General features: G+C 43.0%; 1 protein-coding gene and 1 pseudogene across 1 annotated transcript; both read left to right on the top strand.

Annotated features, from left to right (window-relative positions):
- Positions 1-39,483: 39,483 nt before the first annotated feature.
- LOC126282274 (SPARC) lies at positions 39,484-132,394 on the top strand. The gene is made up of 8 exons (XM_049981902.1): positions 39,484-39,568; positions 117,242-117,327; positions 124,758-124,968; positions 125,196-125,311; positions 127,032-127,178; positions 127,874-128,076; positions 131,735-131,882; positions 131,970-132,394. The coding sequence occupies exons 2-8, from the start codon at positions 117,256-117,258 to the stop codon at positions 132,009-132,011; spliced, it is 939 nt and encodes a 312-aa protein (XP_049837859.1). The 5' UTR covers positions 39,484-39,568; positions 117,242-117,255; the 3' UTR covers positions 132,012-132,394.
- On the top strand, positions 55,437-55,554 carry LOC126287759 (5S ribosomal RNA; annotated as a pseudogene).
- Positions 132,395-144,179: the final 11,785 nt, after the last annotated feature.

Below are 144,179 nucleotides of genomic sequence, written 5' to 3'. Positions count from 1 at the left end.
CGTAAAACAGACAATGACTTCATCCTAGGAACCCGGTCATATGCCTTTTCTAGATCTATAAAGCATAGATACAATTCCCTGTCCCACTCATAACACTTCTCCATTATTTGCCGTAAGCTAAAGATCTGGTCCTGACAACCTCTAAGAGGCCTAAACCCACACTGGTTTTCATCCAATTGGTCCTCAACTAATACTTGCACTTTCCTTTCAACAATACCTGAGAAGATTTTACCCACAACGCTGATTAAAGAGATACCTCTGTAGTTGTTACAACCTTTTCTGTTTCCATGTTTAAATATTGGTGTGATTACTGCTTTTGTCCAGTCCGATGGAACCTGTCCCGACTCCCAGGCCATTTCAATTATCCTGTGTAGCCATTTAAGACCTGACATTCCACTGTATTTGATGAGTTCCGACTTAATTTCATCCACCCCAGCTGCTTTATTGCACTGCAATCTATTGACCATTTTCTCCACTTCCTCAAATGTGATCCTATTTATATCATCATTCCTATCCCATTCTACCTCGAAATCTGAAACATTACTGATCCAATTTTCACCTACATTGAGCAACTCTTCAAGCTATTCCCTCCATCTGCCCAAGGCATCCACAGGATTAACCAGCAGTTTTCCTGACCTGTCCAAAATACTTGTCATTTCCTTCTTACCTCCCTTTCGAAGACTGCTAATTACACTCCAGAATGGTTTTCCAGCAGCTTGACCCAATGTTTCCAACCTGTTTCCAAAGTGTTCCCAAGATTTCTTCTTGGATGCTGCAATTAACTGTTTGGCTTTGTTTCTTTCTTCAACATAACTTTCTCTGTCTACCTGAGTTCTAGTATGAAGCCATTTTTGATACGCCTTCTTTTTCCTTTTACAGGCAGCCTTGACTGTGTCATTCCACCAAGCTGTTTGCTTAATCCTACTTTTACACACTACTGTTCCAAGACATTCTTTAGCCACTTCTAGTACTGTGTCCCTGTACCTTGTCCATTCCTTTTCCAATGACTGTAATTGACTACATTCAACTAACGTACCTTTCTGAGATCGCTGTTATGTACTTGTGCCTGATTTCCTTATCCTGAAGTTTCTCCACTCTTATCCTCCTACATATGGACCGGACCTCCTGCACTTTCAGCCTCAGAATCCCAATTTCACTGCAGATTAAATAATGATCAGTGTCATCAAAGAATCTCCTGAATACACGTGTGTCCCTCACAGCCTTCCTGAATTCTTGATCTGTTATTATATAGTCAATGACAGATCTGGTTCCTCTGCTTTACCAAGTATACCGGTGAATGTTCTTATGTTTAAAACAGGAGTTTGTGATTACTAAGCCCATACTGGAACAGATATCCAAGAATTGTTTCCCACTCCTGTTGGCCTCCATTTCCTCTCCAAATTTACCCATAACCTTTTCATACCCTTCTGTTCGATTTCCGGTCTTGGCGTTAAAATCACCCATGAGCAGGACACTGTCCTTGTCCTTTACTCTAACAACTACATCACTGAGTGCGTCATAAAGACTATCCATCTTATCTTTATCTGTCCCTTCACAATGTGAATATACTGACACAATCCTAATTTTCTTACTAGACACTGTCAAATCTATCCACATCAATCGTTCGTTTACATACCTTATTGCAACTACGCTGGGCTCCATTTCTTTCCTGATGTAAAGTCCTACACCCCATTGTGCTATTCCTGCTTTGATTCCTGACAAGTAGACCTTGTATTCTCCCACTTCCTCTTCTTTCTCACCCCTTACCCGAATGTCACTAACAGCTAAAACGTCCAGCCCCATATTACTTGCAGCCTCTGCCAGCTCTACCTTCTTCCCAGAGTAGCCCCCATTGATATTAATAGCTCCCCATCTCATTACCATTTGTTTGCCGAGTCGTATCTTAGGAGTCCCTGGTTTGTCAGTTAGAGGTGGGACTCCGTCACCTCCAAAGGTCCGAGGCATTTTGCTCTGATTGATGCCAGCATCATATTAAAAGTACCAGGGAAGCAGGTTACTAGCCTTACTTGCCACGAGTCCCATTGGGTTTTACTCCTAACGGCTGAGGGACTAACCGGTGGATTTGATAGTATTTGGAGTAGGAAATACAGTTCAGAAATAAAACTTTGAGATTTGCCGCCGACGTTGTAGTCCAGCCAGAGACAGCTAAGGACTTGAAAGAGCAGTTGAACGGAATGGGCATCGTCTAGCTAGGAGCATACAAAATGAACACCAACAAAAGCAAAACGAGGATAATGGAATGTAGTCTAATTAGATCTGTTGAGGATTAGGAAACGAGACACTTAAAGCAGTGGGCGAGTTATGCTATTTGGGCATCAAAATGACTGATGATGGCCGAAGTAGAGTGGGTATAACATGTTGACTGGCAACGACAAGAAAAGCATTTCTTAAACAGAGAAATTTGTTAACACTGAGTGTAGACTTAACTGTTAGGAAGTATTTTCTGAAAGTATTTTTATGGAGTGTACCCATGTATGGCAGTGAAACATGGACGATAAACAGTCTAGACAGGAAAAGAATAGAGGTTTTTTAAATGTGGTGCTATAGAAGAAGTATACAAAATAGAAATTATAAGTGCTTTATACACTAGAATAACTTGTTTTACCAAGAAACTGATCTAAAAATGTAAAAAGATTGTAAATAGAGGATATGGTTGTGGCTGTGGTATCCATACTTGCACACTAATTAAAGCAACAGATCATTACACTTCAGTTGGCAAATTCGATGAAATTAGGGAGCCTATTGCTACCTTTTCTTTCTTTGAAAGTGAGAACCTGCCAAGTCATACTCGTTATTTACATATGTATTAGGAAAAGTATTAACAAGAAGTCAGCCCCCCCCCCCCCCAATGTTAAAGATGCGCCGTTTGTGTGAAGCACTTTCTAATTTGTTCTAAAATGATAGTGCAGAAGTTACTGGTGATTAGGCAACTAGTAAGAAGTAATAACCCTGAAACCAACATCTCTCCTCCTGGGTAACTGAGCGAGGTTGTGCAGGAAGGAGTCAGGTTGGGTTCCCCTCCTCTCATTCAGATGGTGGTTTAACTAAAGGAGTGAAGGCAGACACATATGCTGCAGTGGAAAGGATAACGGCGACCTGCTTCACCGTGCTATAGTTGAAGTCACGAACGATGGCAGTCCGGTCCAGTTTAGGCTTGTTCTGCGCACCTACGTCACGCATTCTCCAACAGCCAATGAGCGTTCAGTGGTGTCCTTTGCGCTCTGCTCTGAATACTGCAGCTAATGCGGGCATTAAACGGTAATCGTAGCGAGTTGTTTAGCGAAATTTTATTGCATTTGTTGCGAGTTATCATCGCTGATGGTGGCGGTATGTGATACTGTCCGCATAAGCGAGCGAGAGACATTTTAATGTGCAGCACGTATGCTTTTTTCAAGCGGAAAGCATGTACATACTGCAACGGTCGCCAACAACGCAATCCTCGTCGGTGCCCCGATGTGCGCCAACCGCCATCGTTCGTGAATCGGACTATAGTCCAATCGGAGTCTGCGCACCGTATCTAACGACCCTGCCGTCGACAGAGCGTTAATCCTCATCACATCTGCGATAGCTACTGACTGAAGCACCTCTACCCACGCCGGCGTGTCACGATCCCAGCGAATGTCCCAGTGTGCAATAAACATGATCGCTCTTCGTTGTCACTGCACGTACCCTGGGACGGACTAAAGGCTTGCGTCCGGTTCCTCGAGCCGCCGTGTTCGCCAGGTCTTCATTAACAGCGCTGCCGGCCTTGGCTCGCACTTCCCTTTATTCCTCACGTCGAACGACGGGTAGCCAGTGCACGGGGCACGCGCTGACGCGGAGGTATAAATCACCATCAGCCCCGCCGGCAATTGACCCGCCGCGGAGGCGACTGGACTGTCGGAGCAGTGATGCAGCTTCTCGTAATAGACTGGCGGCGTCAACACGGCGGGCCAGCGCCGCGTCCGCCACACAAGCGCTTCCTCTGCAGCACGACGAAACCAGGCGTGTTCAGTCTGGACAGCCTTCTCCAAAAATAAAACAAGCTCACCAGCAAATTACGCTCATGTTCAGAAAAAAAAAAAAAACAGAATACCTTGATCGACTAGAGATAGGACGTTCGTGTTGTGCAGAAATGATTAGCATCTCAGTCACTTCAGACCTATTGGCTAGTAAGCACAGGGTCCACCATGGGCCCTGATAACTTGTTTCACGTGTGATAGCACCGACGCGTATAAGGCGCGAATGGCGTCCTGTGGCATAGCCAACTAGAGAGCCTGTATAGGGAGGGAGTGGCCAAACGGACGATACGGCGGCCATTTTTCTGCTAAACTGCGGGCGGGACTTTTGAATGGCCAGTAGTGGAGTAGTGGAGTACACACTCACCGGATCAAAAGCACAAGACAATATGGCGAAATCATTCGGTAAATGCCTTTCTTTACTGCTATAATATACTCATAGTAGCCTACTACGTACAGCACAGGAAAATTTGATACAGAGGCTGTAAAAATTATTCTTTACTTGCATTTATCTCCTTTAAAGTTCGTTTACTAGACATATTGCAATGAAAGTAACGTAAATAAAAAAATATAGTATATGGCATTTCTTTTGTATCGGAAGTAATTATGATGTCTGCAGCTTAGCAAAATTCTTACACATTAGATACACAATCCCATTTTAATTCCATGTTTATAAGAGTAATGTGTTACAACAATTTTCACACAGCCAATTTACAGGTCTGTTTTCAAATTTAACTATGCATATTGCAAGTTGTTTTACATGTAGTAAAAAGCAAAAACGACTTACTTCGCATAGATAAGAGTACTTGGTTGGTTTCCACAGGGCTCCTGTTGACTGCGACTGACCACTGCTTTCGTCTTTCTTCATTGCGTGGAAATGCTAACATGCGAAATCCACCTTCGCTTCTATTGGAACAACCAAATGCAACACAACCTGGCACCGTTTACGAACGTCTGCAGAACGAATTACACATGTCAAAAACAATACTGTACAATTACTAACGTGTTTACTTGAAACATGTAGGCCTACCGACTTCATCACAAAACGCTTCATTATTTCAACTCGTATTTAAGATCGCAAACGCTAATTACGTATTAAAAACGATATACAACTAAATCGAACATGCATGCACAACGCATATTAAGTCTCTCAATAATTCAAATACCTTTTAATCGTTTCCAAAAGTCCTATGAACTTCAATTCAACTAAAAAAAAGCACGGCGAACATAGGAAGCGGGAGAGACGTTTGGCAGAAAAATGGCGCCAAAGCTAATCAACCAATCACGAGTAACTTCACCTATGGACACTCTCTCTGTATACAGGCTCTCTATAGCCAACCATGCTACATTCACCTGTTTCCAAAGCTCATCTGTGGTGGCTGACATTGGATCACAGCAGTGCTCCCGTCGTTTCATCATACCCCACACATTTTCGATTGGGGCAAGTCTGGTGATCTCGCGGGCTACGGCAAACGACTGACATCCTGTGACACCAAGAAGACACTTGTTGGTGCAGCAACATGTGGTCGTGCATTATCTTGCTGAAAAATAGCGTCCAGGGTGTTGTGCAGAAAGGGTATCGCTGTTGGTCGCAGGATGTGTATCACGTAGGTCACTCTGATCACAGCGTCCTGGACACGCACCAGTTGTCATTTGTGGTTGCACTCAATAGCGCTCCTCACCACACAGCCTTGAATTGGCGTTGCATGTCTTGTGCGAATGCAATGACTGTGATGCCGCTCCCACTGTCTGCGGCGAACCAAAATGCGTCCATCTTTTTCAAACAAACACGACCTGGATTCATCCGAAAGTAACACCTGATGCCATTCCTTTCCCCGGCACGTCGTTCCATGCACTATTGCCGTCTAGCATTTTTCTGCACATTCGTCAAAGGTAGGCGGAGAAGTGGAGACGCGCATGTAACGCATGCTGTAATAAACGGCGACAGTTTGTCACCCCTGGTAGTGTACGGAGTTTTACACAGTTCCACTGTCGCGCCAGGACGGAGGAGGACGCATATCTGTCCTGGAATTCCATCCGGATGAGGTATCGATGTCTTTCAGATTCAGAAGGTGGCAGAGGAAAAATACAGGGAACGAAAGGCTAATTACAATTTTTACAGAAACCAAATGGCAGTTATAAGAGTTGATGGGCATGAAACGGAAGCAGTGGTTGGGAAGGGAGTGAGACAGGGTTGTGGCCTCTCCCCGATGTTATTCAATCTGTATATTGAGCAAGCAGTAAAGGAAACAAAAGAAAAATTCGGAGTAGGTATTAAAATCCATGGAGAAGAAATAAAAACCTTGAGGTTCGCCGATGACATTGTAATTCTGTCACAGACAGGAAAGGACTTAGAAGAGCAGTTGAACCGAATGGATAGCGTCTTGAAAGGAGGATATAAGTTGAACATCAACAAAAGCAAAACGAGGATAATGGAATGTAGTGGAATTAAGTCGGGAGATGCTGAGGGTATTACATTAGGAAATGAGGCACTTAAAGTAATAAAGGAGTTTTGCTATTTGGGGAGCAAAATAACTGATGATGGTCGAAGTAGAGAGGATATAAAATGTAGACTGGCAATGGCAAGGAAAGCGTTTCTGAAGAAGAGAAATTTGTTAACATCGAGTATAGATTTAAGTGTCAGGAAGTCGTTTCTGAAAGTATTTGTAGGGAGTGTAGCCATGTATGGAAGTGAAACATGGACGATAAATAGTTTGGACAAGAAGAGAATAGAAGCTTTCGAAATGTGGTGCTACAGAAGAATGCTGAAGATAAGATGGGTAGATCACATAACTAATGAGGAGGTATTGAATAGGATTGGGGAGAAGAACAGTTTGTGGCACAAGTCGACTAGAAGAAGGGATCGATTGGTAGGACATGTTCCTAGGCATCAAGGGATCACCAATCTAGCATTGGAGGGCAGCATGGAGGGTAAAAATCGTAGAGGGAGACCAAGAGATGAATACACCAAGCAGATTCAGAAGGATGTAGGTTGCAATAGGTACTGGGAGATGAAGAAGCTTGCACATGATAGATTAGCATGGAGAGCTGCATCAAACCACTCTCAGGACTGAAGACCACAACAACAACAACGAGATATCGATCTTCTCGGGGATGGTCCGGATGGTGCGACCTGACGCAGTCACGTCGTGTTGTACGGCCTTCCGTGAATCAATCTGCACACACCCGTTGCACTGCCGAAACACTTCGTCCTACACGAGCACTAACTTCCCGGGTAGATGCATCACATTCTCTCGTGCCAAAAATGCGCCCTCTTTCAAGCTCACTGATTCGAAGGTACGGTTCGCACATACGACTACGAGGCATCCCGCAAGTTTGCTCAAGTCACATTGATCAATTACCTTCGGTTTATAGCGACAACGAGAGAAGCATGCTGGTTTTCCCATTAGGTGGTGTTGCGCCCCGAGATAGATGGTGACCTTGAACCCGCGGGGCGACGTGTTTTCAGATGCTAATCATTTCTGCAGAACTCACTAATGTACATGTCCTTTGAACATGAACGACCTATTTATAGTCGTTCAAGGTATTCTGATTTTCCTGGACATTAGTGTGCGATAGAACGAAATACGAGAAACTTAAGGACGAAAGTAATTTCGGCAGGATGTGTCACTGCCAAGTGACCTAACTCGACGAAACTTGGACCACACATAGGAAGAACTGTTACAATATAGCGCAGAAGATAACTGAAAGAAATATGCAGGGAGACGTGCATACGTGACGTATTTATTGAAAGATAGTACAAATAGCGTTCAAAGGGTTTTACACAGTCGTTCTGACTTCGGTAAAATTCTGGGGATTGTCTTTTACACCATCGCTTGACACAGGAATTACGGTCTTTCTCACTATCGAATGTTTTACCGCGCAGGTGGGCCTTCAGGCGACCAAAGAGGTAAAAATCAGACAGGGCCAAGTTCGGACTGTAGGGAGGACGAGGAACAATTTTCCAACCCATTTTCCTGATTTTTTCCTGCGTCATAAGGGCTGTATGGGGTTTAGCATTGTCATGGTGAAGTCTGATGAGCTGACCCTGAAGCTGTGGTCTGTGGATCGTGATGGCACATCGCAGCTTGTCAAATGACAAACAGTAACGGTCCCGGTTAACTGTGGGGCCAGGTTCCAAAAAGTCAATGAAAATGGCACCACACCTTGCGGCCTGCAGTTCGTGAAAGTTGATTTCGTCTTCCGAGTGGAATCCGGGTGACGCCACTCCATGGACTGGGTTGGGGTTGGGTTGTTTTGGGGAAGGAGACCAGACAGCGAGGTCATCAGTCTCATCGGATTAGGGATGGATGGGGAAGGAAGTCGGCCGTGCCCTTTCAAAGGAACCATCCTGGCATTTGCGTGGAGCGATTTAGGGAAATCACAGAAAACCTAAATCAGGATGGCTGGACGCGGGATTGAACCGTCATCCTCCCGAATGCTAGCCACTGCGCCACCTCGCTCGGCCTATGGATTTGGTTTTACTCTCAGTTTTGGACAAAACACTGTTTGCACTCTTCATTAAAGGTCTTCATGAGACCCTCGCCCATATTCTTCCTCATCGTTTTCATTTCTCTTGTCAATAATGTAGGCACCCAACGCGCACAGATTTTTCTGCGCCCTGGTGACTGTACGACACTACCCAATGACAAACGAGTCATTTCAGCAAGCTGTCGTGTCGTCACACTTCTGTCATTTTGGATGATTTGATCAATGATCTCCTTATTCACATCAGTCACTGCCGTCGATGGTCCACCACATCGTGGATTGTCCAGTAGAGAGAAATCACTTTTTTTAAACCTCTGAAACCACCGCTGGATACCGCTGCGATCCACTGTGCCCTCCACATAAACGGGGAGCAACTTCCTGTAAATTGATGTGGCAGAGTCATCGCCGGTCATGAAGAGGAACTCCATCACCAACCGTAGTCCCAACCTGACATCTACTACACGGTCCATTATGGCTCATCTGTAAATAAAATAAAATACTTTTATACACCAACTTATAGCTAAATGTTCCAAGTATGTTCACAAAAAAATCATTCTCCTCCTGAGAAAAATAAAAAAATAGAGACGACTGTGTAAAACTTTTCGAACGCCCTTTGTATAAAATGAAGTCCCCTCGGTTTTTCGGCGGTTCTCCGGGCATTAAAAAATACGAGACTTGGTTCTTAAAGGAGTGTGTAATCACGACGGGCGGCAGTGCATGCGCTGCAACGTGCTCCAATGCTGGCCACGAGGCTGGTTAAGAGTTCTTGTGGCAGGGCTTTCCATTCCTCCACCAGAGTCGTTGACGATTTCTGGACCGTCCTTGGTGCATGTGGAAGTGCTGCATTACGTCTCGCCAAGACATCCCTCGCGTCCTCCACGGGATTTAAGTCGGCGTGAAGACATCCTCCACCTGCACACGTTGATGCGGTCGCGCATTGTCATCCATAAAAGTGAAGCCACAGCTGCATGCACCCATGAAGAGACGCACATGGCGAAAAACTACAGTGGAACAAAAACGTTGACCAGTGATTGTACCATGTTCAAAGATCTGAAGTCACTACGCGCATCCAACGTTATGTCTCCCCACACCATAGCATCTGGACCACCAAAACGACCATCTTCAATAGTCCTCCTGCATCTACACTACTGGCCATTAAAATTGTTAAACCAAGAAGAAATGCAGATGATAAACGGGTATTAATTGGACAAATGTATTATAATAGAACTCACATTTGATTACATTTTCACGCAATTTGGGGGCATAGATCCGGAGAAATCAGTACCCAGAACCACCTCTGGCCGTAATAACGGCCCTGGTACGCCTCAGAAGGGAGTCAAACAGAGCTTAGATGGCGTGTACAGGTACAGATGCCCATGCAGCTTCAGCACGATACCACAGTTCATCAAGAGTAGTGACTGGCGTATTGTGACGAGCCAGTTGCTCGGCCACCATTGACCAGATGTTTTCAATTGGTGAGAGATCTGGAGAATGTGCTGGCCAGGACAGCAGTCGGAAATTTTCTGTATCCAGAAAGGCCTGTACAGGACCTGCAACATGCGGTCGAGCATTATTCTGCTGAAATGTAGGGTTTCGCAGGGATCGAATGAAGGGTAGAGCCACGGGTCGTAACACGTCTGAAATGTAACGTCCACTGTTCAAAGTGCCGTCAGTGCGAACAAGAAGTGACCGAGACGAGTAACCAATGGCACCCCATACCATCACGCCGGGTGATACGTCAGTATGGCGATGACGAATACACGTTTACAAAGTGCGTTCACCGCGATGTCGCCAAACACGGATGCGACCATCATGATGCTGCAAACAGAACCTGGATTCAACCGAAAAAATTATGTTTTGCCATACGTGCACCTAGGTTCGTCGTCGAGTACACCATCGCAGGCGCTTCTGTCTGTGATGCAGCGTCAAGGGTAACCACAGCCATGGTCTCCGAGCTGATAGTCCATGCTGCTGCAATGGTCGTCGAATTGTTCGTGCAGATGTGATACGGAAGCAGCTGAGGAACAGCATACAGTTGTAACATGTCCAGATACACTGCAGATGTGATGGTAGCCTCAGCGAAGAAGAATGGCCCGATAATTCTATCGTGCAATAGCGCGCACCAAAAATTCACCTTATGACTGCCTCTGGTGCACTCCATGAACTCGCCAGACGGTTTTGAATCCCAAATGCGCACATTATGGCGATTCACTGCTCCACTGACAAAAAAGGTCGCTTCGTCGGAAAAGACAATTCGTCTGAGATAACCATCATCGTCCTCAATACGTGATAGCATTTCGACAACAAAGTCATATCGACGTGTACTGTCGTTGGGTAACAAGGCCTGCACGATTTGCACTTTGCATGCACGAAACAATAAACGTTGGTGTAAATGTCGTGGAGAGAGCTTTTCGGCATCTGTAGTTCACGTGAGGCCCTGCGCACCGATTTCTTCGGACTTCTCAGAAAAGACTGCCTTACAGCTTCCACCCTGTCTGCTGAGGTTCTTGGTCGACCAGACCTCGGAAGGTCAGCAAACGATCCTGTGTTCTTGAACTTGTCGTACCAGGCTTTAATGCTCTTGACATCAGGTGGATTCCTTGCAAATGTTGTCTCGAAATGTTTCTGCACTGTGGTTGCTGATCGTGTCTCATGGTACCACAGGACCCACTGTGCCTTCTCCTGATTGGTTAACATGGCTTCTTGGGCACTGTACCTCATCCACTACCTACGTACTGCGAACCTAAAACAGAAAAAAAACTTTGATAGTTGTAAACAATTCGACACAAGTTTCAAATTTGTATCTTACTTCTAGCCTGAGTTATCAATTTATGTAATCAGGGAAAGAGTTTTCGGACACCCTGTACTGCTCATCACGTCTTTCGTGCTCGATTCGTTTCCTGTTACGAGAAAAATGCTTTTGAAATCGGAATTTTACGTGCCCATTCCTTAGAGGGTTCCCAGATTAATCTGCTGCGATATTCAGTTTAAAGATACCTATTAACAGGGACAGCAAACCACTAAGGGTACCAGAACTCCAGCTGCGACAGCAACGCCCGGGCCCTCGGTTCGTGCTATCGCCATAAAGCAGCGCTGCTCGGTCGCTGCTAGCGTACTGGTTATTCTTCGCGTTTTGCTGTCCCTGTTAATATACGTCGATAAAAATGTCGCACGAGACTATAATTTTGTTTGTAATGGGAAACAAATAAAGATATGTAAATAGGCAGAATACGGCGCTGCGGTTGGTAACACCTATACAACACAAGTGTCTGGCGCAGTTGTTGCTGCTGCTACAATGGCACCTTATCAAGATTTAAGCCAGTTTGAAGGTGGAGTTATAGTCAGCGTACGAGCGATGCGACACACCATCTCCCGAGGTAGAGATGAAATTTTTTTGGGAATTTGTGATAAGGTCTTAAGGGACCAAACTGCTGAAGTCATCGGTCCCTAAGCCTACACACTATTTAATCGAAGTTAAACCTACGCTTTGGACACCACACACATCCATGCCCGAGGGAGGACTCGAACCTCCGACGGGGGCAGCCGCACGGACCATGACAAGGCGCCCGAGGCCAAGCGGCTACCCCGCGCGGCTGTTGAGATGAAGTGAGGATTTTTCCGTACGACCATTTAACGAGTGTACCGTGAATATCAGGAATCCGGTAAAACATCAAATCTCTGACATCGTTGCGACTGGAAAAAGATCCTGCAAGAACAGAACCAACGATGAGTGAAGAGAATCATTCAACGTGACAGAAGTGCAACCCTTCCGCAGATTGTAATGCTGGACATCAACAAGTGTCAGCGCGAATCATTCGACGGAACATCATCGATACGGGCTTTCGGAGCCGAAGGCTTACTCGTGTACCCTTGATGACTCCAACACACAAAGCTTTTCGCTCCTCTGGGCCCATCAATACCGACATTGGACTGGTGACGGCTGGAAACATGTTGCTCGTCGGACGAGTCTCATTTAAAACTGTATCGAGCGGTTTGATGTGTACGGCTATGGAGACAATCTCACGAATCCATGGACCCTGTATATCAGTAGAGGAGTGCTCAAGCTGGTGGAGGCTCTGTAATAGTAGGGAGCGTGTGCAGTTGGAGTGATATGGCACCCCTGATACGTCTAGATACAACTCTGACAGATGACACGTACGTAAGCGTCCTGTCTGATCTCGTGCATCCATTCATGTCCATTGTGCGTTCCGTCGGACTTGGGCAATTCCAGAAGGACAATGCGACACGCCACACGTCCAGAATTGCTACAGAGTGGCTCCAGGAACACTTTTTCGAGTTAAACACTTGTTCTGGCCACCAAACTCCCCATACATGAACATTATGGGGCATATCTGGGATGCCTTGCAACCTGCTGTTCAGGAGATCTCCACCCCCTCGTACTCTTACGGATTTATGGACAGCCCTGCAGGATTTATGGTGTCAGTTCCCTCCAGCACTACGTCAGACATTACTCGAGTCCATGTAAAGTCGTGTTGCGGCACTTTTGCGTGCTACACGATGTTAGAGAGGTGTACCCGTTTCCTTGACTGTTCAGTGTATTTTCTATCCAGTTTTAAAAGGACGTTAACTTCATTTTCTTTTCCCTTTTCTCAATTAGAATTCTGAAATGTTTCTGGGACTTCAAGACAAATATTTTTCTAATGGCCTTTTTTCTGCTACACTCCTGGAAATTGAAATAAGAACACCGTGAATTCATTGTCCCAGGAAGGGGAAACTTTATTGGCACATTCCTGGGGTCAGATACATCACATGATCACACTGACAGAACCACAGGCACATAGACACAGGCAACAGAGCATGCCCAATGTCGGCACTAGTACAGTGTATATCCACCTTTCGCAGCAATGCAGGCTGCTATTCTCCCATGGAGACGATCGTAGAGATGCTGGGTGTAGTCCTGTGGAACGGCTTGCCATGCCATTTCCACCTGGCGCCTCAGTTGGACCAGCGTTCGTGCTGGACGTGCAGACCGCGTGAGACGACTCTTCATCCAGTCCCAAACATGCTCAATGGGGGACAGATCCGGAGATCTTGCTGGCCAGGGTAGTTGACTTACACCTTCTAGAGTACGTTGGGTGGCACGGGATACATGCGGACGTGCATTGTCCTGTTGGAACAGCAAGTTCCCTAGCCGGTCTAGGAATGGTAGAACGATGGGTTCGATGACGGTTTGGATGTACTGTGCACTATTCAGTGTCCCCTCGACGATCACCAGAGGTGTACGGCCAGTGTAGGAGATCGCTCCCCACACCATGATGCCGGGTCTTGGCCCTGTGTGCCTCGGTCGTATGCAGTCCTGATTGTGGCGCTCACCTGCATGGCGCCAAACACGCATACGACCATCATTGGCACCAAGGCAGAAGCGACTCTCATCGCTGAAGACGACACCTCTCCATTCGTCCCTCCATTCACGCCTGTCGCGACACCACTGGAGGAGGGCTGCACGATGTTGGGGCGTGAGCGGAAGACGGCCTAACGGTGTGCGGGACCGTAGCCCAGCTTCATGGAGACGGTTGCGAATGGTCCTCGCCGATACCCCAGGAGCAACAGTGTCCCTAATTTGCTGGGAAGTGGTGGTGCGGTCCCCTACGGCACTGCGTAGGATCCTACGGTCTTGGCGTGCATCCGTTCGTCGCTGCAGTCCGGTCCCAGGTCGACGGGCACGTGCACCTTCCGCCGACCACTGGCGACAACATCGATGTGCTGTGGTGACCTCACGCCCCACGTGTTGAGCAATTCGGCGGTACGTCCACCCGGCCTCCCGCATGCCCACTATACGCCCTCGCTCAAAGTCCGTCAACTGCACATACGGTTCACGTCCACGCTGTCGCGGCATACTACCAGTGTTAAAGACTGCGATGGAGCTCCGTATGCCACGGCAAACTGGCTGACACTGACGGCGGCGGTGCACAAATGCTGCGCAGCTAGCGCCATTCGACGGCCAACACCTCGGTTCCTGGTGTGTCCGCTGCGCCGTGCGTGTGATCATTGCTTGTACAGCCCTCTCGCAGTGTCCGGAGCAAGAATGGTGGGTCTGACACACCGATGTCAATGTGTTCTTTTTTCCATTTCCAGGAGTGTATTTACCTTTTTTATTTTACACGCCTAGTTCCGCAGAAACAATTTCAGGAGCAAATCTTCATTGTGTCGGACAAATCAGCACATGAAATTAACACATATAAAATAAAACGTACATGAATCCCATGCAGATGACAAGCTATGGGTATATATTACCACAATCAACAGTATGACACATTTTTACAGGAGCTCCCCGTCAGAAGAGGAGTGGTGCTTTATGAGCAAATTCTTCAGTTTAGAATTGAACATGCGAGGACTACCGCAAAGGTATTTTAATTCTTGTGGTAGCTTATCGAAAATGGGTGCAGCATAATACTGTAGGCCTTTCTGGACATTAGTCAAGGAGGTGCGATCTAAATGCAGATTGGGTTTTTGCCTGGTGTTAACTGAGTGAAAGCTGATAATTTTTTGGGAATAGGCTCATACCGTTAACAACAAACGCCATTATAGTAAATATTCAGGTGTACCAAAAAGAACCGTCCGATTAAAACAAATCGTAACTATTATGTTATTTGAGATATGGGCGTGAACAACGTACTGTTGGAAAGGGGAAAATTCTCGAGTTTTACATGGTTCCCGCTAGGTACCAGCCGTGTGCTCCCACTTCAGTTCTAGTAAAAATGGTGTCGGAACAACAGAAATCGTTTTGTATTTCACTTTTTGCGTAGTGCGGGTCAGTAATAACTGTTCACCGTGATTTTCGTACTAGATAAGGTGTGGATCCTCCTACAGCACAGAGCATTAGACGATGGCATGAACAATTCCGAGAAACAGATTGTTTGTGTAAAGGCAAACCGCCTGGCCGCCCCCCGAGTGTCTGACACAGACGTCGAACGTACCCGCCATAGTTTCACAAGGAGTCCGCAGAAATCTGTTCGCCGTGCAGCTCGACAGCTCAAAACGCAGCCGATGAAACCATACAAAGTTCAGCTACTGCAAGTTCTTCGTGAGTGTGACAAACAACAACGTGTGCAGTTCTGTAATTTCGTTCTTGGCAAGATGGAAGATGACAATTGTCTTCCACACTTAGTGTATAATGACGAGGCAGCATTCCATTTAAATGGAAAGGTGAAACGCCATAATGTGAAAATATGGGGTACGGAACAACAACATGAAGTTGTACAATATGAGAGAGACTCCCCAAAATTTGATGTGTTTAGTGCAGTTTCACGGGAAAAGGTGTATGGGCCATTTTTCTTTGCCGAGAACACTGTTACAGGAAGTACAGATCTCTAAGTGCTTGAGGACTTCCTTTTCCCACAGTTGGAGAATGATTCGAAGGACTTCATTTACGACATCTGGAAGTGTTGAATTTTTAAATCAGTGGATTACTGAACGATGGAACGGCCGTACTGGACCAAATTATTCGGCCTTATATTACTGGCCTCCAACGTCATCGGTCTTGACTGTATGTTATTATTTGTTGTGAGGGTTTATGAAAGACTCTTTATGTGCCTTCGCTACCACAACAATGAATGAACTGAGACATAGCATAACACCAGCTGTGGAAGCTGTAACTGAAGACATGCTCGCTGCAGTGCGGGGACAATTTGAATATCGCATTGACAAATGCTGTACATCTCAAGGGGGGCATATTGAATACCTATAAAAGGTATGAAAAAAAAACTTTTTGAGTTTTCCGTTCATTGTTTTAATTTTAAAAGCCAACAGCCTCAGTTTCAAAGTTTACCTAGATTTACCTAAGTTTCAGTCGGGTTAACCTAACCTTCTTCAGATTAAAAGTAACTGCCATTTGTCCATAGTGGATATCGTCAAGCTAAAGCTACAAATAAATTATCGTCAGATTGTAAAAACTTATCTGAAACTGCCTCGGCCCCACTTCGCGACCGCGATGCGGCAGCCACGAGTGCTATACTGGAACTGACGGTAGCGTCATGAGGCCCGCCTAGGTGGACACAGCCGGCCGGTGTGGCCGAGCGGTTCTAGGCGCTACAGTATGAAACAGTGTTTATTAGTTTCAGAAATATAGATATGCTAAGTTGGAGGATTTTTTTTTTTTGTGACACCCTGAATATTCAGAGGCCAATGTCAGAACTCCCAGACTCCTGAACGAAGGACCGACGAGAGGCGCCGGAACTTACATCCCATATTGCTCTACATGTCCGTTTCTGAACCAAAAATACCTTTGCGAGTGGGAAGACTTCAAAAATGTTCAAATGTGTGTGAAATCTTATGGGACTTAACTGCTAAGGTCAACAGTCCCTAAGCTTACACACTATTAACCTAAATTATCCTAAGGACAAACACACACACCCATGCCCGAGGGAGGACTTGAACCTCCGCCGGAATCAGCCGCACAGTCCATGCAGCGCCTAAGACCGCTCGGCTTATCCCGCGCGGCGTGGGAAGTTATCCAGAATACAATGCTGTATATTATAAGCGAACAAAAATGAGCAAAGTAGATTAATTTTCGCATTTGGTCCCTCACTTATTGAAGATACTGTTCTAACTGTAAATACAGCATCATTCAATTACTTAACAAGGTCCTGGACATAGGCTTTCAATGACAGTTTACTATATTCCTGAACACCTAGAGATATTAATTGTTGGGACTCAATAATCATATATGCTTTCTGTGTAATCAGAATGTCGGATTTAAATGAATTGCGTGTTAGAGCTTGTAAAAAATGTGTTTTACTCTGATTCAGCATTGTTTTATACAGGATACAAATTTATGCCTTAAATATCTCAATTTGACACATTGTCAATACTGCACTCAATATTCTTCTGTACCAAACTAGTGTTATCAGCAAAAAGAAATATTTAGGGTCATCTGTCATGATAGAAGGCATAACATTTATATACATAAGGAACAGTGGTGGTCCCAGCACTGACCCCTGGGGCATCACACCACCCCTAACCCTACCTTGGGTCTTGTTTGGCGCCACTGGCTCGAGTTCAGTAAGCATCTTTGGTCGAAGTCGGCCTAGGAGGAAGTGCTTGCGGTGTGTTATGTCTCTGGGAGGCAACACAGTTGGTCGGAGACAGCGGATTTACACGGTTACAGCCGATGTTGTATGTGAGAGCTGAGTTGTGTTGTTTGCACCAAGTTGATCTGCGATCTGCAACCGTCCGACACAGGAAATTGGCTTTTGGACGAGCGGTGTGTGGAGCGTGTCGGTCAGTTAATTGGGTCTGCTTTCCTCGCGTCCGCCAGCTAGTGCGGGCTTCCGGCTGGGCGAAGGGGCAACTTTGTGGCCGCCCGATCGTTGGTTCGTGACACCGCAATACATCGGGTTGAATGGACTGCAGCTTCACGTTGCTCGCAGCCCGGTTTTTTTATTGCTGTAGTCTACAGTAGTTGTAATTGTAAGTGAAACATTACATTTCTTCCGATGCTGAAAATGTGTATCTGTTCAATGAAACTGTAAGGTCAGAAATGTCCAGGCAGCCACACATTCAGGAAATAGGTGAAGGTGAGCAGATGCAAGAATAATACATCGCCTTCCTAGGCGAGCTCGTTGTGGAGATGGTTTGCCATTGCCTTCATTCGGCCTGTTATGGAGTGTCAAACGTGTAAGCTATCTGTGTCGTGAGGATGCGTGCGATGTATAATGTCGGGTTTGTGGTGTTACACATGAAGGGAAGGGAGAAGGTGCAACTCAGTGTCGGTAAACAGGTCCCTACTCTCGAATAGCACCATGGAGGCTGACGAGCTTAACGTCCCTATCCGACAGACTGACCAGCACCGACAGTTTAAAGCGCCCTGACTTCGTGAGACACTACGCAGATGTTTGGAATTAAATGAAAGACTCTGGCGCAGAGACTGGCGGTCAGCAGCTTTACGCCACCATCTCTCTCCTCCGCTTGCTGGCCAAATACTGGTAGTGAAAATTTCATCCACCACCGGGACTCGAACCGGTTTACTTCCGAGTCGGGAATCACCGTCCTCGCGTACGAAGATAGAATGAAACGGTAAGGTAGATCGTTCCACCAAAAACAGTTTTTTTTAAACAAACCAATTCTGTAAACGAGGATTTCATATTTAAACATCGTTCCTCCAAAAACAGTTTTTTTCTTAAAACAAAACGATTCTGTAAAAGAGGATTCAGATGCTCAGACAGGTGCGCTAAGATCGTAGACAAACTGGAAGGACTACAGCAGCTGACCACACGGTTAAGAATACGGAAAGTATGACTTATCTGTACGTAACTATATTGAAATTCTATTTCAGCCATGAACAGTGCAAATGTTTCACATCTAAACACTACAACTGTCACTGTTTCCAGAGCTATCCACATATTTTTATCATACGGCCTAATTCGACGAGGTATAGGTTAGTTAATGCGAGGCAGACAAAACAGAAAAGGAGACATACTTTGTATGGTATTGTATTGTATGTTAAACGGGGACCTAGAAACAACGGATAGGCTCCGCCCCCGCGCAGTGGTCCACAACACCACGACGACTACCGCACTCCACTTCACCCCACCCCCGCCTCACACCGAACCCAGGGTTAATGTACGGTTCGGCCCCGGTGGACCCTCCAGGGAACGTCTCACACCAGACGAATGTAACCCCTATGTTTGCGTGGTAGAGTAATTGTGGTGTACGCGTACGTGGAGAACTTGTTCGCGCTGCAATCGCCGACAGAGTGTAACTGAGGCGGAATATGGGGAACCAGCCCGTATTCGCCGAGGCAGATGGAAAACCGCCTAAAAACCATCCATAGACTGGCCGGTTCACCGGACCCGGGAACAAGTTGGTGCCGGGGACGAGGTGCTCCTTCCCGCCCGGAAAGCCGTGCGTTAGACCGCACGGCCAATCGGGCGGGCTAGACATACTTTACAAAGAAATGAAGCACATCTAGATAAGAGCTGTCATGCTTTGCGCTTCCTGTTATGCCGTGTTTAACGTAACTGCTAGTGTGAACAGCGGTATCACTATAGTGCTGAAATGCCTAAATAATAATAGGGAACTACGACCTAGCACCTTGCCGAGAACGACTATGGCGGCTGCTGTTGGTAAATATGTGTGAAACAAACATAGTAGCGACGCATTTTCGCAAAACGGTTTCATACGGGTTCCTGGAACACAAGCGCCGCAGTAGGAAAACAAGAATGTTAAGTGTGAAGGTTGTTTGCAAGCTCGGTGATACGGGAACGTGGTTGCAGCTGGAGCTGAGCACCGCAAAGGTTGCGCTTGCCCGCTGACTCACGATAAGAACTCTCATGGCTGCCTCAACAAAGGAATGGCAGATAAATAATCAGCCCCCGCGGTCTAACTGGGTCGCGTACCCTGCCCATCCTTCCGTTGTTACCCAGGAAAGCAGCACAGACAGTCATGTGCACCAGTAAACAAACTGTGGCAACTAAGTATCTAGGCTGGTATGAAAATTACGATTAAAAAAAAATCAGCACGCAATTTTGTTTCTTCTCCTCTGTTTCCACACAGTTGCATACAAGTCTTTCACTGTTCAAGTCAATGCTATAGCTCATTACATATGTCCATTGTAGTAGCAAGTGTGCCATTGTTGTTGTCAATGCTTACACAGACGGAAAATCTGTTTCCTTCAAAACAGTTTTCATTTGGTGGCGAGTAGATAAAGGTTGCACGCGGACAAGATCTGGCGAATATGGAGAGTGCCCATGAAGAGAAAGACGCTTGGCTCCTAAGTCCTGCTTCCCTGAGAGAAATGTCTGCACGAGAGTGTTCTTCAAAGATTGAGCACACATTCGAGAGAAACACGTCTTCTAAATCTCACTTTTTTCACACACACACACACACACTCTTGCAAATAGTCTATGCAGGTGAACAGGTAAATACCGTGTTCTATAATTACCGAGAGACGAGCGACACTACAACATTATCTACTGATAATCAATCATACGAAGGATCTTTACAAGTATCTGAATTTCTCCACGAATTTTTGACTAATGGTGGGTTATACTGGATGGTGAATGTTAAACAGAAATGAAAGTAACATCGAGTGAACCTCAAGTGTTAAGAATAACACCGCATATATTTTCAATGTAAATAAACGATTTATCAGACAAGGTCTTCAGCACCTCGATTGTTCGGCGACAATGCTATTTACTTTTATTTGCTTTATTTATTTATTTAACATGATCAAATTAAGACCTTCAGGCCCTCTCTTACGTAGGACCAGAGTTTCACGCATACAGTTTCCTAAGAAATAACAATAAATTTTATGTGACAAATAGAAGTAAAATAGCATTAATCGTATTGAAAATGATTTTAGTGCATGTAGAAATGTGTGTGAATTCCTAAGGGACCAAACCTCTGAGCTCATCGGTCCCTAGACTTACACACTACTTAAACTAACTTATACTAAGAACAACACACACCCCCATGCCCGAGGCAGGGATCGAACCTCCGACAGGAGGGACCAGGCAATCCGTGACATGGCGCCTCAAACCGCGGGGGCCACTCCGCACGGCTGTGCGTGTAGAGTAGGGTGACCAAACGTCCCGGAAAACTGGAATTGTCCCGGTTTTCATCCCTGTGTTCCGGGTTCCCGAAAATTTGTTTCGGGACGCTCAAAAGCCCCGGAATTCAGTTTTTAAATACATTTCGTGCAACTTTCTCAAATTGTTGGGATTTCGCTATATTAAAGGAAATACAACACAAGAAATTAATATATTTCAGCTTATTTGTCCAAATCTCCATTGTCCCATATTAGTGCGCCGGCCGCGGTGGTCTCGCGGTTCTAGGCGCGCAGCCCGGAACCGGGCGACTGCTACGGTCTCAGGTTCGAATCCTGCCTCGGGCATGGATGTGCGTGATGTCCTTAGGTTAGTTAGATTTAAGTAGTTCTAAGTTCTAGGGGACTAATGACCACAGCATTTGAGTCCCATAGTGCTCAGAGCCATTTGAACCATTTTGTCCCATATTAGTAATTACAGTATCAGTATTGATACACTCAGGCAATAATTTACTTTGAGCGGTACTTTGGCCAACAAGTAGTAAGTTGTATTATTGTAACAGAGCTATGAAACCGCTCCATTTACTCACACACTCATTGTCAGAACAGTGTAGTAGTTGATGTTTTGCCAGACAAACTGCAATATCTCAAAGGGGTCTGAGCACTATGGGACTTAACATCTGAGATCATCAGTCCCCTAGAACGTAGAACTACTTAAACCTAACTAACCTAAGGACATCACACACATCCATGCCCGAGGCAGGATTCGAACCTACGACCGTAGCGGTCGCGCGGTTCCAGACAACGCGCCTAGAATCTCTCGGCCACACCGGCCGGCAAACTGCAATAGTTTTTCTCATATTAGTGGTATTATTGCTGCAGTACTGTGAAACGCAATACCGAAACGTGCCTGCAAGTTCAGTGACTGTTATTCCAAGGAATGGAATTTCATCAAGAAAGGTCATTTTGATTACGAAGCAGAGTGTTCTGAATGTAACTGTTTTATTAGTATAAGTCATGGTGGACGTTCCGACACAGTTGATCACATCAGGTCAAAGAAACACATTAACAAATACAGTGCACCGAGCTGCAGCAAAACTACAAAATTATTTTGTGAAACATCACTCAAGTGAAGAGACGGAAGTTCGAGCAGCCGAGCTCACACTAGCCTACCATACGGTAAAACATCACCAAACTTATAGATCTAGTGATTGTACTAATAAGCTTAACAGCATTATGTCTGATGATTCTTCCATTGCAAAAAAGTTTAGTTCAGTAAGTACTAAAGTGTGAGCCTTAGTGAAAGGAGTTATTGCTCCCCAGAGTGTAAAGAAAAGCCTTGGTTACATCAAAAAGTCTTTCTTCTACGGGATATCCACTGATGCCAGCAATCATAAGGCCACTAAAATATTTCCGTTTGTTGTTCAGTTTTTCGATATTAATCAGGGAATTCAGACCAAACTTTTGAAGGTGAGTTCCCTACCTAATGAAACATCTGACGAAATTTCAAGATTTTGTATGAATACTATAGAAAAGTTTGATCTTGAGAAAAATAAATGTGTGGCATTTTGTGGAGATACCACCAACACAAACTTTGGTGGTTTAAAAAGACAAGGCAAATGCAACGTATTTAACAAATTAAAGCCAACATTGCATGAAAACATTGAAGGCATAGGGTGCCCTGTTTTACACAATAGCGTGCAGACATCTGCTGACAGATTAAGCTGTGATGTTGAAACTATCGTCATGAAGGTATACTCACACTTTTACATATATACTGCTGGAACAGAGAGGCTTACGGAGTTCTGTGATTATGTGGGAACTTAATATATGAATGTAATGTGCCACTCGAAAACTCGCTGGTTATCACTGTTTTCAGCAGTTGAAAGAGTAATCCCCCTGTTTGAACAGTTAAAAGATTTTTTCCTAAATGAAGACAAAGTCCCCAAAATATTGGTTCAGTTTTTCAGTAACCCTTTGAGTGAAGCCTACTTATGGTTCATTCACTGTCAGCTTAGCACTTTGCAGTATGGGATGAAGGAAACTGAGGGAAGCACGAAAAGTGTAATAGAGGTAAATGTTGTTGTTGTCTTCAGTCCTGAGACTGGTTTGATGCAGCTCTCCATGCTACTCTATCCTGTGCAAGCTTCTTCATCTCCCAGTACCTACTGCAACCTACATCCTTCTGAATCTGCTTAGTGTATTCATCTCTTGGTCTCCCTCTACGATTTTTACCTTCCACGCTACCCCCCAATGCTAAATTTGTGATCCCTTGATGCCTCAAAACATGTCCTACCAACCGATCCCTTCTTCTAGTCAAGTTGTGCCACAAACTTCTCTTCTCCCCAATCCTATTCAATACCTCCTCATTAGTTACGTGATCTATCCACCTTATCTTCAGCATTCTTCTGTAGCACCACATTTCGAAAGCTTCTATTCTCCTCTTGTCCAAACTAGTTATCGTCCATGTTTCACTTCCATACATGGCTACACTCCATACAAATACATTCAGAAAAGACTTCCTCACACTTAAATCTATATTCGATGTTAACAAATTTCTCTTCTTCAGAAACGCTTTCCTTGCCATTGCCAGTCTACATTTTATATCCTCTCTACTTCGACCATCATCAGTTATTTTACTTCCTAAATAGCAAAACTCATTTACTACTTTAAGTGTCTCATTTCCTAATCTAATTCCCTCAGCATCACCCGATTTAATTTGACAACATTCCATTATCCTCGTTTTCCTTTTGTTGATGTTCATCTTATATCCTCCTTTCAAGACACTGTCCATTCCGTTCAACTGCTCTTCCAAGTTCTTTGCCGTCTCTGACAGAATTACAATGTCATCGGCGAACATCAAAGTTTTTGCTTCTTCTCCATGAATTTTAATACCTACTCCAAATTTTTCTTTTGTTTCCTTTACTGCTTGCTCAATATACAGATTGAATAACATCGGGGAGAGGCTACAACTCTGTCTCACTCCTTTCCCAACCACTGCTTCCCTTTCATGCCCCTCGACTCTTATGACTGCCATCTGGTTTCTGTACAAATTGTAAATAGCCTTTCGCTCCCTGTACTTTACCCCTGCCATCTTTAGAATTTGAAAGAGAGTATTCCAGTCAACATTGTCAAAAGCTTTCTCTAAGTCTACAAATGCTAGAAACGTATGTTTGCCTTTTCTTAATCTTTCTTCTAAGATAAGTCGTAAGGTCAGTATTGCCTCGCGTGTTCCAGTGTTTCTACGGAATCCAAACTGATCTTCCCCGAGGTCTGCATCTACCAGTTTTTCCATTCGTCTGTAAAGAATTCGCGTTAGTATTTTGCAGCTGTGACTTATTAAACTGATAGTTCGGTAATTTTCACATCTGTCAACACCTGCTTTCTTTGGGATTGGAATTATTATATTCTTCTTGAAGTCTGAGGGTATTTCGCCTGTCTCATACATCTTGCTCACCAGCTGGTAGAGTTTTGTCATGACTGGCTCTCCCAAGGCCGTCAGTAGTTCTAATACCGGCCGCGGTGGTCTCGCGGTTCTAGGCGCGCAGTCCGGAATCGTGCGACTGCTACGGTCGCAGGTTTGAATCCGGCCTTGGGCATGGATGTGTGTGATGTCCTTAGGTTAGTTAGGTTTAAGTAGTTCTAAGTTCTAGGGGACTGATGACCACAGCAGTTGAGTCCCATAGTACTCAGAGCCATTTGAGAAGTTCTAATGGAATGTTGTCTACTCCGGGGGTCTTGTTTCGACTCAGGTCTTTCAGTGCTCTGTCAAACTCTTCACGCAGTATCGTATCTCCCATTTCGTCTTCATCTACATCCTCTTCCATTTCCATAATATTGTCCTCAAGTACGTCGCTCTTGTCTAAACCTTCTATATACTCCTTCCACCTTTCTGCCTTCCCTTCTTTGCTTAGAAATGGGTTGCCATCTGAGCTCTTGATATTCATACACGTGGTTCTCTTCTCTCCAAAGGTCTCTTTAATTTTCCTGTAGGCAGGATCTATCTTACCCCTAGTGAGATAAGCTTCTACATCCTTACATTTGTCCTCTAGCCATCCCTGCTTAGCCATTTTGCACTTCCTATCGATCTCATTTTTGAGACGTTTGTATTCCTTTTTGTTTGCTTCATTTACTGCATTTTTATATTTTCTCCTTTCATCAATTAAATTCAATATTTCTTCTGTTACCCAAGGATTTCTAGCAGCCCTCGTCTTTTTACCTACTTTATCCTCTGCTGCCTTCACTACTTCAACCCTCAGAGCTACCCATTCTTCTTCTATTGTATTTCTTTCCCCCATTCCTGTCAATTGTTCCCTTATGCTCTCCTTGAAACTCTGTACAACATCTGGTTCTTTCAGCTTATCCAGATCCCATGTCCTTAAATTCCCACCTTTTGCAGTTTCTTCAGATTTAACCTACAGGTCATAACCAATAGATTGTGGTCAGAGTCCACATCTGCCCCTGGAAATGTCCTACAATTTAAAACCTGATTCCTAAATCTCTGTCTGGTTCTTTCAGCTTATCCAGATCCCATGTCCTTAAATTCCCACGTTTTGCAGTTTCTTCAGTGTTAACCTACAGGTCATAACCAATAGATTGTGGTCAGAGTCCACATCTGCCCCTGGAAATGTCCTACAATTTAAAACCTGATTCCTAAATCTCTGTCTTACCATCATATAATCTATCTGATACCTTTTAGTATATCCAGGATTCTTCCATGTATCCAACCTTCTTTTATGATTCTTGAACCAAGTGTTAGCTATGATTAAGTTATGCTCTGTGCAAAATTCTACCAGACGGCTTCCTCTTTCATTTCTTAGCCCCAATCCATAATGACCTACTATGTTTCCTTCTCTCCCTTTTTCTACTGACGAATTCCAGTCACCCATGACTATTAAATTTTCGTCTCCCTTCACTACTTGAATAATTTCTTTTATCTCATCATACATTTCATCAATTTCTTCATCATCTTCAGAGCTAGTTGGCATATAAACTTGTACTACTGTAGTAGGCATGGGCTTTGTGTCTATCTTGGCCACAATAATGCGTTCACTATGCTGTTTGTAGTAGCTTACCCGCACTCCTATTTTTTTATTCATTATTAAACCTACTCCTGCATTACCCCTATTTGATTTTGTATTTATAACCCTGTATTCACCTGACCAAAAGTCTTGTTCCTCCTGCCACCGAACTTCACTAATACCCACTATATCTAACTTTAACCTATCCATTTCCCTTTTTAAATTTTCTAACCTACCTGCCCGATTAAGGGATCTGACATTCCACACTCCGATCCGTAGAACGCCAGTTTTCTTTCTCCTGATAACGATGTCCTCCTGAGTAGTCCCCTCCCGGAGATCCGAATGGGGGACTATTTTACCTCCGGAATATTTTACCCAAGAGGACGCCATCATCATTTAATCATACAGTAAAGTTGCATGTCCTCGGGAAAAATTACGGCTGTAGTTTCCCCTTGCTTTCAGCCGTTCGCAGTACCAGCACAGCAAGGCCGTTTTGGGTAATGTTGCAAGGCCAGATCAGTCAATCATCCAGACTGTTGCCCCTGCAACTACTGAAAAGGCTGCTGCCCCTCTTCAGGAACCACGTGTTTGTGTGGCCTCTCAACAGATACCCCTCCGTTGTGGTTGCAGCTACGGTACGGCCATCTGTATCGCTGAGGCACGCAAGCCTCCCCACCAACGGCAAGGTCCATGGTTCATGGGGGGGGGGGGGGGGGAGAGGTAAATTATGTTTTGAAAACTACTCTGGAAACTGTTACTAAGAGGAGAGAACAGCAGTTCATTTCTTTTAATGTTAAATCTGCCCTTAAAAGACCAGAAGTATCAGAAGCAGCGGAAAGGAGTTTTAGAGAAGAAGTTAACAAGTTTTATGACACTTGTGTAGAATATCTCAGCAAGTGGAGGGCCTCATATTTACCCTCATCGCCGCTGTTTGATTGGATGTTACTGAAGAGAGTGCCAATATGGGAAAGTGTTGAAGAGACAGTTTCTTATTTGAAGAGTAAAGAGATTGAAATCTACGATTCCATTCTCTTTGATCAATTCGGCATAGTGACAAATTTTGTTGAAGAAAGTCTTCATAAGTGGAATGATGAAAAATAAAAACACCATTGGAATGTCATGAGAAGTTGGTGAGTTTTTTTAGAAGATGTGACTGTCTTCAGTATTTCTCTGAGTTGGTAATAATTGCAAGGTATTTATTTGCAATCCCAGCCCATAATGCCAATGTGGAAAGAATATTTTCGTTCATGAATATCCAGTGGACTGACGAAAGAAACAGAATGGAGGTGGACTCTCTTGAAGCAATCCTGCAGATCCTGTACAACTACAAAATGGATTGTGCCGAGTTTTATCACTGTGTCTCAAAGAACAAAGACATGATCAAGAAGGCTGGAGGCAGTGAAAAATACCCTTTTCTCCAAGGACAGTCAATTCCATCTACAAGTGGACAGTAATATTAAAGCTCATGTTAATATTAATTGATTAAAAGTTTAACGGCTGTAAAATTTTGTAAAATCGTAATACATTTCTTTATTACTGTATACGTTTATTAAATGTCATTAATTATACAGATAATCTAGATTATATCAATCTTTTGTATCCTCTTATTAGTTATAATAATCGGGTTAACAAAATGTATCAAGAAAACATTAATGTTTGAAATTAAGAAACCTGGGTAAATGTGGAATGAGGTGTCCATTGGCTTCCGGGTGAATGTATCCCAGTTTTCACCGAAAATAATTTGGTCACCCTAGTGTACAGACAACGTGACTAAACAGTACTGTCTAAGAACAAATGAAGTTAATGCTGGCAGTACTTCCATCACTGCTGTTGCTGTCACTAATAATAGTGATAGTGGTAGATACAAAAAGTATTTATAGGTGGAGGAAACTGATATTTTCTGAGATAGCAAATTCTGAGGAAGCGAAATTTAAGTTGACTGCACCAGGAACGAGCACTGGGAAATGGGGAAGATCTGATTGTGAAGGGGAAAACGAGTGCGTACAGACACAATGGTAGACATTGTTGTTGCTTCACTAGATACGTCAGTAATGCCTTTTGAAGCTGGGGATGATGCCCTGTGCTCAGGTGCAAAGATGGACGTTATTCCAGTCACCTTACTGCTGCTGAAAACCACTTCGAGAAAGTGGGTGAGTGATTGCACGGCACAGAGAAGATTTTGCTCTGATGAGAACGAGGATTTCTGCCACGTTTTTCGGGCAACAGCGGTAAGATCGCGGAGAGACACACTGTGTGGTCAAAAGTATCCCGACACCCACAAAAACATACGTTTATCATATTAGGTGCATTGTGCTCCCACGTATTGCCAGGTACTCCATATCAGCGACCTCAGTAGTCATCAGACATCGTGAGAGAGTAGAATGGGGCGCTCCGCGGAACTCATGGACTGCGAAAGTGGTCAGGTGATTGGGTGTCACTTGTGTCCTACGTCTGTAAGCGAGATTTTCACACTCCTAAACATCCCTAGGTCCACTGCTTCCGATGTGATTGTGAAATGGCAACGTGAAGGGACACGCACAGCACAAAAGAGTACACGCTGAACTCGTCTGTTGTGTGACACAGACCGCCGCAGCAGTTGAAGAGGGTCGTAATGTATAAAAGGCAGACAACTATCCAAACCATCACACAGGAATTCCAAACTACACCAGGATCCACTGCAAGTACTGTGACAGTTAGGCGGGAGATGAAAAAAACTTGGATTTCGTGGTCAAGCGGTTGTTCATCAGCCACACATCACGCCGATAAATGCCAAACGACGCCTCGCTTGGTGTAAGGAACGATTGATCAGTGGAAAAACGTTGTATGGAGTGACGAATGATGGTACACAATGTGGCGAAACAGTAAAATTCTGAGGCGGTGGTGTTATGGTGTGGTCGTGTTTTTCATTGATGGTGCTTGCATCCCTTATTGTTTTGCGTTGCACTATCACAGCAGAGGCCTGCTCTAATGTTTTAAGTACCTTCTTGCATGTCAATGTTGAAGAGCAATTCGGGGAAGGCGATTGCATCTTTCAACACGATCGAGCACCTGTTCATAACGCACCGCCTGTGGCGGAGTGGTTACACGACAGTAACATCCTTGTAATGGACTGACCTGCACAGAGTCCTGACCTGAATCCTTTAGAACATCTTTGAGATGTTTTGGAACTCCAACTTCGTGCCAAGCCTCACCGACCGACATGATACCTCTCCTCAGTGCAGCACTCCGTGAGGAATGGGTTGCCATTTCCCACGAAACCTTCCAGCACCTGATTGAATGCATGCCTGTGAGAGTGGAAGCTGTCATCAAGGCTAAGGGTGGGCCAACACCTTATTGAATTCCAGCATTACCGAAGGAGGGCGCCCTTTCCAGGACGACAACGCGACAGCAGCGGCCCCTACGTGAAGAGGACATACGCGACTGGTGACGCTTGAGTTCAATAGCAGCTTCAAGATTAGCCACTTGGATAGCAGCGTCAATATTAGGCAGTCCGATGGCGCTTATGGAAAGAGTTTTGTCAGTTAGAGATCAGCAGTCACTGCAAAGACTGATTATTTCGTATGCCACCGTTTGCTTGCGACACATCTGTGTAATTGCCAAAGTTAAGTATCTGTAATTTTCGTATGTAACAAAACTCATTAATACGACTTGCTTGATTTTTTGTCTAGCGAACCGAGTAATGCACGATTCCTAGGTACAACACTAATTGTGGTGAGAGGAAGGGGGATGGGGTTGTAGGTAATATCTGCTTTCACTCAGGGGTAATGATCGCAGAAATGTTGGAAACCACTGGTCTACAAGCTGGGTAACGCGCAATCATGCTCGACTGTTGCTCTTCGTTGACAATCTCATCTCAGTCTTGTAATGGCTCTAGTAATTGTAATTTTGTAACTTTTACTCCGTTGCTCATAACATGTGAGCTTGATATTGAATACTTCTCGATACCGAACATTCTTTCCTCCCGATTTCAGTGCTTAATATTCGCTTTGTTACCTTGCAAACCTTGGATGCAAAATATGCCGAGCGGTTCTAGGCGCTACAGTCTGGAGCCGAGCGACCGCTGCGGTCGCAGGTTCGAATCCTGCCTCGGGAATGAATGTGTGTGATGTCCTTAGGTTAGTTAAGTTTAAGTAGTTCTAAGTTCTAGGGGACTGATGACTTCAGAAGTTAAGTCCCATAGTGTTCAGAGTCATTTGAACCATTTGCAAAATATGTCTCAATTATGGAGTCGAATTGGGGTATCCCTTTGTTATGACTGTGATACCATCCTTCCTGGTCACCTACATCCCCATGATTAGCGCCACTCTCAACGACAACGAAATTCTGCTCAAACTGTCGCACTGTCCCTCACTCCCCTTAACGTAAGTAACACCTCTCCCCGATTTAAAATCCAAAACAGATCATTTACTGTAGCGCCACTCCTACAGACTAGAAAGTGTTAAAAACTTATTAATGGTAGAGCCGTGTTCTTGGAAATAAAAATGTAGTCTCGGAATAAAAATTCTCCTATCTTTCTTCACTCAAAGTGGGTCACTATAAGAAAATCTGGTGCGCTCCCTCTCCTTCCTTAAAAAGTATCGACTGTTTTTTCCATAACGTAGAATAAATTCATTGCCTATTTTGTGGCGTCAGTGGACGGTACAGTCTATTCAAAATAGTTGTCAGTGACGTTTCATGCGTAAAATGGGGACGTTGTCGCGACAAATACAGCCTCTAGCCAGACGTCACAGCTCTCCCATCTCAGCGGCAATGAGTTAAGCGGGCCTTACTGGCAAACCAATCTGAGGTCTATGGACCTGTAGACTGGCACTTAGCCGGTAACCCAAACCGCATATCACGGCATTAGTTGCTCATCAGGTACAGTGTCTTATGCACTGAATGAGAGATTCTGTTTACGATGTGTGTACGTCCACTACTGAAATCGTAGTACGACAGCTCTATTAGTAACGAGACTGTGCCTTTTCTTTCTGCTACAAACAAACAAATTGCACAACGCAACGTTGAGAAATCTTTGACGAGTAGTACATAGACCGAAATGTCACACACATTACTAATGGTATATGACAGCAAGAAATAATTTAAAAAAATAAATGTCGGCTTCACAATTCCCAACTTCCCAGTTAACTTTCGCTGGCCGCTGTCGGCTACGTTCTGTATTTCTTGCAAATAATAGCGTCGTAAAGCAACATTAAATTCGATTTTTGCAGTCAGTACCGGAACAAACTGGCACTGCACTTGATTGCATTAAAAATTACGAAAGTCATATCAGTTTCGTTCAATCAAGATCTAGTCTACAAAAATTGATGTGGAAGTTTATTGTGAAAATTATCGCCACAGATCCGATTTATAAAACGAAACTTATAGCTACAGTGAGTTCAAAAAGTATTCGTTTGGTTGTAATTTTTTAAAGAACTAAGTATATGTCACGTGAAAGGAAGGAAACATAAAATGTGAACATCCAGTGATTTGCAATGAACCTTGGTAGGTCATTTTCATTGATGGACATGGAAATAAATATATCCATAGCAATTACAAATTTGACAAAATGGACAATTTATTCAAGGGCTACTTCAAAAAGAATTCGTCAGCTCATATTTTTTTTTAAATTTTCAATCTGAAATTAATATTTTGTGGGGTTTCCCTCTGCAGCTATTACTGCTTGAAGTCGTCTGGGCATCGACTTGATCAAGTCTGCCGTCAGAGAGGCTGGAATTTTTGTCCCATTCGTCTTTATGTGTTTCTTTTAGGTCTCTCTTGCTAGAAATGTGTCTTCTCCTGATGCTATCTTCCAGTACTTTCCAAAGGTGTTCAGTAGGATTAATGTCTGGGCTCTGAGGTGGGGTGTTAAGTTGTACAGCAGCCACAGCCTTGTATTTAGAGCCGTGTGCTTTGGGTCGTTATCTTGTTGAAAAATTTAATTTCCTTGCAGACCTAATTTTTCGGCGCTAGGATTCAGATTGTCCATTAAGATGTTGATATACATATGGTGATCCATTGTACATTCTATGAAATGTAATTTTCCAACACCTGCAGCACTCATACAGCCCCACACAATCAGGGAGCCACCACTGTGTTTAACCGATGGCACAAGATTGCATGGCAACATCTCCGCATTCTTTTTACGCCACACCATCTGCCTGGCATCCGACCCGAATACGTTATATTTACTCTCATCAGAAAATATTACTCTATTCCAGAAGTCTTCCTTTTTGAATCTATTTTACATCGCAAAATGAAAACGTTCCTTTTGTATTCTGTTCACTGACTCAAAATTTCTTGCACGCTACCCATATGTTTTTAAGATATTTCTGATTGTGTTGGCAAATACCTTCTTTCCCCTAGACTCTAATTCCCCAGCCATCTTAAGGACGTTGATTTTAGGTTTCTTCTTTATTTCCTACTAGATAAATCACTAAGTCTGCATCAGTCAAAGTGTGAGGGCGTGCGATACGTGGTTGGTTTATTAATGATTTTGTTGCTCAAAATCGATTTAGTATCGACTGAACCGTCGATCTAGGTCTACCGACTACTTTAGCAATCTCTTAAGAAGATTTGCACTCATTATGTAAGCGCAGAATAAGTTTCCTTTCGATCAGCGTCATCTCACTACCCTTACGGCCCATGGCGCTAATTGCACTGTATCGGCGCCGTTCAGAAACCCAACAGGGGATAGAGTGGGGCCGCGCAGGGTTGACTGTAGTGTGTGCCGTGGGTCAGCGTTACATTTAATCACTGCGCGCACAATTTCGGCATGTTCAGTTGGTGGGCGAATACTTTATGAACTAGCTCTTGTATTACATTTTCTATTTTGCTAACATCGCTGTCGATTTGGATGTATTTCTTTCCCTGCTTTTCAGCAAAGTGTCTTACCGAGGTATTTCTTACACGACTGGCTCTTTAGATTTTTTTTCATTTCTTTTCATTCTACACAGCCTTTGTTTTCTAAATGATATGCAGCTAGACGAATACTTTATGGACTCACTGTATGTTAAATTACGTATAATGGACCGACGAAGGATACACAAAGGTACATAAAGAAGTGCCTCGTTTCAACGTGCAAATAATTACGCGCCGGAACAGCCACTGGGAACGTTAAAAAGGTCTGAAATAGCACAGCAGTCACCAAATAGGGAACAAAACCTGCGTCTTGATCTCTGAACGACGTGGGCCCTGCAAGTCCTGGGTTCCATCACCGGTTCCCGGGTTCGATTCCCGGCGGGGTCAGGGATTTTCTCTGCCTCGTGATGGCTGGGTGTTGTGTGATGTCCTTAGGTTAGTTAGGTTTAAGTAGTTCTAAGTTCTAGGGGACTGATGACCATAGATGTTAAGTCCCATAGTGCTCAGAGCCATTTGAACCATTTTTTTGGTTCCATCACCGATAGGGGCGGGCGACTTTTCCTATTTCCAGTCCTACAGGACGGCCCCAGGTCCATTCATTCTCCTCTCAGATCAGTACTGACGATCTATCCCCGGGTGGAGCGCTGGGGGGTAATTGGGGGGGGGGGGGGGGGAGCACGTAGCGGAACGATGGTCCCCCACCTTCCCGCTCCTAATATCGCTGTGAAACAAGACTGCATTCTTCTCGCAGTTCAAAAATGAGACCGTAGCCTAGAACCGCTCGGCCACTCCGGCCGGCTTCTTCTCGCAGTCTAGCAAACAGTCCGGTCACGAGCTTGCAGCACAGACTTAAGTTTTTTGTTTTACGTACATGGCGTCCCATTTATCTTGACCACCCGAAATAACTTTTTCTCCAGGAGCAAAATAAAAAAATAAAAATGTAGAAGAAAATGTTGTTTAGCTACCACAAGAACGTTAACCAAGATCATTTCATTGCTTGTAACTTCGTACGTTGATACGAACAGCAGTAAGTGTTTTTTAAATAGCATCCTATATTTTTATTCAGTTATTAGCTCTGTGTATTGAAGAAACAATGAAAGGTTCAGGAGTGGAATTAAAATTCAAGGTGAAAGGATATCAGTGGTACCATTCGCTGATGACATAGATATCCTGAGTGAAAGTGGGGGAAAACTACATGATCTGCTAAATGGAATAGACAGTCTAATGAGTACAGAACATGGATAGAGATTAAATCCAAGAAAGACGAAAGTAATGAGAAGTGGAAAAAAATGAGAACAGCGAGAAACTTAACTTCAGGATCGATGGTCACGAAGTAGATGAAGATAAGGAGTTTTGCTACCTAGACAGCAAAGTAACCAATGACGGGTGGAGCAAGGACGAGTCAACAGCGAACTAGTGGTGGCAAAAGGGGAATGTTTTGGAAATTTGTGGTAAGGTCTTATGGGTTATGGGTTCAAATGGTTCAAATGGCTCTGAGAACTATGGGACTCAACTTCTGTGGTCATCAGTCCCCTAGAACTTAGAACTACTTAAACCTAACCAACCTAAGGACATCACACACATCCATGCCCGAGACAGGATTCGAACCTGCGACCGTAGCAGTCGCACTGCCGCCTAGAACCGCGAGACCACCGCGGCCGGCTGGGTTATGGGAGCAAACTGCTGAGGTCATCGGTCCCTAAGCTGACGCACTACTTAATCTAACTTAAACTAACTTATGCTAAGGACAACACACACACCCATGCCCGAGGGAGGACTCGAACGTCCAACGGGAGCAGACGCGCTGACCATGGCAATGCCCCCTAGACCGCGTGGCGGCAAAAAGGGCATTCCCGGCCAAGAGAAGTCTACTAGTATCACAAATAGGTCTCAATTTGAGGAAGAAATTTCTGAGAATGTACGTTTGGAGCATAGCATTGTCAAACATGGACGGTGGGAAAACCGCAACAGAAGAGAATGGATGCATTTTGAGACGTGGTGCCACAGACGATTGTTGAAAATTAGGTTGACTAATAAGGTAAGGAATGAGGAGGTTCTGTGCAGAATCGCAGAGGAAAGGAATACGTGGAAAACACTTACAAGGAGGAGGGACAGGATGATAGGATGTCTGTTATTAGAGAATGATTTCCACGATACGAGAGGGAGCTGCAGAGGAAAACAGAGATTTGAATACATCCAGCAAATAATCGACGATGTAGGTTGCAAGTGTTACTCTGAGATGAAGAGGTTGACATAGGTAAGGAATTCGTGGCGAGCCGCGTCAAACCAATTAGGAGTCACATCATTAAAAAAAATATATATATTCCCTCTCCTCAAGTTCGTTCATATACGTATCACAGTCTGCCATTTATGTAAATATGACGTTATTAAAAATGTAACACAAAACTGACTATGACTCTCGTGTACTAGCGTATACTGAAGGTCCCAGGGTAACGTGACTCGTCCACTTGCTAGAGTTTGTAAATAAATTGAAACACAATTTTGACCACCCAAAATGAGTAGCATTTCTACCTTCTCTTCGTTGGTGTACGTTGTCCTGGCACGGAGCTTCAACTAAAGCCGGTTGACAGGATGGCCAGTGAGCGATGTTTCCATTTATATTTTCTAAGGCAGAGATTGGAAACCAGCCCAGCGTTTGCCTAAGCGAGAGTGTAACACTGCCTAAAAACTACGTTCAGGCTTACCAGATGTTTCAGAACAACAGTTGTTAATTCGCCGTGTTGATCCGATCCAGGAACAGTCACATTATGACAAGATTTCAAAGTGGTGTAAATATTGGCAACTTGCTTTGAAAGTAAAAAAAAGTAAAACTGTGCACTTCACAAAACGAAAAAAGTAGTATTCTACTCCTACAGTATCAACGGGTCGCAGCTGGAATCGGTTAACTCATACATATACCTGGGTGTAACATTGTGTAGGGATAGAAATAGAATAATCACATAGGCTCAGGTGCGGGTAAATCAGGTGGTAGATGTCCCTTTATTGGTAGAATACTGGAGAAAAGCAATCAGTCTAAAAGAGAAGTTGTTTACAAATAGCTCGTGTGACTCTTCCCACAATACTGCTTAAATGTGTGGGACCCATACCGAAGGGTACTAACATGGAATATTGAATGTATACAGAGGAAGGCAGCATGACTGGTCACAGGTTTGTTTGAGCCATGAGAGAATGTAACAGATACGCTGAAGGAAACTGAATTTGCGGACGCTTGAAGATGCCCTTAGAAAGGCTATTGACGAAGGTTCAAGAACTGACTTTAAATGATGACTTCAGGAATATACACTGAGGCGCAAAGAAACTGCATGTGTATTCAAATAAAGAGATATGTAAGCGGGCAGAATACGGCGCTGCGGTTGGCAACGCCTATTAAGACAACTGTCTGGCGCGGTTGTAAGAACGGTTACTACTGCTACAAAGGCCGGTTTGCAAGACTTAAGTGAGTTTGAACGTCGTGTTATAGTCGGCGCACGAGCGATGGGACACAGCTTCTCCGAGGTAGCGAAGAAGTGGAGATTTTTCCTTACGACCATTTCACAAGGGTACCGAGAATATCAGGAATCCTGTAAAACAACAAATCTCCGACACTGCTGTGGCCGGAGAAATATCGTGCTAGAACGAGACCAACGACGACTGAATACAATTGTTCAAAGTGAAAGAAGTGCAACCCTTCCACAAATTGCTGCAGATTTCACTGCTGGGCCATCAACAAGTATCAGCGTGTGAACCATTCAACGCAACATCATTGATATGGGCTTTCGGAGCCGAAGGCCCGCTCGTGTATCCTTGGAGACTGCACGACACAAAGCTTTACGCATCGTCTGGGCCCGTCAACACCTACATTGGACTGATGACGACTGGAAACATGTTGCCTGGACGGACGAGTGTGTTTTCAAATCGCATCGAGCGGATGGACGTGTAGAGGTATGGACACAACCTCATGAATCTATCGACCCTGCATGTCAGCACGGGTTGTTCAAGCTGGTGGAGGCTCTGTAATAGTTTCGGGCGTATGCAGTTGGAATGATATGGGACCCCTGATACGTGTAGATACGATTCTGACAGGTGACACGTACATAAGCATCCTGTCTGATCACCTGCCACTATTGTCCGCCCCCTGTAGCTGAGTGGTCAGCGCGACAGAATGCGGATCCTAAGGGCCCCGGTTCGATACCCGGATCGGTCGGAGATTTTCTCCCCATCGACGCGAAAGTGGCCGAAGTGGCGTCAAATTGATAGACTTGCACCCAGCGAACGGTCCACCCGGCGGGAGGCCCTAGTCACACGACATTTATTTACCTGAACTATTCATGTCCGTTGTGCATTGAGACGGACTTGGGCAATTCCAGCAGGACAATGTGACACCCCACACATCCAGAATTGGCACAGAGTGGCTCCAGGAACATTCTTCTGAGTTTAAACGCTTCCGCTGGCTACCAAACTCCCGAGACATGAACATTATTGAGCATTATTTGGGATGCCTTGCAACGTGCTGTTCTGAACAGATCTCCACCCACTCTTACGGATTTATGAACAGCCCTGCAGGATTCATGGTGTCAGTTCCCTCCACCACTACGTCAGACATTAGTCGAGTCCATACCACGTCGTGTTGCGGCACATCTGCGTGCTCACTGGAGCCCTACACGATAATAGGCAGGTATACCAGTTTCTTTGGCTCTTCAGTGTAGTACAACGTCCTACGTATCGCTCACATAAGGATTGCGAGGACAAGATTAGATTAATTACAGCACACACATACAGGCAGGCAGACAATCATTCTTCCCGCGCTCAGTACGTGTGGACGGGAAGAAACCCATATAACTGATATAATTTGACGGTACTTCGGTTGTCTGCAGTGTAAGAATGTACACTACTGGCCATTAAAATTGCTACACCAAGAAGAAATGCAATGATAAACGGTTATTCATTGGACAAATATATTATACTAGAACTGACATGTGATTACATTTTCACGCAATTTGGGGGCATAGATCCGGAGAAATCAGTACCCAGAATCACCTCTGGCCGTAATAATGGCCCTGGTACGCCTCAGCAGGGAGTCAAACAGAGCTTAGATGGCGTGTACAGGTACAGCTGCCCATGCAGCTTCAGCACGATACCACAGTTCATCAAGAGTAGTGACTGGCGTATTGTGACGAGCCAGTTGCTCGGACACCATTGACCAGACGTTTTCAATTGGTGATAGATCTGGAGAATGTTCTGGCCAGGGCAGCGGTCGAACATTTTCTTTATCCAGAAAGCTCCGTACAGGGCCTGCAATATGCGGTCGTGCATTATCCTGCTGAAATGTACGGTTTCGCAGGGATCGAATGAAGGGTAGATCCACGGATCGTAACACGTCTGAAATGTAACGTCCACTGTTCAAAGTGCGGTCAATGCGAACAAGAGGTGACCAAGACGTGTAACCAATGGCACCCCATACCATCACGCCTGGTGATACGCCAGTATAGCGATGACGAATACACGCTTCCAATGTGCGTTCACCACGAAGTCGCCAAACAAAGATGCGACCATCATGATGCCTTAAACGGAACCTGGATTAGTCAGAAAAATTGACGTTTTGCCATTCGTGCACCCAAGTTCGTCGTTGAGTACACCATCGCAGGCGCTCCTCTCTTTGATGCAGCGTTAAGGGTATCCGCAGCCATGGTCTCCGAGCTGATAGTCCATGCTGCTGCAAACGTCGTCCAACTGTTTGTGCAGATGGTTGTTGTCTTTCAAACGCCCCCATCTGTTGATTCAGGGATCGAGACGTGGCTGCACGATCCGTTACATCCATGCGTATAAGATGCCCGTCAGCTCAACTGCTATTGATACGGGGCCGTTGGGATACAGCACGGCTTCCGTATTGCCCTCCTGAACCCACCGATTCCATATTCTGCTAACAGTCATTGGATCTCGACCAACGCGAGCAGCAATGTCGCGATACGATAAACCGCTTTCGCTATAGGCTACAATCCAAACTTTATCAAAGTCGGAAACGTGATGGTACGCATTTCTGCTCCTTACACGAGGCATCACAACAACGTTTCACCAGGCAACGCCGGTCAACTGCTGTTTGTGTATGCCAAATCGGTTGTAAACTTTCCTCCTGTCAGCACGTTGTAGGTGTCGCCACCGGCGCCAGCCTTGTGTGAATGCTGTGAAAAGCTAATCATTTGCACATCACAGCATCTTCTCCCTGTCGGTTAAATTTCGCGTCTGTAGCACGTCATCTTCGTGGTGCAGCAATTTTAATGGCCAGTAGTGTAGATGCACATGCCTAACCCTACTCCCTGTAGCGTAAGCTAGTGAGCTGCGCGTCGAGCTACGAGAGCATTACGAAGTGGAGGGATCAGTTGACTTCGTGTAAAACTGGCGGCGGTGACAGCGCTGATAAGGAGTTTCGCAGCATCCTCGAGCCGTCGGAGAAGCGAGCGGCGCGAAAACTGGGCTACGCTTCTAGAAGGGGCAGAGGTTGGCCGGCGGGGCGGGTCGTGTGGGCAGCGCGCGATGGCATCGCGTCCAGCATTCCCGGAGGCGGCGGGGGCGGGAGGGGGGCGGCGGTGGTAGGGGCGGAGGCGGCTGCGGCTGGACCAGCCAGCGGCCGGCGGCCGGCGGCAGTCGGCGGCTGGAAGCGGCGCGGCCAACACGCGCTATCGTCTCCGTCCCCGTCACAGGTCAGTCCTCGTCTCTCTGCCCTACTAACTGCCCCACTAACAACCACTAAGCGTCCCCACTAGGGAGTGCGGAGTGAACACGCACACCCCTCTAACACTCTTGGCGTCTAACTGGGCAGTTTACACGTAAGCACAGGCGGGGCAATTGTGTCACTTGTCATCTACATCCATACTCCGAAACCCACCAGGCGGTGTGTGGCGGAGGGTAGCTTGAGTATCTCTATCGGTTCCCCCTTCTATTCCAGTCTCGTACTGTTCGTGGAAAGAAGGATTGTCGGTATGCCTCTGTGTGTGCTCTAATCTCTCTGACTTTATTCTCATAGTCTCTTCGCGAGATATACGTAGGAGGGAGCAATATACTGCTTGACTCCTCGTGAAGATACGTTCTCGAAACTTGAACAAAAGCCCGTACCGAGCTACTGAGAGTCTCTCCTGCAGAGTCTTCCACTGGAGTTTATCTATCATCTACGTAACGCTTTCGCGATTACTAAATGATCCTGTAACGAAGTGCGCTGCTCTCCGTTGGATCTTCTCTATCTCTTCTATCAACCCTATCTGGTATGGATCCCACACTGGTGAGGAGTATTCAAGCAGCGAGCGAAAAAGCGTACTGTAACCTACTTCCTTTGTCTTCGGATTGCATTTCCTCACGATTCTTCCAATGAATCTCAGTCTGGCATCTGTTTTACCGACGATCAACTTTATATCATCATTCCATTTTAAATCACTCCTAATGCGTACTCCCAGATAATTTATGGAATTAACTGCTTCCAGTTGCTGATCTGCTATATTGTAGCTAAATGATAACGGATCTTTCTTTCTATGTATTCGCAGCAAATTACACTTGTCTACATTGACATTCAATTGCCATTCCCTGCACCATCCGTCAATTCGCTCCAGATCCTCCTGCATTTCAGTACAATTTTCCACTGTTACAACGTCTCGATATACCACAGCATCATCCGCAAAAGGCCTCACTGAACTTCCCATGTCACCCAAAAGATCATTTACGTATTTTGTGATTAGCAACGGTCCTACGACACTCCCCTGTGACACACCTGAAATCACTCTTACTCCGGAAGACTTCTCTCCATTGAGAATGACAAGCTGCGTTCTGTTATCTAGGAACTCTTCAATCTAATCAAATCATCTGTAAGCTGGAGGTGTACCCTTTTTATTTTTTACAGGATGATCTCGCTTTCGTAGCAATATTTGTATGCCATTCTATTAAACTACAGATTTCGACCTACTCAGCGCTACGGGAGATTCTGTGGTTTTAGCAATCACTATACTACTTGGATTTGTTTGGCTGTAACGCGGTTCTCCAAATATTAGACCGTTTCCTTGCTCGGCGGCAATTTCGTTACTGAGTTGCAGTCTAGGTGGACACTAAACTTTCTAGAAAAGGGCCTGAATAAAAAAAAGAGTTGCCGATCTTTTCTGTGTAACCCCCCCCCCCCCCTTTCCCGTACAGGCCTCTTGGAGCTGAAGAGAAGTATCTGTCCAAGATCCGACAAATCCCAGCACGTTATGAACACCGGACCCCCGGCCACCGTCCTTGCCTAGTGCCCTCAAGGGCGTCCCTCCTCTTGCCGCACTACGTAATCACAACAGTAGTTTACCATTTGTCTGAGGACGAAGAGAACCCGTAAAGGCTTGCTGAGTCTGCGTTCAAGTCTATGCGACACAGCCGTTGTTGGAGGCTCTGAAAAACAGCTCGGAAAAGTGCCTTCTCCAGGAACTGGGACCTTCTCATAGCCTATCCCGTATAACAAAGCGCAACATCTAGTCGTCGACTTACGAATCCTGCAGTCTAGTTGGTAGGGATTCCAAATAACGGTCTCAAACTGGGAGGGGGGGGGGGGGGGACGACGACGACGACGACGACAGCTGCCTTGGTTCAGTCCTAGGCTGTTAGAAGTCGATTGTATTTCAGGATGATTTTAAGACATTTCTCATATTTATACAGCCAATGCTGATTCTAGGTTACGGCTTACCCAAAAGACCCGAAAAAAGCACCTTTGAAAAGACATTGAATTCAGCCTTGGCTTAAATCGTAAGAGAATGTAATGTCATATCACTGTATTGTAAATGTGGCATTCATATTCAAGTTCATAACATAAAAAAATGAAGTTAGGAACCTAAGTAACCTACCTTCACAAAAATACTGATAGGATACAAAAATGGTTGAAATGGCTCTGAGCACCATGGGACTTAACATTGGAGGTGATCAGTCCCCTAGAACTTGGAACTACTTAAACCTAACTAACCTACGTACATTACACACACCCATACCCGAGGCAGGATTCGAACCTGCGACCGTAGCGGTCGCGCGGTTCCAGACTGAAGCGCCTAGAACCGCTCGGCCACCCCGGCCGGCCGATAGGATACATATAAGTCGTTTGAAGTATAATAATTCTAGTGCTCACTAAATAATAAAAGGCATGAAAATAATGTAATAAGTCCATTAAGATGCTCAAATGTGCAGTTGTGTAAGCAAACAGATGGAATCACCGTTGTATAAGAGTTTCCTTTTTTTTTAATTTTTGTTTCCCATTTCTTTCCTGTGACTACCATTCAGAAGAATTAATGCGGCATTTTTTGCTGGTAATTTTTTTTGTTTTTTTTCCTGTCTAACAGCATTTCCTCGGGCACTTCGATTTTTTTTTCTGTCTCGGATTCGTAATTTTCTATGTTAATCGTAACATAATAAGTTTACAAATAAAAATATTTGTCTGTTACTACTCCTTGGATACCTTGGATTAAATCGTAAGAGAATGCAATGTCATGTCACTGTTTTATACAGATGTCATTCATATTTACGTTAATAATAAAAAAAATACCTTCACAAAAATTATTGATAGGTTACATATCAGTCGTTTGAAGTATAATAAGATTCGTGAACGTACTGTCAAAGTTAGTTCACACGGCAAGAGAAGTTCTGAGATTCTCCGAAATACATTGCGCAACAGAATTAAAGCACCACTTTTTGGAATCCTGCAATTGCATCCCATTGAGACACGTAAGTTTGACATTTGGCTTAAAGGTGCCCACAACCCTCCTCTGTAATGGAGTGTAAAAGCGTGGCGCATTACGACGTCGCCCTTTGGCTCGCCGTCGCTTCAAACAGTAAGGTGCCGACACGTGTGAAAGAAAGGCCAAAGATCGGAAGTTCTTGTGTGCTGTTAGGCGGGTTAATAATATCACATTGGCACCAAATTTCACAACTCTGCCCAGTGCCACTACGGACGTCTGAGACCATGGGGACGTCGTCACAGGGCCTCTTACCCACATTTCCCCATTTCTTTTGACGTCTCTGCGAACTGTCAAAAAGCTCGACACGAATTCAGCCTGGCAGGTGCTCTAGCGTCTGAGGGCAACACCTTCGCCAGCCGTTGTCTGGGGTTTGCCTAGCCTCAAGCGCTAGAGCAGCTGCCCAGCCGAGATGTGTCGAAATTTCTAACAAGTACATGTGTACTGCCTGGGTGGCCTGAGGGTGTTCCCGAACTGGAGAGTCCCAGAAGAACCCTCTGCCATTTTATTCACGCACATCTTAACGTTGCATTCTCGCGTGATCATGCCACAGGAGGAAGGGAAATAGGGGGCCGAAAAACTATAAGCACCCTTTCCTGCTTCGGATCACGTTCAAATTCGTTAGATGGTTTTGAACGGTCCGTAGTAGCTCCAAAGTGTACGAGGGTGCCAGCACTGTCAAAGGCTGTGAAGAAAATCTACCTGTTGCTCGTCACACTGAGAACTGTTGTTTGCGACCACGAAATGTGTGGGAATCAATGCCCCAGGGAAAGTGGTTGTTCCACTGATGCCAATTATGCAATCCCCAGAGGCTTTTCATGTAGATTCGGTGTGCCTGAAATGCTTTCCTCAGCCACCCATAAGAAAACTGCGTGATTTGAAAACTAGATGTCGCAGTTGTAAACACCATCGCAAAGACGTCAAAAGAAGGGGTGAAATGTGGGTCAGAGGGTCTCTGACGACATTCTCATCGGGTGACGCACCCACGGTGAGGTTGGGCAGAGTTGTGGTGAAGCGTGGTGCCAAATTGACAGCATTAATCGCTTTACAGCTCACGTGAACTTTCCACCTGTCCCCTTTTTCCCGCATGTGTCGACAGCTTAAGTAGTTCGAAGCGACGCCGAGCCATAGGTTTTCATAGCGCCACGGTTTTGCGCCATTACAGAGAAAGGTTGTGGGCGCCTTTGGGTGACATTTCAGACATAGGCTTCGCAACGGGGGACAATTACGGGGTTTCGAAAAAGTGATCCTTTAATTTTGTTGGGCAGTGTAGTTTTACAAAAAATGTCAGTTTAAGAATCTTGTCCCCTCTCGAATCACTTTCTACCGTCGACACTGTCTGTGAGTTGCATTTTGTTATTCCCATATTCAATTATCAGTCTAAATAAAGTATTACGTGCTGAGACGCTGAGTTTGTCAAATAGACTGATACCTGCTTGAATATACTATTTTGGGGAGACTGCGAGCTCGCTACAGAAATTGAATTCCTCTCAAGATGGTTGTGGAGGAGGAGGAGATTAGTATTTAACGTCCCGTCGACAACGAGGTCATTAGAGACGGAGCACAAGCTCGGATTAGGGACGGATAGGGAAGGAAATCGACCGTACCGTTTCGAAGGATCTATCCCTGCATTTGCCCGAAGCGATTTAGGAAAATCAGGGATCGCCGGACGCGGGTTTGAACCGTCGTCCACCCGATTTCGAGTCCAGTGTGCTAACCACTGCGGCACCTCGCTCAGTTTGATGGTTGTATAATACGAAAAATTCTGTGGAAAAGATCGCGATTTACACTATTTTAAGAGCAGGGTTAGTTACAGGTTAAGCAGAAGAACAGAAAGAACATTAACATGTTAGCTGTTGGTTCCCGTAGCAGGATCCTACGCTGACGGTCGTTTAGTGGTTTTTCTGACGTTTCGCCAGCACGCGTGGCTGGCACTGTCAAAGATTCACCTCCGATTGGTGGTAGCGAACATTGGAATGTGAATCTTTCACATTGTGCTGGCGGAATTTCAAAGGAACCACTGAACGACCGTCGGCCAAAGATCTCGAGACGAGCGCCAAGAGTAATGCTCTCCGCATAACATACCGCACATTGAATGAGACTTTCACTCTGCAGCGGAGTGTGCGCTCATATGAAACTTCGTGGCAGATTAAACCTGTGTGCCGGACCGAGACTCGGACTCGGGACATTTGCCTTTCACGGGCAAGTGTTCTACTAATTGAGCTACCCATGCACGACTCACTCCCCGTCCTCACAGCTTTATTTCTGCCAGTACCTCGTCTCCTACTTTCCACACTTTACAGAAGCTCTCCTGGTAACTAGCACTCCTGGAAGAAAGGAAGTGCTTGGGTAGCTCAATTGGTAGAACACTTGCCCGCGAAAGGCAAAGGTCCCGAGCTCGAGTCTCGGTCCGGCACACAGGTTTAATCTGCCAGGAAGTTTCATACCGCACGTCGCTCACTGGCTCTCAGGTCTGCAGTTACATTGCGTGGTACCGGCCGTCCTCGTGAGCCGGGCTTAGACCGCGCCGCACCCGCTGCTTTGCGCTGCCGGGGCGTGGCAGCGGGAGCGGCGTTCACTATATCACAGTCACCCGGCGACAGCCACGGCCGTAGTCGCCCACGCAGGCAAGCAGACGTAAAAGGCGCTGTGAGCCCAGGCGAGCAGCTTTCCCCCAGGCAAACACCTGCGCCGCGACGTCCCACGAAATACACAGCGCTTCTACCTGCGCGAGCAGATGTGTCTTAATAACACAACGACGATGATCGCCTAGGGGCGAGTGTAGGCCTATAACTCAACTGCAGCTAGATCGTGCCCCACCGTTGGACACAACTAAGACCCATGAGACGCAGCCAAGTCTTGTGCAGAGGCGGTTTGCTGCCGCTTGTTAGAAAGTACACCCAGCACTGCGGAAAGTGAACTGTATAACGAGACATTGTTCAAAATCAAAAGCCTCTTAACGTCTGAGGTCATCAGTCTCCTAGAACTTAGAACTACTTAAATCTAACTAACCTAATGACATCACACACATCCATGCCCGAGGCAGGATTCGAACCTGCGACCGTAGCAGTCGCTCGGTTCCGAACTGAAGCGCCTAGAACCGCTCGGCCACATCGGCCGGCCGAGACGTTGTGACACGCCACTTCTGTGAGCATATACACACGTGTTCGGAGCAGAAATTTTCCTGATTTCTTCCCGACTTTTCTCATTATAGTTGGGGCAGTACAATGCGTAGTAAAGATGTACAAAAGGGTTACTTATTCGAAACCCCGTAACTGTCTCCCATTGCGACGTACAAGTGTGATATTTGCTTCAAACGTACTTATCTACATCTACATCTAAATCTACATAGAAGCTCCTGGAGAGTAGACTGTAGCACTACAAGTCATTTCCTTTCCTCTACCACTCGAAAATAGAGCGACGGAAAAACGACTATCTGCATGCTTCCGTATGAGACCTAATTTCTCGTATCTTATCTTCGTGGTCCTTACGCACAATGTATGTTGGCGGCAGCAGATTCGTTCGGCAGTCAGCTTCAAATGCCGTTTCTCTAAATTTTCTCTAGGTTCTCGAAAAGAACATCGCCTCCCCTCCAGGGATTCACATTTGAGTTTCCTAACATCTCGATAATACTTGCGTTTTTTTCGAACCTATCGGTAACAAATCTAGCAGCCCGCCTCTGAATTGCTTCAATGTCTTCCTTCAATACGACGTGGTACGGATCCCAAACACTCGAGCAGTACTCAAGAACAGGTCGCACCAGCGTGCTATATGCGGTCTCCTTTACAGGTGAACCACTCTTTCCTATAATTCTACCAATACACCGATGTCCATCATTCGTCTTTCCTACCACAGTTCTCTCATGCTCGTTTCATCTCATATCGCTTTGCAACGTTATGCCCAGACATTTAAACAATTTCAGTTTGTCAAGCAGAACACAAGTAATACCGTGTCTAAACATTACAGGTTTCTTCTTCCTACTCATCGGCATTAACTTACATCTTTCCACATTCATCATACCAACTGGAACTATTGTTGAGTCGTCTTTTATTTTTTTTGCAGTCACTCAACTTCGGCACCTTACAGTACACCACCACATCATCAGCAAACAACCACAGATCGCTGCCCACCTTGTCGGTCAAATCATTTATGTATACAGAAAACAACAGCGCTGCTATCTCACTTCCCTGGCGGAGGTTCGAGTCCTCCCTCGGGTATGGGTGTGTGTGTTTGTCCTTAGGATAATTTAGGTTAAGTAGTGTGTAAGCTTAGGGACTGATGATCTTAGCAGTTAGTTAAGTCCCATAAGATTTCACACACATTTATTTTCACTTCCCTGGGGCACACTCGAGAATACCCTTGTCTCGGAAGACCACCTGCTCTGGAGGACAACGTACTGGGTTCTACTACTTAAGAAGTCTTCGAGCCACTCACATGTCTGTGAACTTATTCCATTTGCTCGTACCTTCTTTAACAGCTTGCAATGAAGCACCATCTCAAATGCTTTCCAGAAATCTATAAATATGGAATCTGCTTGTTGCCCTTCATCCACAGTTCACAGAGTATCATGTGAGAAAAAGGCAAGCTGAGTTTCCCAAGGGTAATGCTTTCTAAAAACATGCTGATTCGTGGACATATGCTTCTCAGTCGTAAGAAAGCTATTATATCCGAAGTCAGAATATGTTAAAGGACTCTGCAGCAAACATAAGTTAGGGATACTGGTCGGTAATTTTGCAGGTCCGTTCTTTTACCCTTCCTATACACTGGAATCACCTGCGCCTTTTTCTAGTCGCTTGAGGCTTATTGTTGGGCGACAGATTCACGCTAATTGTAAGCTAGGGAAGGGGCCAATGCCGTAGAGTACTCTTCGTATAATTGAACTGGGATTCCATTCGGACCTGATGATTTATTTTATATTTTATTAATCTTCCTCTACAAAGTACTTTGGTTTCATGCGACTCACCAAATCTTTCTTGTACGAAACTCTTCATCTCAGAGTAGTACTTCACCCTACATCCTCGGTTTTTCGTTGGATATATTCCAGTCTTTTTTCACACTGTACATGTGTCTCTCGTACCACGTAAGTTATTCCCAGACGTCTTATCACATGTCCCTTCACTTGTCAGTCTTTTGCCACACTTTTATTCCATCGGCGTTTTTCCGAGGAACCTCTTCATGACTTACCTTATTAGTCTACTTAATTTTCTAAATTCTTCTATTGCACCACATCTAAATTTACATGATTACTCTGCAACTCACATTTAAGTGCTTGGCAGAGAGTTCATCGAACCACAATCATGCTATTTCTCTACCATTCCACTCCCGAACAGCGCGCGGGATAAACGAACATCTAAACCTTTCTGTTCGAGCTCCGATTTCTCATATTTTATTTTGATGATAATTCCTACCTATGTAGACTGGGCTCAACAAAATATTTTCGCATTCGGAAGAGAAAGTTGGTGACTGAAATTTCGTAAATAGATCTCGCCGCGACGAAAAACGTCTTTGCTTCAATGACTTCCATCCCAACTCGCATATCATATCTGCCACACTCTCTCCCCTATTACGTGATAATACAAAACGAGCTGCCCTTTTTTGCACCCTTTCGATGTCCTCCGTCAATCCTACCTGGTAAGGATCCCACACCGCGCAGCAATATTCTAACAGAGGACGAACGAGTGTAGTGCAATGTAAGCTGTCCTTCCCCACGATATTATCTATGTGGTCTTTCCAACTGAAGTTGTTCATAATTTTAACACCCAGGTACTTAGTTGAATTGACAGCCTTGAGAATTGTACTATTTATCGAGTAATCGAATTCCAACGGATTTCTTTTGGAAGTCATGTGGATCACCTCACACTTTTCGTTATTTAGCGTCAACTGCCACCTGCCACACCATACAGCAACCTTTTCTAAATCGCTTTGCAACTGATACTGGTCTTCGGATGACCTTACTAGACGGTAAATTACAGCATCATCTGCGAACATCCTAAGAGAACTGCTCAGATTGTCACCCAGGTCATTTATATAGATCAGGAACAGCAGAGGTCCCAGGACGCTTCCCTGGGAAACACCTGATACCACTTCAGTTTTACTCGATTATTTGCCGTCTATTACTACGAACTGCGACCTTCCTGACAGGAAATCACGAATCCAGTCGCACAACTGAGACGGTACCCCATAGGCCCGCAGCTTGATTAGAAGTCGCTTGTGAGGAACGGTATCAAAAGCTTTCCGGAAATATAGAAATACGGAATCAACTTGAGATCCCCTGTAGATAGCGGTCATTACTTCGTGCGAATAAAGAGCTTAAAAGCTTAGAGTTCGCCACTGTCATACAATGCTGCGCTCCAGTCGTAAATTCTCAGAAATTTCTTCCTCAATTTAAGGCCTACGTTTGATACCACCAGACTTCTTTTGGCCAGAAATGCCCTCTTTGCTGTGCTAGTGTGCATTTTATGTCTCCCTCGCTTCGTCCATCATATGTTATTCTGCTTCTTGGGTATCATGACTCCTTCGTGGTCCTCGATTTTGTTGCTAAGTTTCTCAATAATCTCGTTACTGCTACTCCTTATTAGTTCTGTCTTCCTTTGATTATCTCCCAATCCATATTCTGTCCCCAGTACACTGTTCATGCCACTCAGTATGGTCAGCAATTCTTCTTCACGTTCAGTGAGGATAGCAATGTCATCAGCTAATCTTACCACTGATGTTTTTTAACTATGAATTTTAATCGCACGAATGAACTTATATTTTAATTCCGTCATTTCAGAGTTTGAACAGAAGTGGAGCATAACTGCATTCCTCTGTTACACTCTATGCTCCGTCAAATACGACATAAAATGTAACGAAACTGTTGTCGCTTCGACTAAACTATAAGTTTGCAGATTTTTGTATCTTTTTTTTAAAATTCTGAAACTAATTCCCCTATGATGATACAACAGTGATGTAAGCATTAAAAATAACTCTGTATTTCTGCCATCAAAGCAGACCATGAGAATGAGGAGTCCTTGTCCACTGTAGTGAAGCACCTTCCTCGGAGATAATCTTAACAAGCAGGTCTATCTTAGAACGAACTGTAGGATTTGTCTGCAGCTGTTCGCAGTACGGCGAGTCTTTCTATGCCCGAGAGAGCGGCGACTTCGCAAGTAGGTCGGCGCAGCACTCTTTCGCCCTCGGGATATCCTGCTTAAGTACTCGCAGTGGAATAGCCGTATGTGTACAATTGCCGGGGTCAGCTCTTTACACTGGCAGCCCATTACACGGTAATCAAAAGTTGAAGAACTGCCAGCCTGCTTTACAGTGCATGAGAGACACAGAACAACTCACGGCAGAATTCGCGAGGCAAGTCTACGCACATACGCACTTCCTTACGCACACGCTCACCTCATTGCACCCGCGCAAATATCTCAGTTGCACTCAGAATTCCACAAATGCCTGGCGTGTGCTCTATTTTACTACAGATCAGTTCAAAAATGGCTCTGAGCACTATGGGACTTAACTTCTGAGGTCATCAGTCCCCTAGAACTTAGAACTAATTAAACCTAACTAACCTAAGGACATCACACACATCCATGCCCGAGGCAGGATTCGAACCTGCGACCGTAGCGGTCGCGTGATTCCAGACTGTAGCGCCTAGAACCGCTCGGCCACCCCGGCCGGTACAGATCAGTGTGTTTTCGTACACCAGAGGAGTAAAGAAGGAAGATTAGGTTTTTACGCCCCGTGGACAACGAGGTGGTTAGAGATGGAGCAGTAGCTCATATAGGTCATGGAGGTTCGTTCCCTTTCAAAGAGGTACACAAGAAGAAGGTGATGGAATACAGGAATCTGTAGTTATTTCTATCTCCTAATTCGCTCTCACTGATCGAAGTGATTGTCGGTTCTGATGAGGTCGACTCGTATGATACTTGCAGGTTGGGGTGCAATTGCGCGTTGCTGTTTGTCGTAAAAATTGTCTAAAATCGTGTTCCTATGCGGAATAAGTTGTGCAAAATGTTACAACAGCAGCTTGTCAGCTAGTTTGCTATATACTATACATTATAAAACTGACAAGGGACGTGCTCTATGTCCAACGGCTACAGTCGATTAAAAGTTTTCAAAATATGGAGAAGTCTCAATTGCATCAGACATGAAGGTCGTTCAGCCGCAAAAAATCTGCGTTTCTGCACAACCGATGTTGAACAGCTGGCAGCAAAGAACTGCACAATGCAATGACTTCGAATCAAACAGTCCGGAAACACCGAAAACGATGTAGTTTGTCTACATGTTTACGCTGTACGTATTGCATGTACGTACATATTGTTTCATGCACCTGTTTAATTTTCTGATAAATAAAGCTTCATTTACGACACTTGTGAAACCGTTGCTAATGTCGAAATGTGTGTGAAGTCTTATGGGACTTAACTGCTAAGGTCATCAGTCCCTAAGCTTACGCACTACTTAACCTAAATTATCCTAAGGACAAACACACACACCCATGTCCGAGGGAGGACTCGAACTTCCGCCGGGAGCAGCCACACAGCCCGTGACTGCAGCAAGCACCCTAGACCGCTCGGGAAACCGTTGCTCATAATTGTATTTTACACCGTACTGTTTCTTCGGCGACTTGGCTGCCTGTTCTCAAAAATTTCTTGTAGGCTACTAGGAATCTACTATGCGTTATAGGGCTCATAGCCTAGTTTTCACTTCTATACAGTCCACAAGAAAGAGCCATAATTTTATAAAAGTTCAGCATCGAGTCCTTTCGTAGTTTTCCCTAAGCCTTTCTGTAATGGTGGCACTCAAGTTATCAATTTCTCTCTTACGTTATGTTCCATTCCTGTTTTATGTAGTTTATATGGCACTCTCTGCAAATTATCTTCTTTATCTGCAATCTGGTCATCAAACATAAGATAAAATTTCTCCATTTGAAGCTGTCCTCTACACTAAATTTCATAACCCGCTGTTTCCATTCCCTCACAATGCTGTGTCAATGTAAATACACAGTAACGGTGAAACAAATTTCATGTCTGGTCGCTTTGTTGACATTTCGTTGGCCGATATTCCCAGGTTTAGCTTTACGATGCATTCATCTGTTTTCCTCTGTATAGTAGATGTAGTGGTATTCCTCTTTTTTCTTTAATACTCCACAGTTTTCCTCTTTGAACATTATCAGCAGCTTTACTGTAGCCTTTAAAGACTACGTAGTTGTTGTTGTTGTCTTCACTCCAGAGACTGCCTTGATGCGGCTCTCCATGCTACTCTATGCTGTGCAAGCTTCATCTCCCAGTACCTACTGCAGCCTACATCCTTCTGAATCTGTTTAGCGTATTCTCCCTCTACGATTTTTGCCCTCTGTGCTGCCCTCCAATACTAAATTGCTGATCCCTTGATGCCTCAGAATATGCCCTACCAACCGATCCCTTCTTCTAGTCAAGGTGTGCTACAAATTTCTCTTCTCCCCAATTCTATTCAATACCTCCTCATTAGTTATGTGATCTACCCATCTAATCTTCAGTATTCTTCTGTAGCACCACATTTCGAAAGCTTCTATTCTCTTCTTGTCCAAACTATTTATCGTCCACGTTTCACTTCCATACATGGCTACACTCCATAAAAATAGTTTCAGAAAAGACTTCCTGACACTTAAATCTATACTCGATGTTAACAAATTTCTCTTCTTCAGAAAAGCTTTTCTTGCCATTGTCAGTCTACATTTTATATCCTCTCTACTTCGACCATCATCAGTTATGTTGCTCCCCAAATATGAAAACTCATTTACTACTTTAAGCGTCTCATTTCCTAATCAAATTCCCGCAGCATCACCCGACTTAATTCGTCTACATTCCATGATCCTCGTTTTGCTTTTGTTGATGTTCATCTTATATCCTCCTTTCAAGACACTGTCCATTCCGTTCAGCTGATCTTCCAAGTCCTTTGCCGTCTCTGACAGAATTACAATGTCATCGGCGAACCTCGAAGTTTTTGTTTCTTCTCCATGGATTTTAATTCCTACTCCGAATTTTTCTTTTGTTTCCCTTACTGCTTGCTCAATATACAGACTGAATAACATCGGGGATAGGCTACAACCCTGTCTCACTCCCTTTAAAGGCTATAAAGGTTGTTAAATTGTATTATCTTCATTTTTGTTATTTGTTTTTGTGAGAAAAAGTTGTCTATGCAGGAAACGTTGTACGCACTATGTAGATGGCGTCACTGTTACCTAATCTTCGGCCGGCCGAAGTGGGCGTGCGGTTCTAGGCGCTACAGTCTGGAACCACGCTGCTGCTACGATCGCAGGTTCGAATCCTGTCTCGGGCATGGACGTGTGTGATGTCCTTAGGTTAGTTAGGTTTAATTAGTTCTAAGTTCTAGGCGACTGATGACCTCAGAAGTTAAGTCGCATAGTGCCCAGAGCCATTTGAACCTAATCTTCGTGCAGCTGTGCTGAAGTGCTTATCACTTGTGTATCCAAAAACTCGTAATACATCTCGTGCCAATTTGCCGTTTGTCGTCTCCAATCTTCACGGTGATGCCGTCAATGTGCGTTTGTTACCTGCAGTGACTAGCGACCATTGTAATGCGTGAGGTGGGTATGGGGAGTCCTACGCAGTGAGCGGCAACAGATGTAGCAGGCACTGCCCAGAGCCGGTGGCGCCGGGTGCAATGACCGGCCCAGCCAGGCTATCGCCGCCAGATGTACTGCCTGCTCCCCTTCCTCTGCTTCTCAGTCTCGGCTGCAGCTGCAGTACGCCACCTGCTGCAGCTTCCAGTCTCAGCTACCAGCAATTCCACAACTGAGCGATTAGTCTCTCCGACTGTCATCACCGTATGCTGGGTTCCATCTCTCATTCATCCGCCTAGCAAACAGAACACAGCATGTTGTTCTCAATGGAGAGACGTCTACAGACGTTAAAGTAACCTCTGGCGTGCAACAGGGGAGTTTTATGGGACCGTTGCTTTTCACAGTGTATAAAAATGACCTAGTAGATAGTGTCGGAAGTTCCATGCGGCTTTTCGCGGATGATGCTGTAGTATACAGAGAAGTTGCAGCAACATAAACAAATGTAATGTATTGCGAATACATAGAAAGAAGGATCCTTTATTGTATGATTATATGATAGGGGAACAAACACTGGTAGCAGTTACTTCTGTAAAATATCTGAGAGTTTGCGTGCGGAACGATTTGAAGTGGAATGATCATATAAAATTAATTGTTCGCAAGGCGGGTACCAGGTTGAGATTCATTGGGAGAGTCCTCAGAAAATGTAGTCCATCAACAAAGGAGGTGGCTTACAAAACACTCGTTCGACCTATACTTGAGTATTGCTCATCAGTGTGGGATCTGTACCAGGTCGGGTTGACAGAGGAGATAGAGAAGATCCAAAGAAAAGCGGCGCGTTTCGTCACAGGGTTATTTGGTAAGCGTGATAGCGTTACGGAGATGTTTAGCAAACTCAAGTGGCAGACTCTGCAAGAGAGGCGCTCTGCATCGCGGTGTAGCTTGCTGTCCAGGTTTCGAGAGGGTGCGTTTGTGGATGAGGTATCGAATGTATTGCTTCCCCCTACTTATACTTTCAGAGGAGATCACGAATGTAAAATTAGAGAGATTCGAGCGCGCAAGGAGGCTTTCCGGCAGTCGCTCTTCCCGCGAACCATACGCGACTGGAACAGGAAAGGGAGGTAATGACAGTGGCACGTAAAGTGCCCTCCGCCACACACCGTTGGGTGGCTTGCGGAGTATAAATATAGACGTAGATGTAGAATTGAAACTGAAGACAACAACAACAAAAAGTTCTGCATAAGCGATTCGCTCGAGGATTCTTTAACTATTAGCTGTTACCCGTGGCTACGCTCCCATATCTTATAATTATTGCACGTGCTGATAACGTCAGCTGCTCTCACGTGTTTGTCGGTTTGGGTAAGCGTAGCACGGCGCATAGATGAGCCGACCTCTCCCCCTCGCCTCCCCTCCAGCTTACACCCCGGATGACAATGTGGCACACAAATAGCGCTGCTGTTAGCAGTGCATGCGGATGGGCGCCGGTAGGTAGGCGCATCTATGCATCGTGGTGTTGAAGTAACTATACATGATTCAGTATATACAATATGCAACAAATTTAATAACTTTTTAAAACGGTGTATGTTTAATGATGTATAAAAAATTATTCCATCTCCAACTTCACGCTTTTAAGTGTCGACTTTTGCTTCTTTTATTTTATAAAGTAGTCTGCCTTCTTGCTGCCAACGGCCTTGCTGCAGTGGTACCACCGGTTCCCGTCAGATCACCGAAGTTAGGCGCTGTCTGGCTGTCACTTGGATGGGCGACCATCCGGACTGCCGAGTGCTGTTGGCAAACCTGGGTGCAGTGAGCCCTTGTGAGGCAAACTGAAGAGCTACTTGATTGAGAAGGAGCGGCTCCGTTCTCGAACTGACATGCGGCCGGGATAGCGTTGTGCTGACCACGTTCCCCTCCATATCCGCATCCAGTGACGCCTGTGGACTGAGGATAGCACAGCGACCGGTCGGTGCCGTTGGCCGTTCATGCCCTGTTCGCGCTGAGTTTAGCTTAATTTTACCTTTTTTCCATGGGTTCAAGCTATCATCATATCAATTTTTCATCGAAATTGGTTCAGCGGTTCAATCGTGAATACGTAACAGAATTACTTTCGCACATATGGTACGAAAGTATAGATTTAACTCACCGAGGATTGTATAAGTATTTTATTCATTCAAAAGTCAAAGAATAAATAGCATTTTCAAAGAGTAAATATATTTCGCTAATTCGCGTAATATTCTGCAAAACAATAAATATCTTGTACTACACACTTTCTGAAGTAGACGATTACATTCTTGCAGCGGCCTTGTCGCAGTGGATATACCGGTTCCCGTCAGATCACCGAAGTTAAGCGCTGTCGGGCGTGGCCGGCACTTGGATGGGTGACCATCCGGGGCGCCATGTGCTGTTGCACGCAGCCTCTTGATGCCAATTTAGGATCTACTCGAATGAACAGTATCGGCTCCGGTCACAGAAAATCATCGTAACGACCGGGAGAGTGGTGTGCCGAGCACACGCCCTTCCTTTCCGCATCCTCATCTGAGGATGATACGGCGGTCGGATGGTCCCGATGGGTCATTTGTGGCCTGAAGACCTTCAACCCATCTCCATAGCAAATTTCATCAAAATCGGTTCAACAGTTTAGTCATGAAAACGTAACAGAAACACTTTCGCTTTTATAAAGCTTTACATTATGATTTCTTCTTTTTTCTTTCTTTTTTTGTGATCCTATTTTCATGAAATGAAGCCTACAATTTGCCCAAACCTATGCTCACATTACCTGTGAAAATCTTATGAAAAGTTGTCTATTATTTTTGGAGATTTCGTGTTCAGACACGATGGTTTTAGATAAAGAAAATGATCCAATTTTGATTAAATACAGCTTATACGTTGCCGCAGGCTACGTTCAAGTCACCTATGGAGACCCCATCAAAATTTGTCTAATAGTTTTGGGGGTAGCGTGTTCAAACAGACAAACTTGACGGTTTTACATTTTTATTATTAATACAGAATATTAGAAAACAGAAAAGAAGCCAGTACGTCATACTGCACGGCGAATGTTGCACAGAAGTGAAAGTAAAATGGGGTGCATCCGAAAGAATCGTAACACGACCTCTCGTGTTCTCAATACACGAGTAAACTATATATCAGACAGGATCTGCGGGAGTATAAGACTGTTTGCTGGTGATTGTGAGCAGTTGCAGAAAGACATCGACAAAATTTCCTCATGGTATAAGCTCTCTTTAAATGTAAGTGAACTTTTAACAAAGAGGAACAACTCGATGATACCTGATCACATGACCAGCTGTGAGCATCAAAAAAATGTTCAAATGTGTGTGAATTCCTAAGAGACCAAACCGCTTAGGTCATTGGTCCCTAGACTTGCACACTAAACTAAACTAACTTATGCTAAGCGCAACACACACACCTATGCCCGAGGGAGGATTCGAACTCCGGTGGGAGGGGCCGACAAAGTCGACAAGAAGAAAAATCTAGAAAGAGGGAAATGACACCGTAATGGACTGGTCTGACCTGGATCCTATAGAGCACCTTTTGGATGTTTTGGAACGCCATGATAAACTAATAAAAGTAATACACTTCCGTCCTTCACAGAGATGTGGCCGCAGCATGCCGCATAATCACATGGAACGTCCAAGGCCATGACGGACTGAAATCTTGCCTACGGTCAGAGTGGGGCTAGAACGTGTGATCCTTGGATTATAGCAAGCAAAGTTGCTTATGTGACCATTCCCCAAGTATTTACTGTTTAACAGTACTGATGGTTCTACTTTGGCTTCCAGTAACACAAGGAAGCTTAAGGATTTAGGCAAGAGCAGTCAGATTAGGTTGCGTTTCCGACATCCATGCCTGCAAATACCATCCCCGCCTACCTTCTCCAATATAATATTTTGCCTCCTCGGTCGCTAATAAGTTGATAGGTTATTCTATTAATTGTTTGAATTCACAATGGAAAAACTTGGCAACCAAAACCGTTCTTTCGTAACAGTCTCACAGCGCAGTACAGGTCCTAGGATTTATGGTTATTTCTCTTTCGCAACAATCAAGGAACTGTACAATATCTTATTGTTCCCTGCATCGTTACTGAGACAGCAGCAGAACTAGCTACACTGAATTCGTATCTTTTGTCACGTCTTCTTGCGCGTTGAAAGGATGGGCGCAAAAAAGTGAGTAAAATGCAGGCAGTAAAAACGTAGTTCTTCAGAAACCATTAACAGAATACCAGGAAGGGTAGAATTATGAGTAAGTCACAACGAATAGAAGCTAGCATTAAAATTTATATTGTTAGTGTTACAGCGAGTCGTAAACTTCAGTGTCACTTGTATGTGAAGAGAATAAGGACAGAAAAAAATGAAAATTAGATGTAAAGAGAAGTGAAGGCGAGAAAGGGCAAGGAAAGGATGCTCAAAAACTGTGGAAAGAAGAGGCTTGAACCGGGAGAATATACAGGAAGGATGTAATGGAATCCTCGTCAGTTTCTTTTTTTGTGATTTTTGGACTATTCTTTATAGTTTGATGCCACTTCGGCGGCTTGTTAGTCGAATCTAACTGTGCGCCAAAGCGACTTGTGACGATAACTGTGGCATAGAAAGTGAGTACCACAACTCTCCCTACGTCAATGACGGTTTTCGAAAATGCAGCCGATGCTTCTCCTGCGTGTAGTTCTTTAGTTGTACTCGCCAAACTGACAGGACCCCTTTCCAGTGCTCCCACCAGGAAAATACCTGGGGGCACTGCAGACAGAACTTGAGCCCTCCGTGTTGCAGTCAGACACTCTGATCACTCAGACAAGGGGGCGACTCAATTAAACAAATAAATACATGCATATTATAAAAATGTATGGGCACTGATGAGCCAAAACATTATGACCAACTGCTTAACAGCTTGTTTGTCCACCTTTGGGACGGAATGAGTCACTGATTCTGCGTATCAGAGATCCGACAGTTTGTTGGTAGGTTTGTGGAGGTATGTGGCATTAGATGTCTACGCACAGGTCATATAGTTTACGTAAATAACAGGCGCTGATCTGCGTACGCGGCAATGGCGCTCTTTAGCGACCAAATGGTTCACACAGGATTTAGATCAGGCGAATTTGGTCGCCGAAACATCAACGTGAGTTCACTATAACGCTCCTCGAACCACTGTAGCACGGTTCCGACTCCGAAACACGGACAATTATACTGCTGAAAGATGACAACGCCGTCGGGAAGACATCAAGCATGAAGGGTTGCAGCTGGTTCGCAGCTGTCAACGTGTCTTCGATTACTACCACAGATCCTATGCAAGCGCAGGAGAATTTCTCCCGTAGCATGCTCCCAGCAGCCTGTGGCCGCGGCGCGCTGCATGTTTGGAGCCGCCGTTCACCTCCATGACGGCGTTTGTGGACACGACGGTCGACGACGTAGTGAAGCAAAAATGTGATCACCCGTAAAGCCGACCTCTGATCGAAGGTCGAGTCCCGATGATCCCTTGCCCACTGAAATCGTAATTGACAATGTTTGTGGATCAACACATAGGGGTGGTTGCTGCAGAGCTCCATGTTCGACAATGTGCAATGAACGGTGTGCTCCGAAACACTTATATGTGCAACAGCATTGTGCTCTTTAGGCAGAGATGCCACAGATAACTATCTATCCTACTTTACAGAACAGACTAGCCTTCAAACCCACATTCTGTTAAAAGACGTGGACGCGCAACCACTTAGCGCCACTGTCCTACTACATCTTTCCGTAGATGGTCAAGACAGTAGTAGCACGTGAACATTCGACCAGCTTCGCCGTTTTGGAGATACTCGGTTCGGAGGCTCTGCGTAATAATAGTCTGCCCTTTGTCAAAGTCGCTTATCTCAATGGATTTCCCCATTTGCAGCCCATATCTTCACTAGGTTGATCCCACGTCCGTGACTGTTCCAATTACATACTTTTTATACCCGTCACGTGCCCGCAACGTCACAAGCGGGCATCCAATGTCGCGGTAGGCAGTGGTCGTAATGTCGTTGTATATGTACGTCCGTTTATTCCACGTCTCCTCCTAAACGACTGGCCCGCTTTCAACACAACTTGGAACAGACAAAAATCACTGTGGTGGTAAAAACCACATGCCTATCATAATTCACGAGGTATGACATCATAAACAATGAGATGAGAGAAAAACTGCCGCCTCATATATGACTTATTACTTCTGTGCTAAATTCCGTCCGCAATAAATTTCGCAGGCAGTAACCACATATGCTGCTAGAATCACGTACAAAAGTATCTACATCTACATCCATACCCCGCAAGCCATCTAACGGTGTGTGGCCGAGGGTACTTTGAGCATCTCCATCGGTTCTCCCTTCTATTCCAGTCTCGTATTGTTCGTGGAAAGAAACATTGTCGGTATGCCTCTGTGTGGGCTCTAATCTCTCTGATGTTATCCTCACGGTCTCTTCGCGAGATATACGTAGGAGGGAACAATATACTGCTTGACTCCTCGGTTAAGGTATGTTCTCGAAACATCAACAAAAGCCCGTACCGAGCTACTGAGAGTCTCTCCTGCAGTCTTCCACTGGAGTTTATCTATCATCTCCGTAACGCTTTCGCGATTACTAAATGATGCTGTAACGAAGTGCACTGCTCTCCGTTGGATCTTCTCTATCTCTTCTATCAACCCTATCTGGTATGGATACCACACTGGTGACCAGTATTCAAGCAGCGAGCGAACAAGCGTACTGTAAACTACTTCCTTTGTTGTCGGATTGCATTTCCTTAGGATTCTTCCAATGAATCTCAGTCTGGCATCTGCTTTACCGACAATCAACTTTATATGATCATTCCAATTTAAATCACTCCTAATGCGTACTCCCAGATAATTTATGGAATTAACTGCTTCCAGTTGCTGATCTCCTATATTGTAGCTAAATGATAACGGATCTTTCTTTCTATGTATTCGCAGCACATTACACTTGTCTACATTGAGATTCAATTGCCATTCCCTGCACCATGCGTCAATTCGTTGCAGATCCTCCTGCATTTCAGTACAATTTTCCATTGTTACAACCTCTCGATATACCACAGCATCATCTGCAAAAAGCCTCACTGAACTTCCGATGTTATCCACAAGCTCATTTATATATATTGTGAATAGCAACGGTCCTACTACACTCCCCTGCGGCACACCTGAAATCACTCTTACTTCGGAAGACTTCTCTCCACTGAGAATGACATGCTGCGTTCTGTTATCTAGGAACTCTTCAATACAATCACACTATTAGTATGATAGTCCATATGCTCTTGCTTTGTTCATTAAACGACTGTAGGGAACTGTATCGAACACCTTGCGGAAGTCAAGAAACACGGCATCTACCTGGTAACCCGTGTCTATGGCCCCCTGAGTCTCGTGGACGAATAGCGCGAGCTGGGTTTCACACGATCGTCTTTTTCGAAATTCACGCTGATTCCTACAGAGTAGATTTCTAGCCTCCAGAAAAGTCACTATACTCGAACATAATACGTGTTCCAAAATTCTACAATTGACCGACGTTAGAGATATAGGTCTATAATACAAACACCCCTACAGTCCAGTCAACTTAGGAAAATCCGTAACACCTGGCAGCGCTTTTGACAGCTTTCAACCGCGAAGTGCAAACGGCTGTAGGCGAAGACGATACCCATCTGTAGAGCTCCGAAGAGGCAGTGCCATAGAGGCGTTTACAAAATCGTGTTCTAGACACGCGAAGCAGAAACTGTTCGCGATTTTTTTAAGGACTTCATATTCGTCGTTGACTGATGAAAATATTTATTTCACAATTGCAAAGATAACAGAGTGCATAACGCTTCACAAGCGATGTCAAGCCAACAAAGTATACGAGAACACTCTGCGGTTCATTTTTCCATTCTTTCAGCTTTGGCAGCACCACTTTACATTGGCCCAAAGGCCGAAGTAGTAACTGCGAAATGAATAATTATTGTCAACGGCGAATATGAATCCCTTTAAAAAAAATTTTACATGACCGTGAACCTCGACCGTGAGTTCTCAATGCAGTATATTCGACTCTTCGGTTTATATTCATACTAGCTGACAAACTCGGCATTGCCCGGTTATTCATTTCGTCAATTTTCTATCAGAAAAGAAAACAAAAAAAATGGACTGTGTTTGTATCGAAAAAAGTGTCGAAAAATATGCATAATGTACAAATGTATAAGTACAGTGTCCAAATTAAGAAACACATAGATTAACTTAGAACTTAACCTGTGCGGGATCATGTTTCTTAATTTGGACACTGTACTTATGCATTCGCACATTTTGCATATTTTTTCGACACTTTTTTCGATACAAACCAGTCCATTTTTTGTTTTCGTTTCTAATAGAAAATTGACGAAATGAATAACCAGGAAATGCCGAGTTTGTCAGCTAGTATGAATATAAACCGAAGAGTGGAACATACAGCACTTTGAAGTAGTACTTGGTGTAGTGCGTGAAGATGTTTGTGCAGAAGTCAGCTGCTTTTGGTGACAGTAAAAAAAAAAAAATCTTTTGCGAACCGGTCTTGTTAGGCAGGGAGGGCAACAAGCGCAGTGCAGTTTCCGGAGTCCTGTTTCTGCAGCGGCACGTTCTCGAGTTCTGCAGCGTCTGCTGGCGGCTGCTCCGTGACCACGAAGACCACACCACGAAGCTCCTCGCTGTCAGCTCTCCGGTAACGCCGCATCCCACGTGCGTGCTGCGAAATAACACGCAGGCGCCGGCCTCTGGCTTCGTGGAAGGTGCAGCTCTTGGGACCAGCCTGTCTCACTCCCCACAATTTGCTTTCACCAACCGTACGTCTACGTCTACATACAAACTCCGCCGGCCACCTCGCGGAGCATGGCGGAAGATACCTTGTATCAGTACTAATCATCCAGTTTCGTGGTCGACTCGCTAATGGAACCAGAAAAAACGTATGTCTTTATGCCTCCTTATGAGCTCTAATTTCTCTTATCTTCGTGGTTCTTGCGCGGAATGTTGGCAGCATTAGGATCGTTCTGCAGTCAGATTCAAATGCCGCTTCTCTAAACTTTCTACATCTACATTTACGTGGATACTCTGCAAATCACATTTAAGTGCCTGGCAGAGGATTCATCGAACCACCTTCACAATTCTCTGTTATTCCAATCTCGTATAGCGTGCGGAAAGAATGAATACCTATATCTTTCCGTACGAGCTCTGATTTCTCTTATTTTATCGTGGTGATCGTTCCTCCCTACGTAGGCCGGTCTCAACAAAATATTTTCACATTCGGAGGAGACAGTTGGTGATTGGAATTTCGTGAGAAGATTCCCTCGCAACGGAAAACACCTTTCTTTTAATGATTTCCTGCCCAAATCCTGTATCATTTCTGTGACACTCTCTCCCATGTTTCGCGATAATACAAAACGTGCTGTCTTTCTTTGAACTATTTCGATGTACCCCGTCAGTCCTATCTGGCGAGGATCCCACACCGCGCAGCAGTATTCGAAAAGAGGACGGACAAGCGTAGTGTAGGCAGTCTCCTTAGTAGATCTGTTACATTTTCTAAGTGTCCTGCCAATAACACGTAATCTTTGGTTAGCCTTCCCCACAACATTTTCCACGTGTTCTTTCCATTTTAAGTTGTTCGTAACTGTAATACCTAGCTATTTAGTTGAATTTACGGCTTTTAGATTAGACTGATTAATCGTGTAACCGAAGTTTAACGAGTTCCTTTTAACACTCATGTGGATGAGCTCACACTTTTCGTTATTTAGGGTCAACTGCCACTTTTCGCGGCATCGTTTTGCGGTGTGTCTTGATTTTCGGATGACCTCATTAGTCGATAAACGACAGCGTCATCTGCAAACAACCCAAGACGGCTGCTCAGATTGTCTCCCAAATCGTTTATATGGATAAGGAAAAGCAAAGAGCCTATAACACTACCTTGGGTAACGCCAGAAATCACTTCTGTTTTACTCGATGACTTTCCGTCAATTACTACGAACTGTGACCTCTCTGATAGGCACCGTTATCTAGGCACCGACTCGTGTTTCAGTAACTGTTGTTAAACATCGATTAGAATGGACAGGGACTGCGATTGCTGTGTTCGGATGAGGGCTGACTTGGCATCCCTTCGCTCACAGCTGCAATCGGCGCTGACTTCGGTCGCGCAGCTTGAGGCTGTTGCCAATGGGCACCACTGTGGGGAGCCGGACTCGGGTATCACGGGGATGTCAACTTCATCCCGTCTGTCCCCAGATCGGTCTGCCTCTGTGGTTGCCCCGGTTGCTGCCCGCAGTGGGGCTGAGCCCTCGCCTGTGGTTGATTGGGAGGTCGTTCCAAGGCGTGGCAGGCAGCGAAAGGCGTCCCCGGAAGCTGATCAGAAAGCCTCCCCGGTGCGTCTGACAAACCGGTTTCAGGCACTGTCTCTGGCTGAGCCAGATGCAGCTGCCTGCCCTGTTTCAGAGGATCATTCTCAGCCTTCAAGGTCCGGGCAATCGCAGAGGTTGGGCTTACTGGTAGTTGGGAGCTCCAATGTTAGGCGCGTAATGGGGCCCCTTAGGGATATGGCGTCTAAGGAGGGGAAGAAATCCAGTGTGCACTCCGTGTGCATTCCGGGAGGAGTCATTCCTGATGTGGAAAGGGTCCTTCCGGATGCCATGAAGAGCACAGGGTGCAGCCAGCTGCAGGTGGTGGCACATGTCGGCACTAATGACGTGTGTCGCTTTGGATCTGAGGAAATTCTCTCTGGATTCCAGCGGCCATCTGATTTGGTGAAGGCTTACGAGATGAAGGCAGAGCTCACCATCTGCAGCATCGTTGACAGAACCGACTGCGGACCTTTGGTGCAGAGCCGGGTGGAGGGTCTAAATCAGAGGCTCAGACGGTTTTGCGACCGTATTGGCTGCATATTCCTTGACTTGCGCCATAGGGTGGTGGGGTTTCGGGTTCCGCTGAATAGGTCAGGAGTTCACTACACTCAGCTGGCGGCTACACAGGTAGCGGAGGCTGTGTGGCGTGGACTGGGCGGTTTTTTAGGTTAGAAGGCCTCGGGTAAGTGCGGGATGGGCTGCAATGTCAAAGGGTGCTTGGCAATTACAGGACGTGCTTGGATCAAGGAACAGTCGGAATTATAGTTGTAAACTGTTCTCGTTGCGCTGGAAAAGTCCCTGAGCTTCAAGCGCTAATAGAAAGCACAGAAGCTGATATCGTTATAGGTACAGAAAGCTGGCTAAAGCCTGAAATAAGTTCTGCAGAAATTTTTACGAAGTCTCAGACGGTGTTCAGGAAAGATAGATTAGGCAGAATTGGTGGTGGAGTGTTGGTGTCTGTCAGTAGTGGTTTATCTTGTAGTGAAGTCGAAGTAGACACTCTGTGCGAATTGGTGTGGGTGGAGGTTATACTTAACAGCCGAATTAAGTTAATAATTGGCTCCTTCTACCGACCCCCAGACTCCGATGATACAGTTGCGGAACAGTTCAGAGAAAGTTTGAGTCTCGTAACTAATAAATACCCCACTCATACGGTTATAGTTGGTGGGGACTTCAACCTACCCTCGGTATGTTGGCAAAAATACTTGTTCAAAACCGGTGGTAGGCACAAAACGTCTTCCGAGATTGTCCTAAATGCATTCTCCGAAAATTATTTAGAGCAGTTAGTCCACGAACCCACGCGAATTGTAAATGGTTGCGAAAACACACTTGACCTCTTGGCCACAAACAATCCAGAGCTGATAGAGAGCATCATGACTGATACAGGGATTAGTGATCACAAGGTCATTGTAGCTAGGCTCAATACCATTTCTTCCAAATCCATCAGAAACAAACGCAAAATAATTTTATTTAAAAAAAGCGGATAAAGTGCCACTAGAAGCCTTCCTAAAAGACAATTTCCATTCCTTCCGAACTGACTATGCGAATGTAGACGAGATGTGGCTCAAATTCAAAGATATAGTAGCAACAGCAATTGAGATATTCATACCTCATAAATTGGTAAGAGATGGAACGGATCCCCCGTGGTACACAAAAAAGGTCCGAACGCTGTTGCAGAGGCAACGGAAAAAGCATGCGAAGTTCAGAAGAACGCGAAATCCTGAAGATGGGCTAAAATTTACAGACGCGCGAAATTTGGCACGTACTTCGATGCGAGATGCCTTTAATAGGTTCCACAACGAAACATTGTCTCGAAATTTGGTAGAAAATCCGAAGAAATTCTGGTCGTATGTAAAGTACACAAGCGGCAAGACGCAGTCAATACCTTCGCTGCGCAGTGCCGATGGTACTGTTATCGACGACTGCGCCGCTAAAGCGGAGTTATTGAACGCAGTTTTCCGAAATTCCTTCACCAGGGAAGACGAATGGAATATTCCAGAATTTGAAACACGAACATCTGCTAGCATGAGTTTCTTAGAAGTAGATACCTTAGGGGTTGCGAAGCAACTCAAATCGCTTGATACGGGCAAGTCTTCAGGTCCAGATTGTATACCGATTAGGTTCCTTTCAGATTACGCTGATACTATAGCTCCCTACTTAGCACTCATATACAACCGCTCGCTCACCGATAGATCTGTACCTACAGATTGGAAAATTGCGCAGGTCGCACCAGTGTTCAAGAAGGGTAGTAGGAGTAATCCATTTAACTACAGACCTATATCATTGACGTCGGTTTGCAGTAGGGTTTTGGAGCATATACTGTATTCAAACATTATGAATCACCTCGAAGGGAACGATCTATTGACACGTAATCAGCATGGCTTCAGAAAACATCGCTCTTGTGCAACGCAGCTAGCTCTTTATTCGCACGAAGTAATGGCCGCTATCGACAGGGGATCTCAAGTTGATTCCGTATTTCTAGATTTCCGGAAAGCTTTTGACACCGTTCCTCAAAAGCGACTTCTAATCAAGCTGCGGAGCTATGGGGTATCGTCTCAGTTGTGCGACTGGATTCGTGATTTCCTGTCAGGAAGGTCGCAGTTCGTAGTAATAGACGGCAAATCATCGAGTAAAACTGAAGTGATATCAGGTGTTCCCCAGGGAAGCGTCCTGGGACCTCTACTGTTCCTGATCTATATAAATGACCTGGGTGACAATCTGAGAAGTTCTCTTAGGTTGTTCGCAGATGATGCTGTAATTTACCGTCTAGTAAGGTCATCCGAAGACCAGTACCAGCTGCAAAGCGATTTAGAAAAGATTGCTGTATGGTGTGTCAGGTGGCAGTTGACGCTAAATAACGAAAAGTGTGAGATGATCCACATGAGTTCCAAAAGAAATCCGTTGGAATTCGATTACTCGATAAATAGTACAATTCTCAAGGTTGTCAATTCAACTAAGTACCTGGGTGTTAAAATTACAAACAACTTCAGTTGGAAGGACCACATAGATAATATTGACGGGAAGGCGAGCCAAAGGTTGCGTTTCATTGGCAGGACACTTAGAAGATGCAACAAGTCCACTAAAGAGACAGCTTACACTACACTCGTTCGTCCTCTGTTAGAATATTGCTGCGCGGTGTGGGATCCTTACCAGGTGGGATTGACGGAGGACATCGAGAGGGTGCAAAGAAGGGCAGCTCGTTTTGTATTATCGCGTTATAGGGGAGAGAGTGTGGCAGATATGATACACGAGTTGGGATGGAAGTCATTACAGCATAGACGTTTTTCGTCGCGGCGAGACCTTTTTACGAAATTTCAGTCACCAACTTTCTCTTCCGAATGCGAAAATATTTTGTTGAGCCCAACCTACATAGGTAGGAATGATCATCAAAATAAAATAAGAGAAATCAGAGCTCGAACAGAACGGTTTAGGTGTTCGTTTTTCCCGCTCGCTGTTCGGGAGTGGAATAGTAGAGAGATAGTGTGATTGTGGTTCGATGAACCCTCTGCCAAGCACTTAAATGTGAATTGCAGAGTAGTCATGTAGATGTAGATGATAGGAAATAGTAAATCCCGTCACATAATTGAGACTATATTGCATAAGCACGCAATTTCACTACGAGCCACTTGTGTGGTACAGTGTCAAAAGCCTTCCGGAAATCCAGAAATATCGAATCGATCTGAAATCCCTTGTCAATAGCACTCAGCACTTCATGGGAGGATGTAGGCAAACAGATTTCTGGTAGCTACTGTACTTCAGTAGTCAGTTTTAATAATGACTGTGTGGACGATGCGGCCTATTCTACACCTTATTTTAGATCTATGTGACGATGCTGTGTTTTGACGAGGCCATTATGGCCTTATTCACTTAGGACATGATGTAAAAAAGGTACGTTTTACCGTATTTTATCTGTACATTTCCCTGGTTGTGTGATAGTATATTGTGATACGTATTTGCTGTCTTAGGTTGAAAGACACACTGCTCACTTGGTGTATATATTTGTATACTGTAGATCTGAGGATGGTCGTTACCGACTGAAACCGGTCAACGTCTAAAGAACTGATATTGTGATCAAAGACTGGAATAAAAAAAAAAATGACAGTATTGGATCATGGTTTTGTATACGCGACTATGTCGCACTTGGTGGTCGAACATTCGTTAACTGCCTGCAGTGTGGCACTGTGTCGAACGTTTTTATGAAATTTAGGAAAGTGCAAAGTGCGTCTTGCCTGCATCCATGGTTCGTAGCATATCGCGAGAGAAAAAGGCAATCTGAGTTCCGCAGGAGGGATGCTTTCTTAATTCGTGTTGATTTGTGGACTGAAGCTTTCGTGCCTCAAGAAAACTAAGAATACGCTGAAGAATTCTGCAGCAAACCACACCATTCGCATTAGTAGGATGATAGTATTGGAGCTCGCACGTTATCTCTCCCTCCCATATGAGTACTACATGGCGGTCTGATAGAAAATTTGCTTCGCATGTTGAAACATCTATTAATGCTTCAACGGTAACACCTCATCTGTCAGAAAAACCTAACCGAACTCGATTCGGGGTCCGGCAGACAGATGTGAAGAAGAACTGCAGGATGTGTTGGATGGTTCCAATGGCTCTAAGCACTAAGAGACTTAACATCTGAGATCATCAGTGCCCTAGACTTAGAACTACCTAAACCTAACTAAACTAAGGACATCACACACATCCACGCCCGAGGCAGGATCCGAACCTGAGACCGTAGCAGCAGCGCGGTTCCAGACTGAAGCGCCTAGAACCGCTCGGTCACAGCGGCCAACGCGCTGAATGGAATGAACAGTCTAATGAGTACAGAATACGGATTGAGAGTAAATCGAAGAAAGACAAAAGCAATAAGAAGTAGCAGAAATGAGAAAAGAGAGAAACTTAACATTAACATTGTTGTTGTTGTGGTCTTCAGTCCTGAGACTGGGATGTAGCTCTCCATGCGACTCTAAATCGAAAAAAAAAAAACAAGAGAAATAAGAAGTAGCAGAAATGAGAAAAGAGAGAAACTTAACATTAACATTGTTGTTGTTGTGGTCTTCAGTCCTGAGACTGGGATGTAGCTCTCCATGCTACTCTATCCTGTGCAAGCTTCCTCATCTTCCTGTACCTACCGCAGCCTACATCCTTCTGAATCTGCTTAGTGTATTCATCTCTTGGTCTCCCTCTACGATTTTTACCCTCCACGCTGCCCTCCAATGCTAAATTGGTGATGCCTTGACGTCTCAGAACGTGTCCTACCAACCGATCCCTTCTTCTAGTCAAGTCGTGCCACAAACTCCTTTTCTCTCCAATTTTATTCAATACATCCTCATTAGTTATGTGATCTACCCATCTAATCTTCAGCATTCTTCTGTAGCACCACATTTCGAACGCTTTATTACTCTTCTTGTCCACACTATTTATCGTCCATGTTTCACTTCCATACATGGCTACACTCCATACAAATACTTTCAGAAACGTCTACCTGACACTTAAATCTATACGCGATGTTAACAAATTTCTCTTCTTCATAAACGCTTTCCTCGCCATTGCCAGTATACATTTTATATCCTCTCTACTTCGACTATCAACAGTTATTTCGCCTCCCAAATAGCAAAACTCCATTGCTACTTTAAGTGTCACATTTCCTAATCTAATTCCCTCTGCATCACGCCACTTAATCGATTACATTCCATTATCCTCATTTTGCTTTTTTTTATGTTCATCTTGTATCATGCCGAAAAAGGTATTCCTGACCAAGTAAAAGTCTGTTAGTATTAAAAAAACAAGTGGTGCAAATGGCTCTGAGCACTATGGGACTTAACTTCTGAGGTTATCAGTCCCCTAGAACTTAGAACTAGTTAAACCTAGGACATGACACACATCCATGCCCGAGGCAGGATTCGAACCTGTGACCGTAGCGATCGCGCGGTTCCAGACGGAAGCGGCTTGAACCGCTCGGCCACTCCGGCCGGCTGTTAGTATCAAACATAGGCCTTAATTTGGGGAAGGAATTTCTGAGTATGTATGTCTGGAGCATAGCATTGTATGGTAGTGAATCATGGACTATAGGAAAACCAGAATAGAAGAGAATCGAAGCATTTGGAATTTGGTGTTCCTGGCGAAAGTTGAAAATTAGGTAAAGAAGGAGGAGGTTCTACACAAAATCGGCGAGGATAGGAATATATGGAAAACACCGACAAGGAGAAGGGACATGATGATAGGACATCTGCGAAGGCATCAGGGAATAAATTCCATCGTGATAAAGGGAGCTGTAGGCGGTAAAAACTGTAGAGGAAGACAGAGATTGCTACTCCTCTGAGATGATTACGTTGGCACAGAAGGGGAATTCGTGACGTGTTGCCATCAAACCAGGCAGAAGACTGATGACTCAACAAAAAAAAGTGACTGTAGGGGTGCCAAGAAAGTTCATTTCAGTTTACGATCCTTAGTTTGATTTTCACTTGGAATAACAAGAAGGACGGACTTGGGAATCAACGCTAACATGAAACGCAGCTGGCTCCCTTGATCTATAATTTTACATCGCAAATAGTGAAAATAAAATGTTCAAATGTGTGTGGAATCTTATGGGACTCAACTGCTAAGGTCATCAGTCCCTAAGCTTAATCACTACTTAACCTAAATTATCCTAAGGACAAACACATACACCCATGCCCGAGGGAGGCCTCGAACCTCCGCCGGGACCAGCCGCACAGTCCATGACTGCAGCGCCTGAGACCGCTCGGCTAATCCCGCGCGGCACAAATAGGAAACCCAGGAAAATAAATATTCTCGTCTTTGTAATTTCCGTAAGGCATTGAGAGCTGTCAAGTGATAATTAATTTGCGGTGATTTTGTTATTGTTAAAACATATTTACCTGTGGAAGGAAATTTTAGATGCTTTCACGTATCTTTCAGCGCAACCAAACGCTGCACAAGAATTCGCCATTGTAATAAAGAAATCTTTACTGAAAATACTACAACTAAGACAAAAATGAGTTGAGCAATATTCCAAAACTACGGTTGCAGGTTCGAATCCTGACTCGGGCATGGATGTGTGTGATGTCCTTAGGTTAAAAAAATGGTTCAAATGGCTCTGAGCGCTATGGGACTCAACTTCTGAGGTCATTAGTCCCCCTACAACTTAGAATTAGTTAAACATAACTAACCTAAGGACATCACACACATCCATGACCGAGGCAGGATTCGAACCTGCGACCGTAGCGGTCTCGCAGTTCCAGACTGCAGCGCCTAGAACCGCACGGCCACTTCGGCCGGCTCTTTAGGTTAGTTGGGTTTAAGTAGTTCTAAGTGATAGGGTACTGATGACGTCAGAAGACTGCAGCGCCTATAACTGCACGGCCACTTCGGCCGGCTCTTTAGGTTAGTTGGGTTTAAGTACTTCTAAGTTATAGGGGGCTGATGACGTCAGAAGTTAAGTCCCATAGTGCTCAGAGCCATTTGATATTCCAAAATTTCTCTGCAACTGGCTGCCGCGACTAGACAGCTGATCGATATGTTGGTTTCAATTTAATGACGTCACGCGTGGTCTGTATCATCCCTGGTCCGAGGCTTCGAGCTAGAACGTGGCTGTACCTAACCACGTCACAAACTAAGATCCCGTTTTGGTCGCGGTACACAGATAACTTTTTAGAGTAATACGCCGTTTTTAGGACCTTGCTCACTTGTTAGCTACTGTTCCTTCCTTTAAGTGAACGAGCTTCCACCCTTCTGAGTTTAGGGTTACTTCTTTGTGTTGTTGTGCTATACGATACAATTCTATACAAGAACTTGCACAGTTTTATTGTGCAGAATACTGAACTCGCATTTTCTGTTACTGGTTTGCCTCCGAACAGCTGACAGGTCGTCTGAATATTCACCGCAGTCCCGACAGGCAGACAATGCACGTTTTAGAAGCCTACTGCAGAGGCTAAGCTGACCCACTCCGTAGGCAACACACAGCGCTCAAGCGTGCCCACACACACACGCACACACACACAGGCCTGCTAGGGAGCGGCGAGCCAGCTGGAATGTGCGCCGCCGCCTCCACAAAAAAACAAAACCCCTCCGCCTGCCGACTCGCAACGTTTACACAGTTCCATGTGGGACGAAAGCACTTCCTCGGTTCTCAAAGTAACTCGCCTTCGGGAAGCGCATCGTGAGCTCACAGATGGTGAGAGATGAGGCAAGCCGGGTTCACATTTGTTTGGCATTCATTCTCCGGCCGCTTAAAAGAGGCAGGCACGACCGCGGCTTGTGACTCAGACAAACCTGCTGTCGACAGTTACAGAGCCTGGTATCTTTTCAGCGGTGACATCACTGACAAAACGTATTAAAGTTTGCCTAGTAGAAGCCCATATTCTCTACCGATTGCCCTGTAATAGATCGTATAATCGTCGCAACTAGCGGTGGTACTTGAGATACGAAAGTCACAATACTACTGTCTGCCATTTTACAGGTTGTGATCGCAATGTGAACATCTAACACCCTGTAAAAGACAAGATCCAGATCCAAAGTTCGCTAAATTTTTGTAGGCTAAAGAACGAGTATTCTTCTGGTTTTTAGCTAATAGTCTTTAACTATTGTTGTTTTGGTCTTCAGCCCTGAGACTGGTTTGATGCAGCCCTCCATGCTACTCTATCCTGTGCGAGCTGCTTCATCTCCCAGTACATACTGCAGCGTACATCCTTCTGAATCTGCTTAGTGTATTCATCTCTTGGTCTCCCTCTACGATTTTTACCCTCCACGCTGCCCTCCAATACTAAATTGGTGATCCCTCGATGTCTCAGAACATGTCCTACCAACCGATCCCTTCTTCTAGTCGACTTGTGCCACAAATTTCTCTTCTCTCCAATTCTGTTCAATACCTCCTCATTAGTTGTGTGATCTACCCATCTAATCTTCAGCATTCTTCTGTAGCACCACATTTCAAAAGCTTTTATTCTCTTCTCGTCCAAACTATTTATCGTTCACGTTTCACTTCCAAGCATGGCTATTTCATACAGTATCTCTAGAGCTTGCTTGTATTCTTTTCCGTTATTTGTTATGATAGCTGTATCATCGGCAAAGGCCAGATATTTTATGTTGACGGTTATATACTTGTCTCCCCATCTTTACACCATTGACTCCTTTGTCCCATGCCCTGATTATTTTCTCCAGAACCGATTTAAATAGAACGGGTGACAGGTCATCGCCCTGCCTCACTCCTGTCTTTATTTCGAATCGTACCGAACTCTCTCCCATAAAGTTCACTTTGGATGTTGTATTTGTTCGTGTTTGTGGTCTCGTTGTCCACTTTCATTTCTTCCAGTGTGTTGTAGAGTGTTTCTCCATCCGTGGAGTCGTAGCCCTTGTCGAAGTCGACGAACGTTATTGTGGTGTTCCTTAACTATTATGGTTCAAATGGCTCTAAGCACTATGGGACTTAACATCTGAGGTTACAGTCCCCTAGAACTTAGAACTACTTAAACCTAACTAACCTAAGAACATCACACACATCCATGCCCGAGGCAGGATTCGAACTGTTATTATTATTATTTCATTTAGTTTCCTTGTTCATTTTATCTTTCAAAAACTTCATCTTATCGCTAAGAGCCGTCGTCGTTCAAGTGTCCATTTGTTTTTGAATTTCGGACTTTTTTCTCATGGCTGTTTGGGAGTGAAGTCTGTCGTAAAACGTCACACACAAACTGCCACACTTCGTAAACAAAGTGACAATTTATATGTGATATATTACGACAGTGTCTTGAAAGGAAGATATAAGATAAACATCAACAAAAGCAAAACGAGGATAATGGAATGTAGTCAAATTAAATCGGGTGATGCTGAGGGAATTAGATTAGGAAATGAGACACTTAAAGTAGTAAAGGAGTTTTGCTATTTAGGAAGTAAAATAACTGATGATGGTCGAAGTAGAGAGGATATAAAATGTAGACTGGCAATGGCAAGGAAGGCGTTTCTGAAGAAGAGAAATTTGTTAACATCGAATATAGATTTATGTATCAGGAAGTCGTTTCTGAAAGTGTTTGTTTGGAGTGTAGCCATGTATGGAAGTGAAACATGGACGATAACTAGTTTGGACAAGAAGAGAATAGAAGCTTTCGAAATGTGGTGCTACAGAAGAATACTGAAGATAAGGTGGATAGATCACGTAACTAATGAGGAGGTGTTGAATAGGATTGGGGAGAAGAGAAGTTTGTGGCACAACTTGACTAGAAGAAGGGATAGGTTGGTAGGACATGTTTTGAGGCATCAAGGGATCACCAATTTAGCGTTGGAGGGCAGCGTGGAGGGTAAAAATCGTAGAGGGAGACCGAGAGATGAGTACACTAAGCAGATTCAGAAGGATGTAGGTTGCAGTAGGTACTGGGAGATGAAGCAGCTTGCACAGGATAGAGTAGCATGGAGAGCTGCATCAAACCAGTCTCAGGACTGAAGACAACAACAAACAACATATTACGACAGAGAAAGGCGCTTGTGGTCAATGGAGACAGTGCCACAGGTTACCCCGAATGATGTTAGACAACACACACATGTCATACTAATACGAATAATTCCATTCGATAATGGAGGTTTAATCCATCGAAACGCGATGTGGAAATAAATTAAAGAGCTCGAGAGTAGTTACCAGCTGACCCAGTGAGACTGACAATGGGCGAGACAGACGTCATTGTGACGGACCACTAATCAGTCGATAAAAGGCCTCATATTTTTAAAACAAATTGCGATAGCTGTTCTGAACTCGTGAAATCTGAAAGTCGGTCACGGACTCACGGGGAGTGATAAGGGCAGGTCCAGAGAGACCAGGACGCAGAGGTTTCACAGTTCCATTTTCGCGCATGCACGTATGATTTGTACGTTCATTTATTCCAAGCTGATGTTGTTATTCGGCACCGGATTTTGCTACGTGGTGTCGTTAAGTGCTGACACGAGTGCTGGTTGAAGGAAAGGATTTAGTGAGAATAAGCAATAAACCCATGTACATGGGAAATGTCCCTCGCACCTTGACATCGTTCAATTCTCATCTTCAGACGTTTTTAATTGCGAAAATTTGCGAAGACTTTGCGAAGCAACAAAAATGGTTCAAATGTCTCTGAGCACTATGGGACTCAACTGCTGTGGTCATTAGTCCCCTAGAACTTAGAACTACTTAAACCTAACTAACCTAAGGACATCACACGCATCCATGCCCGAGGCAGGATTCGAACCTGCGACCGTAGCAGTCGCACGGTTCCGGACTGCGCGAAGCAACAGTCGTAGGTTCAACGGCGATTACGTTTGCAAGCTGGCAACAGCGCTACTGGCTGACTAAGATCTTCCGTCGAACGCAGTATAGGGGCAATTATTAACGGTAGAGGGAGCTGAATCAGTGTGAATTCTTGTGCGCGAGAAACAAGCTAGTAACTCTAAAGCCCTATTGTTAATTCCTCAACGCGTTTTAACTTAAGAAAGTTCGAAAGTTGCTGGGAAGTTGAGAAATACGGAAATTGTCACGGGTCCTTTTGAGACAAGGAGGCAGGCCAGCTAGACGTGAACACGGATTGCTATTGGCATTCCAGAATTTCGAATTTTCATTTTAGCGCAGATACAAATGATTTTACGGGAGCTGCTGTGCTGAAATAATAAACAATTGGCAGTTATGTCTTCCAAAGTTGAGTAGCTATGTTTTCGTTCAAACTGATTCTATTATTTGGCAGCAGTTCTTGTGAATCCATGGATCGAAAAAACGGACTTGGTGAGATATTACCCGTTTGCTTAATGATTTTCAAAAGTTTCGCCAGCAGGAGTGGCGTGTTCAGATTCACCCCACATTACAAGCGGCGGGCTGGGGTCGAGACCGTGGACGGAGATTATACAAGGTGGTTCCGCGACAGTCTGAAAAACTTGTAACCTCTGGCGTGCCACAGGGGAGTGTTATGGGACCATTGCTTTCCACAATACATATAAATGTCCTAGTAGATAGTGTCGGAAGTTCCATGCGGCTTTTCGCGGATGATGCTGCAGTATAAAGAGAAGTTGCAGCATTAGAAAATTGCAGCGAAATGCAGGAAGATCTGCAGCGGATAGGCACTTGGTGCAGGGAGTGGCAACTGCCCCTTAACATAGACAAATGTAATGTATTGCGAATACATAGAAAAAAGGATCCTTTATTGAATGATTATATGATAGCGGAACAAACACTGGTAGCAGTTACTTCTGTAAAATATCTGGGAGTATGCGTATGGAACGATTTGAAGTGCAATGATCATATAAAATTAATTGTTGGTAAGGCGGGTGCCAGGTTCAGATTCATTGGGAGAGTCATTAGAAAATGTAGTCCATCAACAAAGGAGGTGGTTTACAAAACACTCGTTCGACCTATACTTGAGTATTGCTCATCAGAGTGGGATCCGTACCAGATCGGGTTGACAGGGGAGATAGAGAAGATCCAAAGAAGAGCGGCGCGTTTCGTCACAGGGTTATTTGGCAAGCATAATAGCGTTACGGATATGTTTAGCAAACTCAAGTGGCAGACTCTGCAAGAGAGGCGCTCTGCATCGCAGGGTAGCTTGCTGTCCAGGTTTCGAGAGGGTGCGTTTCTGGATGAGGTATCAAATATATTGCTTCCCCCTACTTTTACTTTCCGAGGAGATCTCGAATGTAAAATTAGAGAGATTCGAGCGCGCACGGAGGCTTTCCGGCAGTCGTTCTTCCCGCGAACCATACGCGACTGAACAGGAAAGGGAGGTAATGACAGTGGCACGTTAAGTGCCCTCGCCACACATCGCTGGATGGCTTGCGGAGTATAAATGTAGATGTAGATGTAAGAGTGTTGCAGGGTAAGTTGTGCTGAGAAGTAATTGTTAAGAAAATAATTCCATACGATGCACCGTTTCGGAGTTAATAACCATTGAAGTTAGCCAATCAGGCCGCTGCGCGCACAAATTCATGAGGCCTGTCAGATAAAATTAGTGTCAGTTGTTCTCGAAGCGATAGATGAGAGCCTTTGGCTCGGGTTCGATCCTTACTACCGCCCCAGGACCAATTTTCGTATCGCTTTCTTGTTCGTTTTTTAGTGAAGCAAACTAAGAATACGTTGGAGGCACCGTCTCTGAAGGGGCGCTTGAATTTGCGCTTGCAACGGTCTGATTGGCAAACTTCAATGCTAATTAACTCGGAAACAACATAACGTGTCGAATTTGTTTCTTAGAAATTATTTCTCGGCAGAACTCACCCTGACTGTTCCTGACAGCTCCTTCTACAGAGTAAGCCAGAACTCCACCGATAAAAGATAGCGGGGTAGCGCAGTGGTTAGCGCACTAGACTCGCATTCGGGAGGGCGACGATTCAAACCGCGTCCGGCCAACCTGATTTAGGTTTCCCGTGTATTCCCTAAATCGCTTACGGCGAATTCCGGGATTGCTCCTTCTAAAGGACACGGCCGCTTTCGTTCTCATCCTTCACTAATCCGAGCTTGTGTTTCGGCTCTAATGACCTCGCTGTTGTAGGCGCTACAGTCTGGAACCGAGCGACTGCTACGGTTGCAGGTTAGAATCCTGCCTCGGGCATGGATGTGTGTGATGTCCTTAGGTGAGTTAGGTTTAATTAGTTCTAAGTTCTAGGCGACTGATGACCTCAGAAGTTAAGTCGCATAGTGCTCAGAGCCATTTGAACCATTTTGAACCTCGCTGTTGACGGGATGTTCAGCACTAATCTCCTCCTCTTCCACCACCGACAAACTCTCAGAGGTTATCAAAGGATACGTTTTGCTATTTTGGTATAACGGACCCAGGGTGTCTAGTGGCTAGTTACACAGTTATTGCGTTTCGTTTGCTTCCTTGCCCCAATTAGCTTTGTATTGCATTGAAAATAGAGCGGAACACTGCAATTTTCGGCGGTATGCGCTGCGTGTGTTGTTTCCGTTCGCTCACAGTACTTTCTGTTGACAACAGTGATGCCCTCCTTGACTCGTTGCCCACAAGTTTGCATTCGGTACTGCTCGGCTCTGTCCAGGGTTTTGTTTTCCCACTGTGTTAGTTGTACGTTAACAGCGATACACAGCAGTACTGTAGACAGGTTTACTGATAAAGAGTTGGCCGATATGCACCTCTTGTATGGGATCACTGAATGCAGTGGAAACCAGCACGACGACGCTGTTCTGAGCTGTTTCAGTGGCTACATCACAGCACTTTAGCGGAGAGGAGTTGTTGCATTACTTCCCACAACAGTACACCTTACACCCTCCATGTCCTCTTCCAACGAAACTTTAATCGCCTTCCATTACCCGACCACGAAATCCGCCCCGGTAATTACCCTTCCCACCAGATCTAAGAGATCCCATCACCCCCTTCACCCTCCCCTTCACAGGGCTCCCATCTCCTGCACTCACGTTTTGGTTCGGAACGTCATCCCTCTCCACTCTTCACCCATCATTCCTCCAACATACACCCACACAAACGCCTTCCTTACGCACTACGATTGCGGGCGAAGTTCCCATGCCCCCTTCTCCTTTGCAGCCTACATCCACTCATCGCTTCACCTATCTACGTATCCATTTTAAATCAACCAATGCAACGGCCTTTTCGTTTCACTTTATGCAAGTGTGTATCTGTTTTTATGTATTCGTGTGCGACACTCGTTTTCATTTCATTTGTGTCTATAATCTTATTAATCAACAAATCTGCCTTTTATATTTTTCAACTTATGCAACTGAAGTTCTGTGTTTTTACTGTGCAAAAAATTCATTCTCGTCAACCGCCATGTCCAGCTTTTAGACCATGTTTTTAACATTGTTACTCTCATGTTGCTGAAGAGCAGAAAATTGTATTCGTTGACAGGCCGACCCCTCCCCCCCCCCCCCTCCCCTCCTGCCCATTTGGGACAAGTGGAATGAAATAACGATAAATAAAAAAAACTGCATTACTCGTGATGTACGTTTTGATTATTGCATATTGCAGGCTTCTCCACTGTCGTTAAGGTATTTTCACAGAAACTAGATGACTGTGGTAACAAACCGAATACGGCCGTCCGCGGTGGCCGAGCAGTTCTAGGTGCTTCAGTCCGGAACCGCGCGACTGCTACGGTCGCAGGTTCGAATCCTGCCTCGGGCATGAATTTGTGTGATGTTCTTAGGTTAGTTAGGTTTAAGTAGTTCTAAGTTCTAGGGAACGGATGACCTCAGATGTTAAGTCCCATTTGAACCATTTTTTGAACAAACCGAATAAATCATAATTATATTGGTACTCTGTAACGAGCCACTAGTGATTACAGGTCCCTTATACCAAAATACTCAGAAAGTAACCCTGAACAACTCCCGAAACTTTGTCGGTAGAGCTGTGGTTATACCTATCGCACCAACGTCCGACGATCTCTCCCTGGTCATTACCGCCGGGGTTCTCCCATTCTCCCCTTCTTACGTGCAACGGTCGTTTGCTGTGGTACGACAATCAAGATTCCGATTACGTTGAGACTTCTTTCTTTCTTTTTTGTGAATCTCTATGGCTTTCCTTAACAAAGGGCGTAGTAGCTCTCCTCCATAGCGAGAACCTTCTTGGTGGCGGATTTTGTTATGTGACCGGCCTCACATTGCACATGCTCTAGGACGACCGAATTCATAACCTATTCCAACCTGCAGTACTAGCGTCACCCAACATGAACGGCATATTTTACAGAAAAATTGCTATTCCGGATCCACACTAGACAGTACGCCCTCCACAACTGGCTGAGTATGTGAATCCGAAGGTCGGGAGAAAGCAGCTGCATAGCACATTCAACAGGACAATGCCTAGTCAAGAGGACAACTACGTACGGTGGCTTGCGGAGTGCAGAGACACATGAACGTGACTGCTTTCCGACGTGTGCCCAACGGGCGAGTTTACCCGTAGATTCAAAGAGGGTACGGAGCAGCTATGTACTGTGCGCATCCCAGTGCAAGTCGCAGCAGCTTGTAGGAACGTCATGTTGTGTCGAAGATGCAACGTGAACTACATTTTGTATCAACACATTCACCCACTTAAAACACTAGAGGGTCGCACACACGAGCGATAAACCGCCGGCAATCTCGGAAGCGACACTGATCGCATTCTAGCTGCCGCCACAGACGAGCGATTTACCAAGCAGTATTTCCAACGCCATGTTCTGTGACGGAAAATAGACTTTATTGAGCACCAGCTCTGAGCATTTCTCACTTTTTAATTTATCGGATATTCTTTGGAGTTAGTTTTCGATAGTGCTTCCTCTTTTCTGAACAACCAGATGCAGTCAAGTGTGAAATCCGTATTCCAGGTGGCCACACTAAACGAACTGCACTATAGAATACAGTCACATTCAGCGGTACCGACAGTCAGTTAGTAGAACACAGCTTTAGTTTCAGCCCTTATCTCAGACAAATTGTAGAGCATCCGAGGTTGTCAGCTATTGTACACTGTTCAAAAAAATTAGAGGGACAACATTTTCAGCCAACCGCATTATTTTTGCAGGAACGTTTGAAGTAAAACAGAATTTGCGTTCTGGTAAATCAAATATTTACTTAACAGAAATATATATATATCCTATTCTCCTCTCATTACACATGTTTGTTCTATGACCAGAAATTCTAGTTGCCGAGCGCTTCTAGGCGCTACAGTTTGGAACCACGTGACCGGTCGCAGGTTCGAATCCTGCCTCGGGCATAAATGTGTGGTATGTCCTTAGGTTAGTTAGGTTTAAGTAGTTCTAAATTCTAGGGGACTGATGACCTCAGAAGTTAAGTCCCAAACTGCTCAGAGCCATTTGAACCAGAAATTCAACACACTGTCGTAAACCAATGTGGAAACTCTTTCACTTAAATCACATAAGGCGCAAAAAGAAACATTTCAGTATCTGGTAGGCCCTCCATGTGCCCGTACCACTGCCTCATGTCTTCGAGGTATGCTCCTGAGACGTCCACAAGCATTTTGTTGTGGAATTTTTTCCCACTCCTCAATAAGGACCTCTGCAAGTTATTCAAGTCTCAGGTGCAAAGGGCATAACTTGACCCAGCAGAATCTCGTTGATGTCCCACTGAGAATCAAGTCGGCGTTTGAGCATTTCAAAGTCCGATCAATTGTGATGCCACACCTCACTACGAATGAGCCGCAGCCAAATCTGTCCATTTCCTGGACTGCTGCTTCGTCGCGACGTTCATCGCGGCAATGATATACACGTAGACGTTCGTCACGCAATGGTAGACGAAAGCAGAACTAGTGTACAGACAATGCATAGCGCCAGTGATTCAGTTGCCAGCGCCTATGCTCTTGAGCAAATCGAAGTCGATCTGTTATGTGCCGAGCAGTTAATCGAGGGACGTGATGGTGTTTTCTTAGTCTTAATCTGGTCTCTCAGACTCTGTTGTGTGGTCACTGGCACTGCAACCTGTTGCTGCTCTTAGTTATTTTGTAGGTTCCCCAGACAAGCGCAGTGCGCCGGCGAACAGAACAATTAACCCTTGCCCTGGCTTTCTTGTGTGTGTACCAGTTTTAAGAAATCGTTTCCAGACCCATCCAAGAACGGGTGAAGCCACATTAAGGTCTGTAGACGCTCCACCTCGCGCGGAGTGGCCCCGTGGTTAGAGGCGCCATGACACGGATTGCGCGGCCGCTCCCGCCAGTGGTTCGAGTCCTCACGCGGGCATGGGTGCGTGTGTTGTTCTTAGCGTAAGTTATTGTAAGTAGTGTCTAAGTCTAGGGACGTACTAAATGTCCAAATGTGTGTGAAATCTTATGGGACTTAACTGCTAAGGTCATCAGTCCCTAAGCTTACACACTACTTAACCTAAATTATCCTAAGGACAAACACACACACCCATGCCCGAGGGAGGACTCGAACCTCCGCCGGGACCAACCGCACAGTCCATGACTGCAGCGCCTGAGACCGCTCGGCTAATCCCGCGCGCTTAGGGACCTACTACCTCAACAGTTTGGTCTCTTAGGAATTAACACACATTTGAACACTGCACGAATACCAGAATGAGATTTTCACTCTGCAGCGGAGTGTGCGCTGATATGAAACTTCCTGGCAGATTAAAACCGTGTGCCCGACCGAGACTCGAACTCGGGACCTTTGCCTTTCGCGGGCAAGTGCTCTACCAACTGAGCTACCGAAGCACGACTCACGCCCGGTACTCACAGCTTTACTTCGGCCAGTAGCGGGTGCTTCGGTAGCTCAGTTGGTAGAGCACTTGCCCGCGAAAGGCAAAGGTCCCGAGGTCGAGTCTCGGTCGGGCACACGGTTTTAATCTGCCAGGAAGTTTCACTGCACGAATAGTCTATCGTTCCTGCAGCAATGCCACTGCCCCAACGCGTTCTGCCTCAGTCACATGTCTCGTGGTGACTGATGAAACCTACACAGAGAGTATACTTACAAACACGATATGGCAGCGTAAGACGTTACTCATTCATTTCATTCTTAGGCATAACACGGTACATTTGAATACTGCCAGTAGTCCAAGACACTCAAACGTTTTGTGGAGGATTGTTCTCATTGTTAAAACACGACGGAAGACGAAGAACAATAGTAAATAACTTAATAACAAGTGTGTATATATAGATACACTGAGTGATCAAAAAGTCAGTATAAATCTGAAAACTTAATAAACCACGGAATAATGTAGATAGAGAGGTAAAAATTGACACACATGCTTGGAATGACACGCGGTTTTACTAGAAAAAAAAAAACGAAGTTCACAAAATGTCCGACAGATGGACAGCAGGTAATTACTACCGTGATGGGTGAGAGGTATGCCGATATGTTACAGAATCGCATCATCCCCAGCCTGGCTGATAAACACCTGCTGGAACGTACGATGTTTATGCAGGATGGCGCTCCACCCCATACTGCTAGACGCGTGGAAGATCTCTTGCGCGCGTCGTTTGGTGACGATAGTGTGCTAAGCCGCCACTTTCCTCATGTTTGGTTTCCCAGGTCCCCAGACCTCAGTCCGTGCGATTATTGGCTGTGGGGATACCTGAAGTCGCAAGTGTACAGTGATCAATGGACATCTCTAGGGATGTGAAAGACAACATCCGACGCCAATGCCTTACCATAACTCCGGACATGCTTTACAGTGCTGTTCACAACATTATTCCTCGACTACAGCTATTGTTGAGGAATGACGGTGGACATATTGAGCATTTCCTGTAAAGAACATGATCTTTGCTTTGTCTTACTTTGTTATGCTAATTATTCCTATTCTGATCAGATGAAGCGCCATCTGTCGGACATTTTTTGAACTTTTGCATTTTTTTTTTTTTGTTCTAATAAAACCCCATGTCATTCCAAGCATGTGTGTCAATTTGTACCTCTCTATCTACATTATTCCGTGATTTGTTCAGTTTTCAAATTTATACTGACTTTTTGATCACCCAGTATATTAATCACGCACTACGAACATGGTGTACTCGGGCAAAATCTTGTCCATGCAATTGTTTTGAGCAGCATTAAACATTTTTATTTTCAGTCCCAGTTTGCGAATGTGATGAATGATAAAGTTGTTTGCTTGTGAATAAGTAAACGGGTCGCTGCTACCCAGCGACACTCGGACTATTTGTAACCGGCGCTTCATCGGATTACTTCGGAATCAAGAGCGATCAGCGATCCATCGCAGCGATTTGCCCCGACACGTGCGGGTCTGCTTACTAATCGCAAGACAGATTGCCGCGATTCGTCACTGATATTTGGAGACCTTTACAATGTGACGGCTGTTCTTTGCCGCTAGGAGGGCCCATCAGACATTAGCGACAAATTGCTGACGTAATCGCGAGCCACACTAGGATATATCGCACGACCTAGCGACGGACTGTTGCGATCTGCCGCTCGTGCGTGCAGCGCTACAAGCGTTGCGCATGCGCAGAGGATATGTATTTTTTTTTATCGCGTCGCTCGCCCCTGTGACAGCAGGCAACACGTGGCAAAGGGAGGTCAGTGGTTGTGCTATTCCGCTAGCAGAGGGAAGCAGAGCCATCGTTCTCAGACGGCAAGGAGTACGTGCGCGCCTAGATAGGCAGTAATGAGGTTCATGCGGTGATGTCAGCGGCCGGGCCCGGAATAGCGGCGGCGGCAGTGAGCTCAGCGTTGCGCAAACCGCCGCCGCCGCCGCCGCCTCCAGGGCGTGACCTCAGCCGCTGACGCCGCCTCCGTCTCCGTGACCACATGGGCCGCGCCCTGAGCCCGAGCCCGCATGCGTCGCCGCAGCAAATCTGAAAGGGCGCCCGAGGGGACCGCGTCTCGGTTCGCTACGTTTCTCGTCCCTTCTTCCCACCGTGTCACGCAAAAGACGCTCTCCGCCGTCAACTGCGTGACACGCCGAGGATAAAACAAAACTGGCTCGGCAAATCTACATCTACATTTATACTCCGCAAGCCACCCAACGGTGTGTGGCGGAGGGCACTTTACGTGCCACTGTCATTACCTCCCTTTCCTGTTCCAGTCGCGTATGGTTCGCGGGAAGAACGACTGCCGGAAAGCCTCCGTGCGCGCTCGAATCTCTCTAATTTTGTATTCGTGATCTCCTCGGGAGGTACAAGTAGAGGGAAGCAATATATTTGATACCTCGTCCAGAAACGCACCCTCTCGAAACCTGGACAGCAAGCTACCCTGCGATGCAGAGCGCCTCTCTTGCAGAGTCTGCCACTTGAGTTTGCTAAACATATCCGTAACGCTATTATGCTTGCCAAATAACCCTGTGACGAAACGCGCCGCTCTTCTTTGGATCTTCTCTATCTCCTCCGTCAACCCGATCTGGTACGGATCCCACTCTGATGAGCAATACTCAAGTATAGGTCGAACGAGTGTTTTGTAAACCACCTCCTTTGTTGATGGACTACATTTTCTAATGACTCTCCCAATGAATCTGAACCTGGCACCCGCCTTACCAACAATTAATTTTATATGATCATTGCACTTCAAATCGTTCCATACGCCCAGATATTTTACAGAAGTAACTGCTACCAGTGTTTGTTCCGCTATCATATAATCATTCAATAAAGGATCCTTCTTTCTATGTATTCCCAATACATTAGATTTGTCTATGTTAAGGGTCAGCTGGCACTCCCTGCAATAAGTGCCTATCCGCTAGCAGATCTTCCTGCATTTCGCTGCAATTTTCTAATACTGCAACTTCTCTTTATGCTACAGCATCATCCTCGAAAAGCAGCATGGAACTTCCGACACTATCTACTAGGTCAGCTAATTACAATAAGACTGACGTGGCACTGTCATTTGTTAATCAATGCCACAGAAGACACTAACGTCGATGCAGCGCTGTCCTCTATCTATCCAACTGTGAGGAACGCGTAGGGGCTTTGCCTGAGGGGTACCAGCAGAACCCTACGAAAGGGGTTTGATGAGTTTCGTAAATTTCCATGAAAGAATGGAAGGTTTAGTTCGACATACATCGCTAGTAAGCTTCATTATTCCCAAGATCGTGTGAAGAATTCCAACAATCTACAGCGTGCCGTTTATTGTTAACTGCAGTCTGAGTTGGTCAGTGTGACGAATGCGATTTAAAATGGAAAAAGAAACGTGTTTTGTTCTGCTATTGGGTTGGGTTGTATGAGGAAGAATACCAGACAGCCAGGTCTTCGGTATCACCAGATTAGGAACGGATGGGGAAGGAAGTCGGCCGTGACCTTTCAAAGGAACCATCCCAGCATTTGCCTGGAGCGATTTATGGAAATTACGGAAAACCTAAATCAGGACGGCCCGAGACGGGACTGAACCGTCGTCCTCCCGAATGCGAGTCCAATATCTAACCACTGCGCCACCTCGCTCGGTCCGTGCTACTATTAAACGGTTACATTTGAAGAGCTGGACTGTCGCACAAATCAAAACACTGTTGGATGAAGCCCACGCGGGCGCTGCACCATCATTGAAGGCCATTGACTTTTGAATTAATGAATTTAAACGTGGTCGGACAAGCGCCGAAGACGAAGCGCACTCCGGCGTCCAACTGAGGCCACCACAAAGGAAACCATTGACAAAATCGATAGTATGGTAATGCGAAAAATGGTTCAAATGGCTCCAAGCACTTTGGGACTTAACATCTGAGGTCATCAGTCCCCTAGACTTAGAACTACTTAAGCCGGCCGGTGTGGCCGCGCGGTTCTAGGCGCTTAATTCCGGAACCGCGCGACCGCTACGGTCGCAGGTTCGAATCCTGCCTCGGGCATTGATGTGTGTGATGTCCTCAGCTTAGTTAGGGTTAAGTATTTCTAAGTTCTAGGGGACTGATGACCACAGATGTTAAGTCCCATAGTGCTCAGAGCCATTTGAACCATGTTTTAGAACTACTTAAATCTAAGTAACCTAAGGACATCACACACATCCACGCCCGAGGCAGGATTCGAACCTGCGACCGTAGCAGCAGCGCGGCTCCGGACTTAAGCGCCTAGAACCGCTCGGCTACAGCGGCCGCATGGTAATGCGAGAACCCCGAATAAAAATTCGTGAGATTGCTGAGACTGTAGGCACCTCACGGAGAACTGGCTATGGTTCAAATAGCTCTGAGCACTATGGGACTTAACATCTATGGTCATCAGTCCCCTAGAACTTAGAACTACTTAAACACAACTAACCTAAGGACATCACACAACACCCAGCCATCACGAGGCAGAGAAAACTGGCTATGAACCAGCTGCGTGTGAGGTGGGTGCCACAACTGCTCACAGTCGACCAAAAGTGCATCGGCTACAACATCTTAACGCAGTCACTACGTTTACATGCGGCACATCTTCCGAAAGACGAAAACCGAATTTCGGAAACCATTTTTCGCCGACCGGTTTACATAATACTGTCTGCAGCGAATTTGCTAGCCAAGGTAAATATGGCGTCTGGAAAATAAGTGATCCAATTTCTGATCCAGTCAACACAATCGTTATTTCTCTTCTCTTAAATATTACAGGTAGACAGCTTCAGGCTCAGTCTAATATTTCTGCTTCTCCTTCAGTGCACAATAAGTCCGTATCAACCGAATATTCTGAAAACGAAACGTAACTTGGCAATCTAAGCACGTTCCAAAACCGGTTGCGCTTACGTGGGAGCGAATATCGTTTGCGGAATTGGAAAGCTGGCAACCAGAATCGGATTTCCAGAATCGATTTTGAACTGTTTACATGACCACCTAGAAGCGGTATTGGTAAATCGGTTTACGAAAATCCGATTTTGAGAGTGCCTTATAAATGGTACGATAGTCTGGCGATGTCTAATCCCAATCCGCAAGGCTTTTGAGCTCGTTTCTGACTGTTGATGAAACCCTGATCCATCATTGGTGTCAAAACGGCAGTAAAAACAAAGGCTTGTGAAAGTTCACTGAAGAAGGTATAGACCGTTTTGACAGCTGTTAAGGTCATGGCCACTGTCATTTGGAACTCCCAAGGAATAATCCTCATAGAGTACTTGGAAAAAGGCAGGACCATAACTGAACCTTATTATGTATCATTGTTGGACCGTTTGAAACGTGCGTTGGCTGAAAATAAAGACAAAAGTTGGCAAACAAAAAAATGCTCTTCGCCAGGTTAATGTACCATTCCACAGATCAGCAAAAACAATGACGAAAGTGCAAGGATTGGGATATGAATTGGTTCCTCATCCTCCCTATTCACCAGACTTCGCCGCAAGCAACTTCTTCCTGTTCCCTAACTTGAAATTTTGGCTTGCTGGAATTTTTTTTTTCATCGAATGGGGGAGTGACAGTTGTAGTAAATGGGTATTTTGCAGAGTTTGGTAGAATCGATTTTTCTGACGGGTTGAGAAAGCTGGAGGATCGCTGGACCAAGTGTATATCCCTTTAAGGTGACTGTGCCTAGCAGTAAGGTCAGTTGCTTTGAAAACAAAAGTTTTCTCTTGCTTTTATACCGGAATTGTCAAACAACGCTCGTATTTTTCTGTTCTGCTGCAGCTCTTGCCGTGCATGAGGACTATATCAGTACAACTGACCCTTCAATTTGGCCCACCGGTAAAAATCCCAAGAAGACAGATCAGGCGAATTGATGAGGCCAATAAACTGCACTTAATGAGCTAATTGTCCTCTCCTCACGAAACATCCGTCGTGACAAGGATGTGTAGCAATAATTCAGTGTGGATGAGGAGCGAGAGGAATTCGAAGAGTTGGAAAAGAAAGCTAGTAGGCGAGGGTAAACGGATGCTGCAAGCGTGACAGTGCATGGCAGTCTGTGATTCGAGGTGAGGGGTAGAAACAGTGGAACCCATAACCTGGCGATATTGCTTTAACGGAGTCAATGTGTTAGTAGTTGAAGTCTATGGGCTTCCTGTTGCACGGTTAAGAGGTGAGTTTTTCCATATCATTTTACTGCAGAAGTTAGCCCGGCGTAACTTATAATGCTACGTTATTTCCCTTCTTCTGTGTACATAACCTGTAACCCCTTAAACCCAATTATTGAAACAGTCGAAGCTCGATGTATAAAACATCTTCAAACGACTGATCACTCTACAAATGAGTTCAAATGTTACTTACGAGTCGTGGAATGATACATATGCGCAATATATGGGCTTAGTGTCTGCAAAATGTATTCCGAATAGATGTAGCAGTAAATAAACGATGAATTAAAACGGCATGCTTGGTATAAAAGTTTTGCCGCGTTAACTGCGCACGTTCAGTAAGCGGTACATTGTTTTCCTTTCATTACCTTTTCATTTATTTTCATTTTAATTTCCACTGTCTATACTTTTACATATTAATTTATAAAACTTTGTCAGCATGACCAGGAAGGATTCAGAACTCACACTCATGGTAGTGGAAGTTCGAAAACATAACGAAATGATTTTTTTTGCATGTGAAATTTCATCTTTTTTTCACTTACTAATGGCATTATTTGTTGCTATGGTACACTTTTCTTCATAAGTAAGAGAGATTCTTCGATGAATTTTGCACAGCATACAAACCATAGTTAAAGATGTATGAAACTCTAGAATTTTCCAAATCTATTAAAAACTGTCGTAAAAATTGGGGAAATTAACTACGAAATTTGTGTTTTTTCTAAACATGAAGTTTAAAATATCACAGTTCATTAGTTTTTTCAAAAATGAAATAAATTCTAGAGTTTCGTACACCTGTGAGTATGGTATGTATGCTGTGCAAAATTCATCTAAGAATCTCTCTTACTTAGGAAGAAAAGTGTACCTATAGCAACAAATGCAGCCATTAGTAAGTGAAAAAATGATGAAATTTCGCAGGTAAAAAAATATTTATTTTGTTATGTTTTCGAACTTCCACTGCAATGAGTGTGAATCCTGAATCCTCTCTGGTGATGTTGACAAAGTTTTATGAATTTATTTTTAAAAGTATAGACACTGGAAATTCAAATGTCCTGTGATGCCTCTCCTGCTCCAAGTCGTCCCGTTTGACGTCCTGCCCCCCCCCCCCCCCCCCCGTTAAAGATTTAATGTGAGGTTATACTTGTTAATGAGTAGATTATGATGGCATTTTAAATTTTTAAAATCGGTCAATAATTACATGAATTATTTAAAATTAAGTTTTCGTTGCCCCCGGAAGGCGTTAGGTAGGCATCCTCGAACTCTGTGCAACACTTTATCCTTTTCGTAGTACAGATTCTCCATCGGTCCACATTCCAGCTAATCATTTATTACAGCAGGTGGCTATATCCCGTACGGTGACTCAGCGGCGATTTCTTCGTGATGTAGCGTTTTCATTTTTCACCGCCTCCTCCAGCAGTGCAGTGGGGAACGCTACTCGGAGACGGAGTGGATCATTTTGCAGGCAGCGCACGCTGCGCTGTTTGCTTTAACAGGCCTTCCCTCCCTCGCCCCTGCCAACTTGGCTGCCGCAGTGACGTCATCCACGTCAGCGTGTCACAGCCGCTGCAGCTGTGCGCTGCTAGCAGGCCAGGCGTGTGCTGCTGCCACGCTGGCACTCGCGTCGTGGCCACCTCACCACACACTGTATAGCCTACTTCTAAAGCCTTGCACCTCTCAGCTACACTGGACTGGTTGGAGAACGTTTTCTCGCACAATCGCCCTCCCCCACCCTCCATCCTTTCAGACATCAGTTGAGTTTCCTTGGGATCTTGGAAAGACCTGTTAAAAATAAATCTAGTTCTCGTGATCTATTCTACTTACTTAGCTTGCATTTATCGCGAATCTGTTGCCCAACCTAAAGCACCGAGCGACTGGAAAAAAGCGCAGGTGACGCCTGTGTATAAGAAGGGTAGAAGGACGGATCCTCAAAATTACAGACAAATATCCTTAACATCGGTTTGTTGCAGGATTCTCGAACATATTCTCAGTTCGAATATAATGAATTTCCTTGAGACAGAGAATTTGCTGTCCATGCATCAGAACGGCTTTAGAAAGCATCGCTCCTGCGAAACGCAACTCGCCCTTTTTTCACATGGTATCTTGCGAACCATGGATGAAGGGTATCAGACGGATGCCATATTCCTTGACTTCCGGAAAGCGTTTGACTCGGTGCCCCACTGCAGACTCCTAACTAAGGTACGAGCATATGGGATTGGTTCCCAAGTATGTGAATGGATCGAAGACTTCTTAAGTAATAGAACACAGTACGTTGTCCTCGATGGTGAGTGTTCATTGGAGGTGAGGGTATCATATGGAGTGCCCCAGGGAAGTGTGGTAGGTCCGCTGTTATTTTCCATCTACATAAATGATCTTTTGGATAGGGTGGATAGGAATGTGCGGCTGTTTGCTGATGATGCTGTGGTGTACGGGAAGGTGTCGTAGTTGAGTGACTGTAGGAGGATACAAGATGACTTGGACAGGATTTGTGATTGGTGTAAAGAATGGCAGCTAACTCTAAATATAGATACATGTAAATTAATGCAGATGAATAGGAAAAAGAATCCCGTAATGTTTTAATACTCCATTAGTAGCGTAGCGCTTGACACAGTCACGTCGATTAAATATTTGGGCGTAACATTGCAGAGCGATATGAAGTGGGACAAGCTTGTAATGGCAGTTGTGGGGAAGGCGGATAGTCGTCTTCGGTTCATTGGTAGAATTTTGGGAATATGTGTTTCATCTGTAAAGGAGACCGCTTATAAAACACTAATACGACCTATTATTGAGTACTGCTCGAGCGTTTGGGATCCCTATCAGGACAGATTGAGGGAGGACATAGAAGCAATTCAGAGGCGGGCTGATAAGTTTGTTACTGGTAGGTTTTATCATCACGCGAGTGTTACGGAAATGCTTCAGGAACTCGGGTGGGATTCTCTAGAGGAAAGGAGGCGTTCTTTACGTGAATCGCTACTGAGGAAATTTAGAGAACCAGCATTTGAGGCTGACTGCAGTACAATTTTACTGCCGCCAACTTACATTTCGCGAAAAGACCACAAAGATAAGAGAGATTAGGGCTCGTACAGAGGCATATAGGCAGTCACTTTTCCCTGGTTCTGTTTCGGAGTGGAACAGGGAGAGAAGATGCTAGTTGTGGTACGAGGTACCCTCCGCCACGCACCGTATGGTGGATTGCGGAGTTTGTATGTAAATGTAGATCTTGATAATGGGTTGTTGATTTTCACTTTCAATATAAGTACTATATACACATTACTCTGCAACAGAAATAAATTCCTGAACCTCAATCCAGTCCTAAATACTAAAATAAGAAAAAAAATATTTCCACGTAAGGTAATCTCTGAGATCTTGAAAACCTTTTAGTGATACCAGAAAGAACTAACCCCATTGAATTGAATAAAGACGTGCTTTCTATTAAACTTAATGAAACGAAAAGAAATTAGAAATACAAAAAAAAAAAAATTATAATGAAGTGTTAAACGTAACACACTGTTTAACTGCGTAAGCTGTATGTTGGGTATGAAGAAAACTCAACAGTTAGTTTAAATGCGAACGTTTTAGGTTAGGGCTTACTGTGACAATAATTGTTATCGAATGGAACAACAAGTTTACTGTTCGTTTATATCCACAATGCGTTTCGAAGTTTTAAACCTCCATCATGAAGTGGATTTACATGTGTTAGTATGACGTGTGTGTGGTGTGGAAGGAAGTAAGGAAAGAAAATTGGACTTAACGTGTCGTCGACATCGAGATAATTAGAGACAGAGAACAAGCTCGGATTCCGACAAGGATGGGGAACGAAACTGGCAGTGCCCTTTCAGAGCAACCGTCCCGGCATTTGCCTGGAGCGATTTAGGGAAATTACGGAAAACGCAAATCTGGATGGCCGGACGCGGGTTTGAACGATCCTCCTAGGTGCGAGTCCAGTGTGTTAACCACCGCGCCACCTTTCCCGGTATGTATGTGTTGTGTTACGACTGGACTAACGTGTGATACTGTGTAGCGGAGAAACAAAAACACTATTTCAGAGGATGGTTTCGGTTTTTTTAAACTAAAAACTAAACATATAAAGGCGAAAATAAAACAATTAAATAGAATTCCTCCAGTGATCACAGGCTCCTTTCTCTGTCGTGACACATCATATGTAAACTGTCACCATCAGTACGTGGTTAAATTTTAGAAAATGTGCCGTATAAGTAGTTGAAAACTCTTCAAAATGGTTCAAATGGCTCTGAGCATTATGGGACTTAACATCTGAGGTTATCAGTCCCCAAGAACTTAGAACTGCTTAAACCTAACTAACCTAAGGACATCACACACATCCATGTCCGAGGCAGGATCGAACCTGCGACCGTAGCGGTCGCGCGGTTCCAGACTGAAGCGCGTAGGACCGCTCAGTCACACCGGCCGGCTGAAAACTCTTAAACATGTTCAAAATTTATATATGTGCAACTGAAAAGGAAAACACGTATTTGTGTTTCACGTTGTTGTTGGTGTGGTCTTGTACAAACACTGGTTTCATGCAGTTCTCCATGCTACTCCATCCTGTGCAAGCCTCTTTATCCCCGAGTAACTACTGCAACCTACACCTTCTCACTCTCCTTAATTTATACATCTCTTGATCTCCCTCTACTATTTTAACCCCCACTCCCGCACGCTTCCCGCTTCCATCCAGAATATGTCCTACTAACCAATCCCTTCTTCTAATCAGATTATGCCACAAATTCCTCTTCTCCCCAGTTCTATTCAGTACTTACTCCTGACACTTAAATCTACACTCGATGTTAACAAATTTCTCTTCTTCAGAAATGCTTTTCTTGCCATTGTCAGTTTACATTTTATTTCCTCCTTATTTCGACCATCATCAGTTATTTCGCTTCCCAAATAGCAAAATTCATCTACTACTTTAAGTGCCTCGTTTCCTAATCTAATTCCTCGGCATCACCTGATTTAATACGACTACATTCCATTACCCTCGTTTTGCCTTTGTTGATGTTCATGTTGTATCCTCCTTTCAAGACACTGTAAATACCGTTAAAGTGCTCTTCCAGGTCGTTTGCTGTCTCTGACAGAATAACAATGTCATCGGCAAACCTCAAAGTTTTTATTTCAACTCCATGGATTTTAAATCCTACTCCAAAGTTTTCTTTTGTTTCCTTTACTGCTTGCTCTTCTTGTGACGTCATTGCATCACTGTAGGCGCATGTTCTTCATTGTTACGAATTAGCTTCATGTAAAGTTATAAACTGGTCTTTCGTGGAAAAGCGCTTAGCTGTAGAATTCTGGTGTTGTTTAGACAACAGCGCAACGAGCTTTCAGGGATCAGGTTACGCCGTCTTTGCGGAACACTGCTAAGACCCATAGTGAGAATATAAAAATACTGACCAGAATATAAATGAAAATCGGTATTAAATTCTAAATTACAAAATAAAGGAAGATGTCGTCTCATGTAACTCGTAAACATGTTAGGTATTATCAATACCCAAATCAGTGGAAAGCTCGCGTACCGAGTTAGTTGGAAATAGAATTTAGTTTCTTGGCAATAAAAAGTACGCGAGATACTCTCTTTCGGCATTTTTTTCGATTTCATAGACGTAAACAACTGCTGTCGGTACGAATACAACAACTTTCCTGTAACCGTAAATAGCCCCTCTCACGGCGTAATTGCAGAGGAAGCAATTACTGCCGGCATTCGTTTCCCCGGACAGGGGGCGTACTCTACAACCAAGTGCAATGCCGTGTATCAACAGCTGCAAAGCCGAGCAGTCGCTGCGATTCCACGATCTCTCGCCAGAAATAGAAATCGTGAGCTGCACCGGTACTGACTTTACTACTTCCCGAGAAGTGAAAGTTAGGTAACCTCCATGCAGCCTAAGATGACTTCTTGCCCGCGGTGGTGCCCCAGACCTTTTCTTTCTTTCCATCTTTCTGAGAATAATCTGTTAACGACAGTTCAGTTTGACATTCTTAACGGCTCCTCCACTGAGAAAGCAATATACGATCGGATGTGGACTGCTGGTAGAACTAAACAAGAAAAGTTACGACACACTATTGGCATTTACTGTGATATTTCCAAGATGTTCGATTGTGCAGAATAGACCATAAAATTCTAGTAGGGAACTTAAAATTGTTTGGGGTTAAAGGTGTTCCCCTTACGTGGTTGGAGTCTTATAAAAAATAGAAAAAAGACGGCCACACAGCACATGAAACGACGGAAATAACACAAAATTGAGAGTGGGGAAACGTTAAATGTTGTGTTCCGCGAAGTTCAGCACTTGGCGCGCTAGTTCTCGATCTAAAAAAGTAATTTATCCGGAATATTGGAAGACTGTTCAAAAAACGATAAATTTTGCTGATGACAAAATTATATTCATTAAGCATCACACTCATAAAAAACACATCTCAAAATATCGAGCACAGTTAAAATGTTGAAATCAGTAATCTGTGCACCACAATCAACTGAGACTGCTGAATGCTCACATTGTGGTTCATTGAGGTTTTAGCTGTGATGGAAGGAGTTTCGAGATGATTTCATCCCTTTGAATTAGAGGCAGGAACGTACACCATCGTGTTACAGCTGATTTTCCCGACAGCTGTTGTTTTCTTTCATCTCCTGGCAACCTTCGTCCCATTCAGAAATGACAGACCTCAACTACAAGATTACAGGCCGCTTAACAATAGTAAAACCAAACAAACAACGCCTGGACAGGTCTTGAAGGCCCAACGAAACCGACCGGCCGCCGTGTCATCCTAAATTCTTAGGCGTTACCAGATGCAGATGTGGAGGGACATGTTATCAGCACACCGCTCTTACGGCCGTTTTCAGTTTTCGTGACCGGTGGCGCTATTTCTCGGTCAAATAGGTCTTCAATAGGGCTCACAAGGGCTGAGTGCACCCCACTTCCAACAGCATACCGCGACAGTTAACAGTAGCACACAGAGACGCATTTTGCATGACTACTGCCTCTTTGGCTCTGATATCTGCAGCTTCATCCTCACTGATTCATTCATAACCCTCTTATGTATAATCCGCTCACCGTAAGAATAAACCTGATGTAAACATTACACTATCTATTCGTCTGCATTTGCTCGAACCTCATTGGATTTCAGTTTCACATGGGACTGCAGCCAAGCTGTCTCGAGTACTGTCAAGTACGATAATAAGGGTACGTTTTATGCTGTGCGTTAACGCGCACATAGACTTGGCGACAATACGGGACAACAGCTTTACCGGCGCATTTAACTTGGACAGCACTGGCCGGTCTGCTGGTACAATTAGCCTGCAGTGACGTGGCCAGCTGTAGTTCACACGTAAAAAGAGACGAGCAGAGGAGCAATACAGCTTCGAATGTCATATAGTTTTTAAGCAGAATAAAATAATACACTGCAAATCTCCCACAATACGCTCCTTAGACGACTAGACGAAAACCGCAACACGGTATTGTTTTTATCTAAAGTGCTATTGTAATGAAAATACAAGAATGATGAAAATTCCTGACTTAACCACAGGGTAATTTTTCTGCATAAGCTGTGTGTAGCGTAAGAGAGTATTGAAGGACCTCGCCGTATAGTTACATACTGAAGCCACTGAAGGTATTTCATACAAGTCCGTCGTCTGGTAATCTCTTAGCTCCTTCCTTATCCGAATCCGAGAAACACATTTCAGTTCTGGAAGTGTTACCTACTACGTTGATAACGAGCCTATCAACAGCAGAATCCATGAAGCCAGTCAGGCGCAGCATTTTCTCTTTTTTTTTACGACGAGCCGTTCTATATCCCGCTAGCGTTCGGCAGTGACGTGTGAAAAAGCTGTGTGCGTTAGTTCCAGTACGTCTGGCAGCTTAACAGTCTTGTTACTTCTCGGGTCAAATCCCGCAGTTTGGCTCCAGATCAGTTCTGCAGGGTTCATATTATAATGGTACAGTAGCAAACGTAAAAATGGAGCATTTGTATAAAATGCTCGATGCTGTGAAAATGATTGTTTTCTATGTTTCTACGATACTTATCTACCTCTGTGGTATAGAACGATGGACATAGTCCAAATAAAGAGGATTTGGTTTCTTATTTTTGCCTTACAAAATTAAATTAAGTTTTCGTAATGTAAAGAACTTTCATGAACAGTCTTTCACAAAACATCGATAATTGAGAATGGAAACAGGAATTTCGCGTCCGATATGTAATTAGAAACAATAAGACATGCATAATTCATTAAAAAAACTGTGATGAGTTTTATAATTACGAGATGTATATATTTCAAATTGAACGAGACATATAAGGTGACACCAGGGAGATCTGAACCCAAGCACGAAAAAACCGCAGTTAGTTTACTTTCCATTACGGTACAGACTGCACTACACATGCAGTACGAATAATTCGTCAACTGCATTGTATACAAGGCTCGGAAAACTTCAAAGCCGAATATCTCCGTAAATTTATGAAATACATTAAGAACAGACCATTTCTCGACACTTTTTAACCGTGTTCCACGCGCGTGTCTTACTACGGAACAGAAAGCAGCCTCAACCATTTTCATACTGCGCATTAACAGAGCGTCAATCAGATTACGACCATGCAGAGGCTGTAACTGTGCACGATTTTTGAAATAAAAGCTACGTAGCTAAAGCGTGATTAAGAAAAACATTGATGGCTGTTAATACATTAGAATAGCTTAAAGTTTCATTTAACGTAACTTAGTAATAAGATACCTCTTACATAAGTAGGACCTACTTCCAAGAGCGTAACAACACCAGTGTATCTGTGCTACAGCTTCTGACCAATCATCGCGTTTGTGTTTGTTTACTTCAGGTTTATTCTTATGATGAACGGATTACAGTCTACATGCCTTCGGCTGTGGCAACTGCTTCTTGCTTCATTCCCACTGACTCTCACATACCCCTGTATCTACCAGAGCGACTCCTTTCTACCCTACAATTGGAAAAAATGAAATGTGCACTGGGTATCCCAGACACTGCTTTGCCGGCCACAAATGGTGGATAGTCTGTAGACCACTGAATAGAAACCGATGAGGAATTTTTAACTCCTGATCATGCCTCACCAAATTTAAGGCCATTAGATTTCCGTACAAGTCGCTAGAAGAGTTGCAACACGGAGAGGTTTACTGTTAAAATTCCTGGAGTGTACTGGACTCAGGCGACGTATTAGGTGCTGCCGCGTACATTTCTAAATACCACGACGAGAAAATCAGAGAAATTTGAGCTCACAGGGGGATTCGCCGACCGCTGTTCAACTGTTCAACCCCCTCCCCTCCCCTCCCCCACCCCCACACACCATTAGCATTTGGGACAGGCAAGGGCATTGTGGTATCAGAAGTACCTTCTGCCAGACACCGAAATGTAGCCTATAGTACCACGCCAGCCTAGCACCGGTCGATTGTTATTCTACGTCAAATCTGCATGCATATGTTTTATTTACTGTGCATTAATATTGATAATGTCTTTCATTACCCAGTGTCCCCACGTCATTCAATGGTCTCTATAGACGATTAGGGTATTTTTTAACCGCTTTCTGTGAAACACTATGTATTTCTTTTAGTGTTTACCCACACGTGTATCGACATCTGTGTGTCATCTTCCAAGTGTCTCTATTTATTTGTGCAAAATTATACTAAGTCCGTGTTTTTCTTTTTAGTTTCTGCCTAACAATTATCACATGTGCATTTTGCAAACACGAAAAGAACTTCCGACCCCACCACGGCGATCATCTCTTGGCGATGTTGTTGGGCTCTTGTGTTACTCATATACCTTACCAGAACTATTCACAGAAGAGCAATTCAGTTATGTACTGGGATTGTGCAAACAATACGCGCGAGCCGTTTGACTGATAGCTTGAACCGTTACGTGCCCGCATAGAAACGCGAAGAGGCGGTCGGAGGGGAAGGCCGGAAATTTCCTTCGTCTTACCAGCTAACTGCCAAACTGCGCTATAAATAGTTCGCCCTGAGCAAGCACTTCTTGCCACCGTGTGGCGAAGTTTGCGTTGAGTGAAGCTCTATGAACATCCCTCCGAGTTCTACCTTCGCAGTCCATGCCCCCACGCTCTCCAACGACCAAAGATAAATAATCGATCCGTGGAAGATTTACTGTGCGCTAACTTTGCATTTATTAACACGTTTCGGTTCTCACAGAGATGATATATTCTCGGAAACGTGGTCTCTACACGAAGTGAAAGAAGTACAGAAGTAAAACTTAAGCAGAAGCAAGAGAGTATCAAATGATGTAGGGCTACTATAAAGCTTTTTATTTCCAATGCGAATGATCGTGTTTCATTTTCGTCTCTGACAATGCTTTTCATTGTTTCGTTGTATTATTTGGGTGGGGAGCGGGGGGTAGTGGTGCTTCGTTGTTCCATTAAATAAACAGTCGTTATGTTTTGTCTTGTCTGAGAAGTTTACAAATGTAATGATTACATTGTCGACCCGAATTCCCAATATCTCGCCAGCTTTTCATCTTATGGAAAAGTGTGTTGTGCCAGGCATGGAGACTGGAAACAGAGTTCAAAACTCAAGGTATACAATGGTACTAATAAATACCCTCTTTTATCCACATTGGGCGAACTCTGTAAGTAATTCCACGAAAAGACGGGTAAATAAAAATGTGACCAGTCAGTTTTACGCAATAAATATAGGCACACTGCTTCTAGGCATTTCTCCTGACTAAACTTCTAACGTACTTCCCAGCACATGCCAATCTTCTAGACAATAAGTTTGCTATTCTGTATACAAAAAAGAGTATTTGTCTTACTTCTGTTGAAAATAAAATCATTTTTCACGTAGTTACATCTGCAGCTGACTTTTGCGTGAAGTATAATTAATTTTATTACTATTTCTGAACACCAGATATTTCAATTAAGTTTTGCTGCAGCTAAATAATAATATTTTTCATAGTAACACTGACGTAAGATGAAGATGTATGTACCTCTACACAAAAAAAGATTTTCTTTGATAAATCTAATACAGTGTTAATGAAAATCTCAATATTCAACGTTTTCGCAATGATTATCATACTTTGCGGAAGTTTGCTACCACTTGGAACGCAGAAAAAAGTCAACTTATTTCGTGCATGAAAGAGACTGATTATGTTGCTTTTGCATTACCGTTGTGATGTGTGCTGGCGCCTGGGTAGTGTTAAATTTGACCAAACTTTGCCGGAAAATATGAAATGAGAATACTGACAAGCTGACATACGGTCAGCCAGAGATGGTACTGATATCAATGAAATTCTGTTCATATATGCAGCTCAATAACGTTAAGCAGAGTACTTAGTCAGTGGCTCATTGATGAAAATGCCAGAATACAGATCCAAAAGTCTCGACTTCGACACCGATCAGTTCTATGATATTTAAAAGTCGCTTATCACTTCTTTCACCTCTGTCATTGAAATACGAGTTGCACCTTGGTTGTGTTGTGTTGTGTGAGTTTCATATAAATACCATATCTTCATAAAATTCTGTCTTTTGGTGGTTTTACTTCCAACAAAAATCTATTTACAGATGTCAAAGGTTTGTTAGGAGCCTGTTCTTCATATTCGCTATTTAATTAACAAGGGGCTGAATTCAAATGTGACTTTTCTGTTATTAAGATATTACAAAGGACGACCCAAAACTAAAACAATAGATGAAAACATCGAAGAAGTACTCTACAGGGAAATGGACTTTAGGGCACTGAAGGTCTACGAAAAATAAAACCATTGGTATATCAGGAGAAAGAGTAGAATAATCCACACATGAACAATTGACTACGAAAGAGCTTTTGTGCTCGATGTGTGCCATTTTGTCAAATTCTGACCCAAAGCAAAAGCGCAAATGAAGTTCTCAGCGATGTCTGGGTCATTTTTAAAAGATCCAGACTTATTTTCAGCTGTGAATCGCCGTTCTGGATGACACACGGGTCCATTTCAGCTCACAGGGAAACGCCAACCAAAACAATTATCCAAAAATGGTTCAAATGTCTCTGAGCACTATGGGACTTAACATCTGAGGTCACCAGTCCCCTAGAACTTAGAACTACTTAAACCTAAACTAACCTAACGACATCACACTCATCCATGCCCGAGGCAAGATTCGAACCTGCGACCGAAGCGCCTAGAACCGCTCGGCCAAACCGGCCGGCCTCAAAACAATGGATGGAAGCCATAAAAAGCTTATGGTCGGTGTTTTCTGGGATGATCCTTATTTACTGTCTTGCAAAAAGTAAAACAACAAATGGCACACAATACGACTGTCTTCTAAACATGCTGCTCGAAAAAACTTGTAAGAAAAGGCTTGTCTTGTAAATGAAAAAGAAAAAAAAATCTTCCATCAAGGCAATCAGGCCACAAAAATGTTTTGATAACATAAAAAAAAAGAAATTTGAAACCCTAATTCTGGGTCATTTGTCCTGTCCGCTAGATTTGGCACCCTCTGAGATTCACCTGCTCCCACATCTAAAGCAATTTGTGGCTGGACATCATTCAATAAATAGGGTACTGCAGCCTTAGATGGCAATTTTACATACTTTCCAGAGACAATTCTTTGCATGCTTGTGCAGATAAACCACACAGGAATGTGAGCCTATATTTAGTGACGATAAATCCGACAGGTTTATCTTTACAGAGTCACGAACAAACACCGGTGTGAATTATAACTTATCAGCCGGGTCTGATCGCTTGGCGAGATAGCTTGGTGGCTATGCGTAACTACTTATGACCATAGATATTTTGTTGAATACTAATGGCATACCGCACATCACTGGTCGCTTTTTACTTTCCAACTTGAACGAAACTTGAGGAAGTTGTAATTACAATGGCCACTGAATTAGTAATTGTCGTTGTTTGCTGTAATGGGATACAAACTTCCGAACAAATGGAAACAAGCTAAAAATCTCCATACTTCCCATATTTGATTGGAGAACTTCAAACGTAAGTAAGCAACTCATAGCCCGGCAAGCGTGGTTTGTAAATATCAACAGCACTTCCACTCTGTTTCGTCTTTTCAGATTTCTTCATCACGAAACATTTTCCTAAGACTGTGGATCTGTTTTATGTTGTTCACATTACATTCTTTCTCACATTTCTCCCATATTTGGCTTACTTTTCATAAGCAAAGTGTTTAAAGTTCTTATTTGTATAGTCCTTGTTTGTAATCAATCACAAATACGAACATCATCTATTCAATTTAATTAAACCACTCACAAATTTCTGGAGGTGGTAAACGCTATATGATGTGTGAGATGGTTACCAGCTAAGCGGGACACATTTCTCGGTGTGACTCAGTCAACAAACAAATAAGTCCGGCGTGTTTTCGCGTTGTTGCAAATTGACTATGTCCCACCTGTGAAATATTCCACTACTAATTGAGGTTCATATTTATCAGCCGATAGTGATTTCACTAATTACAGACTGATCATGTTTTGCCAAGGAATTGTGTGTAAGTTCTCATCAAAAATCCGACTAATTCTGTATAATGAGGAGCGCCGTTGTCTTAATGCAGAAATTTATCTATCCTATCGATAGCCAAATTAGGGACATCTGCATGTGGAGTGCAGATGGAACTATTGAGCTGTAGTAAGCGAAAACATATTGACAGAACGTTCTCCGTAGCGTACATCTTGCCTTGACAACCGAAGGGATTTCTGAAGAAGAGCTGTCGCAATTTGCCATGCGCTGAATTCAACAAAGTAGGGAGAGCAGAACTTTGCGCCCTTCCCATGCTGCACTCGGCCGTTAAGGTGGAGTTGGCCCCCTCCCCAACTCCGGTTATTAACGGCTTTTTATACGCGACAGCGGTAAGGTAGCAGATCCATTCGTTTGCTCCATGTGTTTCGGAAGGTTATCGACATGGCAGGCGGAAAAATTTATTTATTTCGATTAGGAAGATAGTTTTAAGCCACTATGGGCAGCGGATATCTCGCAAAGAGAAATTGCGTTGCTCTTACGAGCACTGGGGATTATCGTATTAGACATGAATACACTGTCGCTCTTTCAAAGACTTACTTGAAATAAAACCTGCAATGTAAATAACATCATATTTCAGTGCAAGCGTTATGAAAAAGAAGACTGAATATTTTAAAGAAGCTCTAGAAACTTTGTCACTGCCTGTTGTTCTGCACTACCCCAGCTGTTAAGAGAGAAAGCAAGGAGTGCATAATTACGACGCCATAGCTAGGTGCACAAGAAAGCATAAAATATGATGTGCTGTAAAATGTACGTATGAAGATGGTCTAATGTTACTTTGATATATTTTCAAATTCTTTCAGTTTGTGATGGCTAAAAAATGTGTATGCTAAAGCCCAAAAATAAATTATTAAAAACTTAAGAAACCGTCGACAAAGATAAAAAGTTGCAAATTGTCTTGGATTCCACTCGCCTGCCACCCATACGCTTGTGTTCTAGAGATACTTTTCTTACAGCTCGCTCAGTTTGTAGCACACGCTATATCTTGGAATCCACTAATCCACTATAAACGACTTCCTCCACACTTTTAGCTTTAAAAGAGATATATCCGAACTGTCATAATGCTGACGGAGGCTAGAATATGCTCTTTTCGGCTCAGTCGCAGTTAGAAGGGGAATGGAATTTCATCCACTATACGAACATCGTATTTCTCAGGAGGATGGGTCATTTGATACGTTCTTAGTACGTCCTCTTGTTTTTCCTGAAGATACTGCAGCTTGACGCAATTTCGAATTTAGTTGTAACTAAAAGCAATTTAGGTAACAGCTTTCTTTGTTTCTCATTAGGACGAAGTTTCTCATAAGGGACGATCATCAGTAGCATTCACTGCAGATGTCCACTCGGTATATGCTCACGGAAACTAGGAAACACGATTAGGCCTGGATTGAAAAAAGTTTCTTTCGATTATTTACGTATGATATGTCTTGCATTAGCCGATGAGCTTCTTGCCTGAATCTGCGAAGGCACTTGGGGAGCCATGGTGTGGCGTCCATTTCTCTCGCTCAACGAACTGGAAAACTGAATCGCAACTAACATAATACCATAACTCATCTAGTACAGTTTCAATAAACATAATCAATTATGATACTGCAAGTATTTCATTCTGGATGACACGAATCTTCCATTTAAATTGCCAGAAAAACAAGGCTGTTAGAGAGGACGAAAACTTCAACCTAAAAGAGACTGAAATCCTAATTCGAGAAAGAGAAGCAACTTACGTTATGGTTTCACCGAAGAAAATTTTTCTTACGCCGACAAGTTTTGAAATTTAATTTTTTTCCCGTTTGGTAATCACCATAGATTAATTTTGTCTTATCCCAGGCGCCATAGTGTGGAAGTGGTAAATACGTGTTTTCAGAGCCATACAATATTTTCAAGTTAGAAACGCCGAACAAATATATTAAATACGTAAATCCCGAATTAATTGTTGATTTACATACTACTGTAATTAACGCCATCCATATTTCAGTGCCACGAATGATAGCTTGTAAACTTTGTAGTTAAAATGAGTCAATTCATGAAAAAGTACCTCAAACATGAATATGACAATGTTTGAAATCTAACCTCAAAAGTAGTTTCTCGATCAGCTCTGTTGTCTTACTCTTTCACTCTCGAAAGATGCATAATACATGATAAATGTCTACAAGAAGTTATACAATACGGAGGTCTATAGCAACTGTCAACAATAGTATGAAACAAAATATTCACTGGCAATAATTATTCTGAAGCTGCATGGAATAGTTATGTTCAGCGCTCAGAGAGATTCAACAGATCATAGATACTATGTCACCAGGAAGTTCGCATAGGTTTATCCAAAAGATGACAAATTTCTAAAATCGCCTGTTTTGTGCAACTGATTCGTTGAGTCTGACAACATATCAGTGCCTCAAAAAACAAAATTTGACGAAAATTACGCAAAACCTACTGTATCCCAAACGACCGATAGGGACTGACTCAATGCTTTTTAGGTAAATCACTTCGATACGACAATGATATACATATTTTTAGCACGTGCTATGTACATATTTCTATGTTATTAGTGTTAATACAACTATTTTGATTTAGTGATCTAAAATTACAGCTTCCATATGATTAAATACAGGGTATTCAACGACTTATTCACAAGAGAAAAATTTCATTCACATACCATACCAATAATGTTAGGTATCGGCTGAAAATTAAAAATTTGAGACAAAAAAATTTATACGAGCTAAAACACTCGTTTGGATAAAAACAATAAAAAACTGGAAAAATGTCAAGTTAATAGCCCTCAAAGTGGATTAACAGAAATAAATTACTACTATGCGCGTCAGTCATCACGTATAATTTGGCCTTCTCTGTGTGATATAAGTCATTCCAGCTGTGCCGCAAGGTACACCATTTCATTGAAATATTTGCAGTCACAATCCATTGTGCGCCTTATGCACAGAAGCTACATTTCCTGAGGATCTCTTGTGTTCACGATGGGAGCCCATGTGTTGCTTAAATTTGGTAATATGTGAAGCGCGCGAGAGGGGCGTTGATAAGGGAATGAAACGGTTCCTTCCCGTTAAACACACTTTGCTGAAAGTAAACAGGGCATTAATACCACTGCCTGCTTTCTACCATACAGCTGTGTGAAAGAGACATATCATTTCTGAATGAGAGCCCCTTAAGAGGATGGGTCTCCATGAAAGTGGAGCGTGCAGCAGCAAATAATGGCCAGCGTGTGACGTCCTTGCTCCCACGTGCCAGATACAGGCAGGCGCCCACGTTCTCTGCCCACATGGTTGCCAAACATTAACGCCAACACCCAACGGCCGTCGCGAGATGACCAAACACGACAGCAGTTACTTGACGGAATGGAACCGCCTCAGGCGTTCCACCGAGCAAGTGGCGCATATGTTTAGACAACTAATTTACAATCTTTCACTGAAAAAATACGGCAACCAGCCACTTTTTAATGCGTTTTTTTATTTACGCCAATATGCATTTCGGGTTTGCACCCATCTTCAGCTGGCAAATTACATGGAGCTGAAGATGGGTGCAAACCCGAAATGCATATTGGCGTAAATAAAAAACGCATTAAAAAGTGGCTGGTTGCCGTATTTTTTCAGTGAAATATCATTATCCACGGCCACGGAGCTCAACAGTCCAAATAAAATGGACAAATTGTTAAAATTTACAATCTACCTAAGGTGTGATCCGCGTATGGCCATTATGACTCTGGTTCTTCACGATTTTTCTCAGAATGACTGTAGGAGAATGCTTGAATGGTTACTGAAAAAGCCACACAACGTGTTCTGTTTATCTTAGACACTGCTCGTCTCCTATATGTAAATAAAGATAATATGGAACTCGTATTCCATTATTATTTTTGTTATTTGATCTTTCTTTTCAATAATAACAAACAGATTAAATAATATAATAAATTTGATCTTCACGTTACTAATATGTTAAAAATACACGCTTCTCCGAGTCCATTAACAGGACTGCGTGTGTAGGTTTTCAGGTTTTCCTAGTGAGACGTCATCTTGGAAAATCGGATTTTTCTCCAGTAATCCACATTGTACTTGCACGATATTTCGACCGAGGGAGCACATGATGAAGACTACGAGTTACTCATTGTGGATGGGGCACACTTAGTCCCTTTGAGGCACGTAAATCTCAATGAGGAAGAAAAACTCGTGAATTGTTCATTGAACACGCCCTCAGCAGAAGCTGATCGTGTGCTTCTGTGCTCAGTAAGCACGTTCCTTACTGAGTTGCTAAGGTTGTGACGATACTGAAATCAGAAGTAGTTTTCTTCGCCGGCCGCGGTAGTCTCGCGATTCTAGGCGCGCAGTCCGGAACCGTGCGACTGCTACGGTCGCAGGTTCGAATCCTGCCTCGGGCATGGATGTGTGATGTCCTTAGGTTAGCTAGGTTTAAGTAGTTCTAAGTTCTAGGGGACTAATGACCACAGCAGTTGAGTCCCATAGTGCTCAGTGGTGGTGGTGGTGGTGGTGGTGGTTAGTGTTTAACGTCCCGTCGACATCGAGGTCATTAGAGACGGAGCGCAAGCTCGGGTTAGGGAAGGATTGGGAAGGAAATCGGCCGTGCCCTTTCAAAGGAACCATCCCGGCATTTGCCTGAAACGATTTAGGGAAATCACGGAAAACCTAAATCAGGATGGCCGGACGCGGGATTGAACCGTCGTCCTCCCGAATGCGAGTCCAGTGTGCTAACCACTCATAGTGCTCAGAGCCATTTGAACCATTTTTTTTCTTCCTTTCTTATGCGCTATACATCACTGGTAGATAGTTCGTGTCAAAAAATTAGTCACAGGAAACGAAACGCTAATACCATGTACATTGCCTCTCCCTTAATAGTCCCAGTTCGGGGAGGAACAGGGTTCAAAATTTTCTGCAGGCATTCCATGTCCAGCTCACTGATGATTTGAAGCCACTGAACTACCAATAGTGAGGACGTTGATTTCTACATTTCACTTGCTGACCCCAAGAGTTCCAGACATTTTCTATGCCTACAGGTCTATGAACATAGCTCCTATTGTCTTGGAAGACAGTAAGTGTCCACAGCATCAGTCTAACAGAGGCAAACTAAATGGTTCAAATGGCTCTGAGCACTGTGGGACTTAACATCTTAGAACTTAGAACTACTTAAACCTAACTAACCTAAGGACATCACAAACATCCATGCCCGAGGCAGGATTCGAACCTGCGACCGTAGCGGTCACGCGGTTCCAGACTGAAGCGCCTAGAACCGCTGGCCCACTCCGGCCGGCAGAGGCTAACTCGCGACTCGTTGGACCACCAGTGATCTATTGTCCAGTTTCTGTGATGTTTGGCCCAGGGAAGACATCCAGCTTCATGTGCCGCTGTAAGTAAAGGCTTTTTGCGATCTACCAGGTTCCAAATGTCAACTGCATGCGTTTCCCTCCGCAATGTTCGCTCAGAAACCGATTCGGATAGACCTGCATTCATCTGCAGCAGTTCCGGCCGAAAACGATTGTCATTGATACAGCATGAAATTCCTCTCTGGTACGTACCATTTAAGATCCTTTTTTTAAATTTTTTTACGACCCCTGTTCTTACGCCGCGTTATTCGACTGGGAGTGGAACACCATACCTTGTAGACACATTGAACAGTCTGCTTCACTACACCGACAAATCGGGAAAACGCTTACACAGTGTCACCACGAGCACATCCAAGCACGATGGCTCTGTTCTGCCAACCGTCACGTCTTCTCGTCCATCCTCTATACTGCACTGATTCCATACATCCGAATGGGCTATCCACACGACTTCACTGCCATGACTTATGCCAGTGATGGATGACCACTTGATCGCCTCGTACCAATTCTACACCATCTACAGAGCTCCAAAATGAACAGTATTTTCCGTTAAGGGGATGACAAACATTATGGCCATCTGTTTAATAGCCAGTTGGGCAAGCTTTGAAATACAATGCAGCAGTTATTTTGCATGACATGGATTCGACAACTCCTTGGTAGTTGCCTGAGGCACTGCCAGTTTTCACAAACCATTGGCCGGAGGTTAGTGGGCGTGGAGCTGGTCCTAGATGTGCATATTGAGGTCCCATCAGACTACTTTGATGGTTAAGACACCGTCATCCCCCCCACCTCCCCCGAACCGATGTAGCACGGCTTATTCTGGCCTTGTGACAAGGACAGTTGTACTGGCAGATGCCACTGCTGTCGGGGAAGGTATCGAGCATGAAGGGATACAAGTGTACAAGTGGTCCCCAAAAACTTTCATGTGGTCCGCAGCTGTCACAATGATTATAATTAAACTTTCGCTACTTGAGCCAATGTAGATGAAAGACTATTTACCATATTTGACTTCGTAGGCCATATGGGTACACAAGTTTGTGTGAAAGATGTTGAGCCTGTGTGCTGCATGATTTGCTTTGATAGCAGTGATACCACCATGACTTGCTGTTAGGCGTTGATACTGGTGCGGCGATGTAGGTTTGAAATAGAAGCACCAGTGTGGATTACAATTACAGAAACTGAAAGTGGGTCTCGATAACGTAAGCGGGACCTTACTAATAACCCTGTTTTATCACAACGACAGCAATAATGTTTCCACTTTTTGTGAGGACCGTCACACTTCTCATTAAGTCACTCGAAAAGTCTGTAACACATTTGGAGAAAACCGAATGATTTGCAAATTGTTCCAAACTGTGAGGCCACCAAGATCACCAGATTTGAATCTGTGTGATTTTTTGCTGTGGGGTTAACCGAATGTCAGAGTTTTTCAATGGGACACTAGCACACATTGGAGGTTGAAGATCAACATAGTCACGGGAGTGGCCAGCACCCCACCTGACGTGTTTCGGACATCAGTAGAGCAATCTATAACGCCATTCCAGGCTGTCGTGGGTGCAGATGGTCGTCACACTGAGCAACGTTTGTAACCTGGAACGTAAACAAGGTTACAATTAACAAATGTTACCCTCTCATGTGGAAATTAAAATGCGTTTGTTTGGGATCATTCGTTATTCCTCTTTGCATCTTCTTACAAATGTTTCCACCAAGTTTCTTTGTCCTACTATCACTCGTTCATCATGGGGGTCTTCTCAAGTACCGAAAGTTTAATTGTAACCACCCTGTATTATTATTACCACAGATCTCATGGCGGTCCAGTGTGGGCTGAATTATCGTATAGTAGCGAAACGTTGTAGTTATGCTAATGTTTTAATAAAGAACCAATTTAACTGCAAAAAATTAGTTCCAATTTTCGCCACCAGGTGCAAATCTGGCGCTGTACATCGTCTCGTGATTTAAGCTGCTTCGTTACTCCGAGAATATCTACTTCTATGTTTCTCGTCTTTGCAGTTGTTCTTGATTGGAATTCAGGAATATTTAGTTCGTGTTCTTCTGAAGGAGTTTCGGGAAACCGTGTTTAATAACTGCTTTAGTGGCAATGTCAATAGTGACTTCACCGTTGTTATCGCGCAGTGAAGGTAGTGATTGCGTCTTGCCACTGGCGTGCTTTATGTATGACCAGAATCTATTTGGGTTTTCTGCCAGATTTCGAGACAGAATTTCGTTGTGGAAATTACTAAAAGCGTCTCGCATTGAAGTATGCGCCACATTTCGAACTTCTGTAAACATTGTCAATCTTGGGGATTTTGTGTTCTTTTAAATTTTGCATGCTTTTTTCGTTGCTTCTGCAGCAACGATCTGACACGTTTTGTGTACCGTAGGGGATCAGTACCATCAGTTATTCATTTATGTGGTATATATCTGTCAATTGCTGTCGATACTATCTCTTTGAAAACATTCCACAACTTTTCTATACATGATCAGATCGGAAGGAGTGAAGACTGTCTCTTAAAAACGCGATAAAAGCATTTTTACCAGTTTTTTAAAAAATATATGTACTTTGCATTTCTTTTTGATGGTTGTGGGTATTACGGTATTCAGCCTAGCAGCAACTGCCTTGTGGTCGCTAATCCCTGTATTCGTCATGAATAATTTGGACTCCAGCTACCAGAATCGCTTTTTGGCCAGAAGTACATTCGGAAAAGACCAAAATGGCTCTGAGCACTATGGGACTTAACATCTGTAGTCATCAGTCCCGTAGAACTTAGAACTACTTAAACCTAACCAACCTAAGCACATCACACACATCCATGCCCGAGGCAGGATTCGAACCTGCGACTGTAGCAGTCGCGCGGTTCCGGACTGAGCGCCTAGAACCGCTAGACGACCGCGGCCGGCGGGAAAGACCAAGCTCATATAGCCTTAATTAGCTTGAAAAGCTTAGAAGATGTTGCAGTTTATGAACGACATAAAAATTCCATTCAATAAAAGCAAAAAAAAAAAAAAAAGAAAAAACGTCTTTGCAGGCCATACCGTCTACGCAAGTAAAGCAGCAGGAACTAAACTAGTCCATTACATCTGGAAACATTTTTATATGTCTTTCTTGCATTCACGGTGCCAGATTTGCACCTGAGGGCCGAAATTGGAATTAATTTCTTCCAGCATAAATCGGTTCCGCATTAACGCATTAAAATATCTACCAAGTTTCGCTGGCGTGCGATAATTACAGCCATGACTGGACCTCTATGAGTAGCTGCACTTTAATTATGACCACCCGGGAGATTGCTAGAATTTTGAAGGAGAAGGGCGTCTTGTACGAGGAGCCGGGCTGAAACTCGCGACGTTGGCGCAAATACGTGCGTGTGGAGCGGAAGGCAGAGCTCGCGTTTGGCGTCCGCTGTCAACTCGCGGCCGGAGACGGTCCAGAAGTCGGTTTGGTGTGCCAGATGAGGCGCGGAGAGCAGAGAACAACGTGGCGTCGCGGAAGTGCGTCTCCAGATACGGGGGCAGCGCGGAGGCGGTCTGGTTTCCGCCGGAAGGCGGGGGCGGCCGGCCGATCTCGCTGGCTCCAGGCAGCGGGCTGCTTTCGACGACGGAGAAAACCTCCGCAACCTCTGTTATTCGACTTTTATGGACTCAGATTTTATACGCACCTGAAGATGGGGCACGTGTCCAGAAACTGGCTTGTGCTTTCCTTTCAGGTAAAGAAAAATATGACTATAGCGCCTTTTATCGTTGATGATGGTTCCATAAAAACTTCATGATGTATATAGATAATAATAATAATAATGGCCTGGTGCAAGCCTTTCTGCTAGACGCCACTTCGGCGACTTGCACGTCCATAAACTATCCCAGTTGTCCAACTGGGGAAAGGGGGCCCACAGTTTAACTGTGATGTGTCTGTCAGCAGTCACCAATTCGTTAACTCTCTGCACATAGTCTGGAGTGTGTGCATCACGAGGCCTGCCGCTGCGAGGACAATCCTCAAATATCGCCGCGCCCGCTTTCATCACGTAACCTGCTTGCCCACCGACTAGCTGTACTGCAATCGACAGCAGCATCTCCATACACCTTTTTCAACCTCTTGTGGATGTTTCCCACTGTCTCGTTTTCACAGCACAGCAATTCTATAACAGCACGTTGCTTCTCACGAACGTCAAGCGTAGCAGCCATCTTGAAGACATGCTGTGACGGCGACACTCTCGGGAACAGGTTGAACTATGTTTGAATACAAACAGGAAGGATGTATCTACATACTGTAAAACTTTCACACATGCAGAATGAAAAGTGTATTTTTACAAAAATAGAGTGCATTTCTTTTGGAGTGCCCCTCGTATGTAGATACTTAACCCATAGGCTTTGATAATGAGTCTATGAGTATCAAAAGTATCTTTCGATTGCGTTGGCTTACAAGTGTAAATTATTTACACCGCCTAGGGTCCCTTAGATCCTAGTATTTGACACAAATTTCAATTTGATAACACTGCCAATTCCTGAGAAAAATCTACATGTACATCTACGCAGATACTCCGCAGGCCACCGTACGGCGAGTGGCAGATGGTACCCAGTACTACAACTTGTCATTTCCTTTCCTGTTCCACTCACAAATAGAGCGAGGGAAAAACTGTGTATGCCGCTGTATAAGCCCTAATTTCTCGTTTCTTATCTTTGTGGTTCTTACGCGCAATTTCTTCCCGACTTTTCTCATTATAGTTGGGGCAGTACAATGCGTAGTAAAGATGTACAAAAGGGTTACTTATTCGAAACCCCGTAACTGCCTCCCATTGCGACGTACAAGTGTGATATTTGCTTCAGACGTATTTATCTACATCTACATCTAAATCTACATAGATGCTCCTGGAGAGTAGACTGTAGCACTACTAGTCATTTCCTTTCCTCTTCCACTCGAAAATAGAGCGACGGAAAAACGACTATCTGCGTGCTTCCGTATGAGCCCTAATTTCTCGTATCTTATCTTTGTGGTCCTTACGCATAATGTATGTTGGCGGCAGCAGAATCGTTCGGCAGGCAGCTTCAGATGCCGTTTCTCTAACTTTTCTCAATAGTTTCCCCAAAAGAACGAAGCCTTCCCACCAGGAATTCCCATTTGAGTTCCCGAAGCATCTCCGTTAAGACTTTAAGTTTTATTCGAATCTATTGGTAACAAACCTAGCAGCCCGCTTCTGAACTGCTTCGATATCTTCCTTCCATCCGACCTGCTACGGATCCCCGAATACTCGATCAGTACTCAAGAACAGGTCGCACCAGTGTGCTATATGCAGTCTCCTTTACAGGTGAACCACTCTTTCCTAAATTTCCCCCAATAAACCCAAGTCGACCATTCGCTTTCTCCACCACAGTTCTCACTTGCTCGTTCCACCTCATACCGCTTTGCAACGTTACGCCCAGATATTTAAACGACTTGACTGTGTCAAGATGGACATTAGTAATACTGTATTCGAACATTACAGGTTTGTTATTCCTACTCGTTCGCATTAACTTACATCTTTCCACATTCATCATACCAACTGGAAATATTGTCTAAGTCGTCTTTTATCTTTGTCACTCAACTTCGGCACCTTACAGTACACCACGGCATCATCAGCAAACAACCACAGATTGCTGCCCACCCTGTGGGACAAATCATTTACGTATACAGAAAACAACAGCGCTGCTATCACACTTCCCTGGGGCACTCCTGAGAATACCCTTGTCTCGGATAACCACTGGCTGCGTTCTGTTACTTAAGAAGTCTTCGAGCCACTCACATATCTTTGACCTTATTCCATATGCTCGTACCTTCGTTAAATAACCTGCAGTTGCGTGCAGCATCAAAAGCTTTCCGGAAACCTAGAAATATGGAATCTGTCTGTTGCCCTTCATCCATAGTTCGTTGTATATTCTGTAAGAAAAGGGCAAGCTCAGTTTCAAGAGGGCAATGCTTTCTAAAACCATGCTGGTTCGTGGGCATAAGCTTTTCAGTCTCAAGAAAGTTTATTCTATTCGAACTGAGAATATGTTGAAGGATTCTGCAGCAAACAGAAGTTAAGGATATTTGTCTGTAATTTTGCGGATCCGTTCTGTTTTCCTTCTTATATACTGGAGTCACCTGCGCTTTGTTTCAATCGCTTGGGACTTTGTGCTGGGCGAAAGATTCGTGGTAAATGCAAGCTAGGTAAGGGGCTAATGCTACGAAAAGAACTCTTTGTAACATCGAACTCGTAATTTTAATCGATACATACGACCTTGAGTTGAAAGGGAACATATATAGGTGTACAAACCTTCGCAGTACTTCAAGGACAGCACAAAAAATAAAAATGTGAGCAGACAGAATTTTTTTATACATTCATTTGCAAGTATCAGAATTCGAAATACAATCCAATACGGCTGTTGTAAAAATAGCGCTGATATTGCGTCCTTATTACAGGGGAAATGTACCATTAATAAATGTGGGATTCACTGTAGTTCGCTTTAACAGACGAGGACGTTGCTTACAACAGCCAAAACTCCATTTGCATGATTTGCTTTTACAGGTTAAATGTGTTTATTGGAGTAAACTCACAGATGCGTGTATAAATGTTCTAATTCTGGCAATAAAAGGCTTTTAGTTTTTCAATGCTTGCTTTATGTTTGTTTTCGTCTTCCGAGCCCAAAAGCGGTAAGCTGGCCTCGTTTGATGGCGCGAATTTCGTGAACCGCAACGATCCTTCAAAAGCTTATCTTATTTCGTTGAACTCTGCTCGCCCCAGAGGTTAACGACCGAAAATGAGAACTTGCCGTCTTAATCTGGGGCCTTCAAAACCAAACAAAATCTCCCAGAAGAATTACGGAGGCCTCTTCCTGTTAATTTTCGGTAGAGTGTAACAGCGCATGCATATTTTTTTTTTTTTTTTTTAACATGGGTGTACTATCTAATTGTCGGAAAACTCATTTACCCTTGCATATTCACAAGAAATATTACAAGTACAATAAAATTACTTTACTAGTGCGTTTATGGTAGCCAACGAATATTAAAGGAAATATACAATAGGTATATTTAATACAATAAACGTCGAACAATCTTGTGGATTTGCATTGACAGAGGGCGGCATTGTCGAAGTTTTCTCAACTGCTCGACTGACGTGGGATCAACTCATTCAAGGTTATAAAAAGTCAAACACATCTCGCTCTTTAGCTACAACTGCAAGGCACAACCTGCTCTATAATATTCAAAGTTCACAATACAAGTTACGGGCTGCTTCGCCAAACACTATCTGATCCGGCGCGAAAACTTGACAGGGGCCAAAAACTCGTCGGACACACAACACACGGTTTGACATCTCGTTTGACCTGACTCCCACCCGACCAAATCCAACTTATACGATTACTTCACAGCCAGAGTTTGCCACATATTGCAGCTGGCCAAGCGTGTATGTCACAGCAAGAAAGCGACACCAAAACCACAATATTTCATGTATCGGTATCATATTTTTCTGTCTTGTCTTCGCAAGTCGCAGTTAATTTTTTTGATTGCAACCATCTTCATGGTCTTCTCGCAACCACTCATTAAAGTACGCATGTGAACTTGCTGACAGTTCCGAACGTTTAAAAACAAGCTATCAGCTTTTTTTCCTTTCCTCAGCTTCATTTATCTCTGTGGTGTAAAAATTGGTAATCGACCCTAAATAACGAAAAGTGTGAGGTCATCCACGTAAGTGCTAAAAGGAACCCGTTAAACTTCGGTTACACTATAATCAATAAGTCAAATCTAAAGGCCGTAAATTCAACTAAATACTTAGGAATTACTATTATGAACAACTTAAATTGGAAATATCACGTAGAAAATGTTGTGAGGAAGGCAAACCAAAGACTGCGTTTTATTGGCAGGACACTTAAAAAATGTAACAGATCTAGTAAAGAGACTACTACGCTTGTCCGTCCTCTTTTGGAGTTTGCTACGCGGCGTGGAATCCTTCCCAGATAGGAATAACTGTATGCATCGAGAAAGTTCAAAGGAGGGCAGCAGGTTTTGTACTATCGCGAACTAGTGGAGAGAGTGTCACTGACATGATACAACATTTTGGGTGGACATCTTTAAAACAAAGGCGTTTTTCCTTGCGGCGGAATCTTTCACGAAATTTCAATCACCAACTTTCTCCTTCGAATGCAAAAATATTTTGTTGACGCCGACCAACATAGGGAGAAACGATCATAATAATAAAATACTGAAAATCAGGACTCGCGCAGGAAGATATGTGTTCGTTTTTTCCGCGCGCTGCTCGACATTGGAATAACAGGGAATTATTGTGAAGGTGGTTCGATGAACCCTCTGCCAGGCACTGAAGTGTGATTTGCAGAGTATTCATGTAGATGTAGATATAGGTTTCAAAATATTATTTAGGGCGGAGTTCCAAATATTTTTTTTTCCATTATTCACACACTATTGTATGTCAGTTCGTGTGAGCCTTTTCACTTCCTGGTGTCCCGAAAGCAACAGAATTTTCAAAAATTGACGGCACATCTTTCACGTTGCCACTATTGTCGGTGCGCTGCTATTCGGATTTCATGATAAACTCCTTTCGCCTAGGCTTCGAAAGAAGACGAGGGCCAACTCAATAGTCCGGTTGAAGACTCTCTCAATTAATGTCGTCATTATCACTGTAGAAGCGATGGACGGTATAATCGTAGTTGCTATTTTTCCTTTTTTTTTTTTTTTTTTAAACCTAGGCGGCACTTGTCTGTTTACGTCGTAAATCAAAGTACTGCGCGTTTTTAACTGCGCGTAAACCTACAATGCGTAATCCCCGTCCTTTCATTTGCGTTTTAACGTGCAAGCATGAATGAGGAGTCCCATTTTCTGTTACGGCTTGCACGTTTATTACGCCAACGTCTGCCTCGGCCATAAGATTTTTGCGTTAAGATCAAATTGTTGCGTCTCGTTCTCATTGAGCTTCTTCAATTCGGAGCGTGAACTTCATTTCTGAAGCTCCGTTTTGTTGCAGTCTACATAACATAGGCAGTTTTGTTGTGATTTTCTGTGTCTGCAAATTAGCCGTTAAGGCAACATACGCACCGTTTTTACCAAAGGGCGCTACATTTCGATGCCGCTTCGAAGCGTGTTTGGTTACCGGGAATTTCTGTTCACATCGATACGGTACTTCCGTCGTTACAGGTACACACGTAAGTTAGTCAGCCATTATATTTCAGATTTATAGCGCTTCTAAGCCGTATTTAACTGTCAATGGTGAACGACCTATAAAATTATGCACGCAGCTGTACAATTTCAAACAAGGCCGGAGTTTGTAGATAATTTTGGACGTAAAAACGTAGGCTATGGCACAGTTTGTCGTGATAGAAGCATGGAGCGAACGAATATTGGGGAATGGGCTACCGCTACCTCTTACTTGGCAGCTCTGTAGCGCCCAATGGTAGTCGTTCTTTTGCACTAATCTTGACGAGTGCAGGGGAGAACTTTGAAACTAGTATAAGCCCCTATTTGTTAATCAAGAGACTTATATGAAGGCAGAGAGGCGTAACTATGGTTGCACGTGTCTCTTGATTGCTATGGGATTTATATTTGCACTTACACTACGCTTTGCACGGTTATAGAGAGAAAATAATAAGTTCTATGTGCCTGCAATAGTGAACACCAAGCGTTGCATAGAATACCAATGGTGACCTTTTTGTGGACAAAGAGTCCCTGACTCTGAGTCATTTGAATGGCTCAAATTTCTCCCGCATAGAAGAAGAAAGTGTTGCAGACACTTGTGGCTACCTTATTAAATTCTTAATATCAAGCATTTATATCATGTGTTCATTTTCACCTCAGCAAAAAGAAAATAGCAACACTGCAGTATTGAATTGCTTTTAACCCATAAATACAAAGCATTCTGAAATCAGCCAGTATCTTCCTCCAAGAGCTGTTCCTGTTGAGACATGTACACAATCTTGAACTGTAGCAGTTGGTTAAACAGAGGGTTACATTCACTCGTTCACACATTGTCTTTCATAAATACCGTCACATCGGAGAGCCTTCAGGGATGTGGAACGCTCTACGTTATACATTAACAAGCAAAAACAACCGTTACTGGGACAGTGTCAGTGATGCTGTAGCAACTGAACTAACAGACTCTAGATGACAGACAAACTATCCCGAAAGCACACTTATAAAGTTTCAAGGACCGGCTTTAAACGATGACTGTAGTGATGTACAACAACCCCATACGTTTTACTCACATAGGGATCGCGAGGACACGATTAGATTAATTACAACACATATAATGGCATTTAACCAATCATTGTTCCTGCCCTCCATATGAGAATGTAGTGGGAACAAACCCTAATAACTAGTACAATGGGATGTACCCTATGCCATGCACTTCTTAGTGGTTTGCAGAGTTGTCAAACAAGGTATTCTGAAAAGTCCTAAATTTTGTCAGCGCCTCTGATTTGTTTCTCTTGTATAAGTGCAATTTGGGCTGAAAATTCAACATTAAGGTCATTCACAATAACAGGCCATCAACATCAGCAAAAGAGACAACAGAAAATGATAGCATCGAGGTAGTAATTTAGACTTTATTTTCCGCAACTCAATAACAAACCATTGCTTATGCTTTATCAACTGCAACATCTGTATTTCATTCTCCCACTCAAATTTTTTATGTGTATGATTGCATCCTTTCATTATAGTGTGCTTCTTTTCTGTTACAGACCCAGTGATCAAGATGAAGTCGCATCTTCTGCTGCTGGCTCTTGTATTTTGCCTTTTGGTTTCTGATGCTTTTGCAGATAAAGTGGTAAGACAACTGATTACATTATTCTTTTCACTTCTGTTCGCATATAAGCAACACTAGAAGGAACAAGATTTCTGGGTGTGAAATGTATGACTTGGGTAAATAAAAAGAGATCTCTAGGCGGTTGCAATAAAAATGCCACAGTTCACATTGCAGTACAATGGCAGCCTTTGAACTGTCTGAGATTATGTACTAATGGCAGCTCACTGGAAAGATACAAACACCCACCAAAAGTGGTCCTTGTATCTAAACATATCAACAAGTGTGCCTCACAAACCACAATACGAGACCTATCTAAAAAATTCCGGAACTTTGTCCACAAATTTTTTCTACTTTTATCTTTTACTTATTGTGCTTGGTCTCTTTCGAAATTCTCTCCTCCACAATTGATACAACGCTCCCAACTACGTTTCCACTTCCGGAACTAGTCTTGGCACATATCTTGGTGGGTCGCGCGAAGAGCCGACTGCAAATTTTCTTTTATCTCATATATAAACTTTGGATATAAAAAATCCGCTGGGGGTCAGATCTAGAGAGTACGGAATCTTTCTGGACCCATTGTTAACATTGAACATTGGTCTCAACATCATAACTGTAGACCCAGGTCTCATCACCAGTTATGATTCTCTTAAGGACCATCTCGTTCTCATTTGCGCGATGCAAAAGCTCTTCACAACCTGCTAGGCGAAGGTCTTTCTGGTCTTGACTCACGAGCCGTGGTGCGAACTCAACAGCGACACGATGGATTCCAAGATGCTATGTCAGGATTTCATGACATGATCCAACTGAAATGTTACATTCTTCTGCAATCTCTCGTACAGTCAATCTTCAATTGGCACGCAGTAGTTCGTTGATGTTCGTGACATGAGTGTCGTCGGTAGACATCGAAGGGGGTCCTGAACGAGGGTCATCTTAAATTTCTGTCCGGCCGTTTTTAATCCGCGTGAACCGTTCGCAACGCTGCATGCGGCGTAAGCTCTCCACCGAATGGTTCCCGTATCATTTGCTGTGTCTCTTTAAAGTTTTTCTTGAGTTTCACGCAAAATTTAATACAGATTTGTTGCTCCTCGAACTCTTCCATTTCGAAATTCGCAAACCGTGCGACCCAACGTTCCACTCGTTTACAACACTGACAAAAACTAACAGACATACAACAATGAAACTTCCGACAGTTACACATTACATACAGGCATGTGCACGGATGCCAATCGCATTTCGCTCCTACACACCACTGGCGCAAAATTACAAATATTCCGGAATTTTTTGAACAGACCTTGAATGACATGTGACAGACGAAGCATAGTGAATTACTACTATTTAATCCGCTTCTCCCTCTATTTACAGATACTATTTTTGAAGTAAGACTATTGTTATGTGTGAATATAAGCCCCGAATTCTCTTATTTAGTATCTTGATCATTTCATGTGATGTAACTCAGAAATATTGGTCTTTATTCGTCTTTTAAACTGTGGTCTCTCAAACAATGGAAAATCCACAATGGAATGGCGCAATATTATGCGAAAGATAGTTGCTACTCGCCATATGCTGGAGACCTTGAGACGCAGATAGGCACAACAAAAAGACTTTCAGAAAGTGAGTGTTCGTCCAACAAGGCCATCGTAGGAAATAAACATCATACACAAACACACCCTCATGCAAACCACGGCCTCAGAAGTCGGAGATTGTGGTCATATGTGTGTGAGTTGTCTGTATGTGTGTGTGTTTCCAAAAAGGCCTTGTTGGCCGAAACCTCACTTTCAGACAGTCTTTTTCTAGTGCCTAACTGCGACTCATCATTTCCCTTATATGGTGAGTAGCAAAAAATGTGGCCTCTGGATTTTAAGTGAAAATCTTTGTAATCAAAATCTTTTCTGTAGTGTCATCCACTTCTCTTTCCGGTACAAGTTGCTCTTATGCTAGTGGTACATTTGTGGTGCGAACAATTAATGGCAGACTAAAAAAAAGAGGCTCTCGGAAAAAAATGGAATGTAGAGTCTCAGTGCTCTTAATTATGTCACGAGTGATTACCATGATTACCATTCATAACATTACATACAGGGTATTTCAAAAATGACCGGTATATTTGAAACGGCAATAAAAACTAAACGAGCAGCGATAGAAATACACCGTTTGTTGCAATATGCTTGGGACAACAGTACATTTTCAGGCGGACAAACTTTCGAAATTACAGTAGTTACAATTTTCAACAACAGATGGCGCTGCAAGTGATGTGAAAGATAGAGAAGACAACGCAGTCTGTGGGTGCGCCGTTCTGTACGTCGTCTTTCTGCTGTAAGCGTGTACTGTTCACAACGTGCAAGTGTGCTGTGGACAACATGGTTTATTCCTTAGAACAGAGGATTTTTCTGGTGTTGGAATTCCACCGCCTAGAACACAGTGTTGTTGCAACAAGACGAAGTTTTCAACGGAGGTTTAATGTAACCAAAGGACCGAAAAGCGATACAATATAGGATCTGTTTGAAAAATTTCAACGGACTGGGAACGTGACGGATGAACGTGCTGGAAAGGTAGGGCGACCGCGTACGGCAACCACAGAGAGCAACGCGCAACTAGTGCAGCAGGTGATCCAACAGCGGCCTCGGGTTTCCGTTCGCCGTGTTGCAGCTGCGGTCCAAATGACGCCAACGTCCACATATCGTCTCATGCGCCACAGTTTACACCTCTATCCATACAAAATTCAAACGCGGCAACCCCTCAGCGCCGCTACCATTGCTGCACGAGAGACATTCGCTAACGATATAGTGCACAGGATTGATGACGGCGATATGCATGTGGACAGCATTTGGTTTACTGACGAAGCTTATTTTTACCTGGACGGCTTCGTCAATAAACAGAACTGTCGCATATGGGGAAGCGAAAAGCCCCATGTTGCCATCCCATCGTCCCTGCATCCTCAAAAAGTATTGGTCTGGGCCGCCATTTCTTCCAAAGGAATCATTGGCCCGTTTTTTAGATCCGAAACGATTACTGCATCACGCTATCTGGACATTCTTCGTGAATTTGTGGCGGTACAAACTGCCTTAGACGACACTGCGAACACCTCGTGGTTTATGCAAGATGGTGCCCGGCCACATCGCACGGCCGACGTCTTTAATTTCATGAATGAATATTTCGATGATCGTGTGATTGCTTTGGGCTATCCGAAACATACAGGAGGCGGCGTGGATTGGCCTCCCTATTCGCCAGACATGAACCCCTGTGACTTCTTTCTGTTGGGACACTTGAAGGACCAGGTGTACCGCCAAATCCAGAAACAATTGAATAGCTGAAGCAGTACATCTCATCTGCATGTGAAGCCATTCCGCCAGACACGTTGTCAAAGGTTTCGGGTAATTTCATTCAGAGACTACGCCATATTATTGCTACGCATGGTGGATATGTGGAAAATATTGTACTATAGAGTTTCCCAGACTGCAGCGCCATCTGTTGTTGACAATTGTAATTACTGTAATTTCGAAAGTTTGTCTGCCTGAAAATGTACTGTTGTCCCAAGCATATTGCAACAAACGGTGTATTTCTATCGCTGCTCGTTTAGTTTGTATTGCCGTTTCAAATATACCGGTCATTTTTGAAACACCCTGTAACTGAATCTGCAAAAACAATTTTTGATCATGCAAAGAAAGATACACAATCAAAATAATTTCCAGTATTTGAATATTCATTTACTGTTCCTTTTTGAGTTTCCAGTAGACTGCAATATGCTTTTTGAGACTGATGCTACACAAGGCTCTGAAGCCCTGTACAGCAATCAAATTTGATAGCCTCTTGAACCACAGTAAAAACTGAACAATATGGAGGCAAGACGAAATTGCTGGAAATATTTCAGCTCGGAGGACAAGAGATGCACATTCTGGTGCTAAAGTCTCTTTGAATTGATTCCAAAGCAATTTTTCATAAAACTATAACTGTCATTACCGAGGTTCTCCAACAGATATTGGAATGGAATTCCTAATTGGGTTATGTAGCTATCTGTTTGAATCCAACAGTTGATGGTACACACTGAGTCTAATGCTGCCACTACAAGGTGGCAAAAGTTCAGCATTTCCAATGTTCACCCTATGAGCAGAACTCTTGTTTCACACTGGGTGATTAGTCTATTACTGGACTGTTGACTCTTTTGGCCAAAAAAAAATTTTCCGCAAAGTGCTGAAGTTGAAGATGCATCAGAGGTTCAGCAGCTTCTACTAATAAAGGTGTTTCTTGGAATCAATTGTATTGCTTCAGAGCATATCACTGTCATTGAAACTGTACTGTGTCAAGTTCATGAAGTGCACATTTAGCAGCATTGTGATATGAAAAGCTCCACAATCAATACCTGAGTGGACGACACCCTTGTACACTATCAAAAAAATGTTAGGACTTGCACTTCACCAAGCTCCAGGAACAGATCTTATTGACATCTTCAACTTATTGTGTTAATATTGTTTCTTATTTTTTTGGTTACGAGTGATATGTGATCAGCCCATGTGAAGCACATGTCAGATACCAAACCGAAAATTTTTGATTTTGTCATCAGTGTGAAGGAGATAGCTCCTATATGAAATGCCTGAGCTGGTTGATTATATCCTTTTACAGCTGAAGTTAACTACACCAGTTTTCCCAGTTGAAATTGTTGGGCTGTTAACATCCAACCAGTGGGTTAATCTGCAGGACAAGCGATTAAAGATGTTCATGGGTAGAGAAAAGCCATAATCATGTGCTTACCATACAGGCCTGGTGATATGATATTGTGCATTACCTCATGTCTGTATTAAAAATATAAGAGGGCTGAGAATTGAGCCTTGAGACAGTGCTCATGACATTGTATGAGGGTTGAGTAATTTATTGTAGAACTTTACATATATAGTTCTGTGCTCTAGAAAGGTTTGAATGCCAAACACAATCTTTTGAAATCCCATATTGCTTAATTTTTGTAGTAGGATCAGAATTTGAAATTTTCATATGCACTCTTAATGGCAATGAAGGCTACTGTAAGATGTTGCCAATTGTTGATGCCCAAAGAATTTCAGACTACAGGATCCCTTTACTCTTTCAAAATGCAAATTGGTTTTCTGAATGTAAATTCTCGGATTCCAGCCACCACTCTAAATAAGCCTTAATAAGCCTTTCATGCATTTTTCCAACACATGCTGACAACACTGTAGGTCTGTATATCATTGGATTTAGATATGTTGCTTTCTGTTTGGAAACTGGAACAATTATTTGAGTTATCGAGTCAGGTACAAGAGTTTCTTCAATCCAGATACCATTAAAGGTTTGTAGAAATGTCATCAGCCAAGTTGCAAAGAGTAACTTCCAAGTTGATTTCCACACTGCCCTAATCCAGATTGCTGTTTTGGTTTCTGAATTTACTTATTGTATTTCACACACCAGATTTCTTTGTATCTCTGTTCATCTTCTCACAATAGTTTACCTAGTTGAGACTTTTTTTAAGCCTCTTAGTTTAAGTGTCTATTTTCTGGTATTGAAGATAATTGTCCCAATATGAGATCTTATACTATCTTCTGGTATTGAAGATAATCTTCCCAATATGAGATCTTATACCGCTTACAGGATGGTCAGTGGTGGGTAATGACTTGAGAGCATTCTGTATTCAAACGTGTAACAAAGTAATATGTTTCTGGGAATAGAGAGGCCTACTACCTCATTTAATACTTTTAGGAATGCATAGAATATTATGTGCGCTAGGCCATTTGGCAGTGGTTGGGAAGGGAGTGAGACAGGGTTGTAGCCTCTCCCCAATGTTATTCAATCTGTATATTGAGAAAGTAGTGAAGGAAACAAAAGAAAAATTTGGAGTAGGTATTAAAATCCATGGAGAAGAAATAAAAACTTTGAGGTTCGCCGATGACATTGTAATTCTGTCAGAGACAGCAAAAGGCTCAGAAGAGCAGTTGAACGGAATGGATAGTGTCTTGAAAGGAGGATATCAGATGAACATCAACAAAAGCAAAATGAGGATAAGGGCATGAAGTCGAATTAAGTCGGGTGATGCTGAGGGAATCAGATTAGGAAGTTTTGCTATTTTGGGAGCAAAATAACTGATGATGGTCAAAGTAGAGAGGATATAAAATGTAGACTGGCAATGGCATGGAAAGTGTTGAAGAAGAGGACTTTGTTAATATCGAGTATAGTTTTAAGTGTCAGGAAGTCGTTTCTGAAAGTATTTGTATGAAGTGTGGCCATGTATGGAAGTGAAACATGGACGATAAATAGTTTGTACAAGAAGAGAATAGAAGCTTTCGAAATGTGATGCTACAGAAGAATGATGAAAATTAGATGGGTAGATCACATAACTAATGAGGAAGACTTGAATCGAATTGGGGAGAAGAGGAGTTTGTGGCACAACTTGACTAGAAGAAGGGATCAGTTGGTAGGAGATGTTCTAAGGCATCAAGGAATCACCAATTTAGTATTGGAGGGCAGTGTGGAGGGTAAAAATCATAGAGTGAGACCAAGAGATGAATACACTAAGCAGATTCAGAAGGATGTAGGCTGCAGTGGGTACTAGGGGATGAAGCAACTGGCACAGGATAGAGTAGCATGGAGAGCTGCATCAAACCAGTATCAGGACTGAAGACCACAACAACAAGACCTCTTTCTGGTACTTAAGCAATTTTATTCTTCAGTGCTTTGTGGAAGAAATGTTAGTTTGCTCTGCTGATATTCCACAGGCCATTAGGAACAAATTTCACAAGTCTTCATATCGCTTCTATTGTCAGAATAACAGGGACATGATCTATTCTTAATGTGTCATGCAGTATCGACCATATAGAAACACTGGGAATTAGTGGCAAGTATAAGAAGAGAGCTACAACAGAGCCTCTTTTGTGAGTAAGAGATACCAGGGTAGGAGACCCATCTTTGATGATTAGAACATAATTTTCTTCTATTACTTTGGCTAAGCTTTGTCCCAGACAGTCTTTATACGAATTCCCCAGTCTTTTGCTGTTGGTGCTGGAAACCTCACTGAGCAGTACAAGTGGCTCTAATTATGACAACAGTGCATTCCATTCTGCTTCACTTATCTTTCTTCTCAGGGAACAATATTCCAATAAAAGGATGAATGATAGCACGTCATGTAATTCTTAGTACTGCTATTTGGAATCTTGTGGCATAGTACATTGTTAAGCAAAATGACAGCTTCCATCTAGAGATGATAAGGATGGAGTGAGAAGTAAAAATAGGTTAGGGTGAAGAAGAGAAAGGCATAGTGCAATTAAGAATCATGGAAACATTGTATGTGATAAAAAGTGTACTGAGAAAAGAGGGTGGGGATAAGCTAATAGCGATTAAGTCCAGAAGGGTGTTTTGAGAGATCCAATTGGAATCTATTTTGTTTGTTTATCATTAATAAAATATAATAATCCATTACTAATTGACTCAATGTACAAAATTTTCATTATTTTTAGAGGAAACACAAGAAATACCGGCGAGTCCGCACTACAACTACTACCACAACAGAAGCCATTCAAGGAGCAGAGGATGGTGATGTTTTTTCAGTACTAGCACAAGATGAAGAAGAAGAAGAAAAAGCACAGGAGAATGAAGATTTAAAAAAGACACCAGAAGAGGAAGAAGAGGAACCACAGCAACCAGACGATAATGAAGTCATAGCCATTGGTATGAATTTTATATGATGAAATATCAAATTCTAACTTGTCTGATCACGTTTTGTGTATGAATGACAGAAACTGAGATACTACAATGTAAGCTTTCATATACAATACTTTCCATGTGACATTTTACAGTTTTGCTCTACAGAATCACTCTTGAGTAGTTATTTGTACTTTTATACATGCATAACATCTCTATAGTGTTGTAACAATTCCTTACTCTTGCTGGTATAGATCCTTGTGCAGAGAAGCACTGTGGAGCTGGTCAAGTGTGTGAAGTGAATGAACAAGGAGAAGGGCACTGTGTGTGTATTCCTGACTGTCCTGTCGAAGTGGATCCTCGCAGGAAGGTATTATTAGAAGCTATTTAAAATTAGTATTTCACGTACTACATACTGTAGCAATGGTTATTCTACTACAGATATCTAGGAAGCTACATCATAACACATTCATGACCATTCTCTGCCAAACAATTATTTTGCTTCATGCTCAAACCCACAATGATCTAGTATAGAAACACATTTAGTAGAACTCTTATGTAACTTTCGTTTTAAGAGCGAAATTTATTAGCACATTATGTTGCTCAATGACCTTCTCAAGACTACATACACACTGAAATACAAAATACTCAGAGAACTGATAAAAGCACACTGCTGGAGCATCTACAGATCTTATGTAAACAGAAAGCCGGCCTTCTATTGTTGATTCACAGTTTTAGAAGACACTGTTGAATGGATAAATCTAGAACCTGCAATGCTAATGCGTCTTAGTGTTCCAGGGACAATGACAGCTATGCCATTAATCCTGTATTCTGAGTAAGAGACCTGTCTGTTGTTTCCACAAGTGTTTGACACTGAATATGGTTTCCTCTATGTGATTATGTGACTCATTCCTCCTTTTCTGCCGGCCGGAGTGGCCGTGCGGTTCTGGGCGCTACAGTCTGGAACTGAGTGACTGCTACGGTCGCAGGTTTGAATCCTGCCTCGGGCATGGATGTGTGTGATGTCCTTAGGTTAGTTAGGTTTAATTAGTTCTAAGTTCTAGGTGACTGATGACCTCAGACGTTAAGTCCAATAGTGCTTAGAGCCATTTGAACCAACCTCCTTTTCTGTTTGTCATGTTCCTGTTCCACAAACTTCTATTGAGTTAACTGATATGTCACATCTGCCTGTAATATTTGTCATAGCTCTTTCCCAGTTTGATAATAAATTGATTTATTTTCTTGTGGCATATTTCTGGAAGTTGCAACCGTTTGCTTGTGTGTGATTAGAAATTCATCACAATACCTAGAGTACTCAAACATCTTTAGTATAAAACTTCCTGGCAGATTAAAATTGTGTGCCCGACAGACTCGAACTCGGGACCTTTGCCTTTCGCTGGCAAGTGCTCTGCCATCTGAGCTACAGCTGTGAGGACCGGGTGTGTGTCTAGCTTCGGTAGCTCAGATGGTAGAGCACTTGCCCGCGAAAGGCAAAGGTCCCCAGTTCGAGTCTCGGTCGGGCACACAGTTTTAATCTGCCAGGAAGTTTCATATCAGCGCACACTCCACTGCAGAGTTAAAATCTCATTCTGGTAACATCCCCCAGGCTGTGGCTAAACCATGTCTCCGCAGTATCCTTTCTTTCAGGAGTGCTAGTTCTGCAAGGTTCGCAGGAGAGCTTCTGTTAAGCTTGGAAGGTAGGAGATGAGATACTGGTAGAAGTAAAGCTGTGAGGACCGGGCGTGAGTCGTGCTTCGGTACCTCAGATGGTAGAGCACTTGCCCATGAAAGGCAAAGGTCCCGAGTTCGAGTCTCAGTCGGGCACACAGTTTCAATCTTCCAGGAAGTTTCATATCAGCGCACATTCCACTGCAGAGTGAAAATCTCATTCTGGATCTTTAGTATACTTTGGTACCTTTTAAACTAATATGCCATTTCAAAATCATTCTTTATCTGACTGGATACTGCCTGTGTTATGAGACACTCAACCAGTTACATGAAATTTTTCTTACAATGTATGAATGTACACTTAACAATATGTGTTAAGTTGTTTCCTTTGTTCCCAAATTATTTACAATATGTGTTAACAGGTGTGTTCCAATCACAATGAGACTTGGGGCTCAGACTGTGAGGTCTACCAGATGCGTTGCTGGTGCAAGCATGGCATGGATGGCTGCCGGGGTGATGAATACTCTCATGTCCACATTGAATATTATGGTGAATGCAGAGACATGCCTGTAAGTTTACTTTATAGTTCTACAGTGAAAAATATATGCTCTTCTTGAAACAAATAACAACAGACTGATGGAGTTTCCATCAGTAGCTTCGGTTTTGTGAGGATCATTTGTCCATCACTTCAGTTTCCTGATGCTTTGTGAGATTTGCCTTCCCTTATTCTGGAGGTGACAGTCACTGAATTTCTTCGCACTGCCATGTCAATTGATCCAGAGCACAATGAAGTAACCACAGATGATTCTGAGTTCATGAAACGACCATATCTGCAGTTGACCTACAGATCTCTCCCACACAATTGCCTCCCAGTAGCATGGATTACAGGAGCACACCACAAATTGTAATCCAAAGAACTGAGAGGCCATTGTGTGGGAGAGATCTGAAGATCAACTGCAGATATGGTTGTTATTTGAGCTTAGAAGTGACCACAGTGCCTTCATCGTGCTCTGGGCCAACCCAGATGGCAGTGTGAATAATTTTGGTGACTATCAGTTCCAAAGTTAGAGAAGACAATCTTTGCAAATCTCCAGGAAACTGAAGCAATGGAAAGATGATTCTTGGAAAACAATAGCTATTGACAGAAACCCCATGACACAGATAATGTAATTATCAGAATAAACAGCAAAAAACTGATTTTTCATAAAACCCATGGTTTTATTGAAATAATTAATAGTACTATATCTAAAATTATGTTAAATAGGAATGCACACCTGATGAAATGGCTGACTTCCCACGCAGAATGCGTGACTGGCTTTTCAACATAATGCGTGATTTGGCTGACCGTCGTGAACTGACACCTCACTACCTGGAAATGGAACGTGAAGCTGAAAATAATATGACCCGTCGGTGGACCAATGCTGCCATCTGGAAATGGTGTGACTTGGATGGACACCCACATGACAGGTACAATATTAATATTTGATTCATGTTGTTTCATGGATACAAGCACTAGTCACATTAGCTGCAGTAAAAAATATTTTTTCAGCTAAATATTTTTTGGTTCACAATTTAAAATAATGAATTAAAATTATTCTGTTGTGATAACATCTTAACTAAAATACAGAAGGAGACTTCCATCATTCCAGTAGTGTCTTCATTCCTCTCTCTCTGCTTTTATTGCCACTTCTGCTCTTTCTTTTCTTTTATTTTTTTTAAACCTACAAACAAATAAATGCTATACAGATAAGTAACACACTTTAGAGTAAGAATGAGTGACAGAATTTAACCCACATAGTTTGGTCATGTACTGTCCTCTATAATCATGTGATTTGCTCTTTATACAGTAATGAAACACTTCTTTCTACATATACAAAATAACTACACAGTCACGCACAACATTTATAAGTTTTTCTGTCTACTAAATACATAACTGGCACTGCTTTCATTATTAAAAATATTTTTGTCACTGGATGATGTGTTGAGGGAGCCTGGGCTGTATCAAAACATAAGTAATTTAAGAATCAGCTATTTGCCACTAAACACACATAGTTTTTAAATAATTTTACTCTCCATCACCAAGTGCATTTCTGAACTTGGACAGCATCATTAGATTTTATCTTTTTTTGTAGGAAAGCTCTCAGAATTAAATACTTTTAGATTAACGGACACTATTCACCAAGAAGCAGAAGCATTTAGTTGCCAATAGCCACACACAAAAGGAAGAAAACTTGCTAGCTTTCAGAGTAATCTTTTTTGAGCTAGAGTAACACACACACACACACACACACACACACACACACACACACACACACCTATCTATGCCTCTACATAGTGTCAGCTAGATGCACATTTCTGCAATTCAGCAGGTGGATTATGTTGTGGCGGGGTTTGTGTTGGGTGGGGTGGGTAGAGGAAGAGGGAGGTGGGAGGTAAGGAGAGGGGTTGGGTGTGGGTGGCTAGTGGTTCACCAATTTGCTGGCTACAAATGTGGGAGGGGTTGCAGGTGCATGAGCTAGCCCTACATCTACATCTACATCTACATCCATACTCCGCAAGCCACCTGACGGTGTGTGCACACTGAAGGTGATGTCAACACGTGAATTTGGGACGGAGTGACACGATGGAGGAAGGGGAAACTGTTGGGGGGAGGGTTTGGGGATAGTGGGTTACTGGAGATTAAGGCCAGGATGATAATGGGAGTGAAGGACGTGTTGCAAGGATCACTTCATCAGCATAGTTCAGAAAAACTAGTGATAGAGGAAAGGATCCAGATGTCCCAGGCTGTGAAGCAGCCTGAAACTGATCGTGTTATGCTTAGCTGCAAGCTTTGCCACCGGGTAGTCAGCTTTGTCCCTGCCAACTGTTTGGTGGTGGCCATTCATCCTAGTGGACAGCTGGTTGGTAGTCATACCAACATAAAAAGTTGTGCAGTGCTTGCAGCAGAATTGGTATAGGACAAGGTTGCTTACATGGGTGTCCTAGCCTCTGATGTGGCCTTTCTTAGGTCTTTGATCAGTTACTTACTTATGTCCTTGATCACTGAAAGACATCTCAACTGATAAAAAGATACTTCCCAAGATAACCAAAATCAACAGAGAGGAGCTAGTGTATTTTTTTTATTCAATAGCTGAAGTGATTTAGAAATGTAAAGGTTGACTTGAATCAGGAGTACATAATACATAAATGAAAAAAAAGCAGCAGTAGTAGTATTATTGATGGTGGTGGTTTCAATCATTTGTAGATCACTTTTACAATCTTATTGGATATGTCTTGTTGATGTTACACTTTAGGAATAGCAAAATAAAGTCATTCATATGTACAGTAATTTACATACTTAGAGGTCTACTATGACAAGTATGGGACAGTTAATTGGTCTTGGCATTACAGAAGGACCCATCTCAGCATTTGCCACAAGTAACTTGGTGAAATGATGGAAAAAATCCTGCAGAAGTTAATTCTAGTACTCATCAGTATGTGAACAAATGAAGTCAGTAGAAAAATGGATCCACTTTCTGTATCTAATGAACCACTGTTACTTGTAACTCTTTCAAATAATTTGTGTGGTGTATCTCCTGATACAAGACACTGCACTACCATTCTGCAACTGCACACTCTGTACTACTTTTTAACCTATTTACTTTCTTGCCTTACAGTTTGCTTCCTGCAAAAGAACTACCCATTTTTGTTGCTCAAGTTTTCAAATTCAACCAGCCCATCATGTTTTTATCAGATCTAGACCAGTTGATTTGTCTTTTTTATATGTAGGAATATTCAATGAAGGTTCATCACACCATTCTAACGTGAAACAATTTTTAATATGATGACTTTAAGGTACAGGAATAATATATACCACGAATGTTCAGCGTCATTCACCTTACCAACAGCAAGTAAGTTGGCAATTGTTGAACAACAGTGTAGGTTCAGTATTGACATAATTTCCTTCATATTCAGTATTTAATATGCAGTTGTCTGATGTTTTTATATGCATACCGAATTTGATTTGCATAGATAATGTCCTACTTTATCACATATTTAATTTGTATCTTTGAAAAACTAAGAACGAAGGAAGCATATGAAACAAATTACAAGTGATTGATATTACATTTAAGGGATAATGGCCATAACTGGACTTCCTCATATACTATACTATGTAAATTAACTGACAATACAGCACTGACATGCAGCTGGGACAAAACTCATTTAGAGCAGAAATTGTTCATTGTTTTGTACCATCACTGGATGCATGAGGCAGGGTTTCTTGTGCTTCCAACACTGGTTGTCTCCCTTATGAACTTTGCAGACCTCACTTTCACCATTCCTTACACATCATGCTATTAGTGGCTAATGATCAAGAAACTATTAGTGGCTAATGGTCAAGAAATTGTAGACACTCTAGTTCTTTTGATTGTACTGAATCACAGAATACAGCATTATAGCAGAGGTTGAAAATACCACTTCAGTTGTAAATTACTTTATTTTCACATGACTGGTTTCAGACTGTTATAGGCCATCCTCAGGTGTCGTAGCTGTGCTGTGGTCCCCGAGTGCCATGTGTACCAGGCACAGTGTGCTGCCTATGAGCACTCATAGGCAGCGCTCCGCGCCTGGTACACATGGCACTCGGGGACCACACACAGCACAGCTACGACACCTGAGGATGGCCTATAACAGTCTGAAACCAGTCATGTGAAAATAAAGTAATTTGCAACTGAAGCGGTATTTTCAATCTCTTCTATAATGCTCAGTTGTGGATGTTCTTCCAACAGGATTGTTTGGAATACAGCATTGTTATGGAGAACTAAAAGCATGCGACTATGGTTATTTTAACTCTTGTCATTCTAACAGCATTTCAATCGATTTTGGCTGGCTTTTATATTAGAGATGTAGTAATATCTTTTCTTCTGCGATTCAGCAATGTACTTCCTGTTGCACTGTTCCTTCATATTCTGTTAAAAAATACAGTCCTGTGTAACTCTTATGGGAAATGGTTGCTGATATAAGTCATGTAATGGTATTATTTAGTAACATAGTTTTTATTGAGAAATATGGGTTGATTCTTTTTTTTTTTTTTTTTTTTTTTTTTTTTTTTTTTTTTTTTTTTGGAATCTATGTCTGTCTGCAGGAGTGTGTCAAGGCATGAGCTGTTCCCAATCCGTGCTCCACTTATGGCTCTAGAGCACTGTATAGCACCTTTCCTTGACAGCTGTGATGTTAACGACGATCACACCATCTCCCTGGTAGAATGGGGGAAATGTCTTGAATTGGATCAGGTAAGGCACTTTCAGTCAGCATATCAATCTTAATAAACTGCCCATCATGTGGAATGAAATAAATAAGTACATTTTCTTTTCCTTTAGGATGATCTGGATGAAAGGTGTGATGAACTGAGAGAAGGCTAAGGAGCTATACTCCTTGAAAGCTCCAATCCTGTTTGGCCTTTTTGTTTGGAGTAAAGTGTGGTACAAAGTAACTGCACACTTTTGAAATTGATAATACTTGCATTAGTACTATTCAGTACTTTGTGAAATCAAACATGTGGTGCTAAGCTTTTAGTTTTGTAAGTTAACGTGTTTTTAACACTATATATTTAAGATGTGCAACTGCCGTACTACTTCCGACCAACTAGACAAAAAAAAGTGCAGCATTGTGAAATATTTAGTTTTAGTGTTAAATGAAAACTGATTTAATTATTGTGATTATTATCTGACAACACTGCCATAGGTTTTAATAATAAGTTTTTTATTATTATACTGTACATTTGAAAATAAAATGTCAAAAAATACTTATACTTTGTTATTTACTGTATTACAACAAAAATTCTAATTACTTTCAGTAGCTATATAGAACAAATGAGATTATCTTCAACACACTACAACATATGGGACTTCATGAACAAATTTAATAATAGTTGTCTATTTTGCTGCTGTCATTTTTATTGCTTTCTTGCATTTAAATATCCTTAATTTATTAGGATACTATCTACACTTTCACTCAAACTTATCTTCTTTATGCTTCTTTTTTCCGTGTATGTTTCTCTCAATGTAGATTCTCGTTTTGTCAACAAAGCTTCAGAGTTTTAGCTGCAGAGGGGTTGACAGCCAAAACAAATTTTCTGGACGATAGGAAGCTGTCACATTAGCTATCATTGATTGGATACAAAATGTCCTTTTATTTTGCAATCAGCATTTCTGTGCGCTTTTGGTAGTTATCACTGGATTGCAATTTCATGTACGTGAATGAAAGGAAAATTAGATAAATTGATTTCTGGATATCTATGATCAGCCATTTACAGACAGTATGAGTAAAAAGAGATGAGAAAACCAAAATTTTCTCTGCTTCCCATTTTCTACTCCCCATTTTTAATCATTTGTCTTCTGATTGGTTTGATGCAGCCCATCACGACTTCCTCTCCTGCACTAACTTTTTCATTTCAGAGTGGCACTTAGGCCTAATGTTCTCAATTATTTGTTGGATATATTCCAATCTCTGTCTTTCCCTACAGTTTATGCACTCTATGGCTCCCTCTAGATCCATGGAAGTTATTCCCTGGGTCTCAGTACATTTTCTATTACTGTGTTTAATCTTCTTATTAGTGTTTTCCATATATTCCTTTCCTTCCTTTTCTTGCTGATTCTGTGGGGTAACTTCATTTCTTATCTTATCTATGAACTTCATTTTCTGCATTTTTCTGTAACAATACATCTCAAATGCTTCAGTTATTTTCTTTTACAGTTTTCCCATAGTCCGTGATTCTCTTTCTTACAATTCTGTGTTCCAGAGATGTACATTCTCAGAAATTTCTTCCTAAAATGTTTGTTATGATCAGGCTTATTTTATAGACGAATGGCCTCTTTGCCTGAACTAGTCTGCTTCTTATATCCTCCTTACTTGGCCTGTCATGTGTTACATTGCTTCCACAGTAGCAGTGTTCCCTCACTTTGTCTCTTATGCTGTCTCAGTTTTTCTCTAAGTTTATTGCTAATCTTATTTCTGATATACCTTAATACTTTCATCCTCCTTTGGTTTACTTTCAATATTTATCCTGTTCTCTTTAGACCATACATTCTATTCAGTATTCAGCAGGTTCTTCACTTCCATTGAGGATAACAATATCATCAGTGAACTTTATCATTGATACCCTTTCGCCCAGAATTCTAAATTCACTTCTAAAACTTTATTATATTTCCATCATTCTTCATTGCATAAGTTGAACAATAGGGGAGAAAGATTGCACCTTTGCCTTATGACCTCTTTAATTGGAGCACTTCTTTGTTGGTCTTTGATTTATATTGTTCCCTCTTGCTTCTTGTAGATATTGTATACTACATTCATCTTTCCCTAAAGTGTGTGTCAATTAATCAGAGTTCTTCAAACATCTTCCAGCATTTTACACTTTCAAATGCTTTTTGTGTTGTGTTTGATGCCTCAGAAAATGTCCTACCAACAGATCCCTTCTTCTAGTCAAGTTGTGCCACAAACTCCTCTTCTCCCCAATTCTATTCAATACCTCCTCATCTGTTATGTGATCTACCCATCTAATCTTCAGCATTCTTCTGTAGCACCACATTTCGAAAGCTTCAATTCTCTTATTGTCTAAACTATTTATCGTCCACATTTCACTTCCATACATGGCTACACTCCATACAAATACCTTCAGAAACAACTTCCTGACACTACTATACTCGATGTTAAAAAATTTCTCGTCTTCAGAAATGCTTTCCTTGCCATTGTCAGTCTACATTTTATATCCTCTCTACTTCGACTATCATCAGTTATTTTGCTCCCAAAATAGCAAAACTCATTTACTACTTTAAGCCCCTCATTTCCTAACATGGGTCAATAAATCCTAGAAAGTGTCTTCATTTTTCTTAAATCTTGCCACCACCATCAAGTAAAAAATCAGAACGCTCTGTCTGATATCTTTACCTTTCTAAAGTCCAAATGACAGTCCTCTAATAGATCTTCAATTTTCAACACTGTTATGAAAAGGATAGATTGCTACTCACAGTAAAGAAGACACCTTCAGCATTTTCTTCCCTGAAGAATGTTAATGCCAAAAGTTTTATGAGTAGCAGGTTTTTAGTTGGTCCTCAAGTCAGTATGTCATTTTTAAAGTAAGTAGAAATCTATCCTTTGTATAATACTGCTGATATTCCAGCCTGGACATTCCTTTGTTAAATCTTCAATTTTCTTTTATATTATTCTTGTCAGCAATGCGAATCCATGAGCTGTTAAGCTGATTATGCAATAATTCTTGCATTTATATGCCTTTGATATGTTTGAGATGGTGTGGATGATATTCTTATGAAAGTCCAGTGGTATACCTACAGTGTCACAAATTCGACACATTAACTTGAATAATCATTTGATTGACTTTTCCCAACGATTTTAAAAATTCCAATGGAATGTGACCTGTGCCTTCAGCCTCATTTAATTGCAAGCCTTTCAAAATCCTTTCAGACTCTGGCTCTAATATTGTGTCTTCCAAATCTACCCATTTCTTCTTCTATCGCATGAGCAGGCAATTCTTCCACCTTTTTAAAAGCCCTCAATGTACTTTTTCCACCTATCTACCCTAACCTCTGTGTTTATGAATGGAATTTCTTTTGATCTATTGCTCTTTGACACTCTTGCTTTTAATGTCACCAACAGTTGTTTTGAGTTTTCTACATGATGAACTTGTGCACCTAATGAAAATTTCCTTTGAAGTTTCTTCTCAATTTTCCTGCAGTCATTACTTTTTTTCTTCCCTGCACTTCCTCTTTTGCTTCCCAGCAAACTCTATTTGTTTCATTCCAAAGTGACTTGTAGTGGCATATTTCTATCTGAACAATTTTTTAAGTATTTCTTCTGTCATCCAAGATTTCTTCCCATGTTGGCCCCTATTACCTGATCACTGTCCTCATATATTTTGTTTACCTCTTCATCTTCTGCTTCTGATGTTCACATTACATCTGAGCTATATAACTTACTCTGTCCTATCTTCCTACTCATAATGAGTCCTACTCCCATTACACCATTTGTTGATATGATCCTATATTCATCTGACCAGAAATCCTCATCTTCTTTCCATTTCACTTCACTGACGCCGCACTATATCTAGATTGAGTCTTTGTGTTTCCCTTTTCAAATTTTTAAGCTTCACTATCAAATTCACATTTTTAACATTCCCCACTTTTACTCACAGAATGACAACATTTCATTGATTTTTCTCCTGGCCATTCTACACTTCACAGTCCCCTTCCACAGATCTGAATGGGGGACTACTACAGAATTTTTTTATTTATCTGTATTCGCTGTAACTGCTCGTTTGCACATTTCTGACATGGTTTTTGCATTTTTGGAAATACCATTTTTGACCATGTTACTATGATTTGGAAATGGGTCACGGCCCAAATTAGTTATCGAGTGAATAAAAAAAGTGCAATTTGCAACTTTGGCTGGTTTTACATTGTATTGATTAACAGAAGTTGTTGACCCACACCTATTCCAACATGCTGCAAGTTCGCCACAATTTTTTGCCAACAGCGAGATTATCAAGATACCTTTCCAGTTAATCTCCTGAGGATACACATTGTTTATCTTTAATGCAATAGTTTCCATTACCTTCTGTATCTCTTAGAAGGCTGACAGCCTTTATAAATAAAGAAAACATAATAAGTGATGCGTAACATGGATTCAGAACTGGCAGATCAACACAGCTATTTATAGCTTCTTAAATGAAATTCTAACTGCAGCAGACAACAAGCAACATGTGTCTGGCATATTTCTTGACCTTAGTGAAGCCTTCGATGTAATTTATCATAATACTCTGTTGCAGAAGCTAGGTAATTATGGAATACGAGGCCTGCCAAACAAGTGGATACATTCCTACCTTCATGACTGTCAACAGATCACTCAGATACAATACAGAGACACAAAAAATTTGTAATTTTTACAGTAATGCACAAAACATTACATATGGAGTTCCTCAAGGGTCAGTCCTTGGGCCAACTCTTTTCATTCTTTTTGTTAATGATTTGTAAAAAAAATAACTAAAGGGACAACAGTATTTTTTGCAGGTGACACAAATATCCTAATTAAATCATGTGATGAGGAAAGCCTACAAAAACAGCTACAGGTATAATACAAAATTTAAGATAATGTTTCAGAACAAACAAGCTAATAATATACAATGAAAAAACAGTGACAGTCAATTTCCACAATTCACAGAAACTACATCCTGCAAGACCGATTTTTAAATCTGATGGAAAAATAATCTCATCTGTGAGCAACAGAAAATTTTTAGGTGTACATATTCAGCAAAATCTAAAATGGGAGATACATCTCAATCATGTACATAAAAAATTAAACACAAAATACAAGCCATGCGTCAGTGATCAAAATGTACCAAGGCAGTATTCAGTCACTGCTGATGTACAGCATTATCTTTTGGGGAAACTCTGTAGGTACAAACAAAACATTTAGGCTACAGAAAAAGATTGTTAGAATAATAAACCATGCTAAGTATAGAGACTCCTGCAGACCAATATTTAAAAATCTCAATATACTGCCTTTTCCTTGCTTATATATGTATGAAATACTAAATTTCACAAAAGGAAGTATTTTAAAAGATGGAAATATCTTCAAGTATAACTGTGATTTCCACCCTCATGATACTAGGCAGAAGCATTATTTGCTTGTCAATACAGTAAGTACAAACATTTGTAAGAGAGGAGTGTATCATACTGGCATAATGCTGTACAATCACATGCTATCCTCTTTGAAACAAATGCAAATTTTACAAAATTTTAAAGTGAAACTGAAAGAGTTCTTGCTGGACCACTGCTTCTATTCTGTTTCCGAATTTTTAGAGTACCAGAAAAGTATAGTGTAACTTCTCAAATATTCTTAACCAATCTATCATCTTATTTCATTATATTAATTTTGTCATCAATATTCAACATGGACTGAAGTATTTATGTTGTCAAAATAATAATGTGTATGATGTTGTATATACCGTAAAACCTGACTTTTCCTAGATCATTTGCGCAAAATATGTACCAAAACACTATTTACAGGACCAATAAAGAAATACAAATACAAATATCCTCCTGCTGTTGATGATTGCTCACTCTTCTGCCATCAGGGACAGTTTCCTAACATACGGGTGAGGAAGTGATCCACTCCGCTGCCATTTTTTACAAGACTGATGGCAGAATAAAGGTGACGCTTTATTCCGGAAGTCTCCATCCGTAATTGCTGTTGACTTTTATTCAAAATCTAACCAGAATCCTCTATCACTACCAGCATGTAAAGCTACATATTTCAGTTATAATAAATCTCTCACACTAAAAGTAACGCTTACTAGATGTCATAAAAAATAACTCTCCAGACATTTTACAGACACAATATTTAATCAAAATATGCAGTAAATAAAAAATAAGATGCATCAATTTGAAGTTGAGCCCCAATCTTTGAAATGCACTTCAGTGTGATTACCATATCACTGGTGTAAAGACAGACTACAACTTAGTTGTGCCAGGAATGAAACACAGTTATAATTAGTGACGACAACAACTCTGAAGTATCACCTAGTGAACTGACAGGGAATTTTGTTTGGAGACATAAACACAAATATTACTCATGAAATGAGTTGTCCCTCATAAACATTCTTCACTGTTTAGGCATGTCCTGGTTGTCAACAACATAACAGTTACAGCATTGATAACTGACCATGTGATCATGAGTAAAGACAGGATCAAAGTGTGATGTAGCTATATAAGACCTTGCACTTTCAAATAATTTCTTACAAGTAACAACTGTCTTTGCAACAGACCTCCAAAGGGGAAAACTTTGCTTTTACAGTAGTATTCAGTCGGAAACAGCAAGAGAACAACTGTAAAATTGTTGAAGGAATAATTTCAATGAGTAGAGTCATTATACCAAAAGCAAAAGTTCCTGGGCACCCCACAATAACAAAAAGAGAAACTAGTCTTGCCATATTCATGTTCTGTGCTGTTAAGAAACTCTTGCTGTCAGTAAAATTTCATTATTTGGTGGCTGAAATCTCAACAATCCTGCTTAATTTGGAATACTCACCATCCCACCAGCTCTCCATCAGTAACATCATTGACTGGACCATCTACAGAAATTTGGTACAGAGCACATTGGACGGTCTGAATCAGAAGCTGAGATAGTTCTGCAACCATGCAGGCTGCAAATTCCTTGACATGTGTCATATGGTATGGAGCCTACGGGCCTACTACACACAAATGACGTGGTTACACTGGTAGCAGGGGCTGTATGGAGTAGATCTGGCAGTTTCTTAGTTCAGAAAATTGTTAACAAGTGTACAGTCTGAAAGCATGCAGGTCAAATACAGGACGAGGGTAGACCCAGGAAACATTGGTATTATAACTGTAAATTTTTGGAGCTGCATTCGGAAACAATGAGAACTCCAACCAATCACAGAAAGTACTGGAGCAGAAATTATTATTCGTACTGCCAGCTGGCTGAAGCCAGAGATAAATTTACTTTAAGGGTTTTTTTTTTTTTTTTTTTTTTTTTTTTTTTTTTTTTTTTTTTAAACAAAAATTCTTATGAGACCAAACTGCGGAAGTCATCGGTCGCTAAGCTTATGCAGTACTTAATCTAACTTAAACTAACTTACACAAAGGACAACACACACCCATGCCAAGGGAGGACTTGAACCTCCGATGGGGGGAGCTGCTCTGAACGTCACAAGGCACCTCAGACAATGTGGCTTTAAGTTTTACCATGGATCTAACGGCGTTTAGAAAATATACATTTAATTCAGTTAGTGGTGGCAAGTTTCGTTGCTTTTAAAAGTAGTTTATCTTGTAGTGAAACTGAAGTACATAGTTGCTGTGAGTTGGTGTGGGTAGAGGTTATATACTCTCAACAACCAGAATAAATTAATAACCGGTTCCTTTTTGCTGACCCCCCCCCCCCCCCCCTCCACCCTCCACCTCAGAGGATACAGTGGGAGGGGGGTGTACAGTTTGGGTGAAATTCAGAAACTGCAGTTGTTGCACTAAAATGTTTCCTAAAGCCATGCTGAGTTGATGTTAACAATTTGTTTTCTGTAAAATAAGCAGAGAGCTGAAAAAGGATCAGTGCCTTAAAAACCTTAATGAGTGCAGAGATCAGTGATATTGGGCATTATTTTGGAGCCTCTTCTGTATTTCCCTTCTTATGTACTATTTTAACAGTGCTTATTTTTAGACTACTAGGGGATCACTGTTTTCACTAATACACCAGTTTATGAGATAAGTTAGTGGTTTAACTATTTCTTTTATGCATTTTTAACTACAGCACTGAATGCACCATCCTATCCATCTGAGTATCTGTTCTTTAATGAGAGAATATCTTCCTTTTTTTCATTTCCCTTAACCTCCTCAAATTCATAATCTGCTGTTGGAGTGATGTAATTCGGTATCTCTTTGTGTCTCTCTTTAGTCATTGGTGGATTTCCTGTTGGTGAAATGAAATGTTAATTTAAAAGGCTACACACTGCTTTCAGGTCTTTTACAACATTACCATCCTGTATAATGCATAAGGTTTTGCTATCTATATTTGTGAAGGTTTTTTGATTCTTATTGATCGATTTCTAGGAGGCCTTGCTTACATTAATATACTATCATATTTCATTACCTTGGATCTGTTTTCAAAGGCTTTGAAGTTCTACTTTAAAGGTTTTTTTAGCTCTGTTACATTTTTATTACAAGTTCAATGCCTTTAGATTCAATTTTTTGACAAACAAACCATGACTCTTGGTTCACAATAATACACTTGATTATACTTCGTTGCCTGTATGTGAATTTTTGGCCAAAAGCAATACTGTCATGAAGCCCCATCTTCCCAGGCATAGCCCCATTTGAATTTTTCTGTTTGCAAAAATAAAATAAAACCTTAAAAGATTGTTGTTTTATTAGCATAGAGGAGACTTAAAAAAGCATTGAGGAACATCTAAAAGCTATTCCAAAGATCAAGTTCCAGAAGTGTTGCAATGATTGGAAAAAAGTGTTGGTATAAATGAATAATATCTACTGGGGAATATGTTGAATGGATTAACACTGATGTAGATAAATAGATAAAATTATTTCTACAAAACAAATTGTCCCATTATTTTTTTAACACACCTCGTACATGAAAATATAAACATGTAACTGCAAGAAATACATGCATTAATTCAACATATGATTCAAGCTGCTTTCTTTCTTCATGTATAGTCTAGAATATTGCTCAGTAGGTCACCAGTGAATGAAAATATCCTAAATACATTACTTAGTGATTTCTATGTCCCCAAAGTTGGCAATTATTCTATCGCCAAAAGTAACTGAACTTAAACGTTTTAGTAGGTATGGTTTCTGGGGTTTCAGTTTTCATTCACTGCACACTCAAGGATGTAGAACTTTTCACCCTACTAATTATTTTTTCAGTTAACTATATTCCATGTAGGTTGGGGTATTTATAATACAAAACTGGTAAAATATTGAATAGCAGTGTTTGAACAAAGTTCAAAGCTGCCAGTAGCCCATATGTACAAAACCAGTTAAAAACAAAGACTACAGATAATATTTTCTCTGGAGAAGCGTTATACAAGGCTTGACAACAATGGTTTAAAAAAAGTCTCCTTATTCACACAAAAGGTATCATGCATCATTAACAGTAATAGGCCCATGATCGTACTCAGCTTAAATCTTTAGACGAACATACAGCTATATAGTCCAGACCTATGGCTGCAAACACATGGAACATTGATATTTTGATGTTGCAGAATGAGAATCTACTGATGGCTAAAAAACTGAAGTGCAGTCATGAAGGACCTAGTGCCAAAAACTAATCTCTGAAAGAAAAGTTAGAAACTAAAATTAATTCAACAAACAGTCAGTGGGGTCTATAAAAATTTTTGGAGGGGTGAAGAGGATGGTGGGGGAAGACACTAAAATTTCCTTTTTTGCTGTAAATGAGTTAGTCAGTTCTGAGATATGTCATCCAGTAAGAATTTAACTTTATAGCTGACACTAAAACTTTATTATATGCCAGAGAATTGTTGGTTATCAGTAAATATATAAACAGAAATCCTTTACTCTTGCCTATGCATACAAGGAAAAAGCTGTGATGTATTATTGAACGCAAGGGTGCCCACATCCGCAGCAAGACCCCGTACAAATATCCCCCACCCCCCACCCCCCTTGCTCTCAGGAAAAGGAAAAATATAGTATAGTCAGGCCGGTGTTTTTCTTTTAAGAAAATGATTTAAAAGTCGATAATAAACTGGTATTTAACAGGGGCGGAACTGGAACTTTATTGTGACTACTAACAAGTTACCATTCGTCTTCCTAAACGTTAAAAAGACTCCTTAACACCAGATCTAGCATGGCGCGCCATGGTAGAACGAAAGCAGGAAGTTAAGTAAGCCATAGTTTTGGTACCGTTCAGATATTGGCAAGAACTGCGTCTAGAAAGCTCACAAAAATCGTGTCGACAAATATTTTGCAAAAATAAAGAATTCAAACGGGAGTACTCGAAGCTTTTGTTACTCGAGGCGACTGCGCACCCCATGACTGCATTCATACATTCAAACGCAACAATGCCCTTGATCGGTACCTCCTAAGAAAAGATCAATGTTCTGAACAGAAAATATTGTGAAGGACTCATCAACGTACGGCAAAGAAAAACATATTTTTAATGTGTCATGCTTTTCTTTCGGTTTGTGGAATCAAAACCCTTCTTCCGGATTCATAGTCAGTTAATGAAAATTCTCAGTCACTATCAGCCCCGTATATCACCCATACAAAGAACTACATCTCCAGTTACTTAAGATTCAACTTGGTATAGCAAATGTACTTTAATAGTTTGACGGACAAATCGTCCGTCAAAAGCATTTTACTTAACACTCACGAAGGAAACTTATGGATAGATGGCTCCAATTTTTAATTTACCACCGTCACAAAATTCTTGAGATTCAATCACCAGTACAGTATCAGTTTTTTCTCTCCGCATACAACCTGACATTAGACCAGACTCATTCCCACGGTTATCCCACAAGCTCCTGCCCAAATGTGTAAGAAAATGCAGAAGTCTGTCTGCGATTCACAGGGCTGTCAAATATCGTCCTTTAAGTGCGTGTTTACAGCGCAAAAAAAATCAATATTTCGTATTCAGGCAATAATTATAATAAATCCAGTTAATGCCGACCAGCTATATATCTTGCATTTATTTGGTTATATTCCTGGAAATAACGTAATGACTTGTTTCCCCCTCTCTTCGATCTCCTTCAGTTGGCTGAATTGGCGACTCAGTGCTCGCCTCGGTAGCCGATGGAAGAGAACGGCGCGTAGCGTAGTGCGAGAATTCAGATGTGATCTATGATCATGTTCAGTGCCATACAGTAGGTATTCAAGCGTGTAAAACAATGAACCATGTCACGTTTCACAGTTTCGTTATTTTTTTAAAATTTCATGCCCGCAGATAACGTTTTGCACACAACATTTTTGCAAAGTTAACGAATGGTGATGGAAAGATAAAAACAGTTTCTGAAATGACAATGTCAGAACGAATAATCTTACCCACAACACAACAGTTATCAGACTCATAATTTCAAGATTACTATTTGCTCATAAGGATATAGTTTGAAAGAAAATTATCTTGATGGCTGTATAAATAACAGTCACTGAGTGGCCTTCACTTTTAATTTCTGGCTGGTATTTGAAACATTAATTTGTTACATGTCTTCTTCCTTCGAATAAGCGCATTTAATTTTGTATTGCAAATGATGGGAGATTCAGTATATATTTTGCTGCTTTGTTGTGTATCGGCCTTTTATTTGCCTTTCAAATTTATAGGTATCAGTCTATCACTCGGCAGTACAGCAAAACAATCAGTCAGGCATTATACGTACGTCGGTAAAGCCAAATTTTGCAGAAAACTACAAGTTTAGCTCAATAGCAGCAGCCATACTGTCAGTGTTAACACTTCTCTATTTTACATTTTTTTGTGAGCAGATTTTTATATTGGGAGAATTAGAGCATTATAAGTATCTGTCCACTTACAAGGAGATTTTAGCTTCGAATGTTAGAAACATTTGATTTGTCGAGTTTTCTGTATGTTAGAGTCAACTATTTTCGCAAGTGGTCGACACAAGAAACAAAAAAAGGGGTCCATTTCTCTTGTTGGTAACAACTCTTTCCCCTTCGAATCCCCGCGCAACACGCACGGGTCAGGATCACTTGTCTGTCTGCAAATTTCTACACCGTATCTCACTATAGCATTCAAATATGAAAGAACACAGTAGTCTAATGTTTCAGTGAATAAAAATAGCTCTTCTTGGTTTGCAAGTTGTGGTATCGAATAGGTCCCTCAGCATTAAGCAGTTGTTTTATGTTGAGCCACAACAGTATTGTAATTTGATTTATATTCACAACCTGTTCTTGCAATTGAAAAGGTGTAATCTAGAAGCAATTCATGAAATGAACGACATGAACCGATTAGCAAAAATTGGCATTGGTTGTTACTATATTTTACTGTAACGTTTCCTTCTACCTGTTTTAAACTGACTC

This window comes from Schistocerca gregaria, chromosome 1 (assembly GCF_023897955.1).
Source record: "Schistocerca gregaria isolate iqSchGreg1 chromosome 1, iqSchGreg1.2, whole genome shotgun sequence".
In the NCBI taxonomy this organism is placed as follows: Eukaryota; Metazoa; Arthropoda; class Insecta; order Orthoptera; family Acrididae; genus Schistocerca; species Schistocerca gregaria.
Note: the sequence above shows the minus strand (reverse complement) of the source record. Positions and strands in the feature narration are given on the sequence as shown.

Excerpts from the sequence above, each read along its gene's own strand:
- LOC126282274 (XM_049981902.1), top strand. The coding sequence starts at position 117,256 with ATGAAGTCGCATCTTCTGCTGCTGGCTCTTGTATTTTGCCTTTTGGTT. Across the intron at positions 124,969-125,195 it reads TAATGAAGTCATAGCCATTG|ATCCTTGTGCAGAGAAGCAC; the intron begins GTATGAATTTTA and ends TTGCTGGTATAG. Across the intron at positions 131,883-131,969 it reads AATGTCTTGAATTGGATCAG|GATGATCTGGATGAAAGGTG; the intron begins GTAAGGCACTTT and ends CTTTTCCTTTAG.